Source organism: Eubalaena glacialis, chromosome 12 (genome assembly GCF_028564815.1).
Source record: "Eubalaena glacialis isolate mEubGla1 chromosome 12, mEubGla1.1.hap2.+ XY, whole genome shotgun sequence".
Lineage (NCBI taxonomy): Eukaryota > Metazoa > Chordata > Mammalia > Artiodactyla > Balaenidae > Eubalaena > Eubalaena glacialis.
The window spans coordinates 98,727,488-98,842,082 of NC_083727.1; the positions used below are offsets into that span (position 1 = coordinate 98,727,488).

Consider the following 114,595-nt stretch of genomic DNA (forward strand, 5'->3'; position numbering starts at 1 on the left):
ACCTTTTCTCTTCAGCTGGCTACGGTTTAAACCGAAGGCCTCCTCAGAGGAATATGAACTCGGAACATTTCTCAGGCCATCGTGGTGCCACAGAAGCCGAATGCATCGCCGGCCCGGCCTGGAAGCCCAGGTCTGCCATGGGGGCCTCGGCGGGCGCTCCCGACGTCGGACCAAACGTGTGCGGGCCGAGCCGGCACCGTGCTGGGCCGGTGCTACAGAGGACCGGGCGGCGGGCGCCACGCGGCGGGCGCCACGCGGCGGGGCTCGGTGCGGCGCCGCAACCCGCTCAGCCCGCGAGCGAGCGAGTTCGCAATTCTGAGGGGCAGACGCGCTGGGGGCGGGCGCCTAGCGACGGCAGCGACAACAGTGGAGGAGGAGCGGCGGCTGGCGCTGCTGTGGCGACGGAGGCGAGGCGGTGGCGGAGGAGACCCACCCCTGTCCACATGGACAGTCGCAGAGGTCTCCGCTGATACATTGGCGCCTGGGCGGGGTGGGCGGACGGCCGTAGCGGCGGCTGCTGAAAGGAGCGGAGGGCCCGGGGGTGCCTGACGGTCGCGGAGACCTCACCGACCCGGGGGGCGGCGGGTGCGGCCATTTTACGGCCCGGGACTGAGGGAGGCGTGTTTGTGTGCTCGCTCTCAGCCTCTCTTCCTGCGGGCCCGCCGCTAGGGGAAGCTTCTCGGGCGGCCTGGGCGGGCGGTGGATGGGGAGCCGCGGGCCGAGAGGCACCGGGCCCGGGAAGCGCCGTCGCCGCCGCCGCCGCTCGCTTTCGCCCGGCGGAGCCTGAGCAGCCCAGGCCGCGGATCTCGCCGCCCGCCCGCGGATAGGCCCGGAAGCCGGCCTGCTTTTGTGTAGGCCCGTCCGGACGGGGGAGCGCCGCCCGCCTGACGGCCGAGTCCTAGGCCCGCAACCCTGCGGCGGCTACCTTCCTGCGGCGCGGCCCCTCATCCCGGCGAACGCGGCGGCGGTGTGGGCTATGGATTAAGGAGGCGGCGGCGTGGGAGGAGGAAGATGGCGGCTAGCAAAAGCGACGGCACCGCCGGGGAGATTACTTTTCTAGAAGGTACATCAATTTCTGCCCTCGAGGGGGTGGGGGTGGGGAACTACAGGAAAATGTGGGCCCCTGATTCCCGGCTATTCAGGTGTGGGCGCCGGGTGGGTCTGGGGGGCTCCGGGGCGCTGGCGGGGAGAGAAGGTGCTGCGGGCGCGCTGGGTCCGAGTCCGTGCGGGCTAGGGGCTCGGCCGGGAGCCGGGAGGCCGAGGGGGCGTCGGTGGACCGGCCGGGAGCCGGAGTTGGTGCGTGTGCTTTGAGAGTGTACGCGTGTCTTTGACATGTTTTGTTTTTTTTTTTTTTGGTTTCTCCGTGGTGGCCTAAGGATGAGAGCAAATTGCGCTCGGGTCTCGTTTGGTGTTCATGGAAACTTTCAAATCGCTAAGGTTGGGTGAAATCGGGGGCCAGTCCGCGTAGGGAGGGGGAGAGGTAGTTTCCTGAGCTTGTGTTATACGCCCGTCCCCGTCCCCGTCTTTCTTTTTTCGCGGAGCTTCAGGCTTCCTCTTGCAGCCAGCATTCAGATGAGGCCTGGCTCTGTCAGATAATCTTACGAAATGTGTTTTGCTAACGATATTTTAGAAAATAATTTATCGGAAAAAAAGAGAACGAGATTCACAGTGTCAATTTTGGGACCGTCACCCAAGCTAATAGACGAAGTTTGAGTGGTTACATTTTAATTCACTTGTGAGGAAAAGTTAAACATTTGCTGCAGGCGGACTAAGCCAGTCGTAAGTAAGAAAAGCTATCTATTATTGTTGGGGATAATGGGTAACAATATTGGCTCTTGGCCCACGTATAAGGATCCCTGAAACACGGCTAAATTCGTTGTCGTTGTGGACCAGGAACTCTCAACGTTTATTGCGTCATTCGACTGTGGGTTCACCGTTTGTGCTGGTAATTAGGTTTATAAATATGTTTGGGAGAGCGGGTTTATGAGTGGGTCTGTCTGCTGTGCAGTGACTGTTAAAAGATTTAACTCCTCTTCGGATAGTTTTGCAAAGATGAATTTCATATCGGGTAAAAGGAGTACTTTAAAGATAACTAGTTGGAAACATTTCTGAATTAAGAAAGTACAACTTCACTGTGGTACAAGGTCCTCTAAGAGGGTGTGGAAGGATGGGTATGCCGAGTTTACAGTCTTATTAACTGTACCTAGAACAGGGCCTGGAACACAGTAGGTACTCAGTGTTAGTCTAATGAACAAATGGGTACTAATGGAGCTGAGTGGGAAAAGAAACCTTAATTTTCTTAATTCTTCTTCCTTGGAGTGGAGCAGAGCCAAAAAAATATTTACCTTGTTGTACAAACCAGCCTTTATTTAAAAGTGATGCAAGTTTTATATGAGATTTGTGGTAAGAAGATGTGGAAAGCTTGCAAGGTTTTCTGGGTTCATTTCATATTTCTTTTATTCTATCTCCATTCTCGTTTGGGCAGAATGGTTACCTGTCAGGGGCTGAGAGTGGTGCAGCTTGTGTTACAGGTGGTGCTATGTGATGAACATAGGGAGGATAGAAAGAGCATAAATAAGGCCAACAGATACAGGGCCAATGTGAAATTTAAAACTGTTGCTTTTAGTTTATTCTAACTTAAGGGTCTGTGAGTTGCTCTAGGGGGTAAACTTGAGTTTCACCATGTCACCTTCAGCATTCTCAGAAAGCAAGTGAATGCTACCTTGTTTAGAATATGAGCATAAGGGAGAGCAGGCATTTCAGTTTTTCATATACTGTACTGAATCTTCTGAAATAAATGGAATGATATTTAGTACTACTTATATTTTTTGTGTTTAATATTTTGTACTTAATTCTTCTGGTTCTTTACACTTTTAATGATAAAATACTCCAATATAGCTTGCCAGATATTCGTTCATCAAATGTTTATAGTGGCCTGCTCTGTACCAGGCACTTACCAAGGTGAATACAGCAGTGCGTAAGATAGTTAGGGTCCTTGCCTTTATGGGACTTACATTTTAGTGGGAGGGACTCTTTATAAATAAGTAAAAGTTAATCCATTTAAAACAGTCTTACCCCATTTTTTTCACATAGTTTCCTTCTTCACTTTATTTAGATCTGCTCAGACCTGACAACCTACTTACAGTGTCATGCTGCCACACGTGTACAAACACAGGGTATTCCCTTTAAGTGTCCTATTTTTCATGGTAGCACTTTTCACATGATAAATTTATGTCTTCATGTTTTTTAGTCCTATTAAAATATAAGCTCCGTGAAAGCAATGGCTTTCTCTTTACACCATCATATTTCTTGCACGTGGAGCATATTTATTTGTTGTTAGTGAAATAAACAGGATGATAATAGTGTGATAAAGGCTATGGAAGAAAAATACAGAGCACTGGACGAATGAGAAAGCCATTTGACATAGTGTTAAAGTCAAGAAAGGCCTTACTGAGGAGGTCACACGTGTGTTAAGGTAATACCTTAACTGTGGGACTAGAGTATGGCAGAGGGCGTGATGTCTCTAAAGGTTCCAAGATGATATAGGATTCCATTTGTTTAAAAAAAGGAGGTCATTATGGCTGAAATGTAGCAAGCAAAGAAGAGAGTGATATGAAAGAGAGATAGCAGATCATGCAAGTTCATGAATTTTTATTTGATTCTCAGAAGTAGGAAGTCATTGAAGAGTTTGGGACAAAGGAGTGTAGTGATACGATTTATCTTTTAAAAAAAAAAAAAAAGTTTGCTCCTGGAGTGAATTAGAGGAGAGCAAGAGTAAAAGCAGGGGTATTAGGAGAATATTGTAGCAGTCTGAAAAATAGACGGGCTTGGATTAGGATGGTAGCAGTGGCAGTTGGGGAAGAGGAGTGGATAGATCGAAGATCCGTTTGGATGTAGAGCTTACAGGACTTCTTGATGCATTGCATATTGAGGATCAGAGTAAGGGAGGAATCAAAGATGACTCCTAGGATTTTGGTTTGAGGTGTTGCAGGGGGGCGCGGGATTCCATTCACTGAGATGGAGTAGACTGGCAGAGGAATGAGAAGTAAGTTAATAGCTCTGCTTTGGTCATCTTAAGTTTGAGGTGCTTGTTTGTTGTCCATTTTCTAAATTATGTTTTACATTCTTATAAACTATTAAGTAAAAAACTAATTCCATTTCTTTTTCTGGCTTCTTTAGGGAAAAAGAGACCTATTGGTTACTATTGTACATTATTTTGTTGGTATAGTAGCACACTGAAATTGTGTGAATTTGATTAGGCCACAGCTTGTATTGAATTTTTTCTTTCCCCTCTTTGATTTGTTTCTTTCTCTTCTGTACGCTTAAGGTTGTCTTCTGCCCCTTTTCCACTTGTGATAGCTAGTTTGGCAGATTTAGATTTCTCTTTCGTTTATTCATTCAACGGCTATTTATTGAGCCACTGTAACTTGTAGGTACTGTGCTGAGAGGCACAGTGGGGGAGGGAAGGCGGTTCCCCCGTGGAGTTTCCAGTCCAGTGAGGAGAGTCAGTAATCAAAGAAGCGCACTTGTAAGTGTAAAATTTCAACTGCAAGTGCAGCCAAAGGGGATTATTTGTAATCATGAGAATTTGATCTAATCAGGGCAGTTTGAAGGGTGAATAGGAGAGGGAAAGGTGGAGAGACAGAGCTTTGCAGCCAGGGGGAATACAGTAGAGGAAGCGCGGCACGTTTAGGGAACTGAAAGGACAGTGTGGTGCTAGTAAGGAGAGTGGTACAAGATAAGACTGGAGGTTAACATCATCAGGTTTGTTTCAGAAAAGGTCATTGGCTGCCACACGGAAATACCTCTAGAGAGGGGCAGAAGATTGTTGTCGAGATCAGTTAGGAGACTTGTAGTACAGGGCAAAGGTGACGGTAGCTAGCTCCTTCTTGTAACCTTTCTTTTGATACTCTCCCCCTTCTTTTCTCCTCTGGCAAGTCTGCCTCCTCTCTCGTTTGTTTTTCTTTTGTATACTGTTCTTGTTCATTCTAGCTTTCTTTCCCTTTACCTTTTTTCTTCTGCCAACTAATTGACTCACCAATATTTTCTCCCATTTTTTCTGCTTTCCCTTTCGTATGTATGTGTGGGTGTGTGTATTTCCTACTTTGTTTTCATTCTACTCTTAATGCTTGCCTTCTCTCTTATTTGAATTCTAGTTTTTATTGTTTTATTTCACTTACTACCTTTCTTTTTCTAGGTATTAGCTGATTGTTCTTGATATTCTGGATTGACTAGTGTAGTGAGAGAGGTAACAGAGAATGAAGTTATGTATTCCATATGTCTAGACTTCTGTAAGTTAATTGTTCCTGTTGCCATTACAAAAGCATGTTGACCGTTTGAGATCAAGAGGTGTAGAGGGGTTATATGACCTAGAGCAAGTAAGTGGGGCAATCAGAACTGGAGCTTGGGACCTGTCCTATAGCCTTAACCTCCTTCAGCATTGCCTTCCTTCCTTTCCTCCCTCCTTCCCTTCTTTATCCCTTTGCTTTCCCATTCTTCTTACCTATTTAACCTTGGGGGTGGAGGTGGACAAGAGACGGGAAAATAATAGGGCGTTATGGGGAGTTACCATTTACTGATGAAGCAGCGCTCTAAGAGGGCAAAAGCTGAAGCCACAGGTCTCTTAAGGCCCAACTTCAGAAATTATACTGTGTCACTTCTGTCACATTCGATTGGCCAGAAGGCCACAGAGCCAGCCCAGATTCAAGAGGAGGGGAAGTAGAACCATCACTCAACAGGAACAGTGGGAAAGAATTTGCAGCCATCTTTAATCCATGCAGCCGTCTTTCCTCTCCCATACCTCTCTGTTTTTCGGTTTTTTGTTTTTTTTTTTTAATACTTTCAACAAAGTCATAGTATTTCTTAAACTTGAAAATGACAGTTCTTTTGAGATCCAAAAATTTCTAATTTCTGGACAGTTTAGGAAGCTAAAGGAAGACAGAACAAAGTAGACCACACATTTGTAATTTGTTTCAAAGGTATAAATAGCAACGTAAACAGTCATTGGTTAACTTTCCTTTGATTAGGGACTGATTGAAGAATTTCTGAAACCAAGCAAGCATAAGTAAGAAGAAAAGAGGAAGAATGTTAGGAACTTTTCCTTCCTTTTTTTCTTTCATTCAGTGATGTCTGGGTCATGGTGGAGTTGTTATTGTTATCTTTCTCATTTTCATTACCTAAACTCTTAGAAAACATGGTCACCACTATTTACAGTATTAAAAATTAAATGTTATCTTGATACAAAACACAACAGTTAATCCATAAAGTCAGAGGCAGACTGTTGATCACAATTACAACCCACTTCCCTTGTACACTTAGGTCACATTACTTGGAGTGATGCAACAATGGATGATCCATTACTGTGAGCTGCAAATTATGGTTGGCTACATCACCTAAAAAACAGAAAGTAGATATGCAGTATCCATTTGACACTAAAAACAGTGTTAACTTTTAGCCGGTTTTTTGGGCTACCTTAGGGTTTTGTACTTCTCAGAGCCTTCTGCATCCATCACCAGCAATTAGGACCTCTTGTCTCCTGAGGATACAGACTTTCAGTACCAAAATTGGAACAGTCCTAGGCAAATTGGGACATGTGGACACTGCCTTGTCCCAAGTTAACAGCGACTACTTTGAGGCCGTCTGAAACTATAGGCTTGAAAAGTAAGACAGCAAGCCATATTCTGACCTTGTTTTGGGAGAGGTTTTTTTTGTTATTTCAAATACATTTCATGCTTGGTTTTGAATATGAGGGTTTTTTTCTCCCACATTAACTGCGTTACAATCTTTGAAATATAGCAGAGAGAAAAAACCAAACAGTGCTGGTGTACAGTGTATAACAAATGTACTTTTTTCTTTTTTGCAAAGACTGAAGCCATTTTTAAGGACATGAAGAGCTAGAAATTTCCCGAGACTTGTTTGTATACTATGTAATAACCTTGTTGTCTTTCCTATATTAAAAAAAAAAAAATCTGCAAACTTTCTGCCTCCACAACCTCCTGTGTATGAATCTGCCACTAAATCTTGGAGACATGGTGAAAATACTGCCTTTTACCACCATGACCTCCGGTGACTCTGTCTTCATGGAAACCAATATCTTCTCTGCCTCTGAAATTCCTATGCCACTGTTTGGATGAGGAGGGATTCCATATTTTGGCATTTAAACTTCTTTCTTCAGTTCAGGTTTGTCTCCATTCTCTATTATCACAGGAAATAAAAAACACTGATTTAATTTTGTCAGTATAGCAATTAAGTCTGCAAATCTTCATCAGTGTTTCCTTCACAAGTTTGAGTACCAACTCCTGAGTCTCCTTGTCTTCACCATTTATAGGCTTTACCTGTTTTTCAAGTTTATCTTCTTTTAATTTAAGTTTATTTTGACACTGTCAGTTTTCTCCTTGTTGAATGATGCATTTGCACTTTCAGAATTAAAGTGTTGCATTGGTCCGTCTCATTGAATATTGTCCCCCTGCCATCTTGATGGTGTTCTCCCCTTTCCTTGGGGCAGAAGGGACATTTGGAGCCACTTGCCTCTCGCGATCATTTCTTAGGTTATTCGTTTTCTCTCTTTGGAACTTTGTGTGCTTGTGGTAACTATATTTTAGAGATTATGTATTCTGTGTGAAGATAGAACCAACTGCATTACTTTGGGGTAAGGTACCCACTGCTTGGTATTTCCATTCCATAGAAGATCAAGATGCTTCCAGCAACACCAACAGCATCAAACTGCTGCCTGATGTTGGCCTTGGACAGAACTAACTGTATGCCAGCATCCTTCCAAAAGATCCATAGAAACCCACTGAATGGAATGAGGAGGTAGATAAACTGAGGGAACGCTGAACAACAGCTGGATCCTGAGGCAAAGAATATTGTGCTTTTGGTGGTTCACAGAGAAGTCTAGTTTAATATTATTCCCAAGGATATAATATATTCAGACTTCATCTTCAGATGGTATTGGACAGTCTATTGGTCTGTCTCCTGTATCAAAAAATAAAGGTTGTATAGATTAGGAATTTGAGAAAACTCACCTCAGCTGGGTGATTTTTCTGCTTCATGTAGCGCCTGTGGGGGTTATTCAGTGGTAGCTTGGCAGGCCTGGAGGCTCCAAGACAGCTTTATTCAAATGTCTGACTCTGGCCGGTATGGAAAGTTGGGCCCTTCCTTCTCCATGGAGTCGAAAGGCCTCTTCATGTGGTCTCTGCAGCGGGGTACCCGTACTTGTAACATGGTGGCTTAGGGCTCCACGAGACTGCCTTTGGAGAACCTTGACAGGTTCTGGAGAAAGACTGGGGCTAAAGCACTACAGAGCCACCTAAAATTGCTTTATTGAGATTTCCTGACGTTTGCATTTAATTCGCTCTTTACGTTTTCTTTTACTGCTTTTATATTTCTAAGCTGCAGAAGTTAACTTCTGTCTCAGTGACCCTTTTTAAAAAATTCTATTTTTTATTATTGTAAAACCTTATCAATGACAGTTTAAAAAATTATTAGGAAATATTTCATATCTGTGTGGAATATAAAGAATAATATAGCAAAAACTCATGTTCTACTTCCTAGCCTAAAGAAAACATTACTAATACAGTTGAAGCTGGGCTGAACCCTTTCTTATTTTTTTTTAAATTTTTAAAAATTTTTTTAAAAAATTTATTTATTTTTGGCTGCGTTGGGTCTTCGTTGCTGCGCACGGGCTTTCTCTAGTTGCAGCGAGCGGGGGCTGCTCTTTGTTACGGTGTGCGGGTTTCTCATTGCGGTGGCTTCTCTTGTTGCAGAGCACGGGCTCTAGGCGTGCGGGCTCAGTAGCTGTGGCTCCCGGGCTCTAGAGCGCAGGCTCAGTAGTTGTGGCTCCCGGGCTCTAGAGCGCAGGCTCAGTAGCTGTGGCTCCCGGGCTCTAGAGTGCAGGCTCAGTAGTTGTGGCTCCCGGGCTCTAGAGCGCAGGCTCAGTAGTTGTGGCGCACGGGCTCTGGAGCGCAGGCTCAGTAGTTGTGGCTCCCGGGCTCTAGAGCGCAGGCTCAGTAGTTGTGGCTCCCGGGCTCTAGAGCGCAGGCTCAGTAGTTGTGGCGCACGGGCTCTGGAGCGCAGGCTCAGTAGTTGCGGCGCACGGGCTTAGTTGCTCCACAGCATGTGAATCTTCCCAGACCAGGGCTCGAACCCGTGTCCCCTGCATTGGCAGGCAGATTCTCAACCACTGCGCCACCAGGGAAGTCCCGAACCCTTTCTTTTTTGCATCTTCCTGCCTCCTTTCCAGGGGTAACCACCATCCTTAATTTGGTAGTTATCATTCCCATACATTTCTTTGTACTTTATGTTCTTATCTCTGAACCTGTGTATGTGTACAAATTGTTTTGAATGTTTAGAATATTTTATAAATCATGTCATACTGTATTCTTCTGTAACTTGCTTTTCATTCTTACAGCATTGTTTGAGAAATTAAATTATGTTGATAAGAATAGGTCTAGTGCTTTGTCATAGTATGAATATACTACCTTTTATTTATGCATTTTCTTTTTTGTGGGAATTAGGTTGTATCTAATTTTTTACTATTACATACATTGCTACTATGAATATTTTAGTATGTCTCATATTGCTACTATGAACTTTTTTTTAAAGTACATTTCCTTGTGCACATGTGTGTTTCTCTAGAGCAGGGGTCAGCAAACTTTTTCTGTAAAGGGCTAGATAGTGAATATCTTACCCTTTACATTCCAAACAGTCTGTCACAATTACTCAGTGCTGCCAGTTTAGCAAAAAGGCAGTTACAGATAATACACAAGCAAATGAGTGTGGCTGTGTGCCAGTAAAACTTTTTGGACACTGAAATTTGAATTTTATGTAATTTTCTTGTAACATGAAACGTTAGTCTTGTTTGATTCCCCCCCCCCCCAGCCATTTAAAAATGTAAAAGCCATATTCTTAGCTCGTGGGCCTTATAAAAATTAAGCAGCAGGCCAGATTTGGCTGGGCCATACTTTGCTAACATCTGATCTAGGGTATTTCTTAGCAATGGAATTATCGGGTCATGTGCAATTTCAGCTTCTCCTAAGTATTGCCAAATTGATCTCCAAAGTGCTTTCACTAGCACTTTTTAAGTTTTCCTGTTTATACCCATCATTACCCACTTAATAATGTCCGATGTTTTAGTTTTTGCCAGTCTGATGTGGTTATCAGATGGTGGTTTGAATTTGTAATACTCTGGTTTATAGTGAGGTTGAGTATCTTTATTACTGTATTTTTTTAAATTGTTCATTGTTCATTCAATATTCAAAAAATATTGAGTGCCAACCTAGAGTTAATCCCTATTCTATGTGCTTGTGGTGCGTGAGTAAACTAAACAAAATACTCTATGAGTTTCTTTTTGTTTTTTGGGTTATTTTGTGTGTTTCCTCAGTTCTTAATTGCTCATGTTTTCTGCACATTTTGTTCTGTTGGAATGTTGGGGTTCTTTATATAGTCTGGATAGGAAACCTTGGTTGAATTATGTGTATTGAACATACATCTTACAGAATTATTGCTTGTCTTATTTTTAAATTCATGGAATAATTTTATGAGCAAATTTTTAAAATGTAGTCATTTATTGTTTTTTTCTTAATGTCTTGTGCTTTTTGTGATAGAAGAAATTCTTTGGTCTTATTGGTCCCTTGTATTATAACTTTACTTCTTTTGGTTTTACTAATCACTGTTCATTTCTTTAGTTTTTACAATAGCAGGAGAGTGCCAGTCAGCTGTGCAGGTTGGGGTAACAGAATTTGAAAATCTATTTGTAATGTATCTATTTCTTATGTTTTCTTTATATTTAAAAAAGTTTTTTAAAAAGACTATTAATGGGACTTTCTTGGCGGTCCAGTGGTTAAGACTCCACTCTTCCACTGCAGGGGGCACGGGTTCGGTCCCTGGTCAGGGAACTTAAGATTCCGCATGCTGCGCGGCATGGCCAAGAAAAAAAAAAAAAGACTTTATTAAATACTTGCAAACCATATATCTGATAAGGGGTTAATATCCAAAATATATAAAGAACTCATATAACCCAATAGCAAAAAACCCAAATAATCCAATTAAAAATAGGCAAAGGACTTGAATAGACATTTTTTCCAAAGAAGACCTACAGATGGCCAACAGATACCTGAAAAGGCGCTCAACATCACTAATTATTAGGAAAATGCAAATCAAAGCCACCATGAGATATCACCTCACGCCTGTCAGAATGGTTATTATGAAACCATGGTAACCATGCGCTGTTGGTGGGATTGTGAACTGGTGCAGCCACTATGGAAAACAGTATGGAGGTTCCTCAGGAGATTAAAAGTAGAACTACTATATGACCCAGCAATTCTACTTGTGTGAATATATCTGAAGGAAACAAAAACACTATGTTGAAGAGATATCTGTGCCCCCTTGTTCAATAGCCGAGGCATGGATACAATCTAAGTGTCCATGAATGGAAGAACGGATAAAGATGTTGTGTATATATACAATGGACTATTATTCAGACATAAAAGGGAGAGAAATCCTGCCATTTGTGACAACATGGGTGGACCCTGAGAGCATTATGCTAAGTGAAATAAGAATGCTGTGTGATCCCACTTATGTGTGGAATCTTAAAAAAAAAATCAAGGCTAAAAACGAAACCAAAAAAAAACAAAAAATCCCAAACTCATAGAAAAAGAGATCAGATTTGTGGTTACCAGAGGCAGGGCATGGGAGGTAGCGGACTTGGATGAAAGTGGTCAAAAGGTACAAACTTCCAGTTATAGGATAAATAAGTACTGGGATTGTAATGTATAAAATGATGGGTGGCTATAGTTAATACTCCTATAGGGCTTATTTGGAAGTTGTTAGAGTAAATCCTAAGAGTTCTCATCACAAGGAAAAAAACTTCCTTCCTTCCTTCCCTTCCCTCTCTTCTCTTTTCTTTCTTTCTTTCCCTAGCTTGCTTTCTTTTCTCTCTATGTCTCTTTCTCTTTCTCCTTCCTTCTTTTCCTTCTTTCTCTTTCTTTCTTTCGTTCTTTCATCTATATGAGATGATAGATGATAACTGAACATATTATGGTAATCATTTCACAATATATGTAAGTGAAGTCATTATGTTGTACACCTTGAACTTATACAGTGCTGTTCAGTTATATATCAATAAAACTGGGCAGGGAAGGCTTGTTCTTGTTTTTCTTTTTTCTAACCGTGCAAAAGGTTTCCTTTTTTTTTTTTTAAGAGCAGTTTCAGGTTCACAGCAAAGAGGAAGGTACAGAGATTTGCCATATACCTCCCACCCCCACATCTGCATAGCCTTCGCCAGTGTCAACATGTTCCACCAGGGTGGTACAATTGATAACCTTCCACCGACAAATCATAGTCCAGAGTTTACGTTATGGCTCACTCATCGTGTGGTATAGTCTGTGGGTTTGAATAAGTGTGTCATGACATGTATCCATCATCATGATGTCATACAGAGTATTTTCATTGCCATAAATATCTTCATTGTTCCACCTATTCATCCCTCAGCCCCTCCACCCTCACCTCACCTTGGCAACTACTGATCTTTTTACGGTCTCCATAGTTTTGCCTTGTCCAGAATGTCATCTAGTTGAAATCATACAGTAGACTGCCTTTTCAGGTTGGTTTCTTTCACTTAGTAATAGGCATTTAAGGTTCCTCCGTGTCTCTTCATGGCTGTTACTAAGTGAGTTCTTGGTATATTTTGGATAAAGTCCTTTATCAGATGTGTTATTTTTGCAAATATTTTCTCCCAATCTTTGGCTTGTTTTCTAATTTTCTTGGCAGAGCAAAAGGTTTTAATTTTAATGAAGTCCAGTTTATCAATTCTTTCTTTCATGGATTATACCTTTGGTGTTTCATCTAAAGAGTCATCACCATACCTAAGAGTCATCTAGATTTTTCTCCTATGTTATCTTCTAGGAGTTTTGTAGTTTTGTATTTTACATTTAGGTCTGTGATCCATTTTGAATTAAATAACTTGCTAAGACTGATTGCGATTGCATTGAATTTATTGATAAAGTTGGAAAGAACTGACATCTGGACAGTATTGAGTCTTCCCATTCATGAACATGAAATATCTCTCCATTTTTTTAGTTTTTCTTTCATTTCATTCATCAGTTTTGTAGTTTCCATCATAAAGATTTTGTACATATTCTGTTAGCTTTATAGCTAAGTATTTCATATTTGGGGGTGCTAATGTGTTATTGTGTTTTTAATTTCACATTTACCTTGCTCATTATTGGTATATAGGAAAGCATTTAATTGTTTTGTATTAACCTTGTATCCTGCAGCCTTACTATAATTGCTTACTAGTTCCAGGAGGGTTTTTTTGAGTGATTCTTTCGGATTTTCTACCTAGACGATCATATCATCTGCAAAGACAGTTTTATTTCTCTCTTCCCAATCTGTATCTCTTATTTCATTTTCTTATGTATTGAATTAGATGGAACAAAAAGGAGTGATGAGAGGAGTCATCCTTGCCTTGTACCTGGTCTTACTTGGAAAGCTTCCATTTCTCATCATCATATATGATGTTAGCTATAGGTTTTTGTAGATATTCTTTATGAAGTTAAGGAAGTTCCCATGTTTTCTTAGTTTGCTGAATGTTTTTATCATGAATGGGAATTGGATTTTATCAAATGCTTTTTCTATTGATGTGATCTGTGATTTTCCTTTTTGTAGCTTATTGATGTAATGGATTACATTAACTGATTTTTGAATGTTGACCCAGCCTTGGCATAGCTGGGACACATTCCACTCAGTTATGGTGTATAATTCTTCTTGTACATTGTTGGATTCAATTTGCTAATATTTTTGCATCTGTGTTCATGAGAGATATTGGCCTGTAGTTTTCTTATTATGTCTTTGTCTGATTTTGATATTACAGTAACGTTGGCCTTGTAGAATGAGTTCGGAAGTATTTCCTTTGCTTCAGTCTTCTGAAAGAGATTGTAGAGAATTGATACAATTTCCTTAAATGTTTGGTAGACTTCACCAATGAATCCATCTGGGCCTGGTGGTTTCTGTTTTGGAAAATTATGATTAGTTATTGATTCAATTTCTTTACTAGATGCAGGCATATTTAGATTGTCTCTTTCTTCTTTTTTGTTTTTCTTCTTGAGGTTTTTTTTTTTTGGCAACTTGTATCTTTCAAAGAATTGGTCCATTTCATCTAGGTTATCAGATTTGGGCATAGAGCTGCTGGAAGTATTTCTTTATTATTCTTTTAATGCCCATGGGATCTGTAGTGATGTCCTCTCTTTCATTTCTTTCTTTTTTTTTAAATAATTTTTTGGGGGTGTAGTTGATTTACAATGTTGTGTTAGTTTCAGGTGTACAGCAAAGTGAATCAGTTAATGCATATACCTATATCCACTCTTTTTTAGATTCTTTTCCCATATAGGCTGTTACAGAGTTTTGAGTAGAGTTCCCTGTGCTATATAGTAGGTCCTTATTAGTTCTCTATTTTATATATAGTAGTGTGTATACGCCAATCCCAGTCTCCCAATTTATCCCTCCGCCTACTGTTTGCCCCCTGGTGACCATAAGTTTGTTTTCTACATCTGTGACTCTACATCTGTGACTCATTTTTTTAGATTCTATATATAAGCGATATCATGAGATATTTGTCTGACTCTTTCATTTCTGATGGTAGTAATTTGTGTTCGCCTTCTTTTATTCTTAGCCTGGCTAGAGGCTTATTGGTTTTATCAGTCTTACCAAAGAATCAGCTTTTGGTTTATTTGATTTTTCTATTGATTTCCTATTTAATTTCATTGATTTCTGCTCTGATTTTTATTATTTCTTTTCTTCTGCTTACTCTGGATTTAAATTGCTCTTTTTCTAGTTTCCTAAGAAAGATGCTTAGATGATTTATTCTTGGTCTTTCTTTTCTAATATATGCATTAAATGCTATAAATTTTCTCTTAGCACTGCTTTCACTACATCCGACAAATTTGGTAAATTGTGTTTTCATTTTCATTTAGTCCAAAATGTTTTTAAGTTTATCTTGAGATTTCTTCATTGACCTGTTTGTTGTTTTGAAGTGTGTTGTTTAATCTCTATGTATTTTGGGATTTTTCCAGTTAATTTTTCTGGTTTTGACTTCTAGTTTAATTCTGTTGTGGTCTCAGAATAGACACTGTGTGATTTCTGTCATATAAATTTGCTAAAATGTGTTTTATGGCCCAGAATGTGGTCCTTGTGAATGTTTCATGTGAGCTTGAGAAAAAAATGTATTCTTCTGTTGTTGGATGAAGTAGTCTATAGATGTCAATTATCTCCAGTTGACTGACAGTATTATTAAGTTTAACTATGTCCTTACTGATTTTCTGCCTTCTGAATCAGTCCATTTCTGATATAGGAGTTTACAGTCTCCAACTATGATAGTGAATTCATTTATTTTTCCTTGCATTTCTAGTAGTTTTTGTCTCACATAATTTGACACTGCTGTTAAGGACTGTTACATCTTCTTGAAGAATTGACCCTTTTAACATTATGTAAATGCCCTTCTTTATCCCTAATAACTTTCCTTGCTTTGACATCTGCTTTGTCTAAAATTAATGTAGCTACTCCAGCTTTCTTTCGATTGCTATTAGCGTGGTCTTTCTCCGTCGTTTTAATCTATATGTGTTTTTATTTATGGGTTTCTTGTAGAGGGTATGTAGTTGGGTTTCATTGTTTGATCCATTCTGAGAATTTTTACGTTTTATTTGGTGCATTTAGAACATTGACGTTCAATTTTTTTTGTTTATTTTAAATCCAGAACTTAGAAGTTTATGAAATTCTTTTTGAATCCCTAAGATGGCTGTAAACAGTTTGTTTTTACATGTTCGTAGCTTAAAGGAATGTGACTATCACAGTTTATATGGACTTCTGCCTAGGAAGCCCACCAACGCTACACAGTAGTTTTGTGTTTCCGTAATCCAGTCCTAACATGGCCAGTGCTCTCCGTACCCAGCAAGGGTCCGTCCTGCCCATTGCTTTTGATTGTGACTATTGATATAGTTGGGTTAATGTCTACCGTATTTTTTATTACTATTTTCTGTTTGTTGCCTTTGTTCTTTGTTCCTTTTTTTGTCTGCTACTCTTTTTTCTGCCATTTGTGTTTTTAATTGAGCATTTTATATGATTCCATTTTCTCTCCTTTCTTTGCATTTCAATTATACTTAATTAAAATTTTTAGTGGTTCCTTTAACGTTTGCAATATATGTTTACAACTAATTTAAGTTCACTTTCAAATAACATTATACCACTTCACAGACAATAACAAAACAATCTTAATTCCGCTCTCCTGTCCCTTGTATCTTTGCTGTTATTCGTTTCCCTTTTAGTTAAGCTAAGCATATGTATATACACACACACATAAGATATATACATAAACATACATGATCGAATAACATGTTGCTATTATTTTGAACAAAATGTTACTTGTTATTAGGAATAAGAAAAATAAAAGTTTTAATTTTACCTTCACTTATTCCTTCCCTGATACTCTTTCTTTCTTTATGTACATTCAAGTTTCTGACCTACATCATTTTTCTTCCCTCTAAAGAACTTTTTTTTGTCTTTAAACATTTGCAAAACAGGTCTTACAAAATGGCAACAAGTTCTCCCAATATTTGTCTAAGAAAGTCTTATTTGTACTTCACTTTTGGAAGATAATTTCACAGGGTACAGAATTCCAGAGGGTTTTTCTTTTTTTTTCTTTTCTCAGCACTTTGTATTATTTCTCCCCACTCTCTTGTTTGCATGATTTCTGAGAAGCCAGTTAAAATTCTTACCTTTGTTCCTCTGTAGGTAATGTTTTTTTCTCCACACACACACCCCCCCACCCCCCGACCCAAACTGTGGTTTGAAAATGATATGCTCAGGTGTAGTTTTTTAGATTTCTGTCTCTGAGCTTCCTGGATCTGTGGTTTGGTGTCTGATGTTGATTTGGGGAAATTCTCAGTCATTATTGTTTCAAATATTTCTTCTGTTCCTTTCTTTATTCTCCTTCTGGTATTTCTATTAAATGTATGTTACACCTTTTGTGGTTGTCCCATGATCCTTGGGTGTTCTTTTGTTTTTTGTTTTTTCTTTCAGTCTTTGTTCTCTTTGCTGTTTAGTTTCGGAGGTTTCTACTGATATATATTCAAGTTCAGAGATTCTTTTCTCAGCTGTGTCCAGTCTACTAATAAGCTCATCAGAGGCATTTTTCATTTCTGTTTCATGTTTTTTATTTCTAGCATTTATTTTTGGTTCTTAGGATTTCCATCTTTCTGCTTATGTTGCCTATCTGTTCTTGCATAGTTCAAATTCACAGCCTGATAATTCCAACATCCATGCCATGTCTGGTTTTGATGCTTGTTTTGTCTCATCGAATTGTGTTTTTTGCCTTTTCGTATGTCTTGTAATTTTTTTTCTTGATAGCTGGATATTATATACTGGGTGAAAGGAACTGCAGTGAATAGGCTGTGAGGGAAGCATTCTGTAGTCCTGGGCTTAGGACTATAGTCCTGGGATTAGGTCTCGGTCTTAAATTCAGTGAGCCTAGACCTCTGAACTGTGAATTTTACAAGTGTTTCTCAGTATTTTTCTCTCCTCTTAGGTAGGACAGGATGGCTAGAATGGTCTGGTGTTAGGTATTTCCCTTTTCCCAGCTGGAGCTGGGTCAGTTAGGGTTTGGTAAAACTTCCTTAGTTAGGCTCTGGGTAACTGCTTACCCCTGAGGGTGGGCCTTGTTAAGAACACAGTGCTCTGTTGTGTTTCACAGTGGTTCCTTTTTCCCTCTCCCTCATGGAAGCAGGGGGGGGATTTTTCTCCAATTTTCTGTGAGAACCTGGTCAAGCTCCTGGAGGTAAAACTCGCAAGAGTGGGCCACCTCTTATGACTGGGTCCCCCTGGAGTTTTTAACCCTCAGACTTGTAAGCACTGAACCTCCAGCAGTTTGTCAATTTACAGTTTAGGTTTTCCTACCCTGGTACTGGATCTTGTGGTAGTTGTAAGACTAGTGCAGAGAATTTTCATATGTCCTTCACTTATTTCCCCAAATATTGACATTTACCACAATTGCTTTATCATATTCTCCCTCTAACTGTATATGTTTATGTACACATACTTTTTTTTTTTCCTGAACTGTTTGAAAGTAAATTTTAGGCATACTGCTCATTTACCCCTAAATACTTCATTATCCTATGCCTTTTTTTTTTGGAACTATACATTCTCTGAAATTACTACAGTGCAGTTATCAAAATCAGAAAATTAACATTAATATAATGCTATTATCTACAGACTTTATTTCAGTTTTTACTAGTTGACCTAAAATGTTCTTTATAGCAAAAGGAAAAAAAATTCTGGGTCCAATTTAGGATCACTTATTGCATTTATTAGTTGTATCTCTTTTGTCTCTTTAATCTGGAATAGTATTCCAGTCTTTCTTTGTCTTTCTTTACCTTGACATGTTTAAAGTATACTGGACAGTTATTTTGTAGTTTGGGTTTGTCTGATGTTTCCTCATGATTAGATTTAGGTTATGAGTTTTTATAAGGAATGCCTTGGTAGTGATCTTTTGTCCTATTACTGGTGAAATTAACTTTGATCATTTAGTGTTTGCCAGATTTCTCCACTGAAAGGTACTATTTTCCCCTTTGTAATTAATAAATATTTTGTGGGGAACTACTTTGAAGCAATATAAATGACATATTTCTCTTCAGATTTCATCCATTAGTTTTAGCTTCTTTCCATTTATTTGTTTCAGCATTCCTTGATGATGCATCCCTGAATCATTTTTTATTATAATGGTTTTGTTTTGTGAATTACATTCATAATTTTCTTTTTTTTTTTTTTTTTAAATTATTTATTTATTTTATTTATTTATGGCTGTGTTGGGTCTTCGTTTCTGTGGGAGGGCTTTCCCCAGTTGCGGCAAGCGGGGGCCACTCCTCATCGCGGTGCGCGGGCCTCTCATCGCGGCCTCTCTTGTTGTGGGGCACAGGCTCCAGACGCGCAGGCTCAGTAGTTGTGGCTCACGGGCCTAGTTGCTCCGCGGCATGTGGGATCTTCCCAGACCAGGGCTCGAACCCGCGTCCCCTGCGCTGGCAGGCAGATTCTCAACCACTGCGCCACCAGGGAAGCCCACATTCATAATTTTCAAATGTTAACTCTTGCTTTTAGAATAAACCCTACTTGAATGTAATATATTATTCTTTATCTATCACTGGATTTGATTTACTAATATCTTATTTAGGGTTTTATATCTATCTTCATGAGAGAGTGCTTGGTAATTTCCTTCCTTAAATGTCATTATCAGGTTTAGGATCAGGTATTCTGACTTCATAAAGTGAGCTGCAAAGTGTTCCTTTTTTTTTTATTTTCTGGGAAAGTTTAGGTAAATTTGTTGCTGTATTTTACAAGTTTGAAAGAAATTATGGGAGAAGCCTTCTGGGTCTGAGTTTCTCTTTACAGAAAGATTTATAATAATTCAGTTTCTTTTATTGACAGCAGTGTTCAAAATTTTTTTTTCTTGTGTCAATTTGGTAATATCTGTGCCCTCATAGGTGTTTAAGTTTGCTTTCTCTAGTCAACTAAGTCAGTTCCTACCCATCCATCAAATTTTCACCTTTCATCAGTTTAGTTACATCTCTCATCTGCTATTATCTTCTTTCTGGGTTCTTTTTGTTCTTATGGGTTTCTACTTTTTCCCCCTCCTTCCATTACTGTCATTTTACTGGAGGGGTATGGAGAATAATGCATATATTTAATTTACGATGCTTAACTGGGATCTCTCTTTAACCTTTGCATTTCCTTTCAATTTTGTAAGTACAGTATGGTGGACATAATTTTCCATTCTGATTATTACAAGTGTCAACCATAACAGGATATCGAAGTGTGTTGATACTCTCAAGGACTTTTGAGGGTTCAAAGTTTTTGTCCTTAGTGCAAGTTGCCCTAAAATTTATGTTTTTAGAATTTGCTTGCTTTTTGTAATTTATTTTTTCTCTTTGGCAGTTATCACTTTCATGAGGTTATTTTTCTTTCACCTATTAATTTATAGCTTCTAATCTGTCAATTAGGAAATCCTGTGATTACACTTGTTAGAACTGTGTGTACAGAACCCTGCTTCTTTAGAGCGTACACAATATAAAATCTCTTGACTTTTCACTGCCTAGTGGCCTTTTTGGTTAACTTGCCTGACTCTCAGTGATGGATAGAGTCTTTATAGACTAGTAATCATCATAGTTTATTACCTTTTCTGTGTTGGTAGCATAACTTAAACTTAACCCTGTCTTTTTTTAGAACACAGGTTCATTTTACATTTGATTTTTGAAAATAGGGGTGGGGGATAATTTTAGATTTATAGAGAAGTTTCAAAGATGTTAGAGTTTCTGTATACCATTTACCCATCTTCCCCTAATGTTCCCAACTTAGATAATCGTAGTATGTTTGTCAAAAACTAGGAAATTAACATGGGCATAACACTATAGCCTAAACTACAGACTTGACTTGGATTTCACTAACTATTTCATTAATGTCCTTTTTCTTTTGCACAGTCCAGTCCAGGACACCACATTGCATTTGGTTGTCATGTCTCCTTAGTCCCCTCTGATCATGACAGTTTCTTTATCTTCCCTTGTTTTTCATAACCTTGACAGTTTTAAAGTGTTCTGGTCAGGAATTTTGTAAAATGTTCCTCAATTTGGGTTTATCTGATGTGTTCTTGTGGCTAAACTGGCATTGTGGGCTTTTGGGAAGAAGCCACAGAGCTGAAGTCGCATTTTCATCACATCATGTTAAGTATGCTATGAATAAGACATCACTTTTGATGTTAACTTTGATGATCACTTAGCTGAGATAGTGATTGGTAGGTTTCTCACTGTCAGTTTACTTTTTTCCTTTTTCTATAGTTAACTCTTTGGAAGTGAGTTACAAAGTTCAGCATATACTGAAGGGAAAGGGAATGAAGTTCCATCTCTTAGAGGAGAGAGTTTGTACATGTATCATTTGGAATTCTGTAAGGAAGATGTGTCCCTTCTCCCCATTTATTTATTTATTCAATTATTTATATCCATGTGGATTCATGAATATTTATTTTATTAAGGAGAATTATAGTTCATACCATCATTTTTTTTAAAAAACGCGTTCTTCCTTTCTGGCCCTACATAATACTCCAGGCTTATCTTGTATTTTTCCTGCCTCATCTCTAGAATCAGTCATTTTTCCTGGGAGCTCTGGCTCCTTGTATTGGAGAATGGTATTTAGAAAATAAGATCTGGTTGTAGGTGTACTTGTTGCTACTGGGGTATCACTGCTTCTACACCTTCTCTGAGGACAGACCCTTAGCTCTGTATACTAACCCATGGAACAGCATATCTATATTCATTTCTGTATCTATTAATCTGTATGTGTATCAAATAAATATAAGCTGGTACTGATATCTCTTCCTCTAATTTAGCACCACTAGAACGAACAGTTCATTCTAGCTTTCCTCTCTTGTTTTTTTATAACTTCTTTTTCTGAATGGGAGACACCTTGCTCCTATTATCTACTATTTATTTACTTATATTTACATTATACATGTAAAGAAGTTTCAGATTTACTCATGATGACTTGTTTCCTCCTGTTTCATGATATTTTGGGTTGTGAACTCATTTTTTTTTGGAAACTTTTTTGAGGCATTGAAATTTTATTTTTTTTAGAGAAGATTTATATTTGATTCTGCTAGTCATTTAGAGGTTTTGGTGATTGTTTTTTTGCCTTTACAAACATTTTTTTACTGTGGAAAAATATATGTAACATAAAATTTATTGTTTTAACTGTTTATAAATGTACAAGTGTAGATTGGCATTAAGTACATCCATAATGCTGTGCAGCCATCACCACTATCCATTTCCAGAACTTTTTCATCATCCCAGACAAAAGCTCTGTACCCATTAAAAAATAACTCTACATTCTCCTCTCCCTCCAGTCCCTGGTAACCTCTATTCTACTTGCTCTCTGCATTTGCCTCTTCTAGATACCTCATATAAGTGGAATCATACAATATTTGTCCTTCTGTGCCGCTATTTCACTCATTGTAATGTTTTCAGAGTTCTTCCATATTGTAGCATGTGTCAGAGTTTCATTTCTTTATGGCTAAATAACATTCCTCTGTATGTGTGTGTGAACACAGCACATTTTGTTTATCCGTTCATCTGTTGATGGATATTTGGGTGGTTTCACCTTCTGGCTCTTGTGAATAATGCTGCTGTGAACATTGGTGTACAAGTGTCAGAGTCCATGCTCTCAGTGATTTTGGGGTATATATCTAGAACTAGGATCACTGGGTCATAGGGTAATTCTGTGTTTAACTTTTTGAGGAACTGCCAAACATTTTCCATAGTGGCTGCACCATTTTATATTCCCACAAGCAATGCGTAAGAGTTCCAATTTCTCCTCATCCTCACCAACACTTATTATTTTCCATTAAAAAAAAACAGCCATCCTAACGGGTGTGAAATAGTATCTCATTATAGTTTTGCTTTGCATTTCCTTAACATCTGGTGATATTGGGCATCTTTTCCGTGAGACTGTTTTAATTATGGGCTTTTCTGGGCCATGTAGGTTATGAAAATTCTGGTACCAAACCTGAGTAATTGTGAGCTGATATTTAGGAAATCCCTAAACATGGGGTGGAGAGATACACTTTGTCATTAGTTCACCCCCAAACCCAGAGCCAACGGCAAGATGTCATAATTATCCCTCCTGTCTCTTTCTTCAGTGAGATTCTTTTTTCTCCCCGCCCCCCCCCCCCCCACCAGTTCATTCATCCAATTGGATTGTCACCCTTCAGGTCTTCTGGTCTACGATCTGACCTCTCATTTTACTGAGGCCCCAAACCTGATCTTCCCAGCCTCTAGGCCTCAGGTTTTTGTCATATGGCTCAAAAACAAATGCCAGCTTCAGAACTTCATTTATTTCTCAGGTTCCCACTTTCTAGCTGTTTATGGCTTCAGGGTATTTCAGGCACGCACTTAAAATTTTTCTTAAACTCATAGTGAGCGTGTTTGGCGTCCTGATCTGGAGAGTTATTTCGAACATTGAGTTCACCCTGATGCTAACACAGAAAACCTTGGTTTGTCTCTTTTCTGCTAAAAGGCAGAGATGATTGGCTGAGGTAAAGAAAAGGCTGGTGGTCTGGATTTAGTTCTCATAAATAAGGCAAGCAAATTAACAGGTACTAGTTTCTAGAACCAGTGATCAAATATGGTGGAGATGCAGGGTTGATTTTTATGTATTTCATACATATTCATGTATCCCCATCCACATTTTTATTATATTTTACTGATTTGAGCTTTTTTTCTGTAGCAAACTCACACATATGGATGAGTGTAAGTTAGCAAAAACAGATTTTAATGTGTTCTTTTTCTCTTTAGAGAAATAGTCAAAAGGCAAGCAAATTAAAAGAAAATCCTGACTAAGCAAAGAGTTTGGGAAATGCTCAATTTTATTTTGTATTGAATGGCTCTATTAATGAATACTTATCTGAGTTTGTTTTTATTTCAGCGTTGGCTAGATCAGAATCTAAAAGAGATGGAGGTTTTAAAAGGAATTGGAGTTTTGATCATGGAGAAGAAAGTGAAGGAGATACAGATAAAGAGTAAGAATGTTTTGTTCCCCCTCAGATGTTTTATAAGAATGAAACTTTTCATTAGAAAAACAATTTTATTCCATGGAAATATTTTTAAGAGTATGGTATTCTTAAGAAAACATTGAACTCTTTTACAGTAGCATTAAGGAAAGAAAAAGCAATTCTTTTATTGATATATAATTTTCTGGTTATATTTCTTCATCTTTTGAAATGTATGAATATGGGCATATAGTACATGTAACCTTATAATTAAAAGTTGACCATACTACAGGTTTCCTATTAAATAAATTGTTCTTTAAAAAAAAAAAAAATACGGCATTCTGTTCACGTAGTGATTTGAGAAGCCACCGTTTATCAGGAGTAAATGAACCCAGGTTATGATTGTAAGAAAGTTTAGTGTCTTTCTTTCCAGCTGTGACTCACCCTGCCCCCCACCACATTCATCTTAGATTGCTACCAGAGAAAGCAGAAACCCTATAAATGATAAACACAGGTGTTGACCCAGACAGACGTTAAGCAAAGCGTTCATTACATTTTGTTAATGTACTTGGAATGACTGCTGTAAATTTTTAAATAGTTTTAATAGAGCCTTTTGCATGTCGTGAGATTTGTATTACAAACTTAGCATGGCTATTAGTTTCTTAGTTTACTGATCTGGTTTTCCACTGGCCAGAACAAACAGCAAATTAAGAGACACACAAATATATATACTAAGTTCTACCAAAACTGCAAATATTTTTTAGAAATTTTACACAAGAAGTCGTTCAGAGTATATTGGATAAATATTGTAGGTGCTTCACTTCTGTCTGGGCAACAGCTCCGTTCATCATTACCACTTTATGTGCCTTCACCTATGAGATGTTGAACTGAAGTGAAGTTTTATTTGAAGGAGAGCTTTGAACTGGTAAGTTTCTCACTCAAAATTGGTATTTTATGGTTTTCTTTCTTTCATTTCTTTTTATTTCTGATTATATTTTATAACAGACATTTGTTATTTATGTAGTTTTGAAAAATTGGAATTAAATCTGAAATTGAGTAGACCACTTTTAAACGTTAAAAAGTATCCCATCTTTTAAGCATTTTTGTTAAAATGTTTGCAGGAGAGAATTTTTAGCATTAAAAAAGTTGGGATGTATACAAACAATAATGAAACAAACATTTTACATTTTTATTATAAATAGCTAAGATTTTACTAAAAATAGCTTAGCAGAATTGTCTTCAGAAGGGTGTATTTTGACTTTCTTTGTTAGAAGATTAGTCATGATTATATAAAAAAATGTGTCTTTTAAGGTGCTACCTGTCCTGTATGTTTCACTTATGAATTGTACTCTTTGGTTTATCACTATGTTCAGATTAACATGAACTGTTAATAGATATATCGGTTTTTTAGAATCAGGCCAGTGATTCTCAATAAAGGGTTGATATTTCCCACAATGGTAGAGGTATAACTGTTTTATTGGGTTAATACCATTGCAGTTACTTTCTTTTCATTAACTAAAGTTTTCTTACCAGTATGTTTCTTTCCCTCTACTTTGTTTTTCAGCCCCTTTCCCCTAATTTAAAATCCAAAACAGAAAGGAAAAATGAGTGACTATTTATGAAATCCATAGTTAAGAAAAGCAAAATTATGTGTTCATTAATGGCAGAGGTCAGGAAACAATGGCGCATGGGCCCAGGCTGGCCCACCCCTGGATTTTGTTATAGTTTTGTTGGAACACAGCCACACAGATAGTCTGTGGCTGCTCTCATACTACAGTGGCAAAGCAAAGCGGAGTAGTTGCTACTAAGACTGTATGGCCTGCAAAGTCTAAAATATTTACTCTCTGGCCCTTTACAGAAAAAGTTTGCTGATCTCTGTATTAGGTGAGCACAGAGGCTAAAACTTCTGAATTTAATGTATGGGTTGTAATTGTCACTTAAGGCTTTTTCCCCTTTATTTTCTATGTAGTGAGGCAAATCTACTCAGTGTAGATGAAGATGAGGATTCTGAAACCTCAAAAGGAAAAAAGGCAAGTGTTACTTTTTATTTTTTTTAGGTTATATACTAAAAACTAATGCTTCAAAAGATTTGTATTTTTGATTGTAAGTCCCAACCACCCACTTTCCTACCCCAAAGGCAAATGGTATTCCCAGTTTCTTGTTTACCCCATCAGAAGTATTTTATTTATCACAAAGAAAATATATATTCTCGCCCCACCTTCTTACTCTTTCACTGTTGGTATTATATTGTACACACTTTTCGTAATCCTACTTTGTAAAATTAATATATTTCAGAGACCAACCATAATAGTTCATTAAAATCACCCTCATTCTTTTCAGTAGGTGCATAGTGTTCCATTGTATGATGTACGGTTATGGTCCAACACCACCATGTGGAAGGATCTTTATGGTGTTTATTATCAACTTTTTTTCCCCACCTAAAATAATGTTGAGTAAATTAGCCTCTATATGGGTTATTTTGCACACGTACAAGCATGTCTGCAGAATGAATTTCTAGAAGTAGAGCTGCTATGTCAGGACAGATTTCTAATTTCGTTATACCTGATTTGCACTTTTACCAGCAATGTCTGAGCATGCCTGTTTCCCCTCACTTTTCTAACAGTGTTATCATCCTTTTGGTATTTGCAATGAAACATAGTATCTCACTGTAGTCTTAATTTGCATTTCTTTTATTATGAGTGAGGTTGAACACCTCACTCATAATATGTGTAGTCCATTTATTTCCCTTTTGATAATTGTTACTTAATATCCTTTGCCCATTTTTCTATTTGGTCTTTAGTATATTATTGATTGATAGGAATTCTTTTTATATTGAGTCTGAGACACACATTTCCCACATTATTGACATCTCTGAAATCTAACTAGATGTAACTTACAATGATGGCATGACATAGTTTAGTTAAAATTTTTTTTTGCACATTAGTACATACAATAATGCATCTTATAATGGTTTCTTAGATTTGACAAAATATGGTATTTTGGAGAAACTGGCCCACTGCTGTGATACTAGTTACTAATTTTTAATTTAATTTTATTTTTTAAATATTTATTTATTTATTTTTGGCTGTGTCTGTTCTTAGTTGTGGCACGCGAGGTCTTTCGTTGCAGCACGAGGGCTTCTCTCTAGTTGTGGCACACGGGCTCCAGAGCACGCGGGCTCAGTGGTTGTGGCTCATGGGCTCAGTAGTTGTGGCACGTGGGCTCCAGAGCGCCTGGACCCCGTAGTTGCAGCACTCGGGCTTAGTTGCCCCGTGGCACGTGGGATCTTAGTTCCCCGACCAGGGATCGAACTTGTGTCCCCTGCATTGGAAGGCAGATTCTTAACCACTGGACCACCCAGGAAGTCCCCTACTAATATTTTAAACTAGTTTTTTTCACTAGTGTTTTGTCTTCACTTTTGGTGGTTATTGCCTTGGAGAAAAGATATTTCATGTTGTCAAATTTAACACTTTATTTCTTCATAGCTTTTGGGTTTAGTGTCTTGGTTCCTAATGATGTTAACTTAGTTACTTACTTGCTTTGTCCTATTAGACAAATTAAATATTTTCACAATACCAATACAAATATAATTACTAATAAAATGATTTAAAATTTTTTTCGTTTTATTTCCTTGTTGGTGTTGGTGGCATATCTCACTAGGTATATCCCACTAGAAATGTATATTTAAATTACTGTGTTTTAAAGTCACTTGAAATTAGTTTTTCCTGGTTTGTAATTCCACCAGCTGGGTGACAGTTAGGTTTGTTTATTTATTTATTTAAAGTCTGTTTTTTGTTTTGAGGAATTGCTTTTTAACAAATGTTTTGGACTTAATTTGTTTTATAATTAGGCGAAAGATGTTTTCATGGTTCCAAAGTGAAACCTACAAAAGAAATTTTATTCAGAGAAGTCTAGCTTTTGTCCTGATTCCCTCTCTCCCTTTCTCTTTAACCTGCGGGCAACTTGTTTCAAAAATTATATGGCTTAGCCTTCCATTGTTTTTGTTTGTTTGTTTGTTTGTTTTTTAAATATTAGAATATACCCCCCTTCTTGGAGAAACTCACCACACTGTTTGGCACCTTGGTTTTTTTTTTACTTGGTAATATAGTCTGTAAGATGGCTCCACAGTGAGGTGTTTCGAGATCTTTATCATCTGTTTCATTGCTACATCGTACTCCAGTGAATGGATGTGCTATAGATATATAGATACTCAGCTGATGAGCAGAGGTTCTTCTCAGTCTTTCGCTGTTATAAATAAGTAGTGCTTTAATAAAGCCTTGTGCTTATACCTTTTCACATCTTTACAGTGTATTTGTGGGATAGACTTCTAAAATTGCACTTGCTATTTCAGGAGGTAGATTTACATGTGATTTTGCTAAATATTGCCAAATGCCTCATTCATAGGAATTAGCATTAGCCATAACTGCTAGCAATGTATGAGAGTTTCTCTTCTAACCTTGGGGAGTATGTGGTCAAACTTGAATTTTTGCCAATCTGACGTAGTACCCTCTTCACATATTTCCTGTACTTACAGTTGAATAGTATTTTAGAGACTTTTAAAGTTACTTTTTTCTCCCTGTCTTTGTGGGTTTTTTTTTTTCCCCCCACAACATCTCTATTTTGACATAATTTTGGGAGTTTATAGAATTTAAAGTTTTTCTCTTAGTACTACAAAGTTTTTCTCTATAAGTTTACTCACACTGAAAAACTATAAGGTTTTTTACATTGCAGTTTTCTCTAGCTTTTATTTTAACATTTTGATTCCTTAGAGTGGGGCTATTTAGGTGTTCTTCAGGTGGACACAAATATAGTGAGCTTTGTAGGTAAAAGTAACAGGTGTTTTTCATCATGATCTTCTGTGACATTGGTCTTTAACTTGGGGGGAGGGTTGCTTGCAGATGCCCCTTTTTTTTTTTAATGTTGATACTTTAAAGTAAAATAAAACTTACATGACACTTATGTATCCTGTGATCTCTAAAGATAATTCAGAATTGAATACTCAGCATCATCTATTTTAACAGTACATGTACAGCAACATTGTAAATCAACTATATTTCCATTAAAAAAAACTTCAAGAAATACATGTACCATTTCCTCTTTAACAGTTGGAAATTTATATTGTTCCTTTTTCTCCTTAAATTCATATTTCTGTTCAGTTTTCCCACAAAATTTTAACATTATATGTGTATTTTAACTTCACATGATGTATTTTTATGCAATTGAAAATCTTTTAATTACTCTATCATGCTGTATAGATATATATTCACTGAATAAAAAGATATACGTTCACTGAAATTTAATATTAAATGATCTTGTCACTAAAAGTTCTAAGTATTAATTTTTTTTGCTGGATTGAGTTATCTTTATAATTACTAATAAACATGTAATTTATAATTATTAAGCCTATTGTATATAATTATATTGGAAATGTATTTCTTAAAGTGATGGTGTTGATGTTTTCCTTCCTTATTCATTTAGTTCATATCCATAAATAAATGTTATTTATTCGTCTAATAAAACTTTCAACAGTGATTTTCTTTTTAAACTTTTCTTAGATATAAGTGCTGAGAAATCTTGGTCATATAATAAATAGATGGATATAGAAAGAGTTTTGCTATAGCATTATCATTCAGTTCTTTCCTTTTGAATTAAATGGCAGGAAAATCACCTAGCAATGTAATAAAAGTTTAAAAGTTAAAAATAATTTGTAATCCAGCCTTTAGATTTATTGTCTTTCTGAATTTGGGGGAAATATACTAAAAAGGCTTTATCAAGACTTAACGATTGGCTAGTAGTTATACTTGTTACTTTTAAATTCCTTTTAGATTCCTATTTTTTAACCGGATAATCTCAGAAATTATTGGAAAAATTGAAATCTTGTTAATTTTTAATTGGCTTTTGCCGATTTTTTTTTTGTAAAAATATTTTTGTAAAATATTTTGGTTTTTTTGTATATTTTCTTTAAAAGAACTGCATATTTAACTCATTTGATCTATGGAAAATGTCTACATATAACTTACTTGACAAGGCCAATCCATAGTACAGCCAGTCAATTAAATCAAATGTATTATTTATCTATAATAAATAGTGGTTTTTTTCTGTTTTCATTTCAAATATACATGTTAATCTGCATCTTCATGATGACATTTCACTTTAGAATTCTAGGCAGAAAAATGCAGCCTTGGTTTTGACCTAAGTTTTTTTACCTGGTTGTAATAAAGGCATGCAAATTTAAGGGTTTTTTGGTTTTGTTTTTGTTTTTTTAATGCTTTCTTTGAGTTGTTTTCACATGATTTGTTCCTTGGGGCAGTGCTTTTCTTAATAATAACTGGAGTAGAAGATACAAAGTCATTGAATGCAAATTTTCGTTACTTTTGCTTTTCCATTTTGCATTATTGTTGTATTAAGAAAATCTTAATTTGGTCCAGAACACCCAGTTTCTAACCTGTGGTTCACTTTTAACAGAAATATATATAAAACAGGGAAAGATACGAAGCCCTACTACTATTTCATGTGCCAAAAGAGATTCCAGATACTATTATGTCAAATTGTTCCTGTAAGGAGTATTTTAGACTGTAATACAATAAATGAGAATTATGTCTTTTGTAAAGTGGAAAAAGGTTTAGTGTGAAAGTGGAGATAGGAAAGGAGATATTATATGTACCTTTTCTACAGATGGGTTTTAAAGTATATCAATTTAAGAAAGTGTTAAAGTGGAGATTGAGGATTTAGGAGTTGATTTTCTTAAAATTATCCATGCCCATTTGTCCCTTAGAAAGTCTTTGTGTATCCCAGGGTTTTAAATATCCCTGGATTTTTAATGGCTTGTGGGTAATATATAGGTCCATATGGAACATTGGTTTAAACTAATATAGCCCCTTTTTTGCATTCAAAAATGAGCATGGAATTAGGAGAAAGCCTTTATTTTGGTTCAGAGTGTCTTAGTGTTCCCTTTCTCTTCCACAGAATAATCTCTTTGCCTTTGGATTTCTGCAGTTTCATTATGCCTCTTTATATAAAGGATGCATATCTTTTATTAATTCTGAAAAAATTTTAGTTATTATCTCTGTGAATATTGCCTTTCCTCATTTTTTCTGGAACTTTTATTAGATATAATGAGACCATCATTTTTTTCCATGTCCTACATATATTTTATATGAAAAAGAAAAAAAGAAAGGATAAATGGCAAAGAAAGTAATCATCCCTGTACCACATCCTACATGGTTTCCTCAGCTCTGTCTTCCAGTTCACTAACTTATCTTCAGCTATATCTAATATGCAATTTAATCTATCCATTCTTTTTTTTTTTAATTTCAGTGACATCATTTGTAGAACTTCTGTTGGTTCTCTTCCAAAATTTTGTGTTTTTCATAGTGTCTAGTTCTTTCTGTACTGTTTCAGTTTCCATTTTGTTTTTAAGCATTTCAGTGCCTTTAATATATGTTTTTAATGTCTCTAATCATTTAATAGATTCTTTTAGGTTATCTTATTTTCTTATTTTAGGTGCTAAATTTCCTGAATACTTTTTTTTTTTTTAGTTAAATTGGCTTTGTGATGTGTGGTAAGTTTGGATGGGAAGGTACCACATGTTGATAACTTTTGCACATTTAGCAGTCCCAATGAGATACACATTCATACAGCAAATATGTATTGAGCACAGTGTTCTAGAAGATAGAGAGCAAAACAGACAAGATTCTTATTCCTGTGGAGCTTATATTCTAGTAACTGGCTGTTTATTAATAGTTTATCAGTTATTAATGATTAATGTTAAAACATAAGGGTTGGCAAACCAACGCTTACAGGCCAAATCTGGCCCACAACCTATGGTCTATGAACTAGAATAGTTTTTACATTTTTTAAATGGTTGAAAAAAATCAAAAGAATACTGTTTTGTGACATGTGAAGATTATATGAAGTTCAAATCTGTATCCATAAATATTTATCGGAAAACAACTGTGCTTATTTGTTCATGTATTGTCTATGACTGCTTTTGTACTATAAGAACAGATTTGTTTCAGCAGAGACTGTGTGACCCACAAAGACTAAAATATTTGCTGTCTGGCCCTTTACAGAGAAAGTTTGCTGACCCCTGTATCATTGTTTATAGTGTGTAAATGTTTACTGTACAGATTGATATCCAGTTGAGGGCAACATAGCTTTTTTGGATGGCTGGTATATTAGAGTAGTTAGGCAGAATATCAGATTTTAGGTCTGCTTGCAACTATCTACTCTATAGGATGGTTGTGAGAATTATGAGAACATGTAATCCACCTAGTACTTGGCACTAGCAAATCTTCCATAAATAGCAGTGTTATTGAACCTTTTGTAAGCTGGTTTTCCTTTTCAGATAACGATGTGTTTATAGTTGCTTTTCTGACATCAGTTAAGGCCCATGTTTATAGTTTTATAATCATGTGATTGTTTTGTGCTAATCCATCTGTCCACAGGCGTTCTCCTGATGTTGTGCTTGCATTAGCTAGAAAACTCTGTTGGGCTGCTAAAGAAGGGGTTGGAGGAGAAGGAAAATTAAAGTTTTTCGGGGGCCTTTAGACTGAATATATCATCTTCTCTTTAGTAGTAGTAGTGCTGTAATCTGTAAGATAGCCATAAAGCGTTCAATTTTTACTTGTTTACACCTTATTTCTCCCAATAATTTGATGTAGATTACCAAGAGCACAAATAAAATGAGAGAAAATAAAAATTATTAATTACGTAAAGAGACGTAGGTGTGCCACACATCTAAAATAGTTTATATGTTGTATTTTAATTCAACAGGTATCTCTAAATTTTCTTGCACCTTGAATTGTGTCCTGTAGGTTTATGACTGTGTGAGAGGAGAATCTTTTACAAATGTACATCCTGTGATTCTCCTGTGGAGTGATATCCTCCCCCACCACCCCAGCTACTTTCTAAGTATAACAAATAGTAAGGAACCTTTCCTAAGGGAATTTGACAATACAGTAAAAGTTTTTCATGAGATATCTGCAAAACCAGAAGTACTGGTTGTCTTATTGCTGACTGAAGTGCGTATAGCTTTTGATAGTACCCTAGGGCAGCAGAATTGGGGAATTTAAGAATTTGCCTTATGCAAATTCTTATGCAAATCTTGCTCTAACGATGGACTTTGGGTTGTCTATTGCTATGCCTAAATGCTTTCTTAAAAAGAAAATTTGGAAATGTTTAAGCACTTGATCAGAAATATGTTGAATTAGCTGAATTATATGCCTATATATTGGGTGAGATAATTTTGGCTTAACCAGTTCTTAAGAGGAAGGATTAGCTTTCTACATTTATATAAAGGAATTTTTAGTGCAGTTCCTTTGATTTTGAGATTTTCTGTATCCTAATGATTTTGAGTGTTATCTGGAATAACATAGTTTGGTTTTGCCTCCTGTTAAGAATTTATATGTCTACAAATAATACTATAAAAATTCCTTATACAGTGTAGTATGGGAAAGCATAGGCTTTGGAGTCAGGTCAGTACTTTGTTCAAATCCTTTTAACTAGTTTGGACAAGTTACTTTGCTTTTTAAGCTCAACAATCTTTAATAGCATAGGGGTAGAGTAAAGTTTAAGGTGGTATATGGTGGAGAGATTTTGTTGGAGAAAGAGACTTAAAGTGGGAAATTTGAGCATGTTAATCCTGTCACTCAGTAGCATCAAGTAATTGACCTGTTTTTTAGGTGCAGTTTCTGACTCCCAATCTGAAGAACTACTGAAATGCTTAAAATATGGAGATTAAATGAGATATTGACTATAAAGTAATTAGCATAATGCCTATCCGTAGTAAGCACTCAAATACTAGTTGTAATTATCTATGTACGGAGGAATGAAATTATATGGTTAGTCTTTAATGGAAACTTTTTCTTCCCAGATTTTTTTTTTTTTTTTAATTTATTTATGTATTTTTGGCTGCATTGGGTCTTTGTTGTGGTGCGCGGGCTTCTCATTGCGGTGGCTTCTCTTGTTGCAGAGCACGGGCTCTAGGCGCACGGGCTTCAGTAGTTGTGGCTCGCGGGCTCTAGAGCTCAGGCTCAGTAGTTGTGGCGCACGGGCTTAGTTGCTCCGCGGCATATGGGATCTTCCTGGACCAGTGCTCGAACCCTGTGTCCCCTGCATTGGCAGGTGGATTCTTAACTACTGCGCCACGATGGAAGTCCCGCTTCCCAGATTCTTAACAGGACATGTATCAAAATCACCTGCAGCACTGGCTCTCCAGTGTTAGTGTACATCAGAATCACCTGGAAGGTTTGAAAAAAAAGATTGCTGGACCTTACTCCCACAGTTTCTGATTTAGGAATTCTGGAGTGGGGCCTGATAATTTGCATTTTAAAGTGTTCTAGGTGGTGCTGATCCTGCTCGTTTAGGGAACCACACTGAGAACCATTGACTTAGGGCATTTTTGCAAAATAACAAAGGAATAAGCCAAAGTCACAGTGACTGGATGTCCTAAAATTTCAGATGAAGGTAGTTTAATGACCAATTGTTTATGATAAAATAATTTATGGACTTTCTAATTGAAGGTATCTGTGTTTCTACTTGAGTGGGAATTAATAATTACTGAATTCCTACCTATTTGTTCCAGAGCTAGGCAGTTTGTATACAGCTTTGTTGATGCATAAAATAACCCCGTGATTATAAGGAAAGTTACCTGGCTAGGAGACAATTCTATTTGATTCCTGAGTTATCTTTCTATAATAACACTATGTTTCTGTGAAAAAGGGTCACCAAATGCAGAAGTGATTGTATTCTCTTTCTAATGGAAATGAAATAGTGTGATAACCCCTCTTATCTTTATCCCCTATAGTTCTGTTCCTGTTACCAGTTGTTTCTCTTGGTTTTGATCACATTGTCTTCTTTATGAGCTTGCTTATGATTGGTAGATATGGCATATGAAAAATCACAGAGATAATTTGAGGCCTAGGATGATATTTTCTTCCTGTAGAGGGATATACGTTTACTTTTGGCTAGTGACCAGGAGGAGCATTAGCAATCTCAGATCACCTTGATCCAGTGGTTCTCCAAATGTCATTCCCGTTTTAGCAGTATCTACATCACCCGGGGACTTGTTAGAAATGCATACTCTCAGGCTCATCTCAAACCTACTCGATCAGAGTAAACTGTAAGGGTTGGACACAGCAATTTGTTTTAACAAACCCTCCAGGTAATTCTGGATTTACTCTAAAACTGGAGACCTGACTTAATTGAGTTGGAGGTTGAGATGAATGGAAGCTGGATTTATAGTTGTAATTCACCCTTATTCATAGGCTATATCCTCATTCAGATTTTGAGGTGTTTATGAGGCAGTCCATACTTGGTGGATGTTGAACTCTGCTTTTGTCTCCCCAGTTCTCTGAGTCTTCTGGGAGTTCAGCTTAGCTTCTCAGCCTCTCATCTTCTGCAACTCCAGAAGTTGCATCTTCTGGAGACAACAGGTGTCTCAGAGAAAAATATGAATCTGGGCTCAGATCTCTGAGTTTCTTGTCCCTGATCTTAATTCTTAATTCTTCACTGCCTTGGTAGCCCTCAGGTGCTTCAAACATATTTTCTTTTTTTAAGAAAATTTCTATTTTGTCCAGCTTTTCTAGTTTTCAGAGAGTAGAGGGAAGATTGAGCTGCATTACCTAATCTGCCATCACCATAAATGAAGGAGTCTGAAGTACATGGCTGTAAAAGATTTAGAAGTAAAAAAATGTCTCAAGGTGATAAGCAGTGTTTTCGAAATAGAGCTTTTTGGAGTTTTGTGATACAGACATTCCTAAAAACAAGAATGGTGATGGCACAGAGAGCTCTTCTCCGGAAGACTTTTTTTGTGGGAGATTTTTTTTTTAGGGAACTGTTATGTTTCTGTGGAGATAATTGGTGGGGCTAAAAGTCAAGTTATTATCTTCTTATGACTATATTTTCTTGCAAAAGAGTAAAAAATAAAATATTAGACTGCTGTTTCAAAACTAAAAGTAGGTAAGAATGATTTTTAAAATGTTGTTTTGGGTAAATTATCACTAAGAACTGAGGACTTTTGTCTTAACGAGTCTGAAAACAGCTTTTAAATGTCTTGTGCAAAGAATGTAATAAAACTAGGTTTCTTTGTTGAGAAGAACTTCCCAAGGAAAGAGTCATCCTGTTGTCATACTGTAATCTCCGCAAAGTGATTGTTACTGATATGTTTGTATTATCATTTTCAAGTATGAAAATGTGAAGACATTATCTCGGTTTCTGTGTTTATATAGAAACTTTGATGCTAAAGCCCAAGTCCTTGTACAATGACAATTTACTGTCATATTTGACTGTACTGTCCTACAGGTAGCATCAAGGCCTGTTAAGCAGGGGAAATGTTTATTTTTTGCTTTCAGGAAAGAGCTATCTTAAGATCCTCTACCTTATCCCTTCTGTTTTTTCTCTTTTAATTTTCTCAAATATCTTGGGTGATATTGAAATGAAAAGGAAATAATATGGCAAACACCCATGTTCCTACATATTTATGTTGTCCTTAAGGGAAAAAAAAAAAGTATTACAATTGAATTACTCTTAGATCTGTGCCGCTGCCATCCTTCTCCCCCATCCCCAATATGTGGTACATTTTTATTGCTTTTTTAATAAATGGATTTTCAAATAAGTGTTGATAAATTACCTTATGATGTTGTTTATTGACTTGAACACTTATGGTCTTTACAGTTGAATCGTCCATCTGAAATTGTTGCTACTAGTCCTGGTGATCCCTGGAGGACATGTGCAAAACGAAGCAGGACTGAAAGCTTAAAACCTTTGAAAGGCAACCCAATTGGACTTCACATGTTGAACAACAATAAGAAATCGAGGTATAGGCACTTCACCACACATTCCTACAGAAAAGATAAAGAGTTTGACACCAAAAACTAATTGGCCACTCCAACTTACACCTTTTCTTTTCACTTTGTCAGTAGAGCTAATCCTACACACTGGGAATCTTTGCTTTGAATCTTGGGAATAGGATTGATTTCAGTGATTTCTTGGTTTGGAATAAAAATATTGAAAGAAAAATTTCAGTAGACTAAGATTTCATAAGATGAACTTGCTTTCATGAAGTTAGCAAAATCTTGGTTATAATATTAGAAGTAGGTCACGTCTCTTTTAGGGAACACTTACCAGGATTATCTCAATGAGGGACTCTTTTTTTTTTTTTTTTTTTTTTTTTAAGATTTCTTAATTCCCCTTCTCTTCTAGATATAACTCATCTTTCCTAGTGGTTGTCATAGTGAACCACTATTAGTGATACAATTGGACTGTTACATATCCCAGAAATAGGGTTGAAGTCACTATTTTATTTCTACCTTGTCAATTTATAGACAAGTGAGGTACATAAAGGCTAAATAATTCTCAAGTCAGTGGTCAAATCCAAAGTAGAATTTAGTGCTTTTGATTTTTTTTTATAATTAACATTTAGTATTATTTTGGCATGTAAGAAAACTTTGTATACTCATAGTACATAGTTTGTATACTCATAGTACATAGATAGTCTTAAATAGAGAATAAGAAGAGGAAATATATTGGGATTAATTTACAGGAATTCTTACAGTATGAAACATTCATTTAGGATTCCTGATTTCTGTTCTAGTGTTCTACTCTTTATCTTCTCTCATGAACTGGATTGGAAACATTTCAGAGACAAATTCAGAAAGTGGAAAACTAATGGACAATTTAACATGGTCAAAGGGTTTATGTATAAAAAATTTTCTTTAAGTGTTACAGATTTTTGTGTGTGTATGCTTAGATTTTAAAGGGTTTATTTTGCATAAGTGCATGTAATTTTTCCCTGTTTAAATTATTCTTTGTTTCTTGACTCCACAGTGAAAATACACAAAATGCATCATTATGTTCTGGAACTGTAAGACGTGTTCCTCAGGCTAATGCACAGATAGCAATGGTAAAAACAGCAGCCCAAAGGTAAGGATTCGGATTGCCTTTGTTTAGTATATATACACCATCCTCTTTAATAGGAGTTTTTCACTGCCTTTTTTTTTTTTTTAAACCTTTTTTTCCCTTACTTTGTGGAACTTTACTGTGTTTCCATTGTCTCTAAAGAGATATTCATGTTTCTGAAATAATTCATGTCCTAGAATTTTTTAATTTTATATCTGCTTTTGAGTAAATCGCATTCTGTAAATAGAGACATTTTAAGTAAAAGCTATTCTATTGCATTATGTTTCTGTTAAACTGATTTTTACAACATTTGACAGAGAAATCTTCAGCTGGTAGTTTAGTTCTGATGAGTAAAACTACAGTTATTACCTTTCTTTGTAAGGTTTATAAGATTTCATAGCATCAAAGTAAATCACATTATTAGTTTTAAATGTTTGAGAAATTTTTGTGTTTTCATAAATTTGAATGTTCTCATTGATCATGAAAGGACTACTTGAATCTTGAAATAATGAACGTAACAGTGTAATGCTTGGTGTTTTTAAATGCTTTTGAGGTTTTTCATAACCATTTTTGGATGGTTATGAAATTTCAGTTGAATTTCAGTTCTTGGTCAGTTTCAGTTGACCAAGAAATTCTTAGGCTCCAACAATTAGAAAAATAATTTATCTCTTTATTTCTTGCATTTTGAATAGTTGCGTAGAATTTTTATAACTAGCAAAATTTAAAGATTTTTTTTTAATATATGCTAGATGTTGTTCTTCATTTTTTAAAATGTTGATCTAGACTGCTACTCATTCAGAAAATGTGTCCTGACTCTTACCCTTGCTGTATTTGCTATTTATGTAGATTTGCTGTAACAGAGATTTTCAACTTAAGTACCTTAAATCATTCTCATACTTTAGGACAATAAGAAAACCTTTCCTTTGCTTAAATATATTATTTTTCGTAGTTTTGACATAAGATATTTCAGAAAATCAACTAAAAAGATGGAGAAATTACTATACATACCACAAAATCGGCTTGCCTTACAAATCAAGCTTTCTGGCCTACATGTGGCACAAACATGAGAACAAACAATAAAAGGAGAGTAATTAGCGGGAGGGAAGAAGGATAGACGCACTGTTTCTCACACACTGATCACATTGATAGAATTCATCGCTAAGAAAGATCTGTCTACTTGCTATTCTGAAAATGTGGTCTAAGTTGAAGTACTGATTTATAATCAAGTGATATGTTCTACAACCAAAATTATTATTGGTTTAGAAGTTATCTACCAGTTTAGAATTATTTACGCTATGCCTTATTCTCCCCATCCCTCCTTTCTTCACTGGTAATGTTAAAAAACTGATTCCAGTTTGGGAATTGGTTTGTGTTTTGTTTTATTCTAGGTCCTGGCACATCTTATACCTTGCCATGTGTATCATTGCTCATCTGTATAAAAGATTAGATTCTGTTAATAGGAAGTGGTATTTACTAGTAAAATACTGTTTCTTACACACACACACACACACACCCCCCTAATTTAATTTGTATTTAAAGAAACAGTCCATTAAGGAAAACAGATTCTACTTATGTTTGTCTCTTATAAAATAAACATTTCTTAGTCCTACTGCAGTGTGACTGTTGTTAAAAACATTTTGAAGTTCAAATACCAGTCATTGAGAGTTTTTCCTGTTTTCTTCCTTCAAAAATATTGATTGATTTTATGCTACATACCAGGCATAGGTACAAAGTAGTCAAAGATGAATATGACAGTATTTGCCTTGAAGCTCAAGTGTGGTTAGGGTAAAGGACAGAAAGACAAGTAAACAAATGATTACCTGGTGAGTGCAGTGTAGAGATATACAAAGTATGTGTAGTGCTGTTTACAGAGAAGGGAGCAGTGAGGAATTCACAAAGGAAGTATTAAAGAAGCTTTTGAGTGTTTTAGCTAAAAGAGAACACTCCATGCATTAGGAACCACATCTTCAAAGGCATGAAAAAAGCCTTCACCTGAGATGATTGCTACCGAACTTTTGGTTTTAATTAGTGTAGTGTTGGCACAATTGTCAGGCCTCAGATGAGGATGAGCACACTGGCTTTTACAGTTTCTCCTAATTTTTCTTATTTTCTCAACTCTTAATTTGAAATTATTAAAGGAAATGCCACCAGTTGGTAATCCACACACATAATCCATTACTCCTGGGGTGAGTGGTATAACTTGTCTTTTAAGTAAATCAGACCTGCATTTTGAATAATTTGTAAGACATGGGAACAAGTATATCACACGTTTTTAATCTAAAAGAAATGAATGAAAATTGTTAAAGTATCAGATCAGATTAGCTGCTATTTGGAGAATATTATGATTGCAATCAGTTTTCTTACTGCTATTCCAAATGTTAATTTAATTCATATTTAAAAGATAGATTGTTTATATACTAGCAGTGATGGAGGAGGATAGTATTAGTATGGAAGAAATGAAATGCAGAAAATTAAAAATCGTTACAACTATACCATCTCCACTCCTAACTTTAACCACACTTGGAAAAAGAGCACATTTACTGGTTTATGTTTTATTTACATTTTCACTTTTTGTTTTGTTTTGTTTTTTATTAAGGATAGGTAGAAAGACTTAAAAGGACCATAGGGGGAAATGAATGTCTACAAAAGCATATATAATCCATAAATGGGAAAATGGGCTCCTGGAATAAGCAAAATTTAATTATTAATGAAAAGCACCACTTTGAAAGTATTTTTGAAGTCCAAAATCAGGTCATGGATACCAGAATCAGTCTATCTTTTTTCTTTCCTTTTTTTAAATTTTAAGAGCAGAAATAGTCCAAAAAGAATGGAAGTCGACATTTTTACGAAGTCCTACGTTACTGATGATGGCTTCCCATCTCATTTTTTAAAAGCTTTTTTCTTTCTTCTTCTTCTTTTTTTTTTTTTTAATATATAAACTCTTCTAGGGCAGGGCTTTGGTAATAAACACATATTGAGAAGTATTGGAGAATTACCATAATGTATAAATTAGATATAGTAAGTGCATTTTTCTCAAGGATAAGAGAAATGAGGATGGTGTATATATTTTTTGCTTTTGTTTTCTTCCTAACTCCCTTGGTTTATTGGAAAGAACCAAACCTGTTTCTTCTACTTCTACTCTGTCTTCTACCTCTTTTACTCTCAACAGGTGAGTTTAAAGAATAAAAACAAGAGAGTTCTAAATTCTTCTCACTTCTTGAGCACAACAGTGTAGGGTTGGAAATGGCTAGATTAGGTATTAACGTCTAACTTTTGGTTTTTATTTTACTTTTCCTGGAAATATTACACCGTAAGAAATAAGTATATAAGAATAGACAGACTATATTTAAACTTTTATGTTTGTATTTTGTTTCACTTTAATTTTATGTTCATTTGTCCAACATAAATTTATTTTATACAGATTATCCCATTTTTTAAATAGCAGAAGTAAAATTTCAAATGTGGTATCCGTGTAAGTTTATAATAATTCTTTTCCTTACTATTAAAATTTTTTTTTTAAATGTGTTTCTTTTCAATGTTGTTTATGTAAAACCAACTTACCATATTATTTTTTCTTAATTTGCTAGGATTAAATTGATATTTTATTGTGTGCTTCACATGATAGGAATATAAGAGTTAATTTGGGGACTCAGGGATTTTTGTGAACTATGTTTTGCTTACAGTTCTGAATATTTAGCTTCTCTTGTAATAGGAATAATTCTAGGATGTGAATCTTATTCTAAATTGAGGGTTTTATAATTTTGCCCTTCAGTACTTGATATTGATAGCTTTTTAGATTTTCTATGAATTGTGGAGAAGGGTGGACCTTTTATACATTGGACTTTTGGTTAGAGGCCATGATTTTAAGTCCCAGGACTTTTCTTGTGTCCCAAACCGTGTACTGTATTTGTATTTAATCTAAGGCTTTTGTGCAAAAGTTTCAGCCTTAAAAAAAATTTTTTTTTCTTACTCAGAAGCAAATACGGTCGGACTTCTGTATCTGGGGGTTCCACATCTGTGGATTCAACCAAGCACAGATAAAAAAAAATCCAAGGAAAAAATTCCAGAAAGTTCCAAAAAGCAAAACTTGAATTTGCTGGTACTCGCAACTGTTTACATAGCATTTACATTGTATTAGGTATTATAAGTAATCTAGAGATGATTTGCAGTATATGGGAGGATGTGCTTAGGTTATATGCAAATACTATACCCTTTTATATAAGGACTTGAGCACCCACTATTTTGGTATCTGCCTTGGGTCCTAGAACCAATCCTGTGCAGATAACCGAGGGATGACTTTAATCACGCCTGGTAATGGGATTGGGACCTCTAAAAATTTTATAACTTTTAGGAAATTGTATTGTTCCTTGAAGACAATTTCTTTAACCACTCTAAAATAACATATATCCTCAAATGTTGGATGGTTAAATAAAGCTCTTTCAAGAATTTTTCAATCTTTGTACATCTTTATTCTTTAAATATGTTTAGATATAAATTATTTTCTGTACTGACAAAAATTGAAAGCCAGTTTACATATCTGACAAGATTCAAAACACTAGTATATAACATATATATAATGTGTTTAAAAACAAATTAATCACAGAGTTTTGCCTTATTGACTGCAGTTACTAAAACTACAATGATATATCAAAAATGAGGTCTTGCCTCTTACATTTTTTTTCTTTTTCATGTTTTAAGCAGTCTGGACCAAAAGGAAAGGTAAGCTCAATATTGATGAAATTAGAGCATGGATACAGCAGTAAAATACCAGATTATTTATATGCTTTGAAAAATGTCCATTGAATTAGAGTTCATCATTAAGTTTATTAATTATTTTAATAAAAAGGAAACATTAATAGCACAACATGATATTTGACTTATGTGGGTAATATTTCACCATAATTCTCTCTCTCTATATATATATATATTTTCCATGAATGATTATTATATATTTATACTGATCTGTAACTACTTTCATTTTAAAAATAGAATATTTCAGGATCTTAGTAGTAAAATTGTTTTCAGTTACTTAATTTAAATATTTCTTGTATTTTAGTGGTAATATTTTTGTTTTATACTTTAGTAGAGTGAGGGGAAAAATAGAAGTAGAATACCTTAAGCTTGGAGTTAAAACTCTAAACATCAAAAATTTGTGACAGAATTTTATGATCACTCTTTGTTCCCTTTGTAATAACACTGGCAAACACATCATCCTTTAGCAGAAGTGTTGAATAATGTAAATAACATGGAAACAAGTTTTTAAGAACACATATTTCTTAGAATAGTGAAATGATTGTAGTTGTTCTAAATCAGGTGCCCATAAGAATAGCTCCTCTCCTCAATGTACGTATGTGGAAATTTTTTTGCATGTGCATATCTTTTTTTCTTGCTTCCATGAGTCTCAAGAACCTTTTATGAGTTCTCCCCTCCCAAAACAGGTAAACAGCCCTTGTTTTAAACCAGTACTTTCATATCATTGGTGATGGTCAAAAGAAGGGACATTCTATAATTTTATTTAATTATGTAACTTTGACTCTATAATTTTGTTTAAAGGTATAGAGGAGGCAAAGAGGACAACTTGCAGTATTTTATAGAATGCTATATATTCCATCTTACTTCATGAACACCAAGTTTCTGAACTAAAGATGATCCTGTCAGCAGAAGATTTAGGCATATTTTATAATTCTGAAATACTTCACACTTCTTACATGGTTTAAATGAATGGGTTGTGCAGATATTTTACTACCTTCCTCCTGGGAAAGAAAAATTATTTTTCTATTGTGTCTCTTTTCCTCTTTGAGTAAATTACTATTTCTTGTCAGACATAGATGAGTCATTTTATTATATCTTTTGAATTTTTAATCCATAAGTGACTATATTTTGGGGAGAAGATCATTAATAAGATGTTTTTAATAAAATTGCTAAAGAATATACATTAAATGACTATACAGTCACACGTGAACCAGACTGTTGTTTTATAGAAATAAACAAATTCTTTCCTTTATGTGATAGTAGATAAAATATAGGCACTGTTATATTATCAGAATAGTATAAAGGTCTTAGATTATTCTCTTTCTCATAATAGCCTTGGTGGGTTTATACTGATTTTTTTCTACTGTTTTGGCTTCTTATGCATATTTCTGTTGTGGAAATTTATTCATTGATACATTCAGCAAATATTTCGATGACTCTATGTGCCAGGCACTCTTCTAGGAGCAGACAAAAATCCCTACTCTCTTGGAGCTTATATTCCTGTTGGAATAATACTGGAATAGAAGTCAGAGACGTAGAATTAAGTAACCAGCATTACCAGTAGGCACATAACTTACTCTAAAATGGGAATAATGATATTTGTCCAATTTTAAAGGAGATTTGTGAAGAACAGAGATTTGTTCTGTTGTGAGATAATTATGTGAAACTGACATATACACTGTAAAGTTTGAAATTTCTGTAATAATAGGTGCTGAAATTCTTTGTCTTTTTGTACCAACATTACCGCCAGGGGCTAGGCGTGAAGCAGCAGCTATTTATAAAATATGTTATGATGAATACACTGGAGTGCTTTATTCAGCAGCTTAGTTACTGTTAGGTTCAATTTAGCCCATTAATCCTTTGGAATCTTACCTAAAATTATTTTATCTTTGTCAGAGATAAACTGAGAAGAACTTTTGTGTCAGTAGATTTTACTTTGTAAATTTTTTTTACGTAAGCCATTTTTCCTCCCTTATGAACAAAGCCACATCTTTTTTTCTGACCTTTGAAAAGTAATAGAAAATCTTTTATCTTTATCCCTTAACACATGAAGGACTGTAAATCTCTGAACTAAATGATTTCTTTAAAAGAGGATGGTTTATCTAATAAACAAAAGTTAGGTAGTTGTGGAAGGTTAATCTTTTCCAGGTTTTTTCCCTTTGTACTGTATGCTGGGCACAATGAGGTATATTTTAGGTTTAAAACCAAGCTGGAATAAAAATTAAACAACGATATTAAGGTCCAGAGCTTGCAAACTTAAAAAATTTGCTGCCATTTTTCTTTGTTGTGGGTGACTTTGACAACTTGAATGACTTGAATTCTTTTCTGACTCTTGGACAGTTGGGTTGTGAATATAGTGTATGTGGTAGCACCAGCAACCTAGAATATTTAATCTGGTATTAGAACTTTTTTTTTCTCCTTAGATAAAGACAGTTGACCTGTTATGAAACTGAAGCACATAGTAATTTTCAAATTTAAAATTTTTTTAAATATTTTTATTATAAATAGTATGTGCGTATCGTAGAGAATTTTGAAACAACAAAAAGATACAAAGGTGAAAAGAATACAATAAAAGACATATATGAAATACTAGAAATGTTTCCTTAAAGGGGGTGTTTGAAAAGACAAGTATTACAATGAAAGATTTTATAATTTTTAAAAAGCTCTTATAATCGAAAATTACATCATTAGGATCTTTCTGCGTTTCTTTCCAATATTCTTTTTCCTGTGTACTTTTAAATATACCTAATACATGCAGTCATAATAAAAGTACAGCTGCATATTCTGAGTTTTCACCTAACAGTATGTCCTAGCCTTTTTCCCTGTTAAGTTGGCTTCTAAAAATAATTTGTAATGATTACATAATAGCTTGTCCTGCAGATATACATAATTTATTTACCCATTAGTCTATTTCTTGTTGTCTTTCACTGTTGTATATGACAGCAGTCCCCAACCTTTTTGGTACCAGGGACCGGTTTCATGGAAGACAATTTTTCCATGGAAGTGGGGGCAGGGGATGGTTCAGGCGGTAATGCGAGCGATGGGGAGCGATGGGGAGCGGCACATGAAGCTTCGCTCGCTCACCTGCCGTCACCTCCTGCTGTGCGGCCCAGTTCCCCACAGGCCGTGGACCGGTAGGGGTCCACGGCCCAGGGATTGGGGACCCCTGGTATATGACACATTGATGAACAACTTTGTATGTAAATCTCTAAGTGCATCTCTTAAGATAAATCTCTGGGAAAGGATTCTTTAGGGGGGGCTAGGTTACAGATGTTCTTAATGCTCTTGATAGGTATTGCGAAATTGTTTTGCAGACAGGTGGTACCAATTTATATTAGCATTATAAATTGGTGTCTCAAGGTATCTGAAAATAAAATTATATTCAGATGGTACTGCCTTCCTTAGAATTATGAGAGTCATCTGAAACCTTAGATATAATAAGAGTATAGCAAGATGATAGACTACAAGACTAATAATATTAATTTTTTATTCACTCTGATCAATTGCAGTATATATTGGAAAGACCAAAATTTCATTCACAGTAGCAACTAAAATTAAATATTCAGTAATAAAATTAATGATGTATAGATCCTTTATAAATATATCTAAAGAACCTGATCTGAGGCATATATTAGGTTCCTGTTTGGTTATTTGATATCAGTGCTCCTTAAAATAAACTTAATGCAGTTTTAGTCAGAAATCTTGGTGACTCTGTTATTTTAGGAAATTTGACCAATTGATTCTAAAGTTTATTTAGGAGAGTAAATATTTGAGAAGAGTAAGAGACTTACTTTATAAAAAGAAGAAATAAGTGGGGGAAGAGAAGAATGACATGTCTTGCCACATAATAAAGCATACTGTGAAGAAAACAGTGATTGGATATGGAAACATTGGAAAAAAGCCTAGAAAGTAGAACAGTAAACAGACTAGAGAATCCAAGTATATTCAGTTTCCAGCTAACCTGTCTAATCAATAAATGTTTAGTTTACAGTGCCTGTATTATGGTATTTGCACATAGGCTAATATTTTAAATTACTTTCTGGTGGCTCTGCATGGTGGCCAATGGTTCAGTTTTGACATTACCACCCTTGTTCAGCATGATTGTACAATTATTTGACCTGATAAATACACTTCTAATTACGTACTGCCTCTTAGTTATATACATTTATTACTTCCAAATATTTATCAAGTGCCTGCTGTGTTCCAGGTATAAGGATACAGTGATGAACAAAACAAACAAGGTCTCTGCTCTCCTGTTGTTTACATTTTGATGGGCAATAACTGATAATGAACAAGTAAAACACCAAAAAATAAGTTCTATGTAAAAAAGTATAATTGGATGATGTGGTATAGAGTGACAGTATGGTTTCTTTAGATGTTCAGAGAGGCACTCAACTATGAAGCTAACATTTAAGCAAGGACTGAATGAAGAGTCAGCCATACAGTGATCATAGAGATGGCTTTTCCACATAGGGAAGAGGTGGTGCTGAGATATTAATGCTGGAGTGAGTTTGGCATGTTCAAAGAACAGAAAGGAGGACTGCGGGGTGGGTTTGGTTAAGGTCAGCTAGGGCCCCTAGATCATAAAAGGCTTTCTGTAAGATGATCTGAAGAGTTTGGGTTTTATGTGGTGCACTCACTAGAAGCTTTCAGGGCATTTTAGGTAGCGAAGTGTTATTACCTGATAAATCTTTGAGATTTAAAAAAAAAATAATCTTTTGTATATGATTTATAATTTGGCACAATTAAAAACTTAAGTCAGTGGCATTCAGTTAAGGCTAAGCGTGTTTTACTTACCAAATAGAGATATGCTACAAAAGAAAATCAGTAATAATCTGTGACTATTCAAAACTATCTCAGCAAAATCTAGGAATTGGAGAGGTAGAAAGGCAGAAGTAAAAGGTATCTTAAGGCCTTTTTTTTTGGAAGCGGGACTGAATGGGGTAGGATGGGTAAGTAAAAGGATTTTAAAGATCTTATCCCCTTAGGGATGATGCAGGAGAATATCTTGTTTGAGGAAATAGTTGGAATCCTGAGAACATGTTAATGAACAAAATATGCAATTGGAATAAGGGTTGAGAGAAGGAAGGTAACTATTTGTTAATTTAACCAGGGGAGGAAAAACAAATGAAAGGTAATTGTGCAAATCAGTAAAAATAGGGGAAAAGAGTGAAAATAAACAAATAGAAATATAGAAAACAACTAATACAGTAAGATGAAAGGAAAACATGAAGTTTATCAGCTGCAATAATGATTGTGATCAGGTCGAATATATTTAATAAGAGACAAACTGGTTGAATTAAACCCAGCTATATCATGTTGTTTACCAGAATCAGATATTTATAAAATAACAATTTGTAAGTAAAGGGGTCTCTTGACTCTTAGAGTCAAAAGAAATGCAAACAAAAGGAAAGCATGAGTAGAATTTTAGCAACAAATGAGATAGAATTAAGGATTAGAAGCACTAAATAGTATAACGGAGCACTTTTTATAATGGAGACACTCTGTGAGAGTGTAACAACGAACTGTATAAAGCTCCCCTAAAACATCTAAAATGCAAGAAGTTCTCGGTTAGAGTACAACTTTGGGAGATTTTAATACATCTCTTCAAAAATTAGATTACAGTTTAAACATGAATTTGGAATAATGCATTTTCATGAAAAGTGAACACATTTAATTCATTTTATAGGAATTTACATCTTTTGAGATCAGTTAGAGCAATGGAACGATTTATAAAATGAGTTTCGAAACCAACTTAAAAAAAATAGCAGCACTCAGATCCTGGTTTCTAATACCACTCTAATAAAAGGAACATGGAGAAATGGCTGATTCTAGGGATGGGTTAGGGAAAACACAAAATGATCATAGAGTATCTTGTAGTATCAGAATCCAAACAGGTATTCAAAAAACAAAGAGGTACTTGCTTCAGCAGCACATATACTAAAATTGGAACAATACAGAGATTTTCATGGCCCTTGTATAAGGACGACATGCAGATTGGCAAAGCATTCCATATTTCTGTAAATTTTATGTATGTTTTATCAGAATTTTTTAAAAAAAGAATGAGTTCACATGAAAGGAACACAGGAACCAGCTGAAAGAGCTCCCAAGGGCCAAAACTGAAACAATTGGATTATAACCTAAAGTATAAAATAAATATCCGTGAGTCATACTGGTATAAATGATTGAATAAGTGATTTATTTATTGAACTATCCTAGGGTTTTTATAAGCTGCATAAAATGAATTGGGGGAAATTGACAGGTGTTTATACAGAAGAATTCCAAATAATATGTGTAGGTAGTTCCCTCTTCAGGAAGTAGAGTTTAACTACCCCTGCCCCTCTTGTGGGCTGGGCTGATTGGACTTGCTTCCAAATAGAATGTCGAAAGGGAAAATAACTTTGGAGTGGAGAAACCTGGCAAACACTACTTTAGCCAGATGATCAAGGTAACCTCACTAGTGATGTAAATCATTGATTGATACCATGTAACCCCTGATATGATGTGATGAGATGGGCACTGTCCACCAAACCTACAACCTCAGTCTAATCATGAGAAAAACATCAGACAAACCCACATTGTGGGGCATTCTACAAAATAACTAACCAGTCTCTTCCAAAGTGTCAAGGTCATGAAAAACAGTGGGAAACAAAACAGTCTGGGAAACAAAAAAGAGACTAAGGAGACATGATGACTAAATGCGGTGGATCCTAGATTGGATTCTGGAACAAACAAAGGATATTAGTGGAATAGCTGGTGAAGTTCAAATAAAGCCTGGCATGTAGTTAATACCAGTGTACAAATGTTGATTTCTTTTTTTGACATATGTATGAGGGTAATGAAGGTGTTAACGTTAAGAAAAACTGGGTAAGGGATATAAGAGGATTCTGAATTGTCTTTTCAAGTCTTCAGCAAATCTAAAATTATTCTAAAATAAAGTTTATTTAAAAAAAAAAAAAAGACTTACATGTCTGAAGCCTGTCTAACCTTTAATAAGGATTCTGATGTTATTTAAAGAGTTCTGCACAGAAGGAAAAAAAAGCTCTCCAGTTCATTTTATGCAGCTTGTAAAAACGGGTCCATGAAGTGAGGTTTTCTCTAAAACTTCTTTACAGAACACAAACCCTCAGAAGCAAAAAAAAATGCTCCTGCTTGGTAGAAGACAGAAGGTAGGGACACTTCTCTGTTTCTGCTTGGTTTGAGGTAGGAAAGAAAATCCACGGGGAAATTAAATTCTAGCCTTAAGCATCATACTAGTTTGGAGTTTGAAATTTTAGTGTCTGTAGAGTGATGGAACTCTCAAATTAAGAAATTAACATGAAATTTCATTTTTGATTACCTAACGAAGTTTCTTTTAAAAACTAAGTTTTAAAGAACACAAGATTATAGCTAGAAAGTTCTTTTAATTCTCTTATGAAACAAATACTACTTTTATTCTGAAATTCTTGTATTCTTGTATTAAACTTAAGGTATGCTTTTATTTCTGTAATTTACTCATTATAATACATTTTTTAAAACAATCTGCTCTGTCTGTATAGGGAAAGATGTAGTAAATACTGGATACAGAATGGCCATAAGGTTTGGAAATGTTGGCAAATATACATAATTTTTAACATTACATTACAATACATGATAGGTCATGGATGTTACATGTTATATTCAGTGCATTGTTTGTTCCTCATCAGCAGTGCATGGTTCAGTGCACTGTGTCAAACAGCAAAGAGCAGCGTGAATTACTGCAGCATTTTCAGAAATCCCTGCACATCTATGATATGTTGTCTCCAGTGATTTATGCCAGTTATTACTGAATAAACCTGTTTATAGCATACCCCAGAATAAGTAAGTAAGCAGACAAAAATCCAAAATATGTATTTCAGATTTTGTGGCCACTCTGTCAAATTATTTTGCTTGTTGATAACCCTTAGTATTTAAGAATACCTACTGTTTCTGTTGTCCACTATTTTAAAAATATATAATGCATAGAGGTTTTGTAGTCTAATATAATTGCATCATCATATTTTGCTTCAGATTTATTGACTCGGTTGCATTTTATAGTTGGTATCTTTACTTTTCCAATGTAGAGTTATAAAAATTAGAGATTAAAAAATTGTTTGTTTTAAAGATAAGACTATGTTATACCGTTTTTAGTGGGAGCATGTGTAGTATATAAAAACATGCATTTTATTTAAAGCTTAATGTAGTTAGGAGCTGAAAACCTACCTTATTTTTAATAACACTAGTACCACTATCTCTAAGGCAAATTCTCATCTTCACAACTCATATCCTCACGAATCTTAAAATTCTGACAGTGTGGAAATTACCCAGTTGTACCAAATGCTGCTCAGTAATAATAATTGAAATGGTGAAAACACCATTACTCATCAATATTGATGCAGTTTGCCAAGATTGAGATTCTGGTGTTGGTATTTAATAGTTGTGTGACCATGGGCAAGTTAATTAACCTCATTGTGCCTCAGTTTCCTCATCTGTAAAGTGCTAACAATAGTATATACTTTATAAGGTTATTGTGACGATTCAAGTAATTAATAGATACAAAGCACTTAGAACAGTACCTGGCACATGATGCTCACTATTTGCTAACTGCTGTCACAAATACACTACTATCACTACTCTTATATTTTCTTCTTGTGTCATTTTCATATTTTGTTTTCAATTTAGGTGCTCTGACTTTTACAGTATAAGAATATGAAATCCTTACAGGAAAATTCCTTTAGGATTTTTGTTTAATTAATTAATTTAATTAATTATATTGCCCTGTGATAAGTATTGATCACTCGGGTGAATGCGTTTACATATCACAGAATAACCTCCTTTAATTCCCCTGTTAAATAAAGTGGAAATATTTTTAGAAGCTTTTGTTTAGGATGGGAAGGTAGCTATTGTAGCTCCCTGGTTTATTGCGTTTTTTGCAAACCTCCTTCTTTAATGCTTTTATCCCACAATTAGCTATAGGTTTTTTGCTTTTCTCCCAAACTAGTGTATATTTGGACTTCTATAGTATTTTAGGATCCTTATTTACTAAGGATTCCTGTTCAGAATTCTGAAAATTGGTTAGGTGTGAAGTCTGACAATGTAATATATTTTTTAAAGTATAATTATACCCCCATAATGTAGTCATATTATAAGACTAAAATACTTATTTCATGATTTCTAGTTTTGTACATAACATTTTTTGTACTGCTTTTGGAATTATCCTCAAGGACAAGATCTTATTCACTCTTTATTCATTGATCTTTAAACAACTAGAAACATTTACAGCAAAATTGGGCAAGTTGAGTATTTATTATAAGCTGACTTTTTTTATTCCAAAAATGCATGTGACAATGAAATATTAGGAGTTTTTTAAAAGTTTTTTTTAACAGATTATGAAGGCAGTTCCAAAAGAAAAATTCTAAAGTTTTGTGTATTGGGGGAATAAATATATAACTTTCCAAAGTGACTACTTTGAAAGGACAAATACTTGTATTTATTTATTAAATATTTGTTTGAAAGACTGCCTGCTGTCAGCTTTCATAGATTGACAGTTTAAATAAAATATAGTCACTGCCCTTAGGGATCTTATAGTGCATTAAGGTTTACTATATTTGGGTAATATAGTGTTACTATTTTATAGTACCACTTTTTATATGACAAACAAGCTATGATTTGCTTTTGATAAACATATTTTAAGTATTCCCTCTACTTTTTCATTTTAAAAATATTTTTTTCTTTTAGACTGAAACTATATAAATTTCCTTTTCTAGGAAAGAATACCCACCTCATGTCCAAAAATTTGAAAGTAATCCTGTAAGGTTAAGTCGGCCCCAAGGTGGTGGTAAGTGTGCAGTTTTTTTTTGTTACACCCGTGAAGGGTTTTGAGTAGTTGTAAGAAAGGTAGAATAGGAATATGGTACCAGTTTTAGAATATTCCCAGGTATAATAGAAATATATAGACCCATTTTTTTATAATTGATTTGAGAATTTATTTATTATAATTGTGACCTGAAATCATTGGGGAATGATTCAAGGAGTGCACATTCAGGTGATTATAGTTGGAAATCTTTTTGATTATATTAGCATTGTTGTTAAACTCAGGATCCAAATATTAACTCTAGATGGGTTATAGCTTCAAAATTGTGTTTTGTTGCACTTTGTTATAATCTTCCATTATGTGATTTTCTTGATTAAAATGGTTTTAATCCTAAAATTTAGAATACATTAGGCACTGAATTAAAAAGAGTCCATACCTGGTAAAACTGTGCTAATAGTAGATGTTGGAAAATTATTGTAAGTAGAAGTTTATATTTGCATTGAAATAATTTTTAATACAGTGATATATTAAGCAAAAATAAAATAAGAGCAGATAGCATTTATGAAAAATGTTTCACCATCAAATTGATGTTCATTATCTAGAATACAGATTCTTAATCTGTGTGTCCATCTTGTTTGTCCCAGGCCTTTGCTTGTTTATTTATTCATTTTTTTGACTTTTTAAAAAAATTATAGTTGATTTACAATATTGTATTAGTTTCAGATGTACAGCATTGTGATTCAGTATTTGTACAGGTTATTCTTTATTAAGTTATTACAAGATAATGGCTGTAATTCCCTGTGCTATGGAATATATCCTTGTTGCTTGTATATTTTATGAATAGTAGTTTGTATCTTTTAATCCCATAGGCCTTTGCTTATTTAAATAGCACTAGGGACTCTTATTATCCAAAATCTAATGATTTTAAGCAGCTCCAGTGGGTAAGACTCCGCGCTCCCAGTGCAGGGGCCCGGGTTCGATCCCTGGTCGGGGAACTAGATCCCTCATGCATGCCACAACTAAAGAGTTTACATGCCACAACTAAGAGTCCATGTGCCGCAACTAAGAAGTCCGCATGCCACAACTAAAGATCCTGCATGCTGCAACTAAGACCCGGCGCTGCATAAATAGATAGATAGATAGATAGATAGATAGATAGATAGATAGATAGATAGATAGCAGCTAGGTTTTCCTGACTGCCAACAGTTTGTTTTTTTTTTTTTTTTTTTTTGAAGCACCTATGTTCTTCTTCTAGTTTGTGTGAAAATCTTTTATGCATATATTGAACATATCCTAATTTATAAAGAGAATATTCCAAACTTAGCTTCATCCTTTCTTAACAACTTTGCAGTTATGAATGTGAATTATTATACTTTGCAATGCATAGTTCTGTTCACTGAGTTTATTAGGTGTAGTAATAATGACTAGTCTCTTTAACATTCATACCTTAAACCTTTATTGAATTCTTAATCTGCCCTAGATGCTGAGTCAGATGCTTTACATTCATTATTTGTTTTTATCGTAGCTCCCTACCCAAGATCTCAATAAGCTAAATTCAACTTTATCTACATTTTGTACAGAGGAGGAAATTGAGGCTCGGAGGGATTACACAACTTGCTCAAGGACACAGACTAGTATTGGAATCCGGGTCTATTTAATGCTAAAGGCCATGCATTCTCTTAACCACTGTGCTTTACTATTTTCTCCTTAGATCAGAAAGAAACTTACTCCTAATCCTCAGGGAAGAACTGCACAATAGGTACTATTATCATTCCCCTTACACAGATGCATTTCAGTAAGTTAAGTGATTTGGCCCATTATATGGTTTTAGATACCAATCAGCCCCAGACTTTTTTGAAAAACTTTTTGTTTATTCAATAACATTCATTAAGTAGATAAGAATAACCTTTTTTTAAGAAAAACTTTTTATTTTGAAATCATTTTAGACTACTGAAAAGTTATTAAAATAGGACTCATTTACCCTTTACCCAGCTGCTCCTAATGTTAACATGTTACAATCACGGTACATTTACAAAACTAAGAAATTGGCATCGGTATAACATTCTTAACTAAGCAACAGACCTTGCTCTCATTTCACCAGTTTTTCACTGGTAACTTTTTTCTGTTCTAAGATCTAGTTTGGGATCTTACATTGCATTGGTTTGTCACATCTCCTAAGTTTCCTTGACAATTTTGAAGAGTAATGGACAGTTACTTCATAGAATACCTTTCTGTTTGGAAGTTTGTATGATGTTATCTTATGATTAGATTGAGGCTATGCATTTTTGGCAAGACTTTCATGAAAGTGATGTTGTGTCTTTTTCTACACATTATATCAGGGGTTGTATGATGTTGATTTGTCTTACTGCTGGTGATGTTAAACGTGGTATCTTGGTTAGGTGGTTTCTGCTGGGTTTCTCCACTGTAAAATTATTATTTTCCCTTTGTACTTAGTAAAGATCTTGGGAGAGATACTCTGACACTATGCAGGTACCCTCTTTTTCCTCAAAATTGCACCCGCTGATTTTGCATCTCTTGGTGGATCTTGCTGGCAACAGTTATTACTTGGTGTTTATCTAATGGTAATTTTCTGTATTTCTTCATTTCTTTTACATTTATTAATTGAAATTCTTTTGTAGGAAAGAGCTGTACCGTCTCCTTTATTTACTTATTCAGTTTATGCCTGTGGACTCATAATAAAGTGTGTGTGTAAATACATACTTACATACGTATATATATATACACACACATATATATACACACATATACATATATATAACATATATACATTATATATATATGTGTGTATATATATGTGTATATATCTATATGTATGTGTGTATATGTATATATATATATATATATATATATATATATATATATATATATATATATATATATATATAGGGTTGGCCAAAAAGTTTCTTTGGTTTTTAAGCAAAAATAAAAGACACATTTTTCATTTTCACCAAGAACTTTATTGAACAATTTAGTCACCCTTTTGTTCCACTACCTTCTGCCATTTTTCAGGCAACTTCATAATTCCACGTTCCCAAAACTTTTTATCTTTTCGAACAAAGAACTGTACCAGTTGCCTTTTACAGTCTTCCGGAGATTGGAAATTTTTTCCATTAAGAGAATTTTGTCGGGCTTCCCTGGTGGTGCAGTGGTTGAGAGTCTGCCTGCCAATGCAGGGGACACGGCTTCGGGCCCTGGTCTGGGAAGATCCCACATGCTGCGGAGCAACTGGGCCCGTGAGCCACAATTACTGAGCCTGCGCGTCTGGAGCCTGTGCTCCGCAACAAGAGAGGCCGCGATAGTGAGAGGCCCACGCACCGCGATGAAGAGTGGCCCCCACTTGCCGCAACTAGAGAAGGCCCTCGCGCAGAAACGAAGACCCAACACAGCCATAAATAAATTAATTAATTTAAAAAAAACAAAAAAAGAATTTTGTAAAGGCCGAAATAAATGTAAATACAAAGGTGCAATGTCTGGTGAATACGGCGGATGAATCAGAACTTCCCAGCCAAGCTGTAACAGCTTTTGCCTGATCATCGGAGGAACATGCGGTCTTGCGTTATCCTGATGGAAGATCATGCGTTTTCTGTTGACTAATTCCGGATGCTTGTCGTCGAGTGCTGCTTTCAGTTGGTCTAACTGGGAGCAGTACTTATTAGAATTAATCATTTGGTTTTCCGGAAGGAGCCCATAATAGAGGACTCCCTTTCAATCCCGCCATATACACAACATCACCTTCTTTGGATGAAGACCTGCCTTTGGTGTGGTTGGTGGTGGTTCATTTTGCTTGCCCCACGATCTCTTCCGTTCCACATTAGTGTACAGTATCCACTTTTCATAGCCCGTCACAATTTGTTTTAAAAATGGAACGTTTTCGTTACATTTCAGAAGAGAGTCATATGCAGAAATATGCTCAAGGTTTCTTCCGCTTAACTTCTGTGGATCCCAAACATCAAAGCAATTAACATAACCAAGCTGGTGCCAGTGATTTTCAACTCTTGATTTGGATATTTTGAGTACTGGATATTTTGAGTACGTAGGCTATCTCCCGCGTGGTATAATGTTGATTGTTCTCAGTTAATGTCTCGATTTGATTGCTATCAACTTCAACTGGTCTACCCGACCATGGCACATCGTCCAGCAAGAAATCTCCAGCACGAAAACTTCACAAACCACTTTTGACACATTCAGTCAATCACAGCACCTTCTCCATACATTGCACAAATCTTTTTTTTTGCGTTTCATTTGCATTTTTAACCTTTCTTAAAATAATAAAGCATAATGTGCCAAAAATGTTGCTTTTTTCTTCCATCTTCAGTATTAAAATGGCTACACAAAAATTCACCAATTTTGATAAGTTTTTTTTTAAATGCACACTGATATGACAACTGTCACAACACAATCTAACGAAATTGTTTCAAATGAATTTAAAGACAACTAAGTGCTACTAGAGGAATCGCATGGAAAAAACGAACGAACTTTTTGGCCAACCCAAAATATATACACACACACATATCATGGGGACAGGTAATGTTTGTAAACTTTGGGAAAGGGATATTGGTATATTTAACTTGTAAACTATAGCTGCTTTTGTGTTAGGTAGGTACACGTATACTTGGGTATAGTATGAATGACAGTGCTGTAACAGTATTACATATATTGTTGCACAAAGATTGCATTTTATTTTAGGATTTCCTTTGGAGATAGTTTTTAAAATGGTGAGATTTCAAACCCCAGGATCAGTAGTTACTGGCGTATCACCTGGAATAATTTTCTCCTAAAAAGAAATCACTGTCTTTTTATAGTTCTTAACACTTAAAGTAACTTCCATTATTATTGTTTTTCTCCTTTATTTTGCATTTAAGAGGCACTTAATATGAATTATAGCCATTTATTAGCAGTAAGCTAGCAAGCATTGATAAGCAGTTCTCTAGGATTAAATTAAAGCTTGTAAACTATTAAGTATAATTTTTGGACAGATCAGATATCCTATTGCTTTTTTGTTTGGTGTTCTTTTTATATTTTTTCTAAGCATGTAAAATAACAACATATAACTATAAATTAAGATCTCTTATTTTTTTCTCTATTCTTTCTTTTGTTTCTTAAACTTCCTTTTTGTTTTCCAGTCTGTTCTTTGTATTCTTGTCAGAGAATTAATAGACGTTATATACTGTCTCTGAGTGAACATTTCATTGTATTCTTAATGTAATTACATTATGATTTCAACCTAAATCACCTGACTTAGCACTATTTAACTCACGTGCAGAAGAAGAATATCCCCTCACTCTTAACCAGTCAGGGTATCTTCTCCTGGTACCTTAACATATAACTTGCTAGACTTCTATGCATATATACCCTTTTTTTTTTTTAATGCGTTTATACTATGTTTACTTTTCTGTAACTTGCTTCTTGACTTTGTTATGTTATTATCCGGTTTCTATACTCTCATTAAAAGACATTGGAATATCAGAGGAAAACCAGAATGAAAAACACAATTAAAGGAAGTTTAAGAATCAAATAGATGAATTTATATATAGTGGACTTTACAAGTTAATATAGCCAAGTCTCTGTGGTCATTTTTTTCGTGAATGCATAGTGACCCACTATATTTCTGTACCATAATTTAGGTTCTTAATGTTTTGATATTATATATATTATTAATAATTTAGCTCATATTATGTGTTTTATCTATTATTTCCTTAGATCAAATCCCTAGAAATAAAATTATAAGGACGAAGTTTATGCACATTTTAAAGACTTTTGCTATATTACTGCCAAAATGCTTTCTGTAAAGGGTGTCAGCTCCCAGCAAGCAGGATCTGAGTGTGCCTGTTTTCTCGTATGCTCCTCAGCAACATTAGATATAACCATCCTTCAGGCTTTGCCAGGCTGATAGGGAAGTAGTATTTGGTTTTTTTTTTTTAATTTCCTCATTACTGACTGACGAAGCATTTTATGTGTTCAGTGGCCATTTGGATTTCTTCTTTTATTCATGTGTGCCTGTTGTCTCCTTTGCCTGTTTATCACATATTTAGCATAGACAAAAGTGATTTTTAAGGAGGTTGTAATGAGAATGTGATATATGACTGCCATTTTATTGTATACTGAAAACCAGTCATAGTAACAGCTACATGATGGAGAAAACCAGCTGTTTTTCTAATTAGTCTTTCTCTTTTGACAGACGATAAAAATAACTTAAAAGCAAATAAATAACCATAATAAAGATAGTCGTTTGTGTTCTAATATCCTTGAGGTATATAGTTTCCAGCAGATTAGTAATATCACAACTAAATTTTCAAACAAAAAAGTTAAGGGCTGTCCTTGCCCCACCCCACCTCCGACTTCTATTATGAAAATTTTCAAAGATACCAAAAAGTTGAAAGACTTTCACAGTGAATACACATATATCTACTACATAGATTCTACAGTTAACACTTTTCTATACTTAACTTTATCACATATCCGTGCATCTAATCATCCATTTATGTATAAACTCACCTTATTTTTTTTCCAATGCATTTTCGAGTAAGTTACAGACACCAGTACAGTTTACTCCTAAACACTTCAGCAGGCATATCATTATCTAGAGTTCAATATATGTTTTAGTTTTCTTTTTCTCTTTTGAAATAAAATTTACATACAATGAAATGCACAAGTCATAAGTGTACAGTTAAATACATTTTGACAAGTACACATACCTTACTAACCCAAAGCCCTGGGAAGACATAGTACAAATGATATCATCACCGCAGAAAGTTCCCTCATGTTCCTTTCAGGTACTCCTCTTCCCTGCCCCCTCAAAGGTAACTATTTTCATATAAGTGGAATAATACAATGTGTACTCTTTGTTGTAAGTCTTCTTTTCACTCTGGACAGTTTTTTTGCGATTCACCCATGTTGTTGCATGCATTAGTAATTTGTTACTTTAGTGTTCCATTGTATGGCTGTACCAGTTTGTTTATCATTCTCCTGATGATGGACACCTGAGTTGTTTCCAGGGGTTTTTTGTTTGTTTGTTTGTTTTAAGATTATAAGTAAAGCTACTATAAATGTTCTTTTTATGGAGGACATTTTTTTTTAAGTTTAAGTTTTAAAATTTATTCTAAAGATCCAACCTATTAATCACTTTTACTTGTCTCATAGTATCTTCCATATTCTTACCTTTTCTGCGTATCTGGAAATAGTGTGATATATTAAAAAGCCATTGAGCTAGAAAATCCAGCAGGAAATATCCCAACCTCTTTTTTTTTTTCATTGAAGTATATAGTTGATTTACAACTGTTGTGTTAGTGTCTGGTGTACAGCAAAGTGATTCAGTTATAAATATATATTCTTTTTCATATTTTTTTCCATAATAGGTTATTATAAGATACTGAATATAGTTCTCTGTGCCCTGCAGTAGGGCCTTGTCTTGTTGTTTATCTATTTTATATATAGTAGTTTGTATCTGCTAATCCCAAACTCCTAATTTATCCCTTCCCCACTTTCCTCTTTGGTAACCATAAGTTTGTTTTCTATGTCTGTGAGTCTGTTTCTGTTTTTTGTTTTGTTTTTTTAATAAGTGCATTTGTATCATATTTTAGATTCCACATATATAAGTGATATCATATGATATTTGTCTTTTCTTTGTCTTACTTAGTATGATAATCTCTAGGTCCATCCATGATACTGCAAATGGGGTTATTTCATTCTTTTTTATGGGGAAGTAGTATTCCATTGTGTGTGTGTGTGCGTATACACACATATCAATCTTCTTTATACATTCATCTGTTGATGGACATTTAGGTTGCTTCCATGTCTTGGCTATTGTAAATAGTGGTGCTGTGAACATTGGGGTGCATGTATCTTTTTGAATGAGAGTTTCCTCTGGATATATGGCCAGGAATGGGATTGCTGGGTCATATGGTAATTCTATTTTTAGTTTTTTAAGGAACCTCCATACTGTTCTCCATAGTGGCTGCACCAATTTATATTCCCACCAACAGTGAAGGAGGGTTCCCTTTTCTCCACACCCTCTCCAGCATTTATTGTTTGTGGACTTTTTGATGATGGCCATTCTGACTGGTGCACAGTGATTCCTCATTGTAGTTTTGATTTGCATTTCTCTGATAATTCATGATGTTGAGCATCTTTTCATGTGCCTATTGGCCATCTGTATATCTTCTTTGGAGAAATGTCTATGTCTTCTGCCTGTTTTTTGATTGGATTGTTTGGTTTTTTTCGTTACTGAGTCATATGCGCTGTTTGTATATTTTGGAAATTAAGCCCTTGTCGGTCGCATCATTTGAAAATATTTTCTCCCAGTCCATAGGTTGTCTTTTTGTTTTGTTGATGGTTTCCTTTGCTGTGCAAAAGCTTATAAGTTTGATTAGGTCCCATTTGTTTCTTTTTGCTTTTACTTCTATTGCCTTGGGAGACTGACCTAAGAAAACATTGGTACTATTTATGTCAGAGAATGCTTTGCCTGTGTTCTCTGCCAGGAGCTTCATGGTGTCTCAAGTTAATCTTGGTGTTTGTTTTGTGTGGTCTTGGGTAAACACTCAGTATTCACCTTCTCATCCCCAGAAGGGGGCATTCAGTGAAAGCAAGAGTGTCACATAGGTTTCATCTCAAGTACCTCCCTGGAGTACTTTGTTGAGGGTTTGGCACAGTTTAGCAAAAATGACTTCCATGATCAGTTAGCTGCTAAAACTTCCATGAGCCTCTTGTTAGGCATTTGCCATTCCTGGACCAGTCAAGTTTTAAATCTTTTGCCATATTATGTTTCTGGCTATAATTTGAAGCTAGTTAATTTTCACATGAATTGTCATAATCTTCTCAAATGTTTTTCTCTTTCCGTGGAATATAGAATCCCAAAGGAATTTCTTAATCCTGACATTGACATTAACTTATTTATGCTTATTGTCTCTTTGTAGATCTACTCTAGTTTCCCATACACTGTCAGTCATTTGCCATACTTCCACATCACGTTGGTTTCAAAAGTTTCATCTTAAAACGTCTAATTAATGTCATTCTTTGCATTTTCTTTTTTTTTTTGGTAAGGACCTCAGTAGAAATTCATTACTTCACATTCACCAGAGACTTCACATAGGAGAGAAGCCTTTTAAGTGTGATCAGTGTGGTAAGAGTTCTAGTCGGAGTTCAGTACTTATGTTCATCAGAGAGTCCACACAGGAGAAAAACCATATAAGTGTGATGAGTGTGGTAAGGGCTTCAGTCAGAGTTCAAATCTTCGAATTCATCAGTTAGTCCACGTGGGAGAAAAGTCCTATAAATGTGATGACTGTGGTAAGGGCTTTACCCAGCACTCAAATCTTCAAATCCGTTAGAGGGTGCATACAGGAGAGAAGCCTTAACAAATGTTACGACTGTGAGAAGGACTTTAGTCACAGCTCAGATCTTCACATTCGTCAGAGGGTCCATATGGGGGAGAAACCCTATACTTGTCATGAATGTGGGAAGGGCTTCAGCAAGAGTTCCAAACTTCACACTCACCAAAGAGTACATACTACAGAGAAACCCTATAAATGTGAACAGTGTGGGAAGGGCTTCAGTCGGCGTTCCCATCTTCTCATTCATCAGAGAGTCCATACAGGAGAAAAATCTTCTGTTTCTCTTTGGTTATCCTCTCCTCTCTACAGATTGACCTCCTGTTTCCTTACTCTGTGCATGCTTGTAATATTCTTTGCATCTTCTGTCTCTTTCCTTTAGTTCCTTATAGATAATCTTGATTTAGGGGGTCAAGATTTTAAAATCATTTTTCTCTATTATCTTTTTTTTTTTTTCCTTTTTTGGTGCCAAAATTTATTTTCTTAAAAATCTAAAAACCTCTTAAAATCATTTTGTAATAACACAGTGATACAGAAGAGTTTCCATATTACAGATGTAAATTCAATGAAGAAGGGTATACTAGTATATATAAACTGTTGTAAAATAAGCTTTGGGGGAACATATGAACATTAGGTGTTCAGTGTGAACATTTTATATTTTCAGGTGAGGTGCAGGTGCAGAAATCTGAGATTACTGATTGCTAGAACGTTATTTAATTGAGCCCACGAAATGATTACAGGGTTGGGATTTTTAGGCCATAAATGAGGATTAAGTACAACGTTGAAGGCAGTATTTAAAATGCCATCTTAGGGGGTATAAACCTTTAAGTTGGGAAAGCAATTTCCTTTTTACCTGATTTCTCAAAATTAATTTCTCCAAAATTAATTTTCTCAAAGTAATTAGTGAGCCAATTCATAGTATTAGCTTATTTAACATTAGCTCTTTGGGTGCTTTGTATATTGGTTCTGTGGTTTTTTTGGTCTTTTGTTTGTTTGTTTTTTGTTATCTTGTGTATCTTGTGTAGGGTATATTTGTCAGTCCCAATCTCCCAATTTAACCCTCCCCCTGCCCCCCTAGTAACCATAAGATTGTTTTCTATATCTGTGACTCTATTTCTGTTTTGTAAATAAGTTCATCTGTACCATCTTTTTAGATTCCACATATAAGCATTATCATATGATATTTGTCTTTCTGTGTCTGACTTACTTCACTCAATATGACAATCTCTAGGTCCATCCATGTTGCTGCAAATAACATTATTTCATTCTTTTTTATGGCTGAGTAATATTCCATTGTATATATGTACCACATCTCCTTTATCCGTTCATCTGTTGATAGACACTTAGGTTGCTTTCATGTCTTGGCTGTTGTAAATAGTGCTGCTGTCAACATTGGAGTGCATGTATCTATACATAGAAAATCCTAAAGATGCTACAAAAAACTACTAGAGCTCATTAATGAATTTGGTTAAGTTGCAGGATACAAAATTAATACACAGAAGCCTGTTGCATTTCTATACACTGACAATGAAAGAACAGAAAGAGAAAGTAAAGAAACAATCTCATTTACCATTGCATCAAGAAGAATAAAATACCTAGGAATAAACCTACCTAAGGAGACAAAAGGCCTGTACTCCAAAAACTATAAGACGCTGATGAAAGAAATCGAAGATGACAGAAACAGATGGAAAGATATACCATGTTCTTGGAACATGGTATTTACAATAGCCAGGACATGGAAGCAACCTAAATGTCCATCGAGAGAGGAATAGATAAAGAAGATGTGGTACATATAAACAACGATATGTCTCTATATCGCTTTCCTGCCAGACCCTACTCAGAGACTGACACTTTTAAAACTCTTATCATTTCAGTCCTGATCATACACTCACACTCTTCTCTCCACTGCAGCTATCTCATCATGTCTATGTCACATTTTTCTCTACCTCTGAACACAATTAACAAGGGGAGAAACAAGGGGTCCAAGCCTTGAGAGAAACTGAAAATTTTTATTGATAATAGAGAAAAACGTTTATATTCATTAATCCAGTAAACATTTTTTGAGCCCCTGCCTTGTGCAGTTTCTAAACTCTGAGAAAACGGGTGACTAAAACATGATTTCTGCTTTTCCAGAGCTGACAGTATAATGCGAGGAAGCAGATCAGTGCAAATAATTAGCTTAAAATAAAATGAGTACTAATAGAAGTATGGATAAAGTGCTGTGGAAGCTCTGAGTATTTGCTTCATCATGCTTAGTGTGGGATAGAGGTAGCTTCTTAACAAAGAATAGTTTGAATTTACTAGATAAATAGGGAGGGCTTTGCTTGTGAAGAGAACAGCATATATATAAGAGGGTGAAAGAGAAAACATCCTGGAGAAATGCACTTATTTGAGGTATAGTTTTTTTGGAATTAAGACTGGAACATCAGTACAGCCTTCTGCTTGGCAAGATACGGGGTTTAGACTTTTTTCCTTAGCTAATGGAATCATTGAAAGATTTTAAGCATTAGAATGGTAGAATCATATTTGAAAGATGACCTTGGCAGTAGGCGAGAAGGATTTGAAGCAAACAAAATTGGAGTGAGGGAGATCAATTTAGGTAGGAGTTAAGCATCTGAAATACAGTGGCAGTGGAGTTGGAGAGGAAGGAATGAGTTCAAGAGCTATTAGTAGAATTCACTTGACTGTGAGAAAGGAGACACAAGGACAGGTCAGCGCTTACTCAGATTTCTAGCTTTGGTGTCCAGGAAAATAAAGGTGTTCAGACTGGACAGTGGATGAGAAGGTGGAGTCACTTAATGGGACTCTGTGGCTGCACGAAACCAGAATAATTGCATGGGTTTCTTAAGACAGTGTTGTATACCAAGCTCAGAGAGGCAATGCTAATTTGTATGTGTAGATAATCTCCTTGTTTTAAAAAAATCAAAAGATAAGAGGATGTAAAAGATAGGAAAATGGAAGTATTTAACAAACTTGGAATTATGCAGGTACAGCATTTTAGTTTGTAGATTCATTAACTTTTGTTTTAGAAACGTGTTCAGTTTTCTTTGCTGATGAAGTCAGATTGTAATAAATTTTAAATTGTTCTGTTTGGAGTTCGTTAAATCATTTAAAAATTCGAATTATGAATTAATTAGAAATGAAAATGATTGAATTTACATTGAAAAATAATGAAGAAAATTCTCTTTTGTGTGTCTTGAATTTAAAAAACCATTAAATTGAGAATTAGTTTAGTTTCCTTTATCTAAACAGTTGTACCCAATGTTTGAATTCAAATTTTTCTCATTACCAATCTAAGAAGAGTAACCAGCTTAGGGGGAAAAAAAATGTGTGTGTGTGTGTGTGTGTGTGTGTGTGTGTGAGAGAGAGAGAGAGAGATTCAGTGTAGGAAGTGCTCTTCTGCCTTAGTTGCACAGAATAAGCTGAAGAGAATATTGGTACACTTGATGAAAATGGTCCACAGTTTGGGAGGTGGGAGAGAGATCCTGGTAAAGAATAGACAAGAGCAACCAGGAGATGGCCACTGGCTCTGACCTAAAGTTCTGTTTTTCTTTATTGTACATATTGAAACATTAGTTTATTTTAACTAAAACATAATTTGATAATATAAGTTAGTATTTTTTCATAGCAAAAGATCATGAGGAATTTATAAAGTTTAATTTCAGTACTTTTTTTTCCCCTTCCTTTAGATCGTATAATGAAAAAAACAGAAGAGTCTGAATCACACCTGGAGTCTGAAATTAAAAGGAAAGTTGCACAGAAACGTCACAGTAGTACAGATCAGTCTACCCCATATTCTCTGTCTCCTGCTTCCAAAAAATGTTTAACTGATTTAGAGGTGGGTAGAGAAATTATTCTTTGTTGCTAATCAATTGGTATTTTTATTAATATTATTTTTAGTATTTATTAAATTCTAGGTGACCTTTCGAATAGGACTGGAAGAGAACTAGAAAAGTTATTTAGGCAAACTTTTCTGCCTTCATTAGATCATTTTTCAATTATCAAAAATCCAGAATATATATCTTTCTGAAAAGAATTTGTGAGTACCTCCCTGCAGCATACTTCAAATGATTGCTCTCAATCAGAAGTTTTTAGAAATAAGTTTAAATTTATAGAAAAAATGATAAGTATCCACATATTCTTCCATTTAATTCCCCAGTTTTCCACATTTGCTTTATTGTTCTCCCTCACTCTGCCTTTCCTTTGTGTGTGTGTGTGTGTGTGTGTGTGTGTATTTTTCTGTACCATTTGAGTATAAGTAAGGCAGAATGCCCATTTACTACATAATACTTTAGTGTGTGTTTCCTTAAAAAAAAAAAAAATTCTCCTATATAACCAGAGTACAACTGTCAAAGATTTTTAATTAACATGGATCCAAAATTATCATCTAATCCACAAACTTCATTCAAATTTTCCCTAACCAGTGTCCTTTATGGGAACAGGATCCAGTTCAGGATCATGTACATTTAGTTGTCATGATCTTCAGTCTTCTTTAATCTGGAATAATTCCTTGATATTCCCTTCTCATTAATAACCTTGATATTTGTAAGGAATATAGGCCTCTTACTTTGTACCTCAAGTTGGGTTTGTCTAATGGTTCATCATAATTTATACATTTTTCAAGAATCCTCAGAAGTGATGCTATGAATCTTACTGCATCATATCAGGAAGTATATAATGTTGATTTTCACATTACTCACTTTTATCTTAAGATGTACTCTTCTAGATTTTTCCAGGTGTTTTAGTAGGTATTTTTAATAGATATTTCTATACTCGTTTATTTATTTTACTTATTTATTTTTGGCTGCATTGGGACTTTGTTGCCGTGTGTGGGCTTTCTCTAGTTGTGGCGAGTGGGCTTCTCATTGCCGTGGCTTCTCCTGTTGCGGAGCACGGGCTCTAGGCACGCGGGCTTCAGTAGTTGCAGCACGTGGGCTTCAGTAGTTGCAGCACATGGGCTTCAGTAGTTGTGGCTCGCCAGCTCTAGATCATGGGCTCAGTAGTTGTGGCGCACGGGCTTAGTTGCTCCGCGGCATGTGGAATCTTCCCAGACCAGAGCTTGAACCTGGGTCCCCTGCACTGCAGGCGGATTCTTAACCACTGCGCCACCAGGGAAGTCCCTATACTCATTTATTAATAAGAGTTTTTTCTTATCCCACGTTTACTTATATATTTTTCTATTTTTATCAGCATAGACACATAGATTCTTATTTTACTCAAAACGGTTATACTCCATAACTATCATTTTTCATTTTGATGCTCAAATTGTCCCAGACTTGGCCCATGGAAACTTCTTCAAGCTGGCTACTGTTTCTTTTTGACATATTCCCATCATTATTTGAGTACTTACTTTATGGTATAACCAGATGGTCTAGACTTCTTTGTATTTTCTCTGCATCAGCTCTAGAGTCATGCATTTCTCCCAAGGAGCCATTGTTTCTATAAGTGGAGGGAAGGTATTTGGGCAGTAGTTGTGCTCGTTGCTACTGGGTGTCACATTTATAGGCCCTCTCAGTGACTGAACTAGGAAATTTTTGTGTGCATATGTGTTAATATTCAGTACTTATTAAAATCTATGAGTTTACATTGACAATTCCATTTCTAGTCCAACACCACAGTGTTTACTTTAGCCTTTTTGTATGTTGCATGTTTGTAACTCCCTTCTCTGACAGTGAGAAACCTGTCTCCCATCATCTCCAGTGTATTTACTTATTTGCTCCGTTGCCTTTTACGTGCCCAGTCCTCTGGCATGCCAGCCTAAGGTCGGCTTGGGACATACTGGCCTCCCCCACAGTGCTTGGCCCACTGCTTGACCCAGGGAAAGGAGGAGAGAGGAAGAAAGCCCCTTCCCAGGCACATCATCCTTCCTCCATTAGGCATGCAAGCTAAAAACCTCAGAATTTTTTTTTTAACATCTAATATATATTTTCTTTCCTTTTATCTTTACTCCCCCCTGCCACTTATTCTTTTCTTAGTGGAGATAAAGAATAGATTGTAGCCATCCTCTATGTAACTTTAAATTCTTGAATAAGATTAGTGGTTTTTCTTTCCATGTGTAGTCTGTGAAATTTCACACTATGTACTGCTTGTAAGAAAACAAGGTCTTTGGTATTTAATGAGATTATAAAAAGTTCAGAATACTTACACAGTATGACATTACCTCAGTGGTGTCTCATCAAAGGCAGGCTCTTTCTTATTAAGTATAGTTGGTTATTATTAATGTGTAGAGACTGGCAGATACTATGTGATATGTAATTTGGATTTATTTTATTTTGTAAGTCTTCCACTGACCAAAAGGGGGGAAATGACACTTTAATTAATCTTTGTTTCCCAAAAGAAATTATACTTAACATACAATTGTTAGGAAAATTTACTACTTTACTAAAAGTAATTGAGCATTGTTGAGATTCTAGTTTTTAGGTCACTAGGTCGATAAAATTCTTAATCTCTAGTTTTTATCATGAAAAATTTAATATCATGTTTGGTTCAGCCGATCTGCATTTTATTCCTAATTGTTGCAAACAGTTCTAAGATATGTGTTTCTTAGCTGATGGAAGGCATATGATAATAGCTCATGATATATTTCCTTCTATATTTTAATATTAAAAATTTTAATAGTAGAGAAGTGCTTTTTCTGTTTCTGTATCAATTTTATAAAAGAAAATATGTGAAAGTATTGCTTTTCCATGGGGTTCTTTTTACTGAAATATGTCCTTTATTATAGACAGTAAAGTATTGGACACAGTCTGAACCCAGCTTGATCATATCCTCGATTCTTAAAAGGCAGAGTTAGCTCATATATAGCTGATTCCCACTGTGGCAAATGGGGGTCTAGCTCCCACATAAATGAACGTATTTAAACTTTTTTGAGTGTACCACGATATTTTTTAAACCTAGCTAGAGGTGGAAATATGTCTATGCTCATCATGAAAATAATGGGGTTTAGATATTTTTTTAGAGGATTAGAGGGTAGTATGTAGATAGGGACTGCTCTATTGTTTATGGGTTTCCCTTTCTGGTACAGTAGGACGTGGTCAGCCATTTGCATTATTTGTATATTTATTTTCCTTCTTATAGACATAAGTGCTACAGAACCTTGTTCACATAAATAGGTACATGAGTATGGAAAGAGTTTTATTACAGTAATATCACCAAATACCTTGAACTCCTTCTGCGTTATATGCTTCAAAATTACATGACACTCTACTGTCAAAAAACATTTTTTAATGATATCACAATTGTAAGAGGCCTAGATTAGGCCTTCCTTAAAATATTTTTCAAGTACTATCTTAGAAGTAAATTATCTTGTAAAAGTTTTTGTTAATCAGAACTTAGAATTGATTCATTTTTCCAACATTTAAAATTACCCTTCTGCTTGGTTCGGTGATTTTTATACCCCAAGGCAGTGCACGCTTGTAATATTTCAAATGGAAGATGGGTTTAGTGTTCTTTTTTTTTGCTTTTAAGTATGAGAAGAACAATTGTGGCAGGTGATGCTTTGACATGAGAAGCATAATCAAATCCGTTTTTGGAAAGGTTACATGTGTGAATTGAGGATCTAGATGCTGATTCCCTTGAGATTATATATGTCCTGTATGCCTTAGAAAATCTTTATGTAACCCTTGAGGAATATACATAGTCCAGTTTGAAGACTGCTGGACTAGAAGGTTTGAAAATTCCTTCTAGCATATTCTGATGCTAAATCTCAGGTAACATTCAGGGTTTTGTGGTAGCCATAGTGAGGATGATGGCAAATAGATTTAATTTTGAGATTACTGCTGTTGTTGTTCCATGATGTTGAAATAAAATGCCAAAGTCTTTTGTTTCTTTCCTTATTTTTTATTTTTGGAATTTAAGGTTTCTAAACAGTGTGGATATTGTCCAAAATGTGGAAAAGAAAAAGAAAATCAGACCAAATGCCAAAGTTGTGGTATTCCTTTTCCTAAGGATTTGCAAAGAAATTGCAGACAAGCTGTAACTTTGAATGAACCTACTGGATTATTAAGAACATCAATTCATCAGAATTCTGGAGGACAGAAGTCACAAAACACAGCATTACCAGCCAAGAAGTTTTATGGCAACAGTGTGGGGAAGGTTCCAATTGATATTATTGTGAATTGTGATGATAGTGGACAGAATTATTTACAGACTAATGGGAAAGTCATTTTACCTAGGGCAGAAGTAGCCAAAATCACAAACCTGAAAGAAAGGAAAACAAGCCTGTCAGACCTAAATGATCCAAGTAAGTATTTGACTCCCTTTAGTATTGCTGATATCAGTCCGTTATTTTTCACATATATTTTTAATGTGAACATGAGCATATTTCAGAAGTGTATTTTAAAAGGTATCTTCTTGTGTCAGTTATGTGACATGGTTTTTGGGTAGATTATTAAAACTGTCCATGGAGTTGGAAAATATAACTGACTTTGTTCTTATCCCATCCATCTTAAATAGTTTAAAAAAAAAAAAAAAGGCACAGACCTTGGCCCTAGTCTTAGGTCAAGTGCCAGTTATGCCCCATTTTGTAACTTTGACCCGGTTAATTTAATCTCTCTGTTCTGTGGATATATTTCCTGCCTAATAGGGTTCTTGAGGGAGTAAATTTAAAGATAACATGAAGTGCCTAGCATAGCTCAGTAGAGCCTTTGACAAAAGAAAGAACTCTGAAAATTCGTTCCTGTACTACTTTTGTTCATCTCCTAAATCTTTTTTCCTATCTTTAGTCACGTGTACATATGTGTATGTATATGAAATGCAGTCCTTTTTGTAACAAATGGCACAAGATTGGAAACAATCATGAACTGGTTGAATCAACTATAGTGTACAAAGAAAGATCTTATTTAATATTGTGTAGAGTGATTTCCAAGATCTGTAATCAAGTGAATAAAGCAAGGTGCAGATCAGAGCTTATAATATGCTATTCTTTATTTATGAAGGGTGGGAGAATATAGGTTTTTTTTTTTTTTTTAATGAAAAGATATATCAAAAGCTAATTTTAAAAAGAAGTTAGTTGGAAGGGTAGGAAACAGTGTAGGAGTTAGGGATAGATGCTAGATTTCTCCAAATATATACCTTGTTTTATAGATTTGACTTTGGAACCATGTAAATGTTTTACATGATTATAAAACAAAATTAAGTCGGAGATTTAAAACAACAATAAAATCAAAAACAAAATGAAACAAATGAACTTAATTATGTATCTAGTTGGTGGCTTGAACACACAGAATTATTTCAAGTTAATTTACATTAAATTAATATTGTGGCTATACATCCCTAATGTTCAAACAGAACTCCAAAGAAATCCTGACTGTATACTATTGCTATTTTTAAACACATACTGATAAAACAAACAAGCAATTCTGTCATTGTCTCCAGAAACCAAGATTTTCAGTGTTACAGAAAAGGGATACAAAAGCAAAATCAAAGAAGTAAAAATAACTGTAACTTTAAATTTGAATTGGAGATAATACTGGAACTTATTATATATTTTCTATTAAATAGAAAATATTTTTTAGTTTTACCCGTAAAAAATGCCTAGAAACAGTAAGCGACCCTTGTATAGAAACAAGCAACCCTAGTTCCCATATTTGTGTTTTTGAATACCATTTTCCGCTAAAAATAATCAGAGCTTCTCAGAGAAATGGCTGACTCCAAGTGTGGAGCACAGATGTATGAGATAAATCTCAATCATCGAGTCATATCAGAAAGCATAGAAACAGTCACAGTCAACTGTGGTCATGTCAAAAGCACACAGGAGCCAAAATGAAAGGGCTCCCACTGACCAAGAATGAGACTGCTTGGATCACAAAAGAAATCATAACTACTATGTATTGAAATATGTCGAATTTATCAAAATTAGTTCATAATGATATCCCCCTACTCCCTCACAAAGAAAAAAGCTCCCCATTTGGTTACCTTATAAAAGGGATACAATCAAGAATTTTTTCAACCTTAGAAGCATGTCGAATTCTATCTTAATTCAATTCAGTGTAAAAACCTTAACCCATACCAGTACATTAGCTTATTTTCCAAAAGAGCTTTGTTTGAAAAGGAATTACTGTATGACAGCTGTCCAGCCAGCACTCTGTTATGATGTTATGAGGATGCTGATATTTTAATATTTTATGATACATTTTAGTGTTATACCAATGCAATATTAAATGTTAATATCAATTGAATCTTTACTAATGGTGAGGTTTTTACATTTTAATGTAAAGTATAAATAAAACTCTTAACTTATTAGGCAGTTCCTGGGTATTATTCTGAGCCAAACCTTATACTGGAAACTCAGTGTCCTGAAGAGATTTCCAGGATGAGGAGAACTGGAAGTTAGTAAGGCTAAGTTGATAAGTAAAAAAACAAAATAAATCCATGTGGTTCTGAGGTGCCTTAAACGGTTTACTATTTAGAGCTTAATCTAGAACCATATCAACTGTGAATTAAAACCATGAAGCTTAAATTTGCTTCCCTCCCCTGCTCAAAAAAATAAAAACTGTATTTCTCATTAAAGTATATGAAAAAATATCTTCTGTTTTAAGATATTTATTACATGCTTATTGGCCCTACGTTGTGATAAAAGCTTACATACCAACCAATTTAATTTGGTTTTTACAATCCTGTGAAGTAGTTACTAATGTAACCCTGTTTTATAAATGAGGCAACCTAGGCTTAAGCCTAGTCTTAAGGCTTCTCTATATTATATACATACGGGCTGTTGGAGTGTAGATTTTAAAAAACAGATTTTTCTGGTTGCAAAGTCTCTTTATATACTTTATCATTCTTAAATTTGTATTCCTACTAAAATAGTTTATTATTATGAAGCTTTTATTCTGTCCTTGGTGGTCAAATAATAAATAAAATGTACAATGTCTCAAGTAGTGATAAACTCTATGTGGAAAAGTGAAGCAGTTCCAGGAAATAGAGAGTGACAAGTGTCACAATGAAGAAGCTTGCAATTTTAGATAGGTGGTGGAATCTTAGATAGGTAGGTGAAAAAGTTACTTGATGAAGTAACTTTTGAACATCGCCTAGAATGAAGTGAGGAGGAAGATAGGCTGATTTCTATGGAACAAGTTTGTAATGTAAATGCAAAGACCTTATATTAGTCAGCTTGGGTTGCCATAACAGAATACTATAGACTGAGCGGGCTTAAACAACAGAGATTTATTGTCTCACAGTTCTGGATGCTGCAACTCCAAGATTAAGGTGCCATCAGGTGAGGCCTCTCTTCCAGGCTTGCAGATTGCCACCTTCTTGCTGTGTATTTACACGGCCTTTCTTTTGTGCTTGCGCAGAGAGGGAGAGTGAGATTTCTGTCATCTCTTTTTCCTATTTCACCAGTCCTTTCAAATTAAGGCCTCACCTTTATGACCTCATTTAACCTTTATTACCGCTTTATAGGCCCTATCTCCAAATACAGTCGCATTGGGGATTGGGGCTTCAACATACGCATTTTGAAGGGACAGAATTTAGTCCGTAGCAGACCCTGATACAGAATCTTACGTATATTCATATAGAATATATTCCATGTTTTATATAGAATCAAAGCAGCTATGAAAACAGCTCTTTAACTGTTGTCATCTTTGCATACTCTCTCCCCATTTACTTTACAGTTATGGTGACATTGAACACAACCCTCTATTTTAAGTTAATAAAACAAGAGCTATGTAGTACAGTTCTATCTGTTGCAGTATTGGGGCTTTAAAATAAGTTTTTGATAGAGTAGCTATAGAAGTTTTAATGTTTCTGAAGCACAATAAAAGTTACTGTAGGTTGAACACTAGGCTTACCGTTTAATATGTATTTCTGCTTAGCTTTTCATAAACAACATTAGCAGTTCATGGACTTTTTTAAAGCTTACATATGACAGGCACTATGCTATAAACCTTTTACGTATTAAATCATTTGTTCTTAAGACAGCCCTTTGAAATAGGACTTTATTGTCCCCAGTATCACAGAGGAGAACTGAGGCAAATAGCTAGTAAGTGGCAAGACCCTAATTTTCAAGTGTGTGTAAATCGGCTTGGACCTTCTAATCTGGCCTGTTAGATTTTGTGTTAATAAAATACCAGTTCTGAAAAAGATCAACTTTAGCATTTGCTCCTGAGACTGGATAGCAAAATAAAAAAGATGAATGGTGTGATGCTAGGGGTGATGCCTCTCTGGGACTTGTATGTGACTCAAAAAATATTAACTAAGCATTTATGTGTATGATACGGAAAAAGAAAATTGCTCGTACAAGTTTATACATTGTTCAATACATGACTTTCTTTGCCAAGCAGTTTTAGATGCTGGGAATATAGCAGTAAGCAAGGCAATGTTTTTGCTCTTTTACAGTTTATATTAGTGGGGAGAGGCAAATGAGCAAGTAAACATCCACAACAAAAGACAACAGAAATTTAAATTAGTTGATGTGAATAAGTACCTGTGTGCTACTTTAGATTGGGTGGTCGATGAAAAAGTGATATTTAAGCTAATATTTGATGACCAAAATGCAAAAAAGTGTTAGGGGAATTACAGTCAGACAGGAACAAGCTGGTGGTAGTGTTTGAGGAACAGAAAAAATGCCGGTATACCTGGAACATAAAGAGGGAAAAATGGAGTAGTATGAGAAAGTAGGGTAGGGCCAGATTACGTAAATTTATGAACCAGGGTAAGGAGTAAGGATTTGACTCAAGTGCAGCATGCTGGCTCTGTGCAATTACGATATAGAGATGAGTTTGGTAAGATTCAATAATGAGTACATGGTAGAAGAGCAAATTACCTTAATATAATGTCTTGCCCACGTTCATTTACTAAACAAGACTTATTGAGCATTAGGCACTGGTCCAAGTTCTCCCAAAGACCAGTTGTGATGTTAGTGATTCCTTGTGTGAGATAAAATTATTTGGTCACGTGCAATTTTACACACATTTAAAATGCGTGCTATTTTATGAATAATTGATATGCAGATTATCTTCATACCTAAGACTTTCTGGAACTCTGAAATAAACCTACTGATAAACATTTAATTTTTGCTGTAACTTGTGTATGTTTCTGTGTGGGTGATTGTGATGGACTATAGAATCAATTTTACATTTGTATGTTGTTTAAAAAAATGTCAGTCAGTTCTAATTGTTCTCCAAATTTAACTTTTCATCAGATAGAATGAATTATATCTTCATTTTTATTAATCTCAGATCTGGAGGAGATTGAAAGCAAATTTGGTATATTTCCCACTTTGTTCATGTATTTACATTTTTAACTGACAGGAATGAAATATCTGAAGTATTTAACATTTTCTTTGTAGTCATTTTGTCCAGTGATGATGATGATGATGATGACAGCGATAGGACTAACAGAAGAGAAAGCATCTCTCCTCAACCTGCTGATTCAGCATGTTCGTCCCCAGTACCATCCACTGGAAAAGTAGAAGCAGCACTAAATGAAAACACCTGTAGAGTAGAGCATGAACTAAGAAGCATTCCAGCACGTTCAGAACTAAATACAGTTACCTTGCCAAGAAAAGCAAGAATGAGAGACCAGGTACTTTTCACATTTATTGACATTTATTCAGATTAAGTCTCCTTTGGTATGTAAATACTTGGGGGGGAGGACAACTTGGCAGTATCTTGGGAGGAGAATGAATTAGTCATGAAGTAGGACTTAAAATAACACTTGGAAGATTATTTGAAAGAACATTAAAACATATACAAAAATAAATTTCAATTAAAGGCTTAAAGTGTAAAAAGTTCAACAAGAAACAACATCAACCTTATAGTAAGTGAAATATAAGTGTAAATATACTTGTATAATCCAGTGGGCAGGAAAAGGTCATTTTAACTTGCGTGTATTTTACCATAATATTGTGGTTTTACTATATTTTATTTTATATTTTACTGTATAAAATTTTTAAAATACTCAGATGGCAAAGGATAACAGAAATTATGTCAATGGACAGTAGATCTAGAAAGGGATATTTGTAATAATGCAGGTAATATACACTAGTATCTATAATAGACCAAGGGACAGAATTTAGTCCTCTTTTAAAAATTAGAGGAAAAAAGAAAATAAAAGAAGATAGGAATAAATAAGAAGAGAAAATTCAGGTAATAAACTTTTATAGAGAAAGTACATATTAAAGAAAATGAAATATAACCATGTACTTAACAGACTTTCAAAATTAATGCAGAATCGATTAATATGTACTACTGGCAAGAATCCAAGGCAAAGGGTACTTTCCTTATATGCTGATGAAAAAAAAGTAAGTTGTTATGGCCTTTTGGGAAAGCAGTGTAAAACATCTACTAAAATATTTAAAAGGTATACTGAATGACCAAGTAATTCATTCCCTAGACTCAATCTCAAAGAAATCCTCTACCTCCGGTGCTTAGACTGTATGTATAAATATGATTATTAGCAAACATAATCATTGCCCATTAATATAGAAATGGCTGAAGAAACTATGGTATATCTATACCATGGACAGTTATGCAGCCACTGACAATAAAAATCAGAGCTATATCAATGACTTTTAGGATTTCTACATGGCCCTGCTTAGTGAGAATACCAAGATGCAGAAATATGTGCATATTTTCTTATTTTTGTAAAAAGAACTTTAAAAAACTTGTATGTTAAAAAATTATATGTGTATGTACATATGTCAGGAATTCTAGAAGTTATAGATAAAAATATGGAACCATACATATTTGATGAAGATGGGAACTGTAAGAAATGAAAAACAAAAAGTAACTATAATAAAATATAGTTAAAATTATAGAAAAATTATAGAAAAAATATAGATTGATAGTTTTACTATAATCTTGGGGAATGCCTTTCCAAACATTTCAGTACAAGCAAAAATAATAAATGAAGAGATGAATATATTTGATTAAATGGAAAGTACAGAACAGTGAACCAAAACACCATCCACAGAATTTGATAGGTAATGCAAATGGGAAAAAATAGTGAAGTATGTGACAAAGTATGAGTTGGTCCTTTATATATTTTTAATTTCTTAAAAATCAAGAAATAGAAGCAAACCATAGAAAAATGAGTAAAGGGTATGAATAGAGTTTTTTTTTTTTAAGTAAAGTACTAAAAAAGAAATTAAAGTAAAATATATTTTAAGTGTTAGATGGCTGAAAATTTTAAACTATAGTAGTATTTCTTCTTGGCTAGTGTTTGGAGGAATGGAATATTGGCTGTGTAAATTGGTGTAACTATGCTGGCGGGCAATTTGGTGATAATCGTATATTCCAGGATTTAGCTGCAAAACTGCTTGCCAGAGAATATTGTGTCATGGGGAAAGGTCAGAAAGAACTCAGATGTCCAGCATAGGAGGGCTCAGTTAAATAAACGTGGATTTCCATGAATTTGTGAACAGTTTTTACACTGACACACTGAATAGTACGGGTTCCTCTGTGCCAGTTTACAGGCCCCTTGGGAGGATGTGGACCGCCCAAGTTCTAGACTCAGTCTCTCCACTATGGATTCAGCTGGAGCAGCTCTTAAATTATCTAACTTATTATTGAGCTAAATAACGTCTCATTTGAAGAAATAATTCTAAAGCTAAAAAAAGTTTTTAAACCGCTCTAATAGGTTTCTGTTAATAACCTGGGAAAATATTCATGATAAATCTGTTAATAAGCCTGAAAAAGCAATTTACGGAAATAAATATGTGTGTGTGTATCACATTTTGTTTTAATACATATTTTTTCCTGTGACATAGATCACAGAAATGTCTCTAGAGGGATAATGGGAATAGTGACTGTTTCTGTGCAGTGGACATTTTTTTTTCCTCTTGTTTTTTAATCAAGATCATGTTTTATTCTTGTGATGATAATAAGGTTTTTAACATAATAACTTTACTTTTAATTACATTTAATTTAAAGTATACTTATATAAAATACATTTTTATATTATGATTAATTTGCATTTGAGACTGACTGTGAAATCTTAATTTAACAGATCAAGTCATTTAACACTTTTTAATATATAAAGAAGCATCATTTTATAATGTAAATAACCATTTTCCTAAATTATATGTTTTCTAAAGAGCTGCTAATTTAATCCAAATACTACAACCACTACCACTATTACTAGCTAACTTTTATCCAGCATTTTACTGTGCATGAAGCACAGTGCTAAGCTGCTTATATGCATTAGTTCATTTGAGTAAATACTCTTACATTTTAGCTTAGGAAACCAAAACTTTAGTAGGAGTTATTAAGTTTTACAAGATCAGATCATTAAAAGGTAGAATAGCTGTGCTTTGAACCCAGGCTGTCTGATTCCCAGAGTACCATTTCTCACTGCTGTGCTATTACTGGCGTTTCAATTAATAGCCAGATAAAGTATAGCAAGATAAAATAGGAAGGGTTTACTGTTATTGTTATAAAATCAATAAATATTTACTTCATCTAACACTGTTGAAATAAAATCAGTCTTATGTCTTGATAATTATATTTCTTTTTTAAAAAATATTTATTTATTTTTGGCTGTGTTGGGTCTTTGTTGCTGTGCGTGGGCTTTCTCTAGTTGTGGCGAGCAGAGGCTACCCTTCGTTAACAGTGTGTGGGCGTCTCATTGCGGTGGCTTCTCTTGTTGTGGAGCACGGGCTCTAGGCACACGGGCTTCAGTAGTTGCAGCACACGGGCTCAGTAGTTGCAGCACACGGGCTCAGTAGTTGTGCCTCGTGGGCTCAAAAGCGCAGGCTCAGTAGTTGTGACGCACGGGCTTAGTTGCTCCGCGGCATGTGGGATATTCCTGGACCAGGGTTTGAACCCATGTCCCCTGCGTTGGCAGGAGGATTCTTAACCACTTTGCCACCAGGGAAGTCCCAATAATTATATTTCTTATGTTGGGTCTTCTTTGCATATGTCTCCTTAGTTTGCAGCCTTGCTTTAGTAACTTATTAAGTGAAAATTTTTTTCCTTTTTCAGTTTGGTAATTCTATTATCAACATACCTCTAAAACGTCGCAAAGTGATTTCTCAAGAAACTTTAGTTGATCCCGTATCTTTAAGCTGCCAAAGTTCCTTTGGTAGCGTAATTTTAAACTGTCGAAGTATACGAGTAGGAACACTCTGCCGACTATTAATAGAGCCTGTAATTGTAAGTACCTTCTAAGCTCTTTACTGTACCAATTATAAGATTCAAAATTTCATGGCTAAGGCTAATATGTAATATTTTAAAGTTTATAAGTTAAAATATTTAATAGAATATTAAAATTATTTCAAGATTTCAGATTGCTTAGGAATATATAAACAATTGTAAATTGCTACTCACCATAAAAATTACTGGGTAAAAAATTTATCATATATACTCCAATAAAAAAATTTTTTTAAATTTATCATGATGTAATATTCAAGGTAGTACGTATTCATCATAGGAAGATGCTTGTTTTCACTGAGTTAGAATTACCCTCCAATGTGTTACCGTTTTATTCTCATGCTAGCTCGATGCATGAAAAGAGTACTTTAAAGAACTGTATGAGAGAAAGAAGAATCCAGAAGCTTTGTGGTCTGCAGAAAAATGTCTTGTAACATAGCAACTCCTAGAAATAGATTAGTGGGCTACAGTGGCCACCCAAGAGGCATTGTGGTTTTGAACTAGTTCAGTGTCCATAAAGCCCAAAGGACTTTCTATAGTCCCTTTATCTTACCTGTCATACCTGTCTCCTTATTACTCTACTACCACCAATCCAATTCAAATGTATATTTTCTATTAAAATTTTAACATAATCTCCTTAACCTGCCTTCTAAGTCATAATTTTTCTTCTTTCTAATGTATCCTATACATTGTTGGTAGGTTAACCTTCCTATAGCACTGTACTTATTTTGTAAAAGCCTTTATTTTAAATGTCTTAACTTGGTGTCCCTAACTGTCTGCTTCCAACTATTTTTTCAACAAAGGCTGGCTTCGTTCTCAGTCTTGTGAAGGCCAGGTGGGGGAATGCAGTACATGGATCAGCTTTTCTGCCTTATGCGGCCTGAGTCCCAAATCACGTGTCATTTAGGGTGTTTGTAGCAAAATCTTCAAAAGTCTGTGATTGTTACTAACGTATCTTATTTTTTAGTTTTCTTTAGATTTTATCAAGATACAGCTAGAAGGTAAGCTATCTTATACCCCGCTGCTCACTAAAGCCTTGTTTACACTAAAACACTTTGCCGGAATGAAAAATTAAACGGTATTCTTAGCATTCATTAAGATGCTTAGTTATTACACACATCTTAACAAAAGGCACTATACCGTAATAGTGTAATTTCTTACTATAACATCACAAAAGCTATGTTTAATTTTTTAAGTATGCTTCATTAGAATCCTCTTTCCATCTGGGAAAAAATGTAGCTACTTCTTTAAGATCAAAGATTTTCCTTCATTTCCCACTAGAGTTACTGTTTACAGAGTATAATAAATATGTACTTAACTTTAAAACTGTACTTCCTTACAGTTTCCTCCATTCATGATTTTGCCCTCTTAAGAATTGATTCCTTTTCCATTTCCATTTGTTTTTCTCCAGAACCAGAAAAGGAACCTGTAGGGATTACTTTAAATACCTCTGATCTAACAAAATGTGAGTGGTGTAATGTCCGAAAATTACCAGTAGTGTTTCTTCAGACGACAGCAGCAGTTTATCAGAAGCTGAGCACGCAGCTGCAGATGGACATGGAGGATAAAGTTCGGAAGGACTGTAAAGGAATAAATAAGTTAACAAGTAAGTTATGTAGAGCAGATATGGTAATACATACAATACCTTGTTCAGCAGAACGTGAGTCGACTTCGGTAGACACCTTAGATGTATCCTAACTACAGTCCTTACAGTGACCTTGTGAGATAGATATCACTTCTCTCATGTAACAGATGAGGAGAAGTCCACCGAAAGTGGAAGTTCTGAAGATAAAACCCGGGTTTACCCATTTAGAAAGTTTTCAAAATGGGTTAAAACTCAAAAGATATATACTCTTCATTTTAACACTGTATGATCTGAGTAAAATGAGTTTTTTGTTTGTTTGTTTTGTTTTGTTTAAATGTACTGATAGGAGTTCTGACTGTAAATCAGCGATCAATCTGGAAACCTTGAAACTTAGCCTGAATAGGAAGTTTGAAAGTTCATCGAACAGGTCTTCATCCTCTACAATAAATCAGTGTGGTTCTCCATTTTGTTTCCCTTCCCCTCTAACGTTTGTGGCATAGCATGACTAGTTGTAACATATTTTTCCTCAGTAATTGCTGCTTCAGCTTAATGACGAGTAAATGATAGCTACTATTAAAGTTACAAGAGTTGACACATTAGTGAATAGCAGTTTTTACAGTTAAATCTAGAGATACCAATTCACTTGGCAATTTCTTATTTGTGTTTGACAAAAATGTTAACTGATTGTATATTTAAAACTAATATATTTGGATTCTATTAGATGAAATAAATTAGTTACATCTGTGGATAGATTTGTTCTTGAGCTGCTGCTAGAGTAATGTGTTCTGGTTCCTTTCTTTTAATAACTTAGGTGACATTGTTAGGTGACGCTGTCATTGGTCTTTATTCTAGTATTGTATATCCACTGTATGCCGAACACTGTTTTGAACATTTATACCAGGATTTCTGGTGATACTCTTGGAAATAACTAGTTGTTACTCTTTTTCTAGTATCTGTTTACGTATTTTTTTTCCTTTAGACTTACAGTTATATTGATTTCTTTTCAGATTTGGAAGAACAATACATAATTCTAATTTTTCAAAATGGCCTTGATCCTCAGGCAAATATGGTATTTGAAAATATCATTACTGACATTGGTATAAAGAATAATGTGTCAGATTTTTTTGCGAAAATTCCCTTTGATGAAGCCAATAGCAGACTTGTTGCCTGTACAAGAACCTGTGAAGAGAGCAGCAAAGGAAGTTGTGTGCAGAAAGAAAACAAAATTAAAAATGTAATTATATTTTTTAATGTTTTTAATGTAATTTTAAATGGTACCTTTAAAGGGAAATGTGGTTCATTATCATATTGCTCATTTGGAGTTAGATCCTTTTAATTCCATTTCAGAATTATTTGCTTTTATATGTGGTTTGTAAACTACCTTGTGTCGAAATATTAATGGTGGTGGGTTACTTGTGACACAAATTGTAATTGGTACAAGTCTCAGAAGCATTTTATCGGTACAAGTCTCAGAAGCATTTTTATTTTAGTTCCTTTCTGCATTCTGTTCTTGTCTTGTCTTTTTGTCTCCTTTTCTTTTTCTCTCATCCTGTTTTCTTTTTCCCTCACTCTCAACCTACATATACGTACAGTGCTACATTCAAATTGATTGTTACTCTGTTTCTTAAATTTGCTAGTGGTTCCCAGTGGTGACATTGGCTTCAGTACAAATAAAGGAATTTTGGTCCCTGATGTATTGTCCATTTATGTGTAACATGTGCCTACATGGTTGAAAACTTGGAAAGGAAGAATGCATACCATTTGATTCTGACTCTCGACAATTCTAGAATAACTAAGTCTAGAATAACTGATTATGTAGTAGGTAACTCTGAAGCCTCCTGAATCGAAGGCTGAAGTACTACTATAACACGTAATATCATGTTAATCAACATGACTTAAACTACTCTAAATTTGTCTCCTACCACAGCAACTGAAGTTTGCTGACAATTTATTAGAAATATTAAATCTTTCATCTGCCTACAAATTTGGAAATAGGGCTGTCTATCCAAGGCATAATATTGGTGAAGTTGAGCAAGGCTTCACCAGAAAAGAGCTATTCACACAGTTAGTGGGTTGAAGAAAAGAACAGAAGGAGGAAGGGGAACCATTCCCCTTCTTTTGCAGCATTGGCTACAGGAGATAATGCCAGAGGAAGGAAAGAGGAGCCGGGGCCGTAAGGTAGCTGTGATGGACTCAGATTTCAATGGAAGGCTCTTCTTTAAGGACTCCTGGACTCTGGAGAACGGAAGCGCAATGGGCTGTGTTCCCTGAGCCTCTGCTCCATACTCCATGGATTGCCTAGGCCCTGAACTTAGGTGGTCCTACGCTCCTAGAAGAAAACACCACTACCTGTTCTTTGCATTTTACTAACATAATCTAATTTGATATGGATGGTTGAGATCTTAGACAGGATACTGGAAAACCAGTTACAAAAATGGGAAGAGTATCACTGTTCTGGAAGCTACCGATAAAAAGAAAGTTGACCCTGGTTTTGCCTGTTTCCTATTTTTAATCTTTTTAAATTGAAAAGCATTCTTGCCTTGTACTTTTTTTATTGAAAATTTTTCGAATTGATAATTTAATTTTCTTTACCAGGTGTCCCTTGAATCTAAAATACAACTTAAAAACAAACAAGAATTCCAGTTTTTTGATGATGAGGAGGCAACTGGAGAGAGCCACACCATCTTCATGGGCCCTGTAGAAAAGTGAGAGAATTCCTTTACATTTGCAGCACTCTTAAGTTTCTTCTCTGTTTTATTGCATTTCGGTTATATGCATGCCTATTTTTGTTTTTTTGCTTATTTTTTAAAATTTTGTTACAGATTGATGGTATATCCACCACCTCCAGCTAAGGGAGGCATCTCCGTTACTAATGAGGACCTGCATTGTCTAAGTGAAGGAGAATTTTTAAATGATGTTATTATAGACTTTTATTTGAAGTAAGTTAATTTTCTCCTAGCCTTTTAGCAAATTTTTAACATTTTATAATGTATACATGTATTTTCTAGAGTCAAAATTGTTTGGATTTTGAATTCCATCACTGCCACTTATTGTATGACATCTGGAAAGTTATTTAATGTCTCTGTGAATGTTTCTTCATTTTAAAAATGGGAATAATAATACCTAAAACGATCATGAGAATTAAATAAGATATACATTTCAAGTGCTAGGAAAAATACCTGGCACATGCAAAGTGATCATAAATGATAGCTTATTATGTTATCAGTGTTGTAGTGTTTAAAGCGTCTAAAATTGTTACTCCCCTAGGTTAGGTAATAATTTGTTGAGCAAGGACAAAAGTATGATTTCACTCGTTTCCTTCAATAAATGTTCAAGTGCCAACTTTGTGGCAGGTACTGTGTTAAAAGTTTATGATTTTATAGGGAACACAAATGTGGGATTAAAGTATTGGCAGAAGCATTAACATGGTACAAACATAGCAGAAAAAGAAAGCTTCATTCTCTCTGGGGGTTGGGAAATATGAGGAATTAAGACGCTTTCCTAGAAGGGCTTACGTCATGACCCAGAATACACATAACATATACATATACATGAATACATGTATGTGTCATGTGTTTATACATGTATGAATTTGTATGTGTTTACTGCTTTGTGATGTAAAATGGATGTGGGTATGAAACAAAACAGAGCTTAACTATCAGTGTGTTTAGTGCTCTCCAGTATTTTCTAGTTTATTCAAATGTATATCAGAAGACAATATTTTTTTTTTAAAACTGGTTGTTAAAAGCTGCTGGAGGGACTCCCCTGGTGGCGCAGTGGTTAAGAATCCGCCTGCCAATGCAGGGGACACGGGTTCAAGCCCTGGTCCGGGAAGATCCCACATGGCATGGAGCAACTAAGCGCATGCGCCACAACTACTGAGCCTGCGCTCTAGAGCCCGCGAGCCACAACTACTGAGCCTGCGTGCCACAACTACTGAAGCCCATGTGCCTAGAGCCTGTGCTCCACAACAAGAGAAGCCACCACAACGAGAAGCCCTCGCACCGTAACTAGAGAAAGCCTGCGTGCAGCAACGAAGACCCAATGCAGCCAAAAATTAATTAATTAAAAAAAAAAAAAAGATGTGTTCTCTTAATCCTAATGTATACTACCTCAACAAACCAAGCTACTGAAAAATCTTAAGTGATTGTGTAGAACAGTGCTGCTGTTATTGGATAAAGTGTTGTTCTGTGAATGTCAGCTAGGTCATGCTGTGCTAGTGCTATTCAAATGGTCTTTGTCCTTACTGATGTTCTACCTACTTGTTCTGTAATTATTGAGAAAGTCGTTGATCTCCAACTACAGTTATTGATTTGTCTATTTCTCCTTATGTATTTTGAAGCTCTGTTGTTAGGTGCATACATGTTTATGTCTTCTTGGAGAATCAGCCCCCTTATCATTACATAATGTTCCTGTTTATTCTTGATAATCTCCTTGTTTTTAATCCTACTTTGTTCAAAATTAATATAGCTACTCCACCTTTCTTTTGGTTTGTGTTTGCATGATGTATGTTTCTTCACCCTTTTAACCTGTTTAAGTCTTTATGTTTAAAATGTTTTTTTGTTTTTGAAAGCACATAGTTGGATCTAAAAAATAAATTGAACTCCTATATTTTGTTTACATTTTAGTTTATTCTCTTTCATACTTAAATCTATATTTTTTACATTACAATAGAAATTTTATAGTCTTTTTTTATTCTTTTGAAATTCTTTATATATTTTCAGGAGGCCCCTTGACATCATATAGTTAAACTTTAGAGCAAATTTTATACAGTAAACTTACATTATCTACAAGTTCTGCCTTTCTGATGCAAATCACTGTTCCAAATAAGATAAAGAATCTAACAAAATCCATGATTTTTAAAAAATCTTTGTTTATATTCATCTCATGACATTCTTAGAAGTGAATTAAAAAGAGGAAACTTCTTTTTAAAGATTTATTTATTATTTATTTATTTTATTTATTTTTGGTTGCGTCGGGTCTTAGTTGAGGCATGCAGGATCTTTTGTTGCAGCATGGAGGCTTTTCGTTGCGGCTCACGGGTTTCTCTCCAGTTGTGGCTTGTGGGTTTTCTCTCTCTAGTTGTGACGTGCAGGCTCCAGAGCACGTGGGCTCTGTAGTTTGCGGCACACGGGCTCTCTAGTTGAGGTGCACAAGCTCAGTAGTTGTGGCGCACAGGCTTAGTTGCCCTGCGGCATGTGAGATCTTAGTTCCCTGACCGGGGATCGAACCCGTGTCCCCTGCATTGTAAGGCAGATTCTTTACCACTGGACCACCAGGGAAGTCCCGAAAAGAGGAAACTTTTTAAAACTTCACTATTAAAAATAAGTAATTCAGTTGCTACCAGAGCTGCTCATTCTTTTCCATTTCTAACTCTACAAGTTAGAAACAAACCTTTAAACAGTTTGCCAGAATTATAAAAAGTAGCAGGGCATTGCATCTAGAGAATGTTAATAAAATGCAGGGGAAAACAATAATTTTAATAAAAATTATTTTCAAAACCTTAAAATCATCTTTTAACTTCATCCTGTAATTAAATGTCATGATTGAATTGTTAGATTGTCTGCTTTATAAAATAGCAGGTGGACAGCTTCACCATGACATTCAATATTTAAATGATTTATACACTGAAAGAAAAAAACAAATGAAAGAAATGGAAAGAAATACCAAAATGAAAGAAATTCCCAAAAGGTTTTTTGTAATAAACTTGGATTTTCCCTTTAATTCTAAAATAAGAGACTTAGTTGTTCTAATTAAAATTAATAATTCTAATACATGTACATATAAAAACCCAGAACTATATATAGTCACAGAAATGCTTATGGATGTATATTAGATTAGAAAGACAAAACTAGTTATTTTAAATTAAAAGGCTTTTTGAAGTTTTGTTTTTTCACTTTTAAGTCCTTAATTCCTCTAGGATTTGTTACACTAAGATAACATAGTTGCACAGGTCTGTTTTGGGGGTTCTATAGTTTGTTCCGTTGGCCGTGCACCTATCCCTGCATCAGTACCACACTGCCATGATTAGTGTTACTTTATTCTTGTTATCTGTAATAGAAAGGCAAACCCTCCACCATATTCTTCTTCACAAATGTTTTGGATATGCTTGACCTTTTGATTCTTTCAGATAAACTTTGGAATCAGCCCATCAGATTCCATTTTTAAAGTCCTTTTGAGATTTTGATTGTAATTGCACTGAATCAGTGATTCTGAACTGGGGGGCACTTCGGGCATTTTGGTCCTCACAAAAGGAAGGGATGCGTGTTGATAGCATCTGTGGGTAGAGGCCAGAGGTAACGCCGAGCACCCTACGCTGCACAGGACACCCCCCACAGCAGAGCATTATCTGGCTTAAAATGTCAGCGGCGCCAGCTTGAGGAACCCTCCGCGAAATTTATGCAATTTGGAGACAACTGATACTTAACATTTTTGAGTATTTCAACGAGAAATATATTTTGCCCGTATAGCCAGACATCTTGCTAAAACTCTTTTATTTCTAGTATGTCTGTAGATCTTTTTAAGTTTTCTGTATGAAAATCCTTTCATCTGCAAATAAATTTATTTCTTCCATTTACAAAAATAAAGCATGGATTTGTTTATGTATGAAGTAGAGTCCATTTTCTTAAATCACCAATAACTTTCCTTTTTAAGTTGAACTATCCCTTTTTTTATGCAATTCAGTTTACAAAGTAGCCATTGTAGTTTGTAATGGTAAAAGCAGCATGGTTCACTCATTATGGTGTAGTCCCTAAATTCAAGTCCAGTTCACTACATGCTCTGTTTCGAATATAGATGTAGAATTCAGCGATTGATTTAAACTGTGTCATGAGGTGATTCACTGTCTTATATCTTTTGTCGGGGCACACTGAGTTGCCCTAAAGCAAGCAATCTGTAAGTTATGTCCTTTTCATCAGAACTTGAGCTTTAGAATTATCAAATATTATGACAGAAGTGACAGGTCTCAAAGATGTGCCTTCTGGGTACTTGCTGTTTCTGTGTAAGGTTTCACAAGGCTTTCATACTGTCCTCATTTTAATAAGATGAATATGGTCATAAGCTTGAATTTGCATAGTTCCTTTGAGGGAGTTTGGAGCATAAATAATTAAATTTAATATATCATAATTTCTCTTTGTAATATAAAGAACCATTTCTATTTGTCTTGATATATACCTACAGAAGAAAACAACTAAGGCAGGGAAAAATTAGAACTGATGTGAGATCACTTTAAAGAGTCATTGTTATAACCTCACCACTGTACAGATTCTTTCTGTTTCTTTTCTGTTTTTATAAAAAGCAGTTTATGGCTAGTCATCATGGTTTATTAACTGTTTAAAACAAAATAAACATAAAACATAAAAATAGCAGCTTCATTGACATACAGAGCACATACCATACAATTCACGCATTTAAAGTGTATAATTCAGTGGTTTTTAGTGTGTTCAGACAGTTGTGCAACCATCACCATAATCGATATTAGAACATTTTCATCCCCCCACAGAACCTCAATACCCATTAGGAGCGGCTCCCCATTTCCCCACCCCACCCCAGCTCTAAGCCACCACCAGTCTCCTTGCTATCTCTGTGGATTTGCAGATTCTGAACATTTCATATACATGGAATCATACAATATGTGGACTTCTGTGACTAGCTTCTTTCACTTAGCGTAACGTTTTCACGGTTCTTCTATGTTACAGCATGTATCAGAACTCCATTTTTAAAAATATTTATTTTTATATTTTTTGCTGCATTGGGTCTTCGTTGCCGCGCGTGGGCTTTCTCTAGTTGCGGCGAGCGGGGGCTACTCCTCGTTGCGGTGCACGGGCTTCTCGTTGCAGTGGCTTCTCTTGTTGCGGAGCACGAGCTCTAGGTGCACGGGCTTCAGTAGTTGCGGCATGTGGGCTCAGTAGTTGTAGCTCGCGGGCTCTAGAGCAAAGGCTCAGTAGTTGTGGCGCATGGGCTTAGTTGCTCCGCAGCATGTGGGATCTTCCCGGACCAGGGCTCGAACCCATGTCCCCTGCATTGGCAGGCAGATTCTTAACCACTGCGCCACCAGGGAAGTCCTTCATTTCTTTTTATTGCCAAATAATATTCCATTGTATGGATACATCACATTTTCCATTCATCGGTTGATGAGCATTTCTGTCATTTCTGGGTATGATAAATAATGGGTTTTTGGGTATGATAAATAATGTTTCTATCAATGTTCATAAATGTGCCCTTGTTTTAGAAGATTAGATCTTTCAAATCCTAGTTTTACTCTCAAACCACTTTTTATTACCTACAAATAATCTGAGAGTAATCATTGTCTGGAATATGAAATAAATTTTGTTTATGACTTCTTTCAGTTTAAAGGAGTAGAGATTGATGGTGGCTAAATAGATATTTGATCACTCTGTGACTGTTTTTAGTATAAACTGTTAAATTCATTCTACTTGGAATTACTTTTTATAAAATAGATATTTGGTGCTTGAAAAACTGAAGAAAGAAGAAGCTGACCGAATTCATGTGTTCAGTTCTTTTTTCTATAAACGCCTTAATCAGAGAGAGAGGAGAAATCTTCCTGAAACAACTAATCTATCGTAAGTCAAGCTTTTTGAAAATATTTAACAGATGTAGTAAGTCACTTAAGTTTAACTTAGAAAAAATCGCTTATTTGTATTAAAGCAACATTTTTTACTTCCATTCTCAATTAGCAAAATTAATATAATTTATAATATTCTAAAACTCCAAGAATACCTGGAATTCATAAAGGTTTTAGGTCTAATATCTACATCAATATTTCCCAAATATATCTGATAGTTTAAAAAAGAAAAATTACTTGAATACTTATTAAATACCGATGGCTCTGTTTTACCCTAGATGTTCCATCCATAATATCTAACAGAGGAACCTGTGAATCTGTAATTTTAATAAGTTCTTTGGCTAATTCTTTTCAGACAAGTTAAGGAAACAACATTCTACATAGGAGGCCTGAGTTATTTATAATGTTTCTCCATATAGTGATTGCATCCAGCTCTAATACTTGCTGGCAATTGGTCGCAAGATACACACAAAGAGTTGGTACATTTTTTGTCATAAGTGCTGTTAAATGTCTTGAATTGATGGCTGCTGTGCATAATATTAATAATATTTTCTACTATTTCAGTGATCCCTCACTTTGCATCTTAGAGTTGATGGCAGTGGTTGGTTTCGACCCGTGCTGGTGGTCTGTCCTGTTCACCAGCTGTGACATAGTGCTCACTTTTCCTGCTCTCTTCTCCTCAGTTCTTACAGGTCATGGTCTGATACGCTTCTCGGTATCGTTGCTAAAACCAGTTCTGCAACAATAAAAATAGTAGCTCTGATCCACCCTAGTAAGTAGTAGTAGGAATTAAATAATCTCTTTCTTCCAGATTCAGGGACGGGCAGTTTCCCATCTTCCCAGCTCCATCTCAGATGTTCTGCTTTCTTCTCACAACTTGTTAAATCATACAACTGATCTATTAACATCTCAATCTTTGTAATGTATAAATTGCTGCATAGAGGTGGAAACATTAGAAACACTTCAAAAGCTTGATAGTTTCTCTCTTGTCTTACAGAATACAGCAGAAGCGACATGGAAGAGTGAAAACATGGACCCGGCATGTAGATATTTTTGAAAAGGATTTTATTTTTGTACCCCTTAATGAAGCGTGAGTAAGAATTTCCTTTATGTTAATGTAATGGCAGTTTTTAGCAGATGTGTTTTTGAGGTGAATAATTCATCCATTTTTTAACTTCTTTCTGAAATTTGTTGTATATATTGACACTTATGTTCTTTATTTTATGGAAATTAATATACTTTTCCAGTGAATCATGTAAGATACTGAATTTTACAGACACTAGATAAGAGATCTTTCTAATTTCATTTTTATTCATCCATGTAGAATAATGTCATCTTTTAAAAATGGTGCTTGTGGTCTAGCAAACATCCTATATAGAAAAGACTGCTTTGTACAGAACGGTGATTAGGTCACATAGAAGAATTTGAATCTTTAGTTTAAGATACACTTTGGCTCTTAATCAAAAAGAAGAAAAGGTGGCTGGATTTATGTCATTTGCTCACTGAAAACCATGTTTACTACTTAAAGCTATTTCCTAAGTAAATGGCGGTGGTAAACATTTTGTGTTTTTCTCCCCCAGTGACTAGAGAGGCATAGATGTATAGGATAGTCTTATTATACAATTTAAACTTGAGAGTTTTTGTATTTCATTTTTTAATTTTCCTGTGTCCTCCAGCCAAAGACCTCCAGGAATACCCCTGTAATTGGGCAACTTGGGTTTAGTACTTGCCTCAAGGGAGAACACACAACGTGGGCAACTATGGATCCTCTCAGTAAAAGTGTGTTTGAAAGAGGCAGTAAAAGAATTTGGGCTTTGGTTTGGTGGAAGGTCTAAGGAAGCAGTGGTTTGTTTGGATAAAGAAGTTGCATTCGCTCATTTACCAAAAAAAGAATATTTGGTATTTTGAGGGGTTGCATTGTGTTCTTATATTTGTCTCTGCTGAGACAAATTATGAAATGGCCTTACTTTGTCTCATTTTATCATGGTTGCAGAGTAACCTTATCTGAGGATGGTATTCTGTAAGATCGTTTATTTCTAATAAGCCTGTTTGTGCCAAGCTATCTTCTGAATGTGCTCTTTTTTCCCCACTATAAAAAACAAATTCACTCTATAGTATAATCAAATCCTATTTATTTATAATCATGCTTTAATCATAAAACCTGTGCTCTCTAATTAGCCTGGTCAAAGATGGGTAGGCTAGGTTAAAACATTGGTTATAGCTATAAAGCCCACCTTCTTCAAAGATATCTATTTGAGTCAAACATAGTATCATAAAAAAATTTAAAGCTAAGTTTAAAACTAATCTTTAATTTCTTCATTTTCCTCAAAGTAAAGTTTCTTGACATTAATTTGTCATATAAAGTAGCAAGTGAGCTGCCCACTAGGCCAAAGGGAGGATATACATAGGAAGCCATTTGTCAGAAATTAATTTTAAAAATTTAAAATAAAAGTATAATTTTAGGTACACACAATTTAGCAATAGAGGCATATTCCTCTTAGTCACAGCATCTGATGTTGGATGGAAGCTACGTTCAGTGCTTTAAGTCGTCTTGGTGAAAGGTAGAGGATGAACAAAGGTACAGAATTAGTAAAGTGTTCACCAAGAGAACTGTGCTGTTTGTAGGTGAAAGAATAGCTTCCAGATCATGAGGGGTTTTTTTTTAAGAGATAAAGCTAATTAGATTAGTTAGGCTGTTATGTATTTGTCATCTATTTTATTTTTAATTTTCTTTGTGGCGGTAATTTCTTTAAGCTAAAAGTTTATAAGCTATTTGTTAAAAATTGTAGTAATTGACAAGGAGTAGAAATTAGATGTTTGGATCTAATTCATCTTAAGATAAGCGAGATTGCCTGTTTTAGCCTCTTCTCCCACTGATGGCTTAAGGTCAAGGTAGCTGATATTAAAAGGGATCATAAAAGCAAAACCCTGGCTCTTAGAGGTTGAAAGTGACCTCAGATGTATCTGATTCAGCTTTCTCTTTTCAGCTAGGTGAAGGCAGATTTTTTTCCAAGTTTTTAGGTGAGGCAACAGAAAAACTATGGCTTATCCATATTGTCATAGCTGAAAAATGTTTAAAACTGTGATAGACGTAGGTTTCAGCTATAGGTTGAGAGTCACTGTATTATTACCATATTTAATCAATTTTCAAAACACATATTTTCACATTATAACCTTTATGAAGTTGAGATGTGACTTACAATCAACTGTGTCTTAGAATTGATGAAGTGAGGAAGATGGTGTGCTGTTCTTCTCCTAGCCTCGCCTGACCTAAGTCCTTGGGATCCTGAAGGTTAATAATTAAGAAGAGGAGAGAGGCATTCCTCCATCTGGCCTTTTCAGTGCTGAGAATGAATCCAGCATCTGTGACCTTTTCTACTCATACTGTCTGATGAAGAGACAGACAGTGCTGTTTCTTAGTAGTACCTTGGGGGAATTTAATATTTTACAGAAACAGAATATGGAATAACTTTTGTCTATGTCAACATTCATTTTTCATTCAGCGAATATCTACTGAACACCCTACTCTATGACGTATATTGAGCTCAGCTAATAAATTATCTGACATCTATAGCCTGTTCATTGTATCTCAGCACATAACACTGTGCCTAGCAAACTGCAAACCCTTAATAAAATTAATTAGATTAATGAACATTAGCCACTTTTAGCTGTACAGCATCTTACTCATGGCTTATATCCTACTACTGGGAACTGTGTTACCTGAATTCAGCTCTATCATGAGTACCCACTTGATAGCTGGAATTCTACTAATACTTGGAATTCTGTGATGATGATTAGATGTATTATTTCAATTTAGTGTATTTTATTTTAGTATAGCATGAGACAAGAATTATTTAATGTTTTCAACATTAAGAAGTTGCTACCTCATTAATAAGAAAAACACAGACATAAAATTTTTTAAAAGCTATTACTTACAATATTTAGAAAATGTTCAAAATTGTAAAGTCTAATTAGACTTCTGAAGACATTTTAATCTTGAGGCTAGATAGTATTTTTCCTTGGCATAAATAGGGCAAAGGAAAGGTAAATGGGAATGATGAATTGCAGTGATGTAATTTACATTTTGTTAAATTGCCTGGAAAACAATGAATTTTTCATTCCAAAAGCAAGAAAATGTTCAAAGGATTGTTTGCAAAAGTGAATGCAGGCTATGTAATTCTGACAAAAATTATGTTATTACAAAAATTATGTGATTTTTGAATAGACATTGTATTCTGTTAATGAATCAATGATCCTATAAACAAGTGGATTAATTTAAGAATTGAAAAAATTGGGCATTCTTAATTTGTTTATAAAACCTTTAGAAAAAAGATTTTAATATTTATTGCCAAATATAATAAATTTTTCTAATAATATATTCAGTAGTTTCATTTGTTTTTTACAGTGCACACTGGTTTTTGGCTGTTGTTTGTTTCCCTGGTTTGGAAAAACCAAAGTATGAACCTAATCCTCATTACCATGAAAATACAGTCACGCAAAAATGTTCAACTGTAGAGGACAGTTGTATTTCTTCTCCTTCAGCCAGTGAAATGGACAGTTGTTCACAAAACTCTGCTGCCAAGCCTGTAATTAAGAAGATGCTAAACAGAAAGCATTGTGTAGCTGTAATTGATTCAAATAATGAACAGGAAGAAAGTGACCCTCGTTATCGGAGAAACATTAGCAGTGTGAAATGTAGTCTGAAAAAAATAAATCATACTGCAAGTGAAAATGAAGAATCGAATAAAGGAGAATCTGCATGCCAGAAAGTTGTTGATAGGACTAAAAGTGAGAATGGCCTACAGAATGAATATTTAAGTTCTATGCACCATACAGGTATGTTTCTAAATGTTTTAAAAAATCAAAGAATTAGAATAAGTTGGAATTTTTAGAAATAGGATTAAGATTTCAGGGCACACTTTTTTTTTTTAAGTCAGGTTTATTGAGGTATAATTTACTCACAGTAACGTTCACTCACAAGTGTAGCTCAGTGAGCTTTGGTAAACGTATAGCCATGTAGCCACTACAACAGTCAAGATTTAGGACCTCTCCATTACTCAAAAAAATTCCCTTCTGCCCCCTTTGTAGTGAGTCTCCTCCCCTCACCCTTGCAGAGAATGACGTTTTAAAATTATAGTACAAGGTCTACATTTTCCGTGTATAGGAACTTGGGCTTATTTTTATTCAGTAGGAAATTCTTCAGCATAAACAGTAGTTGCACAGTTTTAGATCTGTAAGGCAGATTAGTTCCATCTTCTCAGTTTACAGATGGGCAATTGAGATCAAGGGGCAAGAGGCAGAAATTAAAGCTTTCTCCTCCAAATAGTTGTTGACATTCAAATTAAAGGTTAGTTTCTGTTCCTCACTCTCCTTCATGATTTTCAGTGGGAGAAAGGGCACTGGTCCAACCTCTGCTTTTTTATTTCCCTTCACTTCTAATAAATTGTTTTATTCCTTGAATCAGGTCCGTATTTCTAGCACTTGTTATAGAAATTCTAAGGTTTCTCTTCAAATACTTAAATTATATATCAAGTCAACTGCATAATTTCCACTTCAACCCCAAAGTCTACTTCATAAACCCATAATATGCTATGTATATAGGATAGCAAACTTACTAAACTATGAGTAGATCTAATACATTTTCTTGGGAGGAAAAAACTCAGTATAAGGCATAGAAGAAATTATGTGAACTCAGTAAGAAAGTTGAGTTCAACTTTCAAAAGTTGAACTCAAAAGTTCAAGAAAAAGTTGTGAATGCTCAACATACTCTGTCAAAAGTTGTGAATGCTCAGCATACTCTGTACTTCTACCAGCCTGTATTATTTTAGGAAGTCAGAAAGGTGTTGCTGCACTCTTACAAAAATATTTTTTGTTTGACATACTCAGCTGCATAAAGCTGACATTAGCCATATGAATGTTGGTCTTTGTGCCCTTTAGGGGGTATAAGATAAGCGGCAGAAGGGGGAAATTTAGCAGATAAAGCAAAAAAGTATATCAAAAGCCAAGCAGATAAATACAGTTGACCCTTGAACAACATGGGGTTTAGGGTTGCTGACCCTCTGACAAACAAAAATCCACCTCTAACTTTATAGTCAGCCATTCGTGTCATACCACAGTTTCACATCCACAGATTTCGCATCCCTGGATTCAACCAACCTCAGATTGTGTAGTACTGTACCACGTATTTATTGAAAAAAAATCCATGTGTGGGTGGGCCAGTGCAGTTTAAACCTGTGTTGTTCAAGGGTCAACTGTGCTTCCTTTTCTAGCTGACTTTCCAGTCTGTTTCAGCAGGCAGGAAATGGAATGAAGATTAGGCGAAGTAGGTAATCACCAAGTTCTGACTGTAATTTTTTTCAGTTTTAGTATTTTAATACTTGAATAGAAAAAAAAAAAAAAGAGGCAGTGAATAGCCATGTTAGAGATTAATTACCATTTTGCTAAACAGAAAGCATTGTGTAGGTGGGCACTCTGAAGATTAAGCCTTCAAGGCAGTGTGCACTGTTTCTCATTGCCTTTAAAACAAAGTCCTGGAGGTGGGATAAATTGGGATTGACACATACACACTACTATATATAAAATAGATAACTAATAAGGACCTACTGTACAGCACAGGGAACTCTACACAATACTCTGTGATGGCCTATATGGGAAAAGAATCTAATAAAGAGTGGATATATGTATTTATGTAACAGATTCACTTTGCTGTAAACCTGAAACTAACACAACATTATAAATCAATTATACCCCATTAAAAATAAAAATAAAATAAGAAAACAACAAAGTCCTGCCAATTAGTACACGAGAAGATGCTGGACATCATTAGTCAAGAAGGAAATGTAAGTCAAAACCACAAAGAGATGCCTCTTCATAGCCACGACAGCACGGCTAGAATCAGAAAGTCAGATACTAACGGGTGTTGGTGAGGATGTGCAGAAATTGAGACCTTCATATATCGTTAGTGGGAATGTAAAATGGTACAGCTTGCTTTGGGAGACAGTGTGACAGTTCCTCAAAACATTAAACATAGAGTTATCATGTGATCCAGCAGTTCCACACCTAGATAATTACCCAAGAGAAATAAATACATATGTCCGCACAAAAACTTGGGCATGAACATTTATAGCAGCATTATTCATAATAGCCAAATGGTAGCCACAATCCAGATGTTCATCAGCTGACAAATGGATAATCAAAACGTGATACATCCGTTCAATGGAATATTATTAGGCCATAAAAAGAAATGAAGGAGTGATACATGCTACAACACAGATGAAACTTGAAAGCATGCTAAGTTAAAGTAGTCATAGAAGACCTCATATTATGTGATTCCATTTGTATGAAATCTCCCAGGAAAATCTGTAGAGTGGGTTAATGGCTGCTTAGGGCTGGTTGGGGGTATGGGACAGGAATATGGGGAGAAGGGAGTGATAGCTAAAGTGTACAGAGGTTTTTTGTTTGTTTGTTTTTTGTGGGTTTTTTTGAGATTTAAAACATTTTGAAAATGTTTTAAAGTTGACTCCAGGGATGGTTGCACATAGTATTTGTAAATATACCAAAAACCACTTACATGTACACTTTAAATGGGTGAATTGTATGGTATGTGAATTACATCTCCACAGAACATTTTTTAAGTTCCTTTTTGATCAATAATTTCATGCAGTTTAATGTGAATTCAAGTTAAAAAAACAAATTAAAGTGCATGTCTTAGAGCAATGGGACAAAGCCTTAGGACTTCCTTCATATCCACAAACCCCAGAAATTCCTGGTGGCTCTCTCTACAAGTTAATGTTCTAGTTGAGAAGTAACCAGTTAAATTTGAGTAAATACACCCATAAATCCTAATGGAGACCAAAGTAAAGAATATCTGTTTTATGTAGTTTGCCCTTTTATAATATCTGTTTATTCTTCTTTTAAAAATTATAGTTTGTGCATTTGTTTTGTTTTGTTTTTAGTATGTGTGTAACTGTATCGACTATATCTTCCTTAAAGGAAATTAATTTACCTTTATTGTGTGTGATACACTGGTATTTTTCTATTCTTTTTTAATGCTTATCTTAGTCCAATGACCATAGTGTCCCACAGTTTGAAAAATGGTTCTCTAGAATGGGTCTGTATTTTTCAGGAACGAGCTCTCATATCTTTCATCAGATGTTCCCAAGGCATCACTCACCCAAAAGTACGTTGAATGAGAGTGCTCTCCAGAGGAGCCTTCACTTCCTTGGAGAGGATGGCTAAGCCGTCTATCCTAGATAAAATGATGACGTATCAGAAATGAGGATAAGGAGAGCTTGTAAAAATTTTTGTGATTATGATTAATATCTTAGTGATCTATTTCTATTTGGTCTGGGAGTATCGTTGACAGGACTTAAATAAAGCATTTAACATAATTTTAACCGTTGGACACGTACAGTCACAAGTGTTGACTGATGTCGGTTGACATGCTGCAGTAAATAAGTGGAGTTGTATCTTGCCACGGGGATTAGGTTTTTAAGGTCAACTGTAGGAGAATAATGTCTGTTATCACTACTTTGATTTGGTGTTTTTTCAGTTGGGCACCGTTTGAAATAGTTGTCTTGCTCTGTACGGTACATGAAAAATGTGTATTTTTAAACTCTAGAATCACGCTTGGTTTGGCATCTTCAAGAGGTGATCTCACTATGTGAGAAAAGCTCAGGAACTGGGGCTGACTGGGGGAGCAGCTGATTGAGTTATTGCCTCTCAGTTTATATGAGGGCATTTGTTTGCTGAACGAAAGAGTGGAAGAAATTAACTACACTATTTAAATTACTTTTCTCCTTTTTTGCAGTGCACACGTATTTCATTTGTATAAGGTTCATGTTTACATGACACAATTTCTGTGTAATAGATAGGTATAGACAGGAGTACTTCGCTGCAAAAATAACTTGATTGTAGTGACTAGCTCTTAATTGCCTGAGGATTTGGACAAATTTTATTTAAATATAGGTATTTTTGCTTCAAGAAAGCATAAAAGTACAGATTTTTGAAAGAGATAAATTGAAAAGGTTATTCTTTGCATGCTTTATTATTTCAAATAGTATGTTTTTGATCACAACATTTAGACTTTTATGTATGTTAAATGTATTTTTTCAGGAGCACTTTTATCTTGCTGTTTTCCCATCCTATCTTGCTTATATTAGTATTCTTTTGCCCTTTTAATAACTTGTACCAAAATAAGTTAAATCCTGTTTAAAATACCTTGAAGTCATGCTTTTAAAAACTTGGAAAAGGTATGCTCTATAATAAACAATATTTGTATATTTGGCATCAGAGTTCCTGCTCAGTTTTCATTATTTTCTGGTAAATCTTCTGTTTCTTTAAGGAAATCATTGATTTTTAAGGATTTAGGTTCTTGAAACAGACCTTTAAAAGAATTCATTTCAGATATTTCTACGAGTCATTTATTTTCATACTACCAGCACCTATGTTGGCTTGTGTCATTTTATTTTGTTGAAAAGTCTATGAATATAACCAAACATGAAGGAAAAATATAGAGTTGAGGAACTCATCCATAACTACTATCCTAGCATGATTGTTTCCATTTTTGTATTTTTTAAAATTATTTGTGCAAAAGCAAGCCTGTTTTACTTTGTTTTAATCATGTTTTTTTAACTTGTATAATTTTCCATATTTTCACAATTTTAATTTCTCTAGTGTACACAGTATTTCATTTTATGTTCTACATTTGCTAACCATTCCTGTTATTGAACAATTGAGTTGTTTTCAAACTATGGTAGCTTCTGTTATTAAAGATACCTAGCATACCTAGCACAAAATCTTTATATATATATATATATATATATATATATATACACACACACACGTATTTAAATATACATAAATATTTAATAATATAATTGATACCTAGTGTTTAAAGTTTAATAAATTTTAGGGTCTGAGTAGTAGAAACAATTCTGTAGATGACATAATCCAAGTTTTTTATTTAAAAGTAACTTATTTTATACTTGTGATATTTACATGCCAAGACAGATTTTGTATTCGTAATTACTTTGTAATTAATTACTAGCATTAATTTTAACACCATGTACTATAAGTTATGTGCGTGTTCTTTTTAAAAATTATGTAATGTTTCTTATTGATACAGATGGCTTAAGCAAAATCAGACTAAACTACAGTGATGAATCAGCTGAAGGTAGTAAAATGCTTGAAGATGAACTCATCGACTTCTCAGAAGATCAGGATAACCAGGTGAAACTTAACGCTTGGCAAAAAGTTCTAGTATTTTATATAATTAAAAGTTTTTCTTTAGATTTTTATAGGCGATTCCTTCAAACGGTTAACTCGTGCCTTCTGGATTTGGATCTCATCTCACAACACAGATTTGGTTTTCAGTTCAGAAGTTGCCGGGATAGTTGTATGAACGTTGTTTCATTTTTTGTTTTGGGGTTTTTGTTTGTTTGTTTAGTTTGCAATTGAGGACTAAACTAATATCACCCACCGTGGAAAGTTTCCATGTAAAATGGATCCCGCCGTGACCCAGCGACCGCCCACCACCCCTACCGCACCCCTTTCTGTAGCTCTTTTAAAGCGTTTGTGCGCCGTGCTTAACCTTCGGTCTTACTTAACACTCAGGAGGCAAGGGTTCACATTTTCGATTATGTGGTGTGTGGTGCACGAACGCAGCAGAATTACCCTATTTTTGCCACCTGTCTAATAATTTTTTCTTTCATCTAATCTGCTGTATATGCATCATGGCAGGAGCAGATCATATTTAGTTAAAATTAACATAGGTCGATTCTCATATTTCCTTAGAGTCTCGTTTGCCCTAATAAGCTTTATTAACACCAAGAATAAAGTATATTTTCGAAAATATTTTATAACTTCAGTTAAACAGGCATTTTCTACTGAGAGAAAAGCTTATTCCATTTCCTTAACTCTGACTCTTCCTTAGTTGTTAAGACAAACTTTGAGTTTATCTAGTAGTAAAGATAACTTTGTACTGCACCATTTTTCCTTTTTGCTCAATCCTCTTGTGAACAAAAAACATTTTTGTGATGTCCCTTGGTCTACAGTGTGTGGCTGTGAAATACAGTTTTTCTTTCTAATATATACAGACACATATCTGGATTACATTCAAGGTTTATAATGAGCACTTCATATGCTCCTTTTTGGTCATAGCAGTTACGTGAACTAGTTAATCTAACCGTGTATTACTACTAATACTATTCCTACTGTTGACTGTTTCATTCAAAAGGTTGCCAGAAGCTTTCCCACAGGACAAAAAAAGCTTTGTTTGTTTTACATTCAAGATAATCGGTAGAATAAGACACACTATCATAAAGCTGTCTTCTCTCAAGTGAAGTGGGTAAAGGGTTTTGTCAAGTAAAACAGTGTTTCCAAAAACCCTTTAAATGTTTCTGATATGAAAACAGTTTTTGTGTGAAAGGATGATAAATATAAGTCATTCATGTCCTATTGTGAAAACAGTGGTTTTAGCCAACAAATTAAATTTTTGTAAAAATACCTAAAATCAGAGCCATAATGTTTGACTAGAGAAGAATCAGTCATGATATACTTAGTCTTTAAAAATTTAGATTGAGTAAATAGATGTAACAGGTTTTCTTAGACCTCTGATTGATGGTTTCTTTCATTAAGATGCCTGTGTTGTAGTGTTACATCGTTAGAATGGAGTGACATACCACATTTTCTAATGTCTGATCACCTAAATAGAAAAAATATTTTTTACGTATTTGCTACAAGGATTTTTATCCTCAATAGTGCTATTTTGTTACGTTATTAGTCATTTAGATTGTATATTTTCAATACTAACAGTAGGCTCTCTTTTATAGGATGACAGCAGTGATGATGGATTCCTTGCCGATGACAACTGCAATTCTGAAATAGGACAGTGGCATTTAAAGCCTACTGTCTGTAAACAGTAAGCATTAACCATACATTTTGCAAACTACATGATAGTTTTTTTTTAAACTGTTACTCTTTTTTTTTTTAATTTATTTTATTTACTTATTTTTGGCTGCATTGGGTCTTCGTTGCTGTGTGCGTGCTTTCTTTAGTTGCGGCGAGTGGGAGCTACGTTTCGTTGCGGTTCGCAGGCTTCTCCTTGCAGTGGCTTCTCTTGTTGCGGAGCACGGGCTCTAGACGTGTGGGCTCAGTAGTTGTGGCGCACATGCTTAGTTGCTCCGTGGCATGTGGGATCTTCCCAGACCAGGGCTTGAACCCATGTCCCCTGCATTGGCAGGCGGATTCTTAAACCACCGGGCCACCAGGGAAGACCCTACATGATAATTTTTATTCACGTACCCTCTTAGAATAAAACATTAACCATACTGTTTTAATTAAAGCAGGTATTTAAGCAAAAATCACAGAAGCTTTCAGAGTCAGTGAGGAAAATTAGGTCCTGCCCAATGTCCAGGGATTGAGTTGGGGAGAATGGAAATCATTTCAGTTCTCCATTTGCCCATTTTCCATGTCTGTGCGTGTGCATAGAAAACCACTACGCCTTTTGGATATATAGTGATTTGGAGCAGGAAAGGACAAAGAATGTCATTCAAATTCACATCAGTAACATGGGAATTGGAGTTTACACTGGTTCCATAGCTACTGTGTGAAGGCTGTGGAGTGACTTAAGGCGGTCCTAAGGGACATGTTCCAGGTGGGAAACCCAGGGAATTCCTTGGCAGTCCAGTGGTTAGGATTCTACGCTCTCACTGCTGAGGGCGTGGGTTCAATCCCTGGTTGGGGAACTAAGATCCCACAAACCGTGGTGCAGCAAAAAAAAACCAAAAAAAAAAAAACCAAAAAAACAAATGGGAACCCCAAATTGAGAGTGAGTCTGTTTTGGTTCTCAGAAGTACATGTTCTGAGATCTTGCCAGGGTCTGCAGACTTCTTAGGCGATGAAGTAGTACCTATTTCTAGACTTCATCTCTTCTGACTTTTTGTAGGAAATCTTGTCTGAAACTCCATTAATAGCATTTGAAAAGCAAACTTCATTTATAAAGGAAAACATAGAGACCTAGAGCAGTTGAAAGATTTTTTCCAAATCCCATAAAATGTTAGCCAGGAAGAACCTAGATCTTTAATCATTTCAGGACTCTTTGCACTACATTAGACTTCCTCACTTACTTGGGTTTAACAACAAAATTTTAAACGTTGAGTATTATTTATACTGAGTGTTCTGAAGTGGAACCTCGCCCAAAACACTGGATTCTAAACTAATTCTTTTATGTGAAGATTACCTGATTTTTTAATCTAAAATAGATTTTAGTTAAAAATGGGATTATTTTTCTTCTACTTTTGCATGGTCTCACTTTTGGTAATTTGGAATATGGAGATGTTCAATTTTTCAGAATTGTTTTGACTTTCTACTAAATTTTGAAGTATTTTTAGGAACTTTGGTGAACTATATTCATAATTTAGATATGTTTAAATTATTACTCTATAATTCAGTATTTAATATAACCATGGATAGTTAAGTATTATTACGGTGTTATCCCCCCCCCCAAGCAAGTTTTACTGAGTCATACAAAGCGAATTTTTAAGGTTTGAAATTTTATTGTTAACGTACATCTTTTTATGCCTTTTAAATATTACAAAGTATTAATATTTGGTCATTTCTACCCTACAGACCTTGTATCCTACTGATGGACTCACTCAGAGGCCCTTCTCGGTCAAACGTTGTAAAAATTCTAAGAGAGTAAGTTCAAAACTCTACCTGTACTTTGTATTCTGGTGGGAATGAGGAACTATGTATATTTATATGTATGTATATATTCTTACTATATACACATCATTGCAGGTATTTAGAGGTGGAATGGGAAGTAAGAAAAGGAAGCAAACGAAGTTTTTCCAAAGATGTTATGAAAGGCTCTAATCCAAAAGTACCCCAGCAAAACAACTTCAGTGATTGTGGTGTATACGTATTGCAGTATGTAGAGAGCTTTTTTGAGGTGAGTTTCAGTTTGTTGGATCTGATTTAATAAATAATAAAATGGTGTGTTTGATCTCATGTTAGTGTAAAAAACACAATAAGCAAATACTTTGAAGAGATTGAAAACTGTTGTTTCAAAAATTATTCCAAGGAGCAAAAACTCTTAAATTGGAGAATTTTTAAGGCATAAAATAAAAAAGACTGTACTCCATCAAATCCAAGGCTTGTTGGCCTCATCACTCATCACTCGTCAGTTCCCCTCCACCGGCTCTTTCTGCCTTAAGAAACCTCTCCCATGATTTGGGCTATATCTTTTACCTTCTTTTCTCCCCTTCACAGATGTATTTCTGGACAAGTGTTTATATTCATTGCCTTCATTTCCACGAATCCTATTTGCTTCTCAAAGCTCTATAATCCGGCTTGACCCTCACCCTTACATTGAAATTGTTCCTGACCTCACAGCACCATTGGACACTGTTTTATTCCTTCCACATAGCACGCTCTTCCTTTGACTTCAGAGGTACAATACCATGCACACCTCTCTTGGATATTCTTTTTTTTTTTTAAACATCTTTATTGGAGTATAATTGCTTTACAATGGTGTGTTAGTTTCTGCTTTATAACAAGGTGAATCAGCTATACATATATATATATATCCCCATATCTCCTCCCTCTTGCATTTCCCTCCCACCCTCCCTATCCCACCCCTCTAGGTGGTCACAAAGCACCGAGCTTCTCTCCCTGTGCTATGCGGCTGCTTCCCACCAGCTATCTGTTTTACATTTGGTAGTGTATATATGTCCATGCCACTCTCTCACTTCGTGCCAGCTTACCCTTCCCCCTCCCCGTGTCCTCAAGTCCACTCTCTGCATCTACGTCTTTATTCCTGTTCTGCCCCTAGGTTCTTCAGAACCTTTTTTTTTTTTTTTAGACTCCGTGTATATGTGTTAGCATGCGGTATTTGTTTTTCTCTTTTCTGACTTACTTCACTCTATATGACAGACGCTAGGTCCATCCACCTCACTACAAATAACTAAATTTCATTTCTTTTTATGGCTGAGAAATATTCCATTGTATATATGTGCCACATCTTCTTTATCCATTCATCTGTCGATGGACCCTTAGGTTGCTTCCATGTCCTGGCTCTTGTAAATAGAGCTGCAGTGAACATTGTGGTACATGCCTCTTTTTGAATTATGGTTTTCTCAGGGTATATGCCCAGCAATGAGATTGCTGGGTCGTATGGTAGTTCTATTTTTAGTTTTTTAAGGAACCTCCGTACTGTTCTCCATAGTGGCTGTATCAATTTACATTCCCACCAACAGTGCCAGAGGGTTCCCTTTTCTCCACATCCTCTCCAGCATTTATTGTTTGTAGATTTTTTGATGATGGCCATTCTGACTGGTGTGAGGTGATACCTCATTGTGGTTTTGATTTGCATTTCTCTAATGATTAGTGATGTTGAGCGTGTCCTTTCATGTGTTTGTTGGCAATCTGTGTATCTTCTTTGGAGAAATGTCTATTTAGGTCTTCTGCCCATTTTTGGATTGGGTTTGTTGTTTTGATGTTGAGCTGCATGAGCTGCTTGTAAATTTTGGAGATTAATCCTTTGTCAGTTGCTTCATTTGCAAATATTTTCTCCCCTTCTGAGCTCTTTTCGTCTTGTTTATGGTTTCCTTTGCTGTGCAAAAGCTTTTAAGCCCATTTGTTTATTTGTGTTTTTATTTCCCTTTCTCTAGGAGGTGGGTCAAAAAGGATCTTGCTGTGATTTATGTCATAGAGTGTTCTGCCTGTGTTTTCCTCTAAGAGTTTTATAGTGCCTGGCCTTATTACATTTAGGTCTTTAATCCATTTTGAGTTTATTTTTGTGTATGGTGTTAGGGAGTGTTCTAATTTCATTCTTTTACATGTAGCTGTCCAGTTTTCCCAGCACCACTTATTGAAGAGGCTGTCTTTTCTCCATTGTGTATTTTTGCCTCCTTTATCAAAAATAAGGTGACCATATGTGTGGGCTCTCTTGGATATTCTTTACAGTTATCTTGACTTCTTCCTCTTCTTCATCCACCACCCATGGTGCCATAAGCCCTGTGAATTCTGTCACTTAGTGTCACTTACGTTCAGTTATTTACCCCTGCTACCACTTTCTAAGTCCATTTCATTAACATCACTATTCCAAACTGCTGCACCAACCTCTGACGTGGCCTCTTGCCTTGTATTTTTCCCAAAACCCAAATCTAATTGTGTTGCTGTTCTGCTTTAAATCTTATAATGGCTTCCTGTTGCTCTTGAGTTAAAGACCAGAATCCTTCACGTGGCCTGCATCATCCAACTCCTGTCCAAGCTTCTAGCCTCATTTCTACCATTCTCACTCCAGCATTCTACACACCAGCCCCCTGGATGTCATTCAGCCTCTCGTGTTGTGTCATATTGTCTCTTGCCTCCAGGCGTTGGTACATATTTCCTTACCTGGAATACTCTTCCCTGTTGCTTCCATCATTCCTCATTTGGCTAACTCCTACTCATTCTTCAGGTCTTAGCGTAAACATCACTTCTTGAAATTGTGCTAAGCCCTTAGGTATGTATTCCCATAGGACTCTCTGTTTCTCCTGCCTTAATACTTGTCATATTCATTGTTTTAATTGTTGAGTTATCTGTCTGTCTCGACTGGGGTTAGCAATCACTCTCATAAGGCACCAGGTAGTCAGGTAGTAAATATTTTAGGCTCTGTGGCCGTATGGTCTCTACACTCGGTTCTGCTATTGCGGCATGAAAGAAAGCATCCACAGGCAGCATGTAGATGAGTTACTGTGGGTGTGTTCCAATACGGCTTTATTTACAAAAACAGGCAATAGGCAGAATGTGGCCCACTAGCTGTAATTTGCTGACCCCTGATCTAGACTCGAAGATCTGTAGGCAGAAACTGTGTGTCTTACATCTCCAGTGCCCCGCACAGTGCCTGCATAGAATAGATAATGAGTAAGTACTGATGACATGTTACTGATTTTTTTCATTTCTTCTGTGGAATGCTTTTGTGATCGAAACCCAGATAATTTTTATTATAGTTTTCTAAGGTGCATTTAATGTTTTTATTTTCAGAATCCAATTCTCAATTTTGAATTACCTATGAATTTGGAAAACTGGTTTCCTCCCCCAAGAATGAAAAGAAAAAGAGAAGAAATCCGAAACATAATTCTCAAGTTGCGGGAAGATCAGAGCAAGGAAAAAAAGAGGCGTAAGGACGCTTATTCAACAGCAACATCTTTAGGCGAAGGAGCCGAACAATATGTCAGTAGCATCTCAGATTGACCATTTTTGATGCTTGACAGTATTGCCTTCAGAAACTGAGTGACTTTCAAGGATATAGACAGTAAAGAACTGAAGTGCTCATTACGCAGAGTGATTCGGAAATGTTAATGCTTGTATAAATGTCATATAATTAATTTCCAGCGGAGGATGTATTAAGTAAAAGTCTGTAAATATGTTAATGAGGCCAATTTTTCCAGCATTTATAATTATTTTTTTCACTTGTTAGGAATCTTTTGTTATGTATTTTCTGTTAATAGTACTTAAAACTGTAACTTCTAAAAATAAAATAAAAAAATATTTATAGGAGGAGATGATTAAGTTGATATTCTTTAGTAAGATTGTATTAAATTCTTCAGTGGGTGTGTATCTATGATAATCTTTTGACCTTTGCATTTGTTTTAAAATAACTTGAAATGTGAAAATAAGATTAAATCAAAGCCATTTTGAACATGAAAGACATCCTCATATGTTGGTATAGCAGGAAGAAGTAACAGCTTTTAATTCAGACACTCCCCTGTGTTTAGAGAACTTGGCCCCAAAAGTGTAATAAATATTTATAATTTTACTCAAACATTTAAGAAGAAGCAGTATTTAGAGCAAATCAAAGAAAAGTAACTTTGAATTATGCTACTAAATAACAACTATCCTTTATCATACATCATTGTCAAGTGCATTTCTGAAGCTGTCAAAGACTCAGGTTAAAACTATTTTGGTAAGTACAACTTGAATTTCAAATATCCCATGTTACCTTTCTATATTATAGCTTAAAGTATCTACGATCTGTGATATAGTTAATTGATAAACATTTTTAACCTGTGAACACAGGAGTTTAAATAGGAATTTACTATTTTTTGTAATGACTTTTGCTATTTTACCATTGCTCATTTTGTTCTTGTTATTTTGATAAACAGAGTATCAGACTTTTTGCACCTGAGTTTTTTAGTGTAAATTATTTTTACATGTAAAAGTGCTGTCTTTAATCAGTTGCATAATGCAGAAAAAATCTCCTATATTGAATTCCCCTTTAAAAATACTAAAATGTGATGGTTTTGATGACAGATTTACAACTCATGTAGGAATCTTGCATATATCTGCTGAAACTGTTACTTTCAAATGAAATGTTATACAGTTCTTTCGAATTAACTTTGAGACGTGAAATTATATATTTTAAAGGTCATTTTTTTGTTAAATAATTTAAAGAGCACATATGAAAAACATAGTTGAGAATAAAAGGAAGACCGTTTTTCATCAGCAATTACTTTATTTTTAATCTGGCCATTTCTGGCATTGCAACCAACATTTTAGGCTACTTACTTGGATTTAATAAAGTCCATGGATGTGTTTGGGGCGGATTGTGGGTACTGTTAACAACAACCAAAAAATACGTATATATTTATATTTAGACACACTCATTAAGGGAAACATTAAAATGTAAGCTTAAGGAACATCACCATTAGTGGTATTGATTATGGATTTGTTACTTTGAACTATCTTAACATTTTTATTTATGATTACATTATTTCTTTTTAAGGAATACCCTAGAGCTCTTAACTCAGATATGAAAAGAGTTTAATTTTATTATTTACTGAATATGGACCAAAAAATGGAAGTTTTTAAAAATCTGATAGCAGTAAGCAAAAATGGCATATTTAATTTTTTTTTACCGTCCTGTATTTTGTCAGAATTTGAAGGTACTGAAAGAACTATTCTGAAATGCTTGGTTTTGTTTCAATTTCTAATGGTTACATTTTGCACTTTTAATTTTTGAAAAGATAAAAAGATAACCTGTTCCTTGGGCCAATTCAGTCAATCACGTTTTGACACATGAAAAATTCTATTTTTTAAAAGTTATGCTAATGGCTTTGCTGTGGAGATAAATCTTTGGAGACTTCCAGGTTGAGCTCCAAAATTAGACTTGAGACTCTTTCTTCGGTGTTTATGCACATTTACTTGTTAATTGTGTACTCTGGTACTTCTATATGTAGTTTAAAGTGGGTATCAACCTTTTAAAATGTATTATTAGTACTTAGAAGTTGTGAAACAGGATTAAAGCTTAGAGGTTTGTTACTAGATGCTGCAACTGCATGACGAGTATCTGGTGTCTTAACTAATTAGATAGGTCTGTTGTATTTGTTTTCTTGTTGGATAGAATAACAGTTAATCATTTTTAGAAGAGTTTTAGATTACTTGCCATAAAATTTGTATGTGTCTTAGCTCTTGGTAGTTCAGGAGCAAAGGTGGCATTTAACTAGTCCTTTTCCTTTGATGTTGCTAAGACAGCTGAAAACTTAATGGTATTATTTCAGATTCACATAAACCTAAATAAGTTAAGCATAGTAACCTGTGCTTAAACTATTAGTCAGCTAAATGTAGGAGGTCTTATTTGAAAGGATAAAAGAATTATCTAAATTATATCTTGTTTTAAGTCACCAAAATGAATTCTGTATTTTTTTCTTTAAAAAACTATGATCTCTGAAAACTGTAAGATACAAAAAGAAAAACAGTTTTAATTTCCCAGAGATTAAAAATTATACTTAAAGTCTCAGAAAATTCACTGAAGAGGAATAATAAAGAATGTATTTTAATATATATGATCAAGAGTTGGTGGAAAAAAGCTACTGGGATATAGTGACAGAAAGGATAATTTAGTTAGAAGAAACAGAATCTGTAAGAGATGAGGTAGTGTAGTGCTGTATATCTAGAAGAGGTACAGACAGTGAGGTGGCTGTGTAGTAGATTGCTCTGAGGACAAAAGGAGAAGGGAGAGATTATTTGGGGGAGGATACTACAGCCTGTCTAGCCAGGGGACTATCAATGGATAGTTGAAGGCAACCAATAAGGCAACCGAACTCACAGAGGCCAACACCAGGCCCCTATTAGGAAATGTAATCTAAAGAATGTCCTAAAATATTCCAGCAAGACTTTCTGGTACATTTGTTGTTTCCCTACTCCCGAGAAGAAGAAAAAAAGTTAAGAGAACTGCTCTTTGAAACTTAAATTTAACCACAGAGGAAGTATTGGTTGATCAAGTGGAAGAAATGTGTACCTTGGGGGGGAAATAGACCTCCCATCTTAATTCTGATAAGCCAGATCGAGGAATAATGGTAGAGAGCCCTAAACTGCTATTCAGGAAATCAGAGTGCAGTGTACTCAGAGAAAAATACCACAGACCCATGGCCTGAAACAGAATGAAAAAAAGCGAAAAAGCTTGGAGGTCTTCACTGTCTTTATCACAAATAGCAGGTAACGTTGTGCTTATTGTAAAAGATTACAGTGAGGAACATATTATCCAAAACAAGGATTTTCTAGAAATGTTTATCAGAATCACCTGGGGAGCTTTTCAGAATACGCATGCATACCTAGGGTCTTAACCCCAGTGGTGCCATGAATTTTCAAATAATTCCTCAAGTAATTCTATTATGCACCTCCCACTGATGTAAAAGGATCAATATATGTCCCTGACAGCTTTCAAGTTGCTGGTCCCAAAGGTAATGAGGCTTGTCTGCATTTTCTTCTCTCAAATGCTTTAAGATACCCCTTCACCCCCAACTCCCAAATTCTCATTAAGAACTTGATGGGTAAACTTAATAAATTGCTGTTACTAAGCCTTGCAGAATTATAAAGAAATTATTAAGGTACTCAAAGGTTAGAGACGGGCAGATACCTTGTTACTCAAAAGGCAAAAAGTAGATTCTGCAAATTGTAAGATAGAACATCAACTCTTGATGAGATTCTAAAATGGATTAATAAATGGATGATTTGTGAGCTCTTAACGGTCACCAGGAGTTATGGGATCACTATAACCAAGGTGGTTTTACATTTTCGCTAGGATTCTGAACCTGTCAATCTGTAGAATGCAGCCAGACTAGCAGTTCTCAAAGTATGTTTGCTAACTCTAGTTTTGAGAGATAGTTGTAAGTTCTGTGTCAAATAAGTTGGGGAAAATTTAGAACAAATTAAGCAGGTTGCTTGGAACTAATATGCAGAATGATTAAACAAGAGGAAAATACAGAACACAGTATCCTAAATACAGAATTTGGCCATATCCTTCTCCTCCTCTCCTGCACTGATTCTCTGAACTTCCTTATAAATACTAGCCATCGGAAGACAGAGTTAACTATTTGGGGTGTTTGTGAACTGAACTTTATGAGAAGGTGCTTTTGAAACTTATCTGAGGTCAGTTATTTTTTTACATTTTATTTTATTAATAGTTGGGTATATGATTTGGAAACTTGAAAATAAATGACTAGTGTCTTGGGGAAATGAAGTTTCATGAGAATCATTCTTTTATAATTACTGTAATGAAAAAATTACAAACCTAGTTCTTATATACAAGTGGATTCTTCTAGGAAGAAAACAGATTTGATGATACTAATATTTGTAAGGTAATCAAATGCCCTAAACTCATACACAAGTAGAAATTGTGTATAAATAGGAAAGTCAGCTGAAAGATTATCTAGAGGCTCTTCCTTCTGTTTATATCTGAACCACTTAACTGCTAGCTTAAACCTCCCCTGACTTCCACTCCGTCAGCCTTTACTTTAGAATTAAATTGAAACACACAAACTTAATACCTAGAAGCATTTTTTTCCTTCTGTGCAAAGAAGTACTCTTTATTAACTTAATATGCTTTCAATATGTTTAATCCCTCAAATAACTGAAAATTAGTTGTTTAAGCCTGTTATAAGACTTAACTACATTTATTATAATTAGCTTTGTACATATTGACAGCAGAGGATTTGATCCAAAACAAATTAGTTGAAAAGAAATTGATCCTTAAATATTGAATAGATGTTCTGAGTACCTACTTTGTACTAGGTATTAGGGATTTAAAACAGGGAGCCAAACATACCATCTTCTCCGCTCATGGAGCTTCCTTATAGTATAATGGAAAGACAACTGTTACAGCCTCACGAATTAATAATTTTAAATAAGTGCCATGCAGGAAAAGCATAAGTTGTATGAAGACAATATAGGCTAATCTAGGGAGGTTGGGGACATCTTCCCTAAAGATGTGACATTTGAACTATTGGTAGACATAAAGTCTGAGAGGGCAAAAGAAGAAGAGTGCTTGTAGACTGTGCCCTGAGGCCCTGAGGTAGGGAGATGTGTAACCTGTCCTAAATGGTAATGGCCTAATTTATTAACTGTGTACTATATGCCAAACACATTCTAAACTTCTTAAATGTATGAATTCATTTATTTACAATGACTTTATGAGATATGTACTCCCAATTTATAGAACTGAGGTCCAAAGAAATAGTTTCCCCAGCAAAGCTGGGCACCGTCTTACCCTATAAGCTAGGTCAACCTGGCTAGATAAAAGAAGATGAAAATTAATCAATGTCCATATTTTTTTTTAGAGATGCAATGTGGCTAAGTCTTGATTATCATGGAAACTGTATAGGGGTTTTTTTGAACTGTTATCTTTTAGTATGTTCAAATATTTTCATAATTTAAAATATAAAATTAAAGTAGGCCTGTGTAACTGGAGCTCAGAGTAAGATGGAAAGGTAGGCTGGGACCTGATCATGCAGAGCCTTGAAGCCATGTTCAAGATTTTGGTCATTATCCTAAAACGTTACCGAAGCATTTCAAACAGAGGAAGAACATGATGCACTATGAATGTTGAAAAGATCACGATGGCAGTAATGAAAGCATTAGAGGGGAGCAAGAATGAGTGCAAGCCTGTGCTATAAGGAACTGATGATGAATTGCCATAGCTAGGGTAAAGCGTACAGTTATATCTGTGATCACAGGAATGCCAAAATAATAAGACGTAATTTGCATATTTCATTTGAAGTGTCCTTCTTAGAAACAGGCAACAAAAACAGGAGGAAAGAGTGTTCCTTTGTCCCAGTCAGAGCTTTGCTTCTTTCTTTATGAACAAATGGTTATCAAAGATACTTAAATATAAATGAAACATACAGCTGAAAAATGAACAGAAGATGATTAACTGAAGATATCGTTGACAGAAAATTGATTTTAAAAAGAATTATTTATAAAGCATGTGAAACTACCAAAGAAAAAGCATTAAAAAATTTTAAACACCAAAGTGTTATATTTTAAAAATATAAACATAATAAAAACAAAGTATAAAATTAGCATAAAATATCAACATTCCATTGTCTTCACAGGAGAAATACTTTATCAACATAAAATTAAAACAATTATAGTAGGTCAATTGCCTGACATTTCCAAACACACTTCTTTGGGAAACTGCCCAAAGCACCTGTAACAGCTAGTTACGTTTTGTACCACTTGCTCTCTTATCCCAGTCTCACTTCGGTCACAGCTAATTGGATTTAGGGTCGACACCTGATCTCAAGGTTGTTTATTTGTAGTGATGTGACCTAGCAGATAAAAAACAAACAAAATAAAGCCAATCAAATCCGATCATTGGGAATTTATATTGTAAGTAAGAAAAAATTTGCAAATCGGAAGCACAGAGGAAAGTGTGTTAAAATGACAGTCTAATAAGTTACCTTATTTCTAAGGTGGACTTTTTTTTAGTCACATTTTGACCTCTAAATTAAGGCTATATCTTATTAAGAACGAGTTTGCATTGGAATCACCTGCAAGGGTTGATAAGACACATATTACTGGGCCCCATTCCCAATTCCTGATGCAGGATTGTCTTCAGCGGGGCCTGCAAATTTTCATTTCTAACAACGCAGGCAAGAGCACACCTTGAGAAGCCCTGATGTATTTCTTATTAGCATTTCCAGCCAGGTATGTGAAAACCTGATGCAGGTAAGACCAAGAGAGCACCAAGCATAAAGCATCCTAGGTTCAATGAAATACTGTATGAAATTATTTGATGATACCAGCTCAATAATACTTTATTTGTAATTACAATTAAACATGAATAACTGAGGCATGTGATCACACCACACATCTTAGCTTTTTTTTTTAAACTGTTATAGTCTAGATTTATCTTTCCTTTATAGCCTCGTTGAACAACTTTGTATGTATTTCTTCATATATTCTCCATATTCATATAATCTCTCTCTATAGTAATATATGTATAAAGATGTATTAATTGTTTTTCTTATAAAAACTGGGATAATATAAATGTTTTTAAGCATCTTTCTTTTGTCTTTCAGCAATATCTTGTGAAAATCAACCCAAGTCACCTGGTAGAATCAAGGTCAAAGTTAATTATATGATGGACCATAATTTAGCCATCACCTTACTCTAGGAGTCCTGATAGGCTTGGTTATGCTATAGTAACAGTTCCAAAATCTCAGTGGCTTACCCTCTCCAAAAGTTTTCTTTCTTTGGTTATGCTACATGTCCAAAAGAGGAGGGCAAGTGAGTTCTGTTCCCCAGTTACTCGGCTAGCCAGACTGATAAAGCTCTAGGTTGATACAAACTTCCACAGCCGCTACAGGGTAGGAAGGAAGCCTGGTGAGCGGCACATGGACCCAAAGCTTCCACCAAGAAGGGGCACATCACTTCCACTCACAGTGCCCTGGCTCAAACTAGCTAGGTGACACTCCTAGTTTCAATAGGAACAAAGTTCACTCTTACCATATTTCTAGAAAGGAATATTTTTAGCAGCTTATGTGACTACCACACTACTAATGGGCATTCCCTTTGTTTCCATGAGCATGCAACCATGAGCATGTAATATATTTCCCTGTTTTTATTTTTAATATACTGGTAGTTTTAGCTCTTTGGAATAGATTCCCAGGGATTGCTGGATCAAAGAGCCCAGGTATTTTTATAAATATTATCTACTTTATTTCCTAAAAGAATGTAAGAATTTATATTTCCTCCAGCAATTTATTAAAATACAATTTTTTCCTGCATCCCCAGCAGCAATAGGTATTATCGCTCGTTTTAATTTTGCAAGTCTTGTGCATATAGAGCTGCTTTCATTATTACTTTGATTTGCATTTCCCTGAGCTCTAGTTTCAATCTGAGCTTTTTTTTTTCATGACAGCTGTGCTTATCATTTGTCCTTTTTTCCATTGGATTAGTAGTTGTCTTTTTTTCTATTAATGTTTAAACCTTCTGCATGTTACATTGTCATCTGTGTTATAAGTGTATCTTTTCATAATCTATTATTTGTAGACCTTGTTTACACATTTTTCATATCAACATTTGTATGTATTTTCTGAGTTTTCAATCTTGGTTAAGAAGCTCCTTCTCAACTCATGATAGTACATACAGTTACATGTTTCTCGCAAGATTTTTTGAAAATTTAAGTAATGAAACTGTGGAACTTATTTCTGTGTATGGCAAAAGATATGAATGTTATATTCTTAAATTCATATTCTTCAAAATAGCCATTTGTGCCAACATCATTTATTAATCTTTTTTGGCATTAAAATGAATTTCCATCTTTGTCATATATTAAATTGCTATAACACTAATATTTATTTCTGAAATTTCAGTTTTTTTCTTTAAGTGGTCTCATTACTTCATTAATACCTAATAAAACAGTGAAAGCTGTACCCAAAGAAAGTTTATAGACTTAAACACTTTCATTATGAAACAAACAATGAAAAATAAGGGTATTAAAACATGTTAGAAATTAGGAACCGAACAATAAAATAACATTTTTTCAAAAAACTAAGGAAGAGGAAATCAAGGAAAATGAAAATTAATGAACTAGAACTTCCTCCATCACACTACTGTACCCTGGCACACGAACCTGGGTTTTTTGAAAAGATAATAAATTAGGTAAACTCTGAGCCTGATCAAGGTAA

General features: G+C 35.2%; 1 protein-coding gene, 1 non-coding gene and 1 pseudogene across 6 annotated transcripts; 2 read left to right on the top strand and 1 right to left on the bottom strand.

Annotated features, from left to right (window-relative positions):
• Positions 1-408: 408 nt before the first annotated feature.
• Positions 409-106,196, top strand: SENP6 (SUMO specific peptidase 6). 5 transcript variants are annotated; one of them, XM_061207343.1, is made up of 24 exons: positions 409-459; positions 23,509-23,602; positions 25,542-25,602; positions 36,248-36,390; positions 37,400-37,495; positions 42,170-42,190; positions 51,988-52,058; positions 65,071-65,219; positions 69,239-69,623; positions 74,670-74,905; positions 78,304-78,474; positions 79,439-79,472; positions 79,883-80,077; positions 81,064-81,290; positions 82,652-82,761; positions 82,879-82,995; positions 88,516-88,638; positions 89,638-89,730; positions 93,046-93,476; positions 98,767-98,870; positions 100,472-100,560; positions 102,270-102,338; positions 102,441-102,591; positions 105,669-106,195. In XM_061207343.1, the coding sequence occupies exons 1-24, from the start codon at positions 444-446 to the stop codon at positions 105,876-105,878; spliced, it is 3,396 nt and encodes a 1,131-aa protein (XP_061063326.1). In that variant the 5' UTR covers positions 409-443; the 3' UTR covers positions 105,879-106,195. The 5 variants fall into 5 exon arrangements, with proteins under 5 accessions (XP_061063326.1, XP_061063323.1, XP_061063324.1 ...); XM_061207340.1 differs by lacking the exon at positions 409-459 and adding an exon at positions 490-1,063; XM_061207341.1 differs by lacking the exon at positions 409-459 and adding an exon at positions 490-1,063 and having other exon boundaries at positions 42,173-42,190; positions 105,669-106,194.
• Positions 1,372-12,338, bottom strand: LOC133102640 (protein LSM14 homolog A-like; annotated as a pseudogene).
• On the top strand, positions 48,140-48,243 carry LOC133102713 (U6 spliceosomal RNA). Its single transcript, XR_009703062.1, has one exon. It is a non-coding gene; the product is annotated as a U6 spliceosomal RNA (small nuclear RNA).
• Positions 106,197-114,595: the final 8,399 nt, after the last annotated feature.

Coding starts and splice junctions, on each gene's coding strand:
- SENP6 (XM_061207340.1), top strand. CDS start 1,012: ATGGCGGCTAGCAAAAGCGACGGCACCGCCGGGGAGATTACTTTTCTA. Junction 1,064..23,508: donor GGAGATTACTTTTCTAGAAG/GTACATCAATTT, acceptor TTTTTATTTCAG/CGTTGGCTAGATCAGAATCT. Junction 98,871..100,471: donor CAGAAGATCAGGATAACCAG/GTGAAACTTAAC, acceptor TCTCTTTTATAG/GATGACAGCAGTGATGATGG.